At 40.5% G+C, this 133,524-nt stretch overlaps 21 protein-coding genes, 3 long non-coding RNA genes, 2 other non-coding genes and 2 pseudogenes across 39 annotated transcripts in view; 15 read left to right on the top strand and 13 right to left on the bottom strand.

The window, feature by feature from the left end:
• LOC116193467 overlaps positions 1-2,969 on the bottom strand; it is a 7,767-nt gene extending 4,798 nt beyond the window's left edge. For 2 of the 4 annotated variants that reach the window (XR_004154314.1, XR_004154317.1), the window contains exons 1-3: positions 2,775-2,969; positions 2,090-2,169; positions 152-256 (exon numbers count right to left, since the gene is read on the bottom strand). This is a non-coding gene — a long non-coding RNA (uncharacterized LOC116193467). The remainder of the gene's footprint in view (positions 1-151; positions 257-2,089; positions 2,170-2,774) is intronic. The other 2 variants (XR_004154316.1, XR_004154315.1) reach the window with 1 other exon arrangement.
• On the top strand, positions 154-225 carry TRNAP-UGG. The gene has a single exon. It is a non-coding gene; the product is annotated as a tRNA-Pro (tRNA).
• TRNAP-UGG lies at positions 1,236-1,307 on the top strand. The gene has a single exon. It is a non-coding gene; the product is annotated as a tRNA-Pro (tRNA).
• Positions 2,970-4,146: 1,177 nt separating the features above from the next.
• LOC116194863 lies at positions 4,147-5,039 on the top strand. Its single transcript, XR_004154542.1, has 2 exons — positions 4,147-4,406; positions 4,498-5,039. It is a non-coding gene; the product is annotated as an uncharacterized LOC116194863 (long non-coding RNA).
• A 49-nt stretch (positions 5,040-5,088) lies between these two features.
• Positions 5,089-8,283, bottom strand: LOC116193967 (endo-1,4-beta-xylanase 5-like). Its single transcript, XM_031522705.1, has 7 exons — positions 8,214-8,283; positions 7,524-7,570; positions 7,216-7,435; positions 6,732-6,895; positions 6,497-6,595; positions 5,557-6,342; positions 5,089-5,442 (listed from the first exon to the last, which is right to left on the bottom strand). Exons 1-7 carry the CDS (start codon positions 8,281-8,283, stop codon positions 5,089-5,091), a joined length of 1,740 nt encoding a protein of 579 aa, XP_031378565.1.
• A 2,956-nt stretch (positions 8,284-11,239) lies between these two features.
• Positions 11,240-12,639, top strand: LOC116194462. The gene is made up of 2 exons (XM_031523272.1): positions 11,240-11,765; positions 12,143-12,639. The coding sequence occupies exons 1-2, from the start codon at positions 11,301-11,303 to the stop codon at positions 12,311-12,313; spliced, it is 636 nt and encodes a 211-aa protein (XP_031379132.1). The 5' UTR covers positions 11,240-11,300; the 3' UTR covers positions 12,314-12,639.
• A 747-nt stretch (positions 12,640-13,386) lies between these two features.
• Positions 13,387-17,682, top strand: LOC116194466 (interferon-related developmental regulator 1-like). The gene is made up of 14 exons (XM_031523279.1): positions 13,387-13,608; positions 13,793-13,883; positions 13,995-14,075; positions 14,832-14,914; positions 15,003-15,109; positions 15,189-15,299; positions 15,556-15,656; positions 15,788-16,046; positions 16,127-16,189; positions 16,292-16,345; positions 16,428-16,517; positions 16,625-16,738; positions 16,933-17,010; positions 17,396-17,682. The coding sequence occupies exons 1-14, from the start codon at positions 13,590-13,592 to the stop codon at positions 17,438-17,440; spliced, it is 1,296 nt and encodes a 431-aa protein (XP_031379139.1). The 5' UTR covers positions 13,387-13,589; the 3' UTR covers positions 17,441-17,682.
• A 681-nt stretch (positions 17,683-18,363) lies between these two features.
• LOC116194852 (5-oxoprolinase-like) lies at positions 18,364-23,088 on the top strand. 4 transcript variants are annotated; one of them, XM_031523755.1, is made up of 3 exons: positions 18,402-18,517; positions 18,604-18,692; positions 19,136-23,088. In XM_031523755.1, exon 3 carries the CDS (start codon positions 19,152-19,154, stop codon positions 22,959-22,961), a length of 3,810 nt encoding a protein of 1,269 aa, XP_031379615.1. In that variant the 5' UTR covers positions 18,402-18,517; positions 18,604-18,692; positions 19,136-19,151; the 3' UTR covers positions 22,962-23,088. The 4 variants fall into 4 exon arrangements, with proteins under 4 accessions (XP_031379612.1, XP_031379615.1, XP_031379614.1 ...); XM_031523754.1 differs by having other exon boundaries at positions 18,416-18,517; positions 18,599-18,692; XM_031523752.1 differs by lacking the exon at positions 18,604-18,692 and having other exon boundaries at positions 18,364-18,517.
• Positions 23,089-23,205: 117 nt separating this feature from the next.
• Positions 23,206-26,426, bottom strand: LOC116194853 (probable beta-D-xylosidase 5). Its single transcript, XM_031523757.1, has 5 exons — positions 25,703-26,426; positions 25,445-25,614; positions 25,262-25,359; positions 24,268-25,032; positions 23,206-24,053 (listed from the first exon to the last, which is right to left on the bottom strand). Exons 1-5 carry the CDS (start codon positions 26,378-26,380, stop codon positions 23,371-23,373), a joined length of 2,394 nt encoding a protein of 797 aa, XP_031379617.1. The 5' UTR covers positions 26,381-26,426; the 3' UTR covers positions 23,206-23,370.
• Positions 26,427-27,618: 1,192 nt separating this feature from the next.
• Positions 27,619-30,495, top strand: LOC116197270. Its single transcript, XM_031527360.1, has 4 exons — positions 27,619-28,529; positions 28,617-28,874; positions 29,003-29,094; positions 29,492-30,495. Exons 1-4 carry the CDS (start codon positions 27,798-27,800, stop codon positions 30,216-30,218), a joined length of 1,809 nt encoding a protein of 602 aa, XP_031383220.1. The 5' UTR covers positions 27,619-27,797; the 3' UTR covers positions 30,219-30,495.
• A 10,953-nt stretch (positions 30,496-41,448) lies between these two features.
• On the top strand, positions 41,449-43,295 carry LOC116195227 (vesicle transport v-SNARE 13-like). The gene is made up of 6 exons (XM_031524229.1): positions 41,449-41,606; positions 41,726-41,819; positions 42,024-42,082; positions 42,167-42,355; positions 42,562-42,732; positions 42,922-43,295. The coding sequence occupies exons 2-6, from the start codon at positions 41,726-41,728 to the stop codon at positions 43,069-43,071; spliced, it is 663 nt and encodes a 220-aa protein (XP_031380089.1). The 5' UTR covers positions 41,449-41,606; the 3' UTR covers positions 43,072-43,295.
• A 303-nt stretch (positions 43,296-43,598) lies between these two features.
• On the bottom strand, positions 43,599-47,544 carry LOC116195226 (zinc finger protein-like 1 homolog). Of its 3 annotated transcripts, none has more exons than XM_031524226.1 (9): positions 47,267-47,544; positions 46,932-47,119; positions 46,758-46,838; positions 46,180-46,300; positions 45,307-45,378; positions 44,814-45,038; positions 44,563-44,671; positions 44,289-44,472; positions 43,599-43,947 (listed from the first exon to the last, which is right to left on the bottom strand). In XM_031524226.1, the coding sequence occupies exons 2-9, from the start codon at positions 46,943-46,945 to the stop codon at positions 43,860-43,862; spliced, it is 894 nt and encodes a 297-aa protein (XP_031380086.1). In that variant the 5' UTR covers positions 46,946-47,119; positions 47,267-47,544; the 3' UTR covers positions 43,599-43,859. The 3 variants fall into 3 exon arrangements, with proteins under 3 accessions (XP_031380086.1, XP_031380085.1, XP_031380087.1); XM_031524225.1 differs by lacking the exon at positions 46,932-47,119 and adding an exon at positions 45,944-46,038 and having other exon boundaries at positions 47,267-47,542; XM_031524227.1 differs by lacking the exon at positions 46,932-47,119 and having other exon boundaries at positions 47,267-47,543.
• A 547-nt stretch (positions 47,545-48,091) lies between these two features.
• Positions 48,092-50,881, top strand: LOC116195225 (mitotic checkpoint protein BUB3.2). Its single transcript, XM_031524224.1, has 9 exons — positions 48,092-48,353; positions 48,528-48,658; positions 48,850-48,932; positions 49,232-49,498; positions 49,750-49,825; positions 49,908-49,988; positions 50,078-50,156; positions 50,237-50,337; positions 50,585-50,881. Exons 1-9 carry the CDS (start codon positions 48,234-48,236, stop codon positions 50,670-50,672), a joined length of 1,026 nt encoding a protein of 341 aa, XP_031380084.1. The 5' UTR covers positions 48,092-48,233; the 3' UTR covers positions 50,673-50,881.
• Positions 50,882-51,229: 348 nt separating this feature from the next.
• On the bottom strand, positions 51,230-54,638 carry LOC116195224 (ATP-dependent Clp protease proteolytic subunit-related protein 1, chloroplastic). The gene is made up of 9 exons (XM_031524223.1): positions 54,290-54,638; positions 53,734-53,849; positions 53,204-53,407; positions 53,024-53,128; positions 52,785-52,847; positions 52,386-52,497; positions 51,968-52,029; positions 51,708-51,890; positions 51,230-51,586 (listed from the first exon to the last, which is right to left on the bottom strand). Exons 1-9 carry the CDS (start codon positions 54,540-54,542, stop codon positions 51,500-51,502), a joined length of 1,185 nt encoding a protein of 394 aa, XP_031380083.1. The 5' UTR covers positions 54,543-54,638; the 3' UTR covers positions 51,230-51,499.
• A 783-nt stretch (positions 54,639-55,421) lies between these two features.
• Positions 55,422-57,095, bottom strand: LOC116194528 (40S ribosomal protein S29-like). Its single transcript, XM_031523346.1, has 3 exons — positions 56,938-57,095; positions 55,851-55,950; positions 55,422-55,613 (listed from the first exon to the last, which is right to left on the bottom strand). The coding sequence occupies exons 1-3, from the start codon at positions 56,997-56,999 to the stop codon at positions 55,605-55,607; spliced, it is 171 nt and encodes a 56-aa protein (XP_031379206.1). The 5' UTR covers positions 57,000-57,095; the 3' UTR covers positions 55,422-55,604.
• A 419-nt stretch (positions 57,096-57,514) lies between these two features.
• LOC116193496 (PXMP2/4 family protein 4-like) lies at positions 57,515-60,355 on the bottom strand. Its single transcript, XM_031522218.1, has 4 exons — positions 59,800-60,355; positions 58,752-58,980; positions 58,329-58,453; positions 57,515-57,885 (listed from the first exon to the last, which is right to left on the bottom strand). The coding sequence occupies exons 1-4, from the start codon at positions 60,139-60,141 to the stop codon at positions 57,796-57,798; spliced, it is 786 nt and encodes a 261-aa protein (XP_031378078.1). The 5' UTR covers positions 60,142-60,355; the 3' UTR covers positions 57,515-57,795.
• Positions 60,356-63,754: 3,399 nt separating this feature from the next.
• LOC116193590 lies at positions 63,755-68,031 on the bottom strand. The gene is given in 6 exon segments (XM_031522330.1): positions 63,755-64,188; positions 64,306-65,157; positions 65,159-66,623; positions 66,782-66,954; positions 67,048-67,203; positions 67,728-68,031. Coding segments are annotated over 6 exon segments (2,847 nt in total). The 5' UTR covers positions 67,872-68,031; the 3' UTR covers positions 63,755-64,131.
• Positions 68,032-70,516: 2,485 nt separating this feature from the next.
• Positions 70,517-74,171, bottom strand: LOC116194100 (probable prolyl 4-hydroxylase 9). Its single transcript, XM_031522820.1, has 8 exons — positions 73,761-74,171; positions 73,321-73,440; positions 72,805-72,962; positions 72,428-72,530; positions 71,732-71,827; positions 71,174-71,239; positions 70,968-71,087; positions 70,517-70,799 (listed from the first exon to the last, which is right to left on the bottom strand). The coding sequence occupies exons 1-8, from the start codon at positions 73,869-73,871 to the stop codon at positions 70,710-70,712; spliced, it is 864 nt and encodes a 287-aa protein (XP_031378680.1). The 5' UTR covers positions 73,872-74,171; the 3' UTR covers positions 70,517-70,709.
• A 4,518-nt stretch (positions 74,172-78,689) lies between these two features.
• On the top strand, positions 78,690-81,999 carry LOC116197299 (probable E3 ubiquitin-protein ligase RHY1A). 2 transcript variants are annotated; one of them, XM_031527395.1, is made up of 3 exons: positions 78,690-79,178; positions 80,427-80,614; positions 81,251-81,999. In XM_031527395.1, the coding sequence occupies exons 1-3, from the start codon at positions 78,918-78,920 to the stop codon at positions 81,693-81,695; spliced, it is 894 nt and encodes a 297-aa protein (XP_031383255.1). In that variant the 5' UTR covers positions 78,690-78,917; the 3' UTR covers positions 81,696-81,999. The 2 variants fall into 2 exon arrangements, with proteins under 2 accessions (XP_031383255.1, XP_031383256.1); XM_031527396.1 differs by having other exon boundaries at positions 78,694-79,163.
• Positions 82,000-82,900: 901 nt separating this feature from the next.
• Positions 82,901-86,203, top strand: LOC116196997 (probable protein phosphatase 2C 63). Of its 2 annotated transcripts, none has more exons than XM_031526977.1 (5): positions 82,901-83,382; positions 83,890-84,263; positions 84,974-85,210; positions 85,410-85,668; positions 85,944-86,203. In XM_031526977.1, exons 1-5 carry the CDS (start codon positions 83,115-83,117, stop codon positions 85,967-85,969), a joined length of 1,164 nt encoding a protein of 387 aa, XP_031382837.1. In that variant the 5' UTR covers positions 82,901-83,114; the 3' UTR covers positions 85,970-86,203. The 2 variants fall into 2 exon arrangements, with proteins under 2 accessions (XP_031382837.1, XP_031382838.1); XM_031526978.1 differs by having other exon boundaries at positions 85,940-86,203.
• Positions 86,204-91,994: 5,791 nt separating this feature from the next.
• LOC116195048 (UPF0481 protein At3g47200-like) lies at positions 91,995-94,209 on the top strand. Its single transcript, XM_031524016.1, has 2 exons — positions 91,995-92,159; positions 92,387-94,209. The coding sequence occupies exons 1-2, from the start codon at positions 92,040-92,042 to the stop codon at positions 93,959-93,961; spliced, it is 1,695 nt and encodes a 564-aa protein (XP_031379876.1). The 5' UTR covers positions 91,995-92,039; the 3' UTR covers positions 93,962-94,209.
• A 1,102-nt stretch (positions 94,210-95,311) lies between these two features.
• On the bottom strand, positions 95,312-96,839 carry LOC116195049. Its single transcript, XR_004154567.1, has 3 exons — positions 96,699-96,839; positions 96,296-96,390; positions 95,312-95,981 (listed from the first exon to the last, which is right to left on the bottom strand). It is a non-coding gene; the product is annotated as an uncharacterized LOC116195049 (long non-coding RNA).
• Positions 96,840-99,784: 2,945 nt separating this feature from the next.
• LOC116197921 lies at positions 99,785-100,955 on the bottom strand. The gene is made up of 2 exons (XM_031528196.1): positions 100,654-100,955; positions 99,785-100,560 (listed from the first exon to the last, which is right to left on the bottom strand). Exons 1-2 carry the CDS (start codon positions 100,924-100,926, stop codon positions 99,973-99,975), a joined length of 861 nt encoding a protein of 286 aa, XP_031384056.1. The 5' UTR covers positions 100,927-100,955; the 3' UTR covers positions 99,785-99,972.
• A 1,524-nt stretch (positions 100,956-102,479) lies between these two features.
• Positions 102,480-103,690, top strand: LOC116197847 (annotated as a pseudogene).
• Positions 103,691-107,019: 3,329 nt separating this feature from the next.
• Positions 107,020-113,341, top strand: LOC116197640 (annotated as a pseudogene).
• Positions 113,342-116,592: 3,251 nt separating this feature from the next.
• LOC116194220 (zinc finger SWIM domain-containing protein 7-like) lies at positions 116,593-117,933 on the top strand. Of its 3 annotated transcripts, none has more exons than XM_031522978.1 (5): positions 116,593-116,876; positions 117,018-117,025; positions 117,174-117,367; positions 117,451-117,558; positions 117,664-117,933. In XM_031522978.1, the coding sequence occupies exons 1-4, from the start codon at positions 116,816-116,818 to the stop codon at positions 117,536-117,538; spliced, it is 351 nt and encodes a 116-aa protein (XP_031378838.1). In that variant the 5' UTR covers positions 116,593-116,815; the 3' UTR covers positions 117,539-117,558; positions 117,664-117,933. The 3 variants fall into 3 exon arrangements, with proteins under 3 accessions (XP_031378838.1, XP_031378837.1, XP_031378836.1); XM_031522977.1 differs by having other exon boundaries at positions 116,610-116,876; positions 117,284-117,367; XM_031522976.1 differs by having other exon boundaries at positions 116,622-116,876; positions 117,004-117,025; positions 117,262-117,367.
• A 5,447-nt stretch (positions 117,934-123,380) lies between these two features.
• LOC116196101 (pentatricopeptide repeat-containing protein At5g02860) lies at positions 123,381-126,787 on the bottom strand. The gene has a single exon (XM_031525649.1). The coding sequence runs from the start codon at positions 126,525-126,527 to the stop codon at positions 124,035-124,037; it is 2,493 nt and encodes an 830-aa protein (XP_031381509.1). The 5' UTR covers positions 126,528-126,787; the 3' UTR covers positions 123,381-124,034.
• Positions 126,788-127,070: 283 nt separating this feature from the next.
• LOC116196102 (2-methoxy-6-polyprenyl-1,4-benzoquinol methylase, mitochondrial) lies at positions 127,071-130,087 on the bottom strand. 2 transcript variants are annotated; one of them, XM_031525652.1, is made up of 9 exons: positions 129,931-130,076; positions 129,768-129,853; positions 129,064-129,190; positions 128,912-128,973; positions 128,528-128,686; positions 128,266-128,410; positions 127,950-128,021; positions 127,683-127,791; positions 127,071-127,408 (listed from the first exon to the last, which is right to left on the bottom strand). In XM_031525652.1, exons 3-9 carry the CDS (start codon positions 129,153-129,155, stop codon positions 127,307-127,309), a joined length of 741 nt encoding a protein of 246 aa, XP_031381512.1. In that variant the 5' UTR covers positions 129,156-129,190; positions 129,768-129,853; positions 129,931-130,076; the 3' UTR covers positions 127,071-127,306. The 2 variants fall into 2 exon arrangements, with proteins under 2 accessions (XP_031381512.1, XP_031381511.1); XM_031525651.1 differs by lacking the exon at positions 129,768-129,853 and having other exon boundaries at positions 129,931-130,087.
• Between the last annotated feature and the right edge of the window lie 3,437 nt (positions 130,088-133,524).

The following is a 133,524-nucleotide window of genomic DNA, read 5'->3' as shown; positions in this document are numbered from 1 at the left end:
GCCTCGCCTGATGTGCCTAAGCGCCGAGGCAAGCACTTTTAATAACGCTGAAACTGAATAAATGTATGGTCAGAGAAAATAATGGAGATCAAAATGAGGTCATCACCTAGGCATTTGCTCAAAATGATGGAGATCAAGATGAGACCATCACCTGGGCATTTGGTCTAGTGGTATGATTCTCGCTTTGGGTGCGAGAGGTCCCGAGTTCGATTCTCGGAATGCCCCCAACCTTTCTTCGTTGTTTTCTTTTTTCCACCTGAGCAGTAATGCGACATGGATTTCAATTGTCAGTCAAGTTAGCAGCTGTGCTATTTGTTTTTGGATATATATGATTCTTCATATTAATGTAAAAACCTATATTTATCTATGGCTGAATGATTGTGATCTTGAAGAGAAGGTAGAAAGCCATGCAAGGAAACAAGCACAAACTGATGACAAATAACTTTGCAGAGCAAAATCAACACTAAAACATTGATATGGGATTTGATCTCCTTCATACGATCACCATATTTCAACCTAAGAAAAACAGAATAAAGGCGTGTTCAGGGTTGCTAGAGTTTCAGGAAGTGGCCTTTTAGGAGCCACGAAGATGGTCCCTTCAGCTTTTTGTCTTCCATATTGAAAAGGATATTTTTTAAAGTGCTGAGCAGCTCTAACCCATCCAATAGGCATGAAAATCTCTGTGTGAGAAATTTCACATGTTACCAAATTAAGTAGAAGTCATTTGTCAATCTGAATATATATGTTGCATTTTTTCCCAAAAATTCAACGAATTAATTGATAAGACTGAGATGAATTTGAAATTGCTGAAGATATGAAATCAGTAACACACTTGCACAGCTTAATGCATAACTCTCAATTAGCAAAGCACGTTGCATTTTATAGTTTTCTGGGTATATCTGAAAAGCTTGGTCTGAGATGACTCTCCACTGCAAACTTTCCAATTGATTATCCATTTATGCTCTGAAAGTGAACTGGAAACATATTTGCTTTTGCCAACAACACAACCTGTTAAACCTCATTTTCCATTAGACAGGAGAGTTGAAAACAAATGTAGATGTTCACCGTAAGCAAACATACCCTAAGCTTTTCTTGAATACCTCAAATAGCAATAAGCACTTAACAGTTTCCCTCGAGCATTCCATAAATCCATGATTTTCAGTGCCAAACTACATGAGTCCTACTCATACATGGACAAGTATACTTTATGTACATCCTGATGAGTTTCAGCGCATGGGCATTTGGTCTAGTGGTATGATTCTCGCTTTGGGTGCGAGAGGTCCCGAGTTCGATTCTCGGAATGCCCCGTGTGACTGTCTTGTTTTGTTTCTTTTCCCCAATTGAATATTATGTAAAAATGTAAGTCCTTTTGTGTTTTTTTTTGGCTGAAATAAGCAAGTCCAATCAGCCATGATAAAAAAAAATTTCTCAATATAATTTGTAGCTTGAAGAAGCGTTTTACTGAGAGAAATGTAAATGACGCTGAGGACTGATAAAAGAGCTACATTGATTTTGCCTTCCCAAAACTCAATTGCAAACAACAGGAAAAAGCTCAACTGTCACAACTTATTACTTGTCCATGTTTTCATATCAGTTCCATATCATAACATATCCCAACCCAAACAAGAACTGATACAGACAAGAAAGCCATCTAGTAGGAATTACCATCGGAAACAAGAGGCAAGTATATTACAGTAGAGAGAGAGAGAGAGAGAGAGAGAGAGAGAGAGGATAAAATAAATGCTCTTTATTCAGATACTTGTTCAGGTGGTTTTAAACTAGGCCCAAAAATTCCCAAGTTCCAGACTCAGGGCGCCCAAATCTTTGTTTTTTATTACTGACCTATTTATCTTCTTCTTCTTCTTCTTCTTCTTCTTTCCCCTTTCCTTTTTCTTTCTTTTTTTTTTTTTTTTGTTGGTGGTGGGGGGTTGGGGGTGGGGGGTGCGCTCCGGGTTGTAGGTCAGGGTTGATGTGTTCTTTAACACATTCGCTAGTAAATTGATCAACTAAAACAAGTGAAATGAAAGAAAGCACAACAATCATTTCATGCAGATGACAGCAAGTATGTTTTATCTAGAGAAAGTCTTACCATAACATAGAGCAGTAATCATTGCCTTGAACTCAGCTGATCCATGTTTTCAACATGATTTTTCACCGACATTTAAACGCCTAGTAAAGAAAGAATGGTATAACAGGTTAGTTGAAATATACATGAAAATGGCAATGATCCAACATATCATCAGACAAGGATTTAGGGTTTCCACATTATGTCAGAAGGCTTTCTCTATTGATTCTGAACAGTCATCCTCCCAATGAGCCAGCTTTTATCCCACCAAAGACAAATTTAACTACACAAGCACCTCTAAGCACAAAAAAGAACACTTCCACGTCATTTATCATACCCAGGCAGCACTCAAGCGAGATCGGGACTGACGACTAGAAACAATTCCCAGCAGACAGTATGAGACCACAAATTTCACCCAACACAACTGATGAAAGGACGAACCTTCAAGCAGAACCTAGCATATTCAGAAGCTCTTTACTAAAGGGTAACCAAAAATATTCCCCAACAAGAAAAATATTTTTTTTTTCCCCAAAACTTCAGATGAACGGAAAAATAGCAAACTTCTGAAAACCTCTCATCTCGGCAGACAGGAAAGAATCGCGACAGCGAAGGGATTTCCCAAAAAAATCACCGCAAGAAAGCTCATGCCAAATAAGAAACCACCCAGAAAAGTAGAGCTCACGGCAAGGGCTGCATATCTCTTTCTTACCTCGTCGTTACACCATGGATGCTCGTGTTTGAGTTACTCTCCGGCCCAGATGCTTTGTTCTGGGTGTTCACGGTAATCGCCGACCAAAAAAGAGTGCCTTTTACGGGAGAAACCTCGTTTCCCACTTCCCTGCCAAGCGAAAAAGAGAGTGCTCCTGCGAGACTCTTGTCGGTTTGTCGCTTTGTTACTGATTGACATTCTTCCTCAGGCCTTTTGTCTCCGAGTGGTCAAAGTGAAAATAGTCAAATTGAGGTCTCCGAGGAATTTTATTAATCATTTATCTTTTGGCCTCTGGTCAATTAGCAAAATGGGGCCTCAGCTTTTAGATTTCTTACTTAGCTCCCCATTCTTTAATTACATCGAAACAAAAAAAGTGTTTCAACGGAAATGTGGACCTAATATAATAAAATACAAATTCTAATAACTAATAAAGGGACATGGCTAATTAATTATGATGGTGTTTGATAAATTAGTTATTTAAAAATTAAATACTTAAGTCAAAATCTTTTACTTATTTTATGAAATAGTTTTTTTATTAATGGTTAAATAATTTTCCTTACCTTTCATTTTTCTCTCTTTATTATATTCATTTTCTCTTATAATCAACTTGTAACTAACTCTTAAACATTTATTTAATTACGTTAAAATAAACACACCCTAATATCAAACCTGAAACCTTGTGTGTACCACTGCGATACACCATCTTTTAATTAAAAAGGAAAAGTTATTTAATTTGACATGTTCTTAATTGATTGGTTGATCATCTATTACCCTCGGATCAACATTGGACATGCAGCCGTCAAGTAGCTACGACGGCCTCTATTAAGCCCAAGTCGATATTCGTGGAGGTAGAACCCAGTGTATCTTTATCGGGATTTCTCATTAGATCCTACTGCATGAGTCTCCCTCTCGTCCCCTTTTCCTTCTTCTCTGAGGTCCGGTTATAAGACATTTGTCAGGACTCCTCGAGGATGACCAAACTCGGTATCCTCTTTCAGTGAGTGCCGTTGGGCATGTGCGATGAGGGCAATGAGTGATCTGGTTGGACAATATTGCCAAACTAGAAGATATATGCAAGCATTTCACGTTATCAGTATTTGAATATTTATGTTACGAAATCAATAACCAGTTTATTAATTACATCCTCCTCTATGCGTATATCTTTCCATCAGCTGGTTGAGTAATTGACAAAAGCTCGAGGAGTGACATTGGACTATTCATGGTACCCAGCCTGAGGAGATGGGAGCCATGACAAAATTTGCAGAAGGTAGGTGGGGGGGCCCACAGAAGATCACCTATTGTATTGACAAGAGGAGGAAGCATCGTGGAAGCCTACTTCACTTTCATCTCTTTACACTTAACTGCACCGCACATATACTCATCCTCCATGAACACGCCAACCCCTCCTCCAACCTCTTGCTCCTTAATTCAGCTGCCAGCTCTGTTTCCTTCTTCTTCATCACTTGATCAGCATTCCATCACTCTCTCATCCCAACTCTCCCATATTTACACCTTACCTTCACAGCCATCCCATTTCTCTCTTCTAATATAAGCACTAGTCGCATTGCTCTCTCCCGCGATGCTGCACCGTTCACGTTGAACAAACCCGAGTTAGGACCCTCTACTGCTAAGGTTCTTGGCAGCTGCCCTTTCTCCGCCTTGTTTAACTAGTTGTACCTGTATTAATCCCAGCGAAACGTGTTCTTCTCTCTTGTGCCGGCAGACATAGTTTATACAAATTACAGGCACATACAACTATATGGCCATTTTGCCGGGAATTTTCAATGGGCTACGACTATTCATCACGACACTGTGGGACTTGCAGGAGCTGAGGTTTTCGAACATCTTCGACGACGTGAGCTCTGTCGTCGTCACCATCATTGTGGCCGCCGTGTCATGCTTCTTAGCAGCTCGGGGACTCTGATAGCAGATGTTCGGGATACGGTTTCATTTTTTTCCGGTGTCCGTCTGCTAATAATCATTATTGTCTCTCTGTTGCCTGTTGATGGCCCATGGAAAAACGTGATTATTGAAGGTGCAGGTGTCAGCAGAGTTGGAGTTAGGTACATTAAAAATTAGAGCGTATCATTCGGATTGTTTTCATTTAAATAATCTCAAACGTGTTTCATGTTACTTATAATTATTTTCTGTACCAACGGACAAATTGGCATGGTATAGGTTTCTGCCATATCGACCATGTAGCAATTCGAATGAACCAGGAAGTAACGAATGAAGGTATCCAATTGGATTGAATTATTTCTCTAACTTAGAGCAGTATCAACAGTGACTTGATCGGAACTAAAACTTGAACAACTCAGACCAAAATGCTCAGAACCAATCTCTCTCGAGACTCCTCAACTGGAGCAACCTCAAAGCTTTCGGTACGAGACAGATTTTCTATTCCAGGATGATTGATTTTCACCTGGTACTTTCCACGAAAGAGGGAGGCCTCGACGAAGCCTTCCGAGTCAGTCGTGCCTGACAACGGTGCTGCACCCCATTCCTTCAGCAGTTTGTCCACGACGTTCCCCGTGGGCAAGTTTTTGAAGTTGTTATCAGTCAGGCACATCCTGTAACATCCCTGAGGCTTCCACGCCGACCATATCACGATCCCATTGACCTTGGGATGAGAATGCGCCTCCCTCAGTAATTGCTCCAACATATCTGCCTGCTTGCAAAACAATCCATCCACAATCCTGTTCAGCATATAACAGTAACGGGGCCAGTCTTTTTAAATTTAATTTTCTTTTCGTGTGTGGGTTGATCGGTAGGTTGTAATTACCTGGGCTGGTGAGCTGCCCCCGACGTCCACTTCCGTGAGCCAAATGGGCAGTCCTAGGGATCCAAGCGTGTCAATGGCTGATCTCATGTAAGCAAGGTCAAGGCTGGTGAAATGGCCCTCGAGCCCGATGGCTAGATTCTTATGGTCTCTGTTGTAGGCTTGAATATCATTAATCTTTTGGATGTACTTAGCAGGGGTAGACGCACTATCCCGGCTGTCTTCAATGGTGTTGTATTCATTCAAGAACAGAGATGTGCTCCCGTCAATAGCCTTAGCAGTCTCATAAACAGCTGCGGAAGCTGTCGGCCCGAGCTTGCTCTCAAATAATGAGAAGTGCAAATTCTCGTTCACAACGTCCCACCCGATAACCCGGCCTTTGTAGCGGCGCATGATAGAGTTAACCCTCCTAGTAACAGCCTGAGAGAGTTGGTCCGCTGGGAGTTTAGGGACCCAACCTGGCTGGTATCTTGGATCGTCCCACAGGACATTGTGTCCCCGGACAGAGATGGAATGCTGTTCGGTGAACTGAAGCATAGCATCTGCGACTGAATAGTTCTCTTTGCCCTGGGTGTACTCGGTGCTGTACCACTTCATCTCATTCTCGAATACCGTGACTCCAAACCTAGACGTGAACCAGTTTTGGTAGGCCGTATTTGTGAGGATGTTCTTGTTGATGGCACAACCGAATGGGAAGCTCCGCTTCTTTTGCTTGATGGTGATATTGGCGTTAGGGATCGGCTTGTTTTGCTTGTCTAGCACGCTGATTCTGACCCTCGTCTTCCTTGTCTGCACAATTCAATGGAGTATGGGAAGTCTACTCAAAATTTACTGGTACATACAACTTATAGAGGCCTAACTTGCAATATTGACAATTCCGTTAGTTTGGGATATTTTTCCGGGTTTTCGATTACCAAACACCCGTGAGAATTGGTTATCATACTTTTTCGATGCTTTGCAGTTGGTGGGACTTCCATTCTTCTTGTGTGAACGGCTGCAGGGAGATGCTATCGACCCAAATCGCAGCAGAAACATTTTCGGCCTGAAAGTTGTCAAGCAACTATTTAGTAATTTAACCAAACAAAGGTGTTAACCCAAAAACAAAATCCAAACGAAGGCTGCGGTAATATCGGCCATATCAAAGTTTCACTGAGAACCAAGCAAGCACAGAGAAGTACCTCGAAGTAAAGCTCCGCGGGGCCCGATTCATCTGCTGTGAGGCCGCCCTTGATCATGGACCAGCACTTTGATTGGGCCATAACGGTACCAGCATGCTTGAAGCCAGTGCTCATCTTGAAAACAGCTCGTACTGGGATCTTTCCCTCACTAACCTGTATCCAAGCTGCAGAGAACCGGGAAAATCTTATCTCGACATTCAAATTTGTTAATAAGGTATCTACAATTCCAAGGACCCTTTGCCAGTATTAGCACCATAGTTATCAAAACAAATTGAATATCCGCGACTCAAGGCATGGGTAACAAGATATCAATAAGTCTAAAACTGTATAATTGGTTCAGCTCTTCGGTGAAACATTTTTGGTTCAATATGGTTTTTGTGGTTTATATCCATATTAGTTGTTCTACAAGAATCGCGTTTGCCATTTGACAAGTTCCTGATATTGTATGTTACCAATAGCAGATTGATGGAAGATGGAACTATACCAGAGAAAGGGTAAAGCTTATCCTTCTGCAGGTAGATCTTCTGTGACACGCTGTCATATGGTTGATTCCTTGTATGTGCTACAATGAACTCATTGCCCTCGATGCGTCTGTGCTCGAGCTTCGGGTTCCCAGACTTGGACCATCCCTTCAGGCCATCGTTGAACTCCGGGTTCTTTATTATTCCTCCATTATACTGAGGCTTGTGTGGGATAGGCAAGCACTGACACATCACATAATTAAATAATCATTTCTTGTCGCCAAAACAATCTATCAATGCTTCTTATCGGTGTTTTTCCAAGCAGACTTACCTCAGTAGTGGCCGTATAATCATAAGACAATGCTTCGGCTCCAAATCCTGCGGAAGAAAAAAAGTCGAGTTACTTTTGCCTTTCCATTACTTTAGTATCTTATTTTCGCATGCATAGCTTCGTATTTCTAGCACGAAGTATGGAATAATGTATTTTCCTATTGGCAGAGGAATTGCAGAGCCCCTGCTTGTAATCCGTCTTTCTTGGTTCGTTTGCTTAATAATAGGGAAATTCTAATATGACTATGTGTCATCGGGATACGCTTAGTACTTTAGTTCAAATATTTAGCATTTTAGTTAAAGTGTTTAGTACTTTTGCTATTTGTAATGGATTATACTAAATAGTAAATACTTCAATCGTAATACTAAACACGTAAATTGAAAATAGAAGTAAGAAATACTTGTACTAATCACGATTATTAAAAATACTAAATATTGGAAGTGAAGTACTAAACGTGTCACAGAATCATGTCAGCAAAACTCTAATTGCGTGACATGTCAATGATAATCTTCATCATTAGCAATTAATCACACACTCATACGAGTTGTATCTGCTGAAGCGACTTCATATCTCGGTTTATACAGAAGAAGAAGAAGAAGAAGAAGAAGAAGAAGAAGAAGAAAACCCATAATTCGAAACATCTTTTTTGTCTTTTTTTGTTCCGGATGCAATCCAGAGGACAAAGCAAACCTGTGAGGAAGGCTGCAAAGACAAGCAGCACCACTGCATATGCAACCAAGTTTCTCTCTGCAAACCTCATCACGCAGAATCTCAATAAGAGGAAGGGGATGAAGAAGAAGGATGACCACTGAAAATTTGTGTGGGGTATATATATGAAGAAGAGATTTAAATCATGGCGTGGATTTATCAGACAGTCCATTTGAGGATCTTCACTTAGAATGGGATACATATATATATGGTCATGTTGTTATTAGTCCAGCTTTTTACGAATTAGAAGTTACCAAAAACTATTTTGAGAGCGATGCACATTATCATGTCTGCTAATAGTTACAGTAATATTCCATTGTCATGTCAGCAAGGAAAGAAAAAAAAAATACATTGCAGCAATCTTTCATGGTGCAACGTGGACAGGGTATCCCACTTCTGCTATATTTGATGTGCAGATACAACTCATTACTATCTTCTTAATCTCGTACGAAATTTTTCTGGATATTTTAACCGCCTTTTCTAATGATCAGAAGATATTTGATTGACATTTCTTTTTAAGAAATAATTTGGAACAGAGCTAATACCAAAAGAATAAAAAAATAAAAGAAGAAGAAGAAGAACTAAGACTCTCCAGAAACAGCTATGGTAAATTAATTTATTGACTATGTTCCCTTTTAAAAATTTGGTAATTTTGCCACAGAGATGACCCTCAAAATGGGAAATTTGTCCCAATAAATTACAAAAGGGTTTTTCTTTCTTTTTTTAAAAAAAATTGGTGGAAGATAGTAATTATTGGAGAGAATTAAGGATAGGGATTGACATGATCTAGGGGATTATGGGGAATCTTTTATATTTATGGGATGTTAATTATAATGTAATATTATGTTTTAATATTGGTTGTAATCATGATCTATAAATAAGAATAATCTCCGCACAATTATGTGAGTGAGTTTTATATCAATTCTCTATATTCTTTAGTAATTACCTTCCTGTTCTTTTTTTTTTTTGGACTCAGCAGAGGTGGTAATTACTTGTTTTTTGTATTTGCAATATTATGTTCTGCAAAAAGGGATAACGAAACAAATAATAATTGCTTCTTCCTTATAAGGAAGAATATTATCTTCTGTTTTTGAGAAGTCAATATAAGATGCTTTAGGCTCAAGAAAATCTTTGTAAGTTTCAGCATCTAAAGTCCATGTCTAACTCTCTCTCTCTTCTTCTTCTTTTTTTCCCTCTCGTGGGATCTGAGATCCTTAGTACCTGCCCTCGTGCGCATGGATGCGAATGGTACGAGAACATCAAGATGCAAAGCCATAACGCGAAGCAAGGCACGTAGAATGTCGCATCGTGTGAGCAAGGAACAAACGGAATGCATAAACAGCACAGTGAACTAGACATATGTGAAAGCGAAGCCGGCCTAGACTGATCCTGGAAATCCAAGCGCAAGAGGGATAATTAAAAACTTAATCCTTGCACTGACCCTTCTTATCTTCATTTGCTCATGTGAAACTCCAAACGGTTACCCTTTTCTTCCTTTCATTCATCATCATCCCACAAGTGGTTTTGGACCTGATGACCAATTTGGTGAACCTGCAGATGTCTCCAATTACTCATTGATAATATATAGTGTCTGTCATAGACTCGATCATGGGCCGAGGGTCAATACAAGTTTTTGGATTAGAATCTAGGGGGCATTTGGATTCAGAGTTAAAGTAACTTTGATTTTGATTATGAAAAAGGACAAATGAGATGTGATTATAAATTTGATTTTGGAAACGTGTGTTTTTATTATGTAGTGTGTTGAGTTAAAGTTAAAGTTAAAATTTTTGACTTGGAAAATGTGTGTTTTTGTTTTATAGTGTGTTGAGTTAAAGTTAAAGTTAAATTAAAATTAAGTGTTTGAGAATCCAAACAGGACTTAGGATTGCCCATGTCTCGATAAAGACGTCTAAGCCGTTACAGGGTGCTCAGATCTGACTCATCTGAAATGCTAAGTGATTGGATTTAGCACGGATATGATCACAACATGCCCAGCCATCCATAATTCCTCCTAGAAAATAAGTTATGGGCGACTCTTAGGCCCCGTTTGATTTGGAAATTTGATTTTACAATCATAATTTTGATTTTAACTCAATACACTATATAACAAAAAATACACGTTTCCCAAGTCAAATTTATAATCTCATCTCATTTGTCATTTTCCACAATCAAAATCAAAATCAAAATCAAACTTACTTTAACTCTAAAATCAAACGCACCATTAACATTTCATAGTCCGTTTTTCACAACTTAAAGTCATATTTAAAAAATTTTTGATTTCGATAAATCAGATTCTGTAATATTACATATGGATTGAGAAACGCGCGTAGCCCTGCACCGTACCAACTCCAATGAAATTATGCGCTACCAAGAATGGGGCAACTAAAGAGTATATAGAGAATGAATTCTCTTTTCTTGAAGCTTTTTTTCTTTCCAAGCACAATAAGTTTTTATTTGGGACATTTTAATTTAATAATCTCGCTCGAAACTGGAAGACAACTGATATGGACTGGCTCTAAAGACATTAACAAGGTCTAGAAAGTCAGCCCAACCGGCCGGCCCATGAGAAATCGGTGGCCGCCACCCCTCGGTCCCTCTCCGCCTATCGCTGCGTATCTCCACTGCCAGGCCACCACAAACCGCCACACCCACGGGCTCAGCTCTCACCAAAACTGAATTTGCGTTGGTCTAGATGGGACAAATTAAAAACTTATTAATCTCTTCTTTGTTTTTGAACTCTTGGGGCCTCAAAGGGTTGATCATTTTGGAGGGTTTAGGCTTAACCTTCTTGAAATTAATTTGCGATTTAATACGAGAATTCGAATATTACGTAACAAAAGGCGGCAAGGTTGCCGCTTAGGCTGCTCAACTTTTCTATCCGGCAAATTGTTAGGCTTTCGGGCTTTTCTATGGATGGGCCTGAATAATTCGGTATTATTGCAACTTACGCCCTGAATTTTACTCGCCATCTCCTTATTCCCCCGATGTTTTCATATATTTGAAATTTGTCCACTTCCTGGCTCCCCTGCCACAAGCTTGAGATGAGAGGCTGAGGTGCTCCGGGCAGCCATGAGAGTGAGGTGCGAGACAGGTGAGAAGGCGTCAATGGCGGCCTCGACAATCATATCAATGTCCCCGAATCCTCCTTTTCTGAACCAGAAACTGACGAGCAAGCTCGAGAGTAATGGCGGTTCCATCTCAGTACCAACCATGGACGACATCCTCGCCGCCTCGCGAGCTCAGAAACTCGACCTCCAGCTTAGTAAACTGGGACCCTTCTTCAGGATCACTGCTAGAGGCTCCGAGACCGGAAGGGAGCTAGGGAGGTTTGAGGGTATGATTAGGGTCTGGGCCGGAGGGAGGATCCTCCACTTGGACTCAATCAGGCTGAGGAGGGAGACGCTGGGGATGGAGAAGTCAATATTCGGGATTGGAGTGTTCATCGGAGCTGTCGCGATACGGTATGGGTTCGATTGTGGGTGCAGGAAGGCCGAGCTGCTCGCGATCAACGACTCGGATCTCTACCACTCCAAGGTAGCCCCTTTTTGAATCCGAGAACGGTGATTCCGGTTTTCAGTTGTTAATTGCTGCGAAATGTCGAAACTTGAACGTCTAAGAAACTGTTAAACAGTCGATATATGTTAGTTTGCGAGTAGTCTTATGAAATTTAGCACGGTTAATTAGTTGGCAATACGGTATCAGAGCGGAAGTTCGATCCTTTCCGGTTTACAGACATCGTCTACGTTGTTCTGTTCTCCATCGAAACATATAAAGCGTTTCCTTATAATAATCCGCCAGGAGATTTCATGGTAGAGTTCTCTTTTTCTTATGATGCTTTTAACTTACTCCCCAATTTACAAGGGGTCGAGTTTAAATTGTTAGTGACATCCGCGCGTATTTGTCTTTCCCAGCTGGTGAGGTTCTACACGAGACTCGGGTTCAAAGCCGTGCATGAGGTAACGGGTTCTACAATGGGAGACCTAGCCCACATGCTAGTCTGGGGAGGAGTTGGGACCCGAATGGATGCTGATATAGACGAGCTTCTGGTGAAATGGTGCTCCCGGTTCAAGTGCCGAGAATAATCCCGACTGTGGAGCAGCCTAGAGTGGCTCCTGAGAGTTCTTTTGTTAATGATAGCTGGAGAAGATGCTTAGGGAGAAACTCAAAATACATCCATCGAGTCGGGGCAAAATGTGCTTCCCTAGTTGTTCTGATTCGAGTCAAGATCTATCTTTGCTCCACTGATCAGATCATTGGGTCGTACAAAATTTCCCGAAGGAAGCATAGTATATTCTTTCTGCATATTACTTCTGCTGTGATCATCCGTTTCTTTGGGCTACTGTAATGAACATGTTCTTGATCCAATTCGATCATCGGCGTAGAGGATTTAGATCCTTACTTCTCCTTCCATGTACTTGCTTAGTATGGTTATTTTCCCTCTTTTCCAGCATAGGGCAAATTGCACGAGCATTGTTCTTCGAGCGGGCAGGGAAGATGCGGAGGCTATGTCTCGAATTCAAGAGAGCTTCTGCTTGTGCCGATGAAAATCAAAGGAAGTGGGTAGGGATCAATTGTTTGACGAGCTCTAGGAAAATAAACACACATTTTTGAAAAGACCAAAAATCGAGAAAATAATAAGGATCCCTATATTGGTATGTTTTAAAAAAATTAAAAATTCACTTTCGTAAAAAAATGAAAAATCAAGAAAACATCGGTTGATAATATGTTTTAAAAAATTTAAAAATTTATTTTCTAAAGAAAAGCTCTAACATCCAAGAAAAATAACGATCGGTCTGCAGATCTATATATAATGTTTTTAAAAATTTTAAAACATAAAGATTGATATTCTATTTCAAGAAAGCTAAACAATCCAGTGTAAATTACGTTGGACGTTCAGAAAAATGTTACTGTTAATAAAAAAACAATCCATAAAATAATGAACAACCCTAAGATCTATATCTATATATTTAAAAAATTATTAAAATATTTGTTGCTTGAAAAACTACTAAAAAAATCGAGAAAATTTGATTGAGCAATCCTGAGACTTATTACAGCTCCACTTAATTAAAGATGCATATAGATAGATATAGATGTATAGATACAGATATGGATATGGACATTTATATAAGATTTTGCGGGGTTTATTATTAACTTGGAGTAAAGATTCTGTTTAGCTGTTACTCCCACAAAAGCCTATATAAGGCATGAAGTTCTTTCCTCTCCCTCTCCCTCTCCCTCTCCCTCCAAGGAATCTCCGAAGACTTACCGATCAACTCCTCACCAAAAGCCACTGTCCCTGCTGTGAACGGATTTCGCGACCTCTGAATCCGTTGTGAAGTGCTTGGATAGATCGCAAGCATGACTGCTGGGAAGATGCGTAAGTGACGGATTCCTCTGGGATTGATTGTCTTTGTGGGTTGGCTTTAGCTTGCGCTTTCTGACCTGCCTTTCATGTGTTCGAGAGAATTCACCATTGGGGCCTCCCGGGATTTGTCAGTTTGCTTCTTTGTGGCGGAAATGAATTTCCTTTACGGCTGATTCCGTGGATGTCTTTGTTGCAGGTGGAGAGGCTGATGATGGGGATAGTGCTGCGGCATTGCCGAGCATATCAATGCGAATAGATCACTATCTGGATGAGCTGTTAAAGAAAAAGTACTATCTTCCCCCCCTCCTCTAGGACTCTCAACTCTCAAGCATAAAATTTGAGCATTGGGAATGTCTGTGTCGTGTTTGATTAATCCTTGTTTGTGGGGGCGAGTGCAGGGTTTCGAAGAGAGTGGATGCTCTGACATCTATTATTCGGATCTTGTCCAGCAGGATGCAGACTGAGTTCGTAGAGAAAAAGTGAGTTGTCTTCTCCGTTTGGCTTAATTCTTCTATCACATCAGTCGAAGGCGATATCGTACTTGCTGTATTCGAGCGCTGGGAATTTTAAGAGCTTCTCATTCGTTTGTTGATGTTCATAACAATGAACCTATGATACTAGACGTATGTCCGTGCTACTCGCGGGCTTGATTAAACCTTAATTATTGAATAACAAATTACAATAATATAAAATAAATTAGTTTCTTGTTAAATTCTAAAATCGACTTACCAAGGTCAGCAAATTGTTGCATGATACGGATATTTTAATTAAGTTAATTTGAAATATAACTCAAAAGGAATAGCTAAAAAGAAAATTTACAGAAGTAATTAGGTAAAACTAGAGGGGAGAGGTCGAGAGGGGAGAGAGTGGGGAGTGGATGAGTGAAAATATGTTGAAGGGGGTAGTCATTTTAGTAAAATTATTATTATAGCCTAAATCTAATGGTCGCTCTTAATTACATTTATTTTACTGAGGATATTTTTGGGAAGTGGAATTGAGACGGAAAGGCTTCTTCAGCCTTTACAGCGGTACAGATAATGTAGACAGTAGTATCTTGTCAGACAAGATATTGGTAAGATTAGGTTACACAGTTTTCTTCTTGCTATGAGTTTCTGAAGTGAATAACTTCTGTGTTCCTTCTTTTCTTGGTTTGAGCGGTTTGTTAGTGACTACAGTTTATTCACATTCCTGCTGTACTCAACTTGGTGACGTTAGGCAATTTTGTTCCCTCGTAGTTTTGCAACCTTATTGTATCGGTTCCTAATTTCGCTGAAGAAGGGCCCTGCCAGAGAGAGAGATCTCGCCTCTAATGCACTTGGTAAGTTTTCGATTTTTTTCTAGTCTCATACCCCACTGGAACTCATCTATTGTCCGAATCTAAAATTGCTCCTCTGTATATTTTGTAGGACTGCTGGCAATGACCATCCATTGCAGGGATAAGGCACATGAGCTCTACAATGAGTCAACACCCTTACTGTCCAAGGCTCTAAATTCCAATTCTAATACTTCAAAGGTATTTAAAACTTGTGCAATTAACTTCATATCATTATTTGATGTGGAATATTTTTAGTGATATGGAAAACTTTCTCCAGGAATTAGATGGTTTGGCCATCATCACATTTTTCTGTAATGAGAATTCAATGGAGGTGGAGAATATGATGCAGATAATATGGGACAACATCCATCAAGGCAGTGACTCAACTGTATGTATTTCTACTGCCATGACATGGACTGTTCTGTTTATTGAATTCAGTTGGCATCTTTTACAGTCAGTTCCAGTCAAAGTTATAGTGTATGACATATCTGGGTTCTTATAATGGTGTTGTAAGTGCATAATCTGTCTCCTCTGATCAAGTTTTGAAACTTTAACATTGTTTGATGTGGGAAAATAAGGAACTATCATTGAAATATTAAACAATTTCATTGACTTGTAAATATTTTATGGCTTCTTCCTCTCAGGCAACAGGAAATACTGACAGGAAGATGTGTCTGATATCTGCGTGGTCTTTTCTCCTGTCAACTCTTGATGGATGGAGACTCAGTTGCAGATGTTGGAAAGGGTGAGCGTGCATCCTTTCTCAACACACTAGTTGGGCTAAGATACCCTTTCCATATCACCAAGATCTTCAACTCTGCTTATAAGAAATATGATTGCGATGTGATATTAACAATGCAGTGCTAATTAATGCAGGGCGATTTCTTACTTCTCCAGATTGTTGGAGGATGAAGTGCTTCATGGTGTGGCTTTGGAGGCACTTTTTTTGATATATGAAAATGGGTCTCTACATAAATTTTCTGGGGACCTTGTTAGATCCAAAGATGAAGCAGTTCAATATACAAACATTGCTGCCGAAAATAATTCATCAACGATGGAATTAAAGGAAGAGATAGACAAGCTGCTTAAAAACAACATCTCAGACTCGAAATCTGATGTTTCAAAATACTTTCAGGTAGCAGTTTCATTTCAAATGATAGTGCACTTAGTGGATTCTCAACAGACATTGAATCCTTTATTTCTTCGGATATCCAGGAAAAAAGTCAGAAGATTGGTAAACAGGAAGTAGTCCTGTCTACATATGCTCAAAGGGTGCAGGTATTTTAATCATGTCCTCTCAGCGTTTCCTTTTTCCCCCCCTGGCATTCAACTTTTCTATCGAGTTTGAAACTTGACTTGCTTCCTCTTGTATACCAACAGCTGAAATTCTTTAAGAAGTTTTTAGGAAGCGAAGGATTTGACTTGCACATGCGGGTTAGTTCTTTTATTTTTGGTGACATTTCCACTATTACTGCTCCAAGATTTCTTCTTTGCTGACTCGTCTGGGTTCGATTAGGAAAATGAGCTCGTCCGAGATGTATTTGAGTTTAGAATGAAAGTGGAGAGTGCTCCAAGATGTGAACTCTACGAAGCAGAAGAAGAAAAGGTAATTCTATATCTAACATTCAGCTTCACAACTATCGCAGATGCTTACGAATTACTCATTCCCTTCCCATGGGTCTAAGTATACCTGGTAATTTCATGATTTAACAGATCGCTAAACGTTATATTCCGCCTGCTGGATCCATAGCCTCGATCCCTGGAGTAGACTATGAAGATGATGGCATGCTAGTATATATCAGCCGTAGGGACAGAGGAATTCGTCAGGTACTAAAATTTTCAGTTCGACTAGATCTATGGTGTAATGAACACTTATTATATATAATAACTCTGTAGAGTATGGATCCTCGGATTGCATCATCCTTGCACCATTAGATCCAACACTACGAGAAGGTCATCGGAAATTTTCCTCTACTATGCTATATCTCATTAACCGTATCCGGTTTTCTTTTCGGTTGCAGAGGATCTACAAGTCCAAAAACGCACCTATAAGCAAAGCACGAACCCAACTGCGGAACAAAAAACGCACGCAGGCACAGGTAAGCCTATATAATACAGCTGAAAAACCTATGGAGGGAGAGAAACTACTTGAAAGAAAAAGAAAACAGAAGTTGATACGAGAGGAAAGTTGATAGGAGATGAAAGATCTTCTCAGATGACATCGATTTGCATCAGTCAGTAATGAAAACTAGCCTTGCTGGTGCAAAGCGGTTTTTGGTTCTCATGTTCGAATTTATGGAGAAACTCTCCACCGTTGCATTCTGTATTGTGCCTCGCCAAGAAAATTGATGAAATGATAACTTCCTTCTCACTGTGGAAGTTTTAATATATGACAATTTTTTAAAAAAAAAAAACACGTTGGAAGTTTCAATATATGATATATATTTTTTGGTCTTTATCTGTTTTCGTTTTAAAATTTTGCAGGAAAGACATCTTGGGTACTTTATTTCCGAAGAGGAAGAATTCTGATATCCGGAAGACAACACCACCTAAGGACTCATTATTTTCTGTACTATTAGTTTTTGCACTAGAAAACAATTAATTTTTCCTGATTTATTCGTTTATTTATTAGGTAGAATACCGTAGAAATCCCGAAAAAATTGTAATCTTAGTTTTTTTTTTTTTGGTTATGGTATTTAAATTATTTACTCACTGTATTCTACGATTTGCCAACAAAAGGAAAAGGAATATGACATTTAGTTGCAATACTATACTCGTCATATTACAGAAAATAATTACTCTCCAACAAGGTATTGGCAATATAGATTCACCCTATCGGGTCAGCTTCGAGCTGACTCAAGAATATCAGGCCACTGGATTCCTACGCTGGCTCGGAAAGTGCCACATCTGGCCCCATTTATTGACTGTTAGACATTACCTACCGAGTGGAAATTCTATAGATTTCGTGACTGATTTTAATTTCAACCATTTGTGTGTTATCCTCTTGTATAAAACTGTTAAATTAAAGTGCGAAAACTTTTTGCTCTCTTTTTTTGGTAAATAAGACAGAGCCTAGGCTAGAAAGGGAAAAGGCTGACAAATAGAAAAAGAAAAATAGAAAAAAGAATGGAGAAGATCATGCATTCGGCTACCTGACGCTAGAGCCAGGTCACATCGGATCATTTCCTTTTGGATTTTTATCCTTTTTATTATATCAGTAAAATTTCTTCCGAAAAATATTTTAAAGAATATTCAACGTTTATCACAATGAATATTAGCAAATGGAAAAAATAAATCCATGCAGGGAAGGTTTAGGTCTTGTTCATCTTGAGTTTTGACGTGGAGTCGTGAACGGAGAAAATTCACGAAAACATTTTACCCGGTCGATCTGATTTGGACCTAAATTAAGCTGTGATTCGTGGGCTTCCGAATATAAATGATGAAATAAAAAATAAAAAAAATAAAAAATCAGTTGAAGGGAAGGAGAGAGGCAACTCTATATCATTAGATCATCATAACATCAGTGCTGCAGTGCAGTGCTATCACCGCTGACGCTGAGAGCTTCCAGCTTCTTCTTCTCCTTCGTCTTCTTCCCGGTCTCAAGTCGTAAGCTTTATACTGATTTCTTGTTCCTCATCAATCACAACTCCTTCCCATTTCTGATTTAAGATGTTGAATGCTTCGTAGAACAGCTGACGGCATCTGATCCTGTCGATTGTATTCTGCTGCGCTATCAAGCTTTACAATTGTTTCATGGGACTTTTTCCGATTAATTTCATCGGTACCCGCTGACCCTGTTTGTCAATAATCCTTGTGTTGCTGCATTCGCTCTAGTTGATTGGAAGAGTTGTCGAAAGATTTGATTGACGACGTAAAGCTTTGAACTTTTTATTTTACTGAGTCATTTTTCACAATTAATCCATTTTTTTTTATCTGGGTTTTGTGTGGTTGAAGCGAGATATCCTTTCCTTTCATCCTCATTTCCCCCAGTTGATGAAAGGAGCTCAATTGCTGTGATTACTATGTCTGATGGAAAGGTTGTATCGGTTGAGTCTTTCGATTGTTACTGCTTTGAGGAGCTCAAAATTCCAGTTTTTTAGATAGAATCTCGAAATCGAGTTCATTACATAAAGTTGGAGCTGCTAGATTGAATTTTCGAGAGACTTTGTTATACTTCCGATGCTGTTAATATTGATTTGTCTTCTCGCTTGGTTCGAATTTCAGGCCTTTTGATCTTGGTATGGGGAGTGCTAATGTTGAAAAGCTCAGATTTTGCATTGACAGAGGTGGGACTTTCACTGACGTCTATGCAGAAATCCCTGGACACCGTGACGGACAAGTTCTGAAGCTCTTATCCGTAGACCCTGCCAACTATGAAGACGCCCCTGTGGAGGGGATCAGGAGGATCCTTGAGGAATATACCGGGGAGAAGATCCCACGAACCTCAAAGATTCCAACCGACAAGATTGAATGGATAAGGATGGGCACAACTGTGGCCACGAATGCTCTTCTTGAGAGAAAGGGTGAGAGGATTGCTTTGTGTGTGACCCAAGGCTTTAAGGATCTGCTGCAGATAGGCAATCAGGCCCGGCCTAACATATTCGACCTCACAGTGACAAAGCCTTCAAACTTGTATGAGGAGGTTATTGAAGTTGATGAGAGGGTCGAGCTCGTTTCACCTAATGAAGCTGATGATAAGCGAAGCTCCTCTTCCACAGGGCCCATTAGTGGGGTTTCTGGGGAGCTTGTCAGAGTTATAAAGCCAATTGATGAAGAATCCCTGACCCAGTCGCTGAAGGGTTTGCTCGAGAAAGGGATAAGCTGTTTGGCTGTAGTTTTGATGCATTCCTACACTTATCAGGAGCATGAGATCGCAGTGGAGAGATTGGCTCGAAGAATGGGATTCCGCCATGTGTCCCTGTCCTCAGCCCTAACCCCGATGGTTCGGGCTGTTCCTCGGGGTTTAACCGCCACAGTGGATGCGTATTTAACACCAGTCATCAAAGAGTACCTTTCTGGATTTATATCTCGATTTGATGAAGGAGTGGAGAAAGTGAATGTTCTGTTCATGCAGTCGGATGGTGGGCTTGCCCCAGAGAGCCGTTTCTCAGGTCACAAGGCCATATTATCCGGCCCGGCAGGAGGTGTGGTGGGTTACACTCAAACCCTTTTTAGGCTCGAGACTGAGAAGCCACTCATTGGGTTCGACATGGGGGGCACGTCTACAGACGTGAGCCGTTATGACGGGACCTACGAGCAGGTCCTAGAGACCCAAATTGCTGGAGCAATAATTCAAGCCCCTCAGTTGGACATTAACACTGTGGCTGCTGGTGGTGGGTCAAAGCTGAAGTTCCAGTTCGGGGCGTTCCGCGTGGGGCCCGAGTCGGTCGGTGCCCATCCTGGGCCTGTGTGCTATCGCAAGGGTGGGGAATTGGCAGTTACTGATGCAAACTTGATCCTAGGCTATGTCATTCCCGACTATTTTCCGTCCATCTTCGGCCCGAAAGAGGACCAGCCATTAGATGTTGAGGCCACAAGGAGAGCATTTGAGAAGCTCTCCGAGGAAATTAATTCTTATCGAAAGAGCCAGGACCCTCACACAAAAGACATGTCTGTGGAGGAGATTGCTCTCGGCTTTGTGAATGTGGCCAATGAAACAATGTGCCGCCCTATAAGGCAGCTGACAGAAATGAAGGGCCACGAGACAGGCAATCACGCACTAGCTTGTTTTGGAGGTGCAGGTCCACAGCATTCCTGTGCTATTGCTCGGTTGTTGGGAATGAGGGAAGTACTAATTCACCGATTTTGTGGCATTTTAAGTGCATATGGAATGGGATTAGCAGATGTTATTGAAGAGGCCCAAGAGCCCTATTCGTCTATTTACAGCAATGAATCAATCCTTGAATCCTCTCGTAGAGAAGCTATGTTATCCGAGCAGGTGAAGAAAAAGTTACTCAAGCAAGGGTTCAAAGAAGAAAATATAACAACAGAGACATACTTGAATCTGAGGTATGAAGGCACAGATACTGCAATCATGGTAAAGCGACAAGAATGTTCAGGGTTTGACTATGCTGTGGAGTTTGTGAAGCTCTTTCAGCGAGAGTATGGCTTTAAACTGCAGAACAGGAACGTGTTAATATGTGATGTCAGAGTTCGTGGGATAGGAGTTACAAACATACTGAAGCCGCAAGTCCAGCACCCTGCTTTGACTACAACCCCTAAAGCCGAAGGCTGTTATAAGATATACTTCGGGAATGGATGGCATGAGGCACCTCTGTACAAACTCGAGAACATGGGTCCTGGGCATGCTGTGCTAGGTCCTGTTATCATCATGAACGGGAACAGCACTGTGATTGTGGAGCCCATGTGTAGAGCAGTTATAACGAACTACGGGAACTTAAAGATTGAGATTGAGCCTGATGCTACTAGTAGCACTTCCAATGTGGCAGATAATAGCAAAGTCGCCGATGTGGTGCAGTTGTCGATCTTCAATCACCGTTTTATGGGGATTGCCGAGCAAATGGGGCGGACCCTACAGAGAACTTCAATATCAACTAATATAAAAGAGCGGTTAGACTTCTCGTGTGCGCTTTTTGATCCTGAGGGTGGGCTCGTGGCAAATGCCCCGCATGTCCCTGTCCACCTTGGCGCCATGTCGAGCACTGTGAAGTGGCAACTCAAGTACTGGGTAGAAAATCTGATTGAAGGAGATGTTCTGGTGACTAATCATCCCTGTAGTGGTGGGAGCCACCTCCCAGACATCACTGTTATTACTCCTGTTTTTGACAATGGGAAGCTTGTGTTTTTTGTAGCAAGTCGGGGCCACCATGCAGAGATTGGGGGAATTACCCCGGGGAGCATGCCGCCCTTCTCGAAGTTCATATGGGAGGAAGGGGCAGCAATCAAGGCATTCAAACTAGTAGAGAAGGGGGTGTTCCAAGAAGAAGGAATTGTGAAGCTACTTAAATTTCCGTGCCCTGACGAGTCTTCAGGGAATAAGATTCCAGGAACACGAAGATTACAAGATAATTTATCCGATCTTCACGCGCAAGTAGCAGCAAACCAGAGAGGGATCTCATTGATCAAAGAGCTGATTGGGCAGTACGGGTTGGAAACTGTCCAAGCATACATGAAACATGTACAGAGCAACGCAGAACAAGCTGTGAGAGAGATGCTCAAGTCTGTCGCAGGCAAAGTCACGTCAGAGGAAAAGATGGTCACAATTGAGGAAGAGGATTACATGGATGACGGTTCAAGCATAAAATTGACACTCACGATCGATCCTATCAAAGGGGAGGCAGTCTTTGATTTTCATGGGACTAGCCCAGAGGTCTATGGGAACTGGAACGCCCCAGAGGCAGTTACTGCTGCAGCAGTGATATACTGCCTCCGCTGCCTAGTGGACGTCGAGATTCCGCTCAATCAAGGCTGCTTGGCCCCTGTGAGAATTATTATCCCTGAGGGTTCATTCCTCTCACCCAGTGATAAAGCTGCAGTGGTGGGAGGCAATGTGCTGACGTCGCAGCGAGTGACTGATGTTGTCCTCATGGCCTTTCGGGCCTGTGCTTGCTCTCAGGGTTGTATGAATAACTTAACCTTCGGGGATGAAACTTTTGGGTACTACGAAACAATCGGTGGTGGGAGTGGGGCCGGGCCCACCTGGAATGGCACTAGTGGGGTCCAGTGCCACATGACCAACACACGGATGACTGACCCGGAGATCTTCGAGCAGAGGTACCCTGTGCTTCTTCACAGGTTCGGGATCAGGGAGAACAGTGGAGGAGTAGGGATTCACAGTGGAGGAGATGGGTTGGTTCGGGAAATCGAGTTCAAGCGGCCTGTGGTGGTGAGTATCCTTTCAGAGAGGCGAGTGCATGCACCGAGAGGGCTGAATGAAGGGAGTCCCGGTGCCTGTGGAGCGAACTTTCTGATCACAAGGGATGGCCGGGGAGTCTACCTTGGAGGTAAAAACACAGTTAGTGTTCAGCCGGGGGAAATCCTTCAGATCTTGACTCCGGGAGGTGGCGGCTGGGGCTGCCCTCATCCCTAGCTCTGTTCTTGTATGTATTGAACTCCAACGCAGTATATGATCTTCATGTCGAAATTTTCGGACTTCTTGCTCTCAAATTACATTTGTTTGATCGAATAAAATCTTAAGTCATTTTTTAGTATTCTAATCTCGGAGGATTCTCACTCCTTACATACTCCTACGTTCCTAAGAATCATATAATTCTCTGTTTCACCTACATCAACTCATTTCATCGTCATTGGTATCTTCATCCCAAGAAAGAAGGTCAAGAATGTGTCACGACACTTATTTCTTATTGATATGATAATTGCTATTGCAGTTCCATCATATATAGGCAACTCGGAATTAACAAGGGATAGAATGAAAATGTTTAGTTACATAAGTTGGGTCCGCTTTACTATCTGTCCACTATAACTGCTTTCTGCTGCTATTACATCGATCCGGTGTATTCCAATTCGGCATCGTTCTCACCTCCATTACTCAGCCTGAAGTTGACCTGGTGGCTCACTTGGCTTTCACCCGGAGCTCCAACCACAAAATCATACTGTCCTAGGACGAGAACCCGTGTCCCCTCCTTGTCTGCCATGCTTAGGTCCTTACACACATCCATTCTCACCATAACGGTCACCGTCTTCCCTGCATCAACATGCACCCTCTCAAACCCCACCAGCTGCAGATTCGGTGCACCTACCGGAGCCCGTGATCTTGAGGGTTTCCAGAACACCAAAACCACATGATCTCCTGCCCGCTTCCCGTTATTCTTCACCCCCACCAAGAAACTGACTACCAGTCCGGTGCAGTTGACTGCCGAAACATTCACAGTCTGGGCATTGGAGTAAGGACTATGTAGGATGGCTTGGCTGGAAAGATGATCCTCGTTCATGGTCTGAGAGGATTTCGGTCGGACAGTTATTGTAGTAGGGGCAGATACCATGGTCTTGGTGTACCTGGAGTAGCTGAGCCCATGGCCAAATGGGTAGACAGGCTGTCCTGTGTAGAAACGGTAGGTTCTTCCGGGGAAGTTCGTGGAGGTGTTAGCTCTCATGTTCATGTCTGTCATTGGCAGTAGATCAACATACTCCTGGGAATACCATGTGAAAGGGGACCTCCCGCCTGCAAAAATAACCATCGGCCATAATTTGTGTCGAAGAAGCGGTGAACCTGTAAAATTGCTAATTTTATCTTTGAAGCATGACAAATTGTCTTTTTTCGAGTTAAAGCTTATGTTGGTCAAGTGAGTTTCATGTTGTCTCCGTGCCAGGTCGGGCCGTCTTGCCATGTTGGCTAGAAATGGAACGAGAGGAGGAAGGGGGAGAGAGATACATACTTGGGTTGTAATCTCCAAAGATGACCTGAGCTATGGCCTCTCCTCCATCCTGACCAGGGTATCCTACCCACAACATTCCCCCGATCTTATTGATATTCTTTGCAAACGAAACATCAATGGGGCCTGCTGACATAACAACAAGAATGACAGACCCTTTTGTCGCATTAGTCACTTGCATAACAAGCTTCTCCTGGAATCCAGGTAGCATCAAGTTCTCCCGATCCAACCCTTCCGCTTCAATCGACTGGTCAAGACCCACAACCAGCACTACCACATCGGCCTCTCCTGCAGCCTCCACCGCAGCTGGTACCAGAGAGTCATCAGCACACTTCACGTCAGCACATCCCACTTCGTACGTCACAGTCGCCAAATACTTTTGCAGCCCCTTCAACGGGCTAGTGTAGCGGCAAGGTACTCCTGCATAGTTGCTTATCATAGTGGAAGTTGCATTGCCGTTTTGTCCAATAACTGCTAACCTCTTGGTCGTGTTTTTGGAAAGAGGAAGGGCTCCATTGTTCTTCAGCAATACTATTCCTTGCTTTGCTGCTTCAATTGCCAGTAGCTGGTTCTCTTCGGTGCATACATCTTCTGGGCCCAAATCTCCAAACTCGAGGTATTGCGGGTCCCCGTCAAAGAAGCCTAGCCTCATCAGGACGACATAGTTGTATATCAAGGACTCATCTACGACCGACTCATCCACCTTCTTCAAGTTAACAGCATTTTCGGTGTACTTGCCAAGGAAATCTCCACAGTTCATGTTCAGACCTGTCATACATAATTTCTGGAAATGATGAGAAAACTCGGAAGAATTTATCAGTTTAAGTTTTCTACACTGAAGTACAAGAAAATTCATGGGGTTTTACTTTGATGACAATTAGGGTCATAGCATAAAAACGTTGGATGATATATGATCAGATGCATTTCTCTACGAAAAACGGGAAATTTCTTCTCAACTCTCCTAAAACAGAAGTGGAAGGCTTGTGATCGAATATACCTGCTTTCAGGGCAAGGGCTACAGCGTCTTCAGGCGTGTTGGTGTAGTGGAGTTGATCATAATAAACCTCAACGGAGTCACAGTCGGAAACGACATATCTGCCCAAGACACAGGATATACATTAGATGTGCATCACAGGAAAAGCATAAAAGCAGTAGATCACAATATTTGAACAGAACGGACCCATTCAATCCCCACTGGCCTCTGACAATTCCCTTCAGCAGATCAGGATCGGCACAAGTTGGGATGCCGTTCACTCGGTTGTATGAACACATGACACTACTTACATGTCCATCCTGAACGCAGCTCTTAAACGGGGGCTGAAAAGTGTCCTCCATGTCTTGTTTTGTCACCTGCAGCGTCACAGCAAGTCTTATGTTGTAACCATTTGCTGTTTTAGAATAACTATCTCCTTTGTTTCAATAACTTCCTCACTGTTACCTTCGCATCAAAGTGAAACCGATCAATATCTTTCCATTTGTCCAGATCGTATGCGGTGTAATGCTTGCAGCAGCTAGAGACCTTCAGCCTCTCGCTCGTAGGGCTCACTTCCTGAAGACCCCGAATATAGTTAACTGCATACCTTGACACAACTAGTGGGTCCTCCCCGGGTGTCTCCTGCCCCCGGCCCCACCTTGGGTCACGGAACACATTCACATTCGGGCTCCAGTACGTGAGTCCAGCGAGGCCCACGTTGTGCATTGCCCGGGCCTCGTTGGACACGACCTGGCCCATCCTGTACCACAGTGAGGCATTGAAGCTCGCAGCGGATAGTATAACTGCAGGGAAGCTCGTGGCCCCGGGCACGGTTTCGTTGAAGTGCACTCCCCTTCCTACTGACGAGACACCATGGAGGGCTTCTGACCACCAGTTGTAGGGCGGCACTCCAAGCCTAGGAATGCCTGTGGCTCGGTCTACTAACTGCTGCACCTTTTCTTGGAGAGTCAGCCTCGAGACCAGGTCCATGGCCCTGTCTTGGTAAGGCAATGAAGTGTTGCAAAAGGGGAATCCGCTCGTTTTTGGGTCATTGATATCACAAGCATACTGTTGAAAAGCAACCGGAAACTGGATTATGAGCACAATCGATAGGCAAACCAGGAAGAGAAGTTTGTCTTTCATGGTTTCCCGTACTCAATGCTTCTCGTTGTAGTCATGAACACTAACAGCACTAATACTTAAATAGTGCTCTGATCAATTAAGGTTGCCCAAATGCCCATCTTGGGTTTTTCTTTTTCACACTGGAAAGGGAAGGTTGCTTGTGGACTGAGATATAGGCAGGCCATTGCAAATTTGGGACAAATGATGCTTCGGAGAGTCAAAAGCCTCTCTACCTCTCTTTAAGCTACGATACTGATTTATATTGGTCTGCAGAAGTGATTCATGGTCCAGCACGAGTCGGGACCGGCGCATTTAGCTAACCAGTAGCAGACACATCGAGCTCAATTGTGTCTAGGAATAGGTGTGCTGTCTCATCGATTGTCCTGCCTTTTGCTTTTAACGGAAGAAAAGTGACTTTTCTTCCTTTTGCAGCAGCAGATTAGTATAATGGAGAATCATTTGAAGTAAGCATAATTAATATCTTCTTTGCAGTCAGATCTAGTCTCCACTTCATGATTCAGTAAGTCGATATTTTACTAAAACGGGAAGTGATTAGCCACGCACTTGCCTTTGAAGGGAATTCGTAGATACCGGCACATTTCATGAATGCGCATTCACAAGCTTCCAATTTATTAACCTTAAGATCAATGAGGCCGCATTAAGTACGAGAAAGTGAAACAGGAAGCAAATAAAATCACCACGTAACATATCCCTATGTGATGTTATTACCGGTTCATTCTGTTTCACCATTATTGTTCGATACCGCTGAAGGCATGGCATCCGACAGCCTGTGCCAGTCGGCCTGCCTGTTTTGAAAAACTAGCAGAAGGTCTTTCAAACGCTTCTCGACACGAGGGAAGTTGCACAAATCCCGGCACATCCCTGATTTCACTGGTCTGGGACTACAGAAATATCGGCCAATCTATCCGTACATTGATGTGGAACTCGGGCCATCACATTGACAGTGCAAATTAATTCTGAGCAATACTTCATGTCTAAGCAAAACCCAGCCCAATTGAATTCTATGCATAATATAAGCAGAAGATTTGGACATCTGGCAGCGGTTTTAACCCCCTTTTTTTTTTTTGTTGAAGCCAACGGTTTTAACTACCATTTCCTTTTGTTCATCCCTCCATTTTTTAAAAATTATTGAATTATAAGAAAAATAGACAAAAAAAAATTACCACCAAAATACTTATCTTTATCATCTTTCCCTTGCTATTCACAGGGTGATAACAGCTCGACTTTGGAATATTTTCTGACCAAAAAAATCCATTTTCCGATGACCTTTTTGTTCTTTCAACCCTTCAATCCCATAGAGAGAGAGAGAGAGAGAGAGGGAGAAGAAGAAGATTATGTTTCTTTAGTTTTAATATCGAAATTAGCCGAAATTCTGCAAGTACTTGGAGGGTTGTTGATTTGATATTTCAATAACAGCATGGCTTCTTTGAATTCCGGGGTCCTTGTGAAGCTCCTCGAGGACATGAATGCGGAGGAGGCCGCTTTGGATGACCGGAAGCCTGCCCTCTTACAGATCCGAAGCATTATCCCCGTCCTGGCAGAAGGCGATCTCTGGCCTAACCAGGGGTTCTACCTCAAGGTCTCCGACGCCTCGCACGCAATGTATGTTTCCCTTCCGCACGATCAGGATGAGTTCGTTCTTTGCAACAAATTGCATCTCGGGCAATTCATATATGCTGATAGATTGGAAACCTCATACCCTGTACCATTGCTCGTTGGTGTCAGGCCCTATCTGGGCCGGAACTCGTGCACCGGGGCCCGGAAGGGCCTCATCTCGATCGACAACCTGGTAGAGATTGGTGATGCATCCAACCAGGAACTGGTGAAGGAAGTAATTAAAGATGCAGAAGAAAAACCGAGGATGAAGGTCCGGTCCACGAGCACTTCCGGGGCAGTCCCTGGCATCAGGACTGTTAGGAATATGGCCCAGAAGTCTTCTAGAGAGAGGGATCTGTCTGATTCTGATTGCTCAAGGAAGGTCGATAGGGACAGCGATACGGAGAGCACCATATCCACGTGTTCTTCTGTTTCTCGGATCTCAAAGAGAAGAAGCTGGAATGATGCAGATAATTCTAGACTAGATGAGATTCTGGAAATCCCGAGTATCAGGCGCAGACTGAAGCCCATTCGTCATAGCCCCAGCTCTAGTGTAAGTCCAATCTGCCCAGAACAACATATCAATAAAGGGCTTTTTGATGTGTTGTTCGTCTAATTGTTTATTTACTCATCTCGGCAGAGTTCCGTGGTGCATCTGAGGCATGACAGCACGGTTGAATTACCGATTTCCAAGGCATTGAGAAAGAGTAAGAGTGTGCTATCACCAAAGGCGTCAAGGAATTTGAAGAGCAATAAGGTCTCCGCGACCTCGAAAAAGACTACTAGTGAGGTTTCCTTGGATCAAACTGCTATTTTCAGTTCCTTAAATAACAGGACCAGGACAGAAGACACAATCGTGTGGGCTTCGCTACCGTCGAGTTTACTCATGCTCGGCAAGGTACTTCAAATACATACAAACCAGAATGTTGGAACACTATTGTCTTAATCACGTTCGAAACTGTAGCAACATTGATCCAAAATGCAGAGGTCTTTTACATGTGGAAAGTGCATTTATTTTATCTGCAGGAAGTCCTGAAGCGGAGAGATGCAGCATTGCTTGCTTCCATGGAGGCTCTGCAGGAGGCTGCAGCTGCCGAGAGATTGCTCAAATGCCTAAGGTCAGTAAACTCGATTCAACTTCGAGGAATAGTATGGAATACAGACGAACGGAACAGTGCTGAATGGCAAAACAGAACCATACTATGCAGCCATCCTGTTTTCTCTCTATATCTCCATTCCTAAGTACTAAAGACGGTCTGGCAGGACATGATTATTTAGATTAGTTGGGACATCAGAAAACAACTTCCTTACGGAAAATATTACGGAAAAAGTAACTGTCTGAAGCTATTTTCGGTGGAGACCTCAACGATTTACTAAACATAATAACCACTATTATCTTACTAAACTCAGAAATAATCTAGGCTTCGTTTGGTCTCAGAGTAGAATTGAAATTCTACTCCATTCCATCTCTGCTTACTATTTTATTAATTCTTCCCCCCTCAACCGGTTTTTCAGTGCATACTCGGAGCTTCAAGCGGCAAATTCAGAGGATCGTGAAACCGAGGCATTAGTCGATCAATTCTTCAACCTCCAGGATGACTTATCCCGGAGTCGACTGATCGTTGAGTCCCTCAATATCAGAACCAGATCGAAATCCTCTGAACCTGAAGAGGAATCAAACAAAGATGTACTGAGAGTAGCATCTGAGAGGACGAAAAATGCACAATCCTGGATAAAAGCTGCTCTGGCATCCGATCTCACCACGCCAACCTCCACTGAGAAGGCAAGCGATTATGACAATAGCCTGAAGGGCACATGCACTTCTCGAAAGCTGAGCAGTTATGAGCCAAAGGTTAAATTGGGAAGCTCAGATCGTAAGCTTGAGTGGTCGAGAGGAAGTTCACTGTGTGCGACAGGTGATTTGGCAAGTTCTCTGCAGAACGAGAGCAGGGCATTGTTTCTAGTCTTCGTGGAGCAATACTTGGATGGCCTTCGACACAGATTTTCTCAGGAATCAAGCAACGCGATGGTGGGAACGATGCTTCAAATCAAGAAGGTTAGCGATTGGATTGATTTGATGGCCAAAAAGGAAGCAAACTGCTTAAAGAGCGGTTCTAAATCTGATGATTCTGAGTTCGACATCTATGGAAGGGTAAAAAATAAGATATATAGAATTCTTCTCATGCACATTGAGAAAACTGCCATGGTGTGGGAAGATATGAGCGAGGCTTCTGTGGATTAAAAAGTTTGTTGGAAAATTTCCACTAGCGGACACGGGAAAATGTTCGTGTTCGGGTCCTAGCTATGTAACATTTATTGTACAAACATATACAGGAGTACTGTCAGATACAAAAAGGAGGAAAACAATTAATTACGATTTTCTTCCGGCAAGTTCAAACCATGCAGCAGTCGGTAGTAGTATAGTAGCCTCCAAAAATGAACCAACTAACGATGGTTGGAGCAGTAAATTCTCAGACTAACACCAGCTACGTAAGCCTTCCTAGAATATGCTGTCACGGAAGTGTCTCGATTCTTGAACCTGTCACTTGATACCCAAGCAGCAGCTTCATCTTTTTGCAACCTATATAATTGGTTCCATGTTCTGATACTGTTGGGCTTCCCTCCAATTTGGAGGAAGTTGGGCTCAAATTGTATTGGGCTTTTATCGGGCTTTAATAGGCCCAAGAACCCAGTTTTGTTAGGGTTTATATTTCAGCATATATATATATATATGGCAGCAGAGAACAGTTGAACAACAGAGCTGCAGATTTGAAGAAGCGGCAGAACAGCAGCAGCAAAGGGGCAGCAGAACAGCACAGCAGAACAGAGGCAGCGCGCAGCTGGAGATCAAACCTCGATCGGGACGTCAAACGAACTCCGATTGAGACGAAATTTTGACAGCAGCTTCACAACACGTGGGGCTAACTTCTGAACGGTCAGAATTTCTATTCGAGCTCTGTAGGTGCTGTTTCAGCTGATTTTGTGAACCACCCGGTGTGGGTGACGAATTTAGTATTTGGGTGATCCAAGAGAGTGTTTCTCTTGAGTTTGGTGATCCAAGGGTTTACCCTTGATGAAAGACATTGTATAACCTTCATAGTGGATCGTTGATTCGGAGTTGGTCCCGTGGTTTTTCCCCACATTGGGGTTTTCCACGTAAAATTCTTGGTGTTGTTTTACTTTACTGCTTGTTGGTTGATTTGATTAGTTCCTATCTCGATTACACCAGTAGGGGAGGAAGATTAATCGCTGCGTTATTGTTTGGTTGAGTACATCCCTAACCCCAACAAGTGGTATCAGAGCTTCGGGTTAGAGAAGTTTGAGTTTTTTCGGTGTTTTCGAGATGGAGGAATCTACAGGATCTATGTTCAAGTTGAATGCAACCAACTACTCTATATGGAAGTCTCGGATGGAGGATCTTCTATTTTGCAGGGATTTGTACGATCCTATTGAAGGGGATTCCGCGAAACCCAAAGATAAGGATGACAAGGCTTGGGAACGCACAAATCGGAAGACTATTGGTTTGATTCGGCAGTGGATAGACAATAGTATTTATCATCATGTTGCTCAGGAGACAAATGCAAAAGCTTTGTGGGATAAATTGACAAATCTCTATGCGAGGAAGACACCGCAAAATAAAGCATTCCTCGTGAAGAAGCTGGTTCATCTTCGCTTTCAGGATGGAGGTGATATGGCTGCGCACATGAGTAATTTCCAGGATATTATTAACCAGTTGATGAACCTGGAGATAATATTACCCGATGAGTTGCAGGCTTGTCTACTTTTAGGGACTCTACCGGATAATTGGGACACACTTGTGGTTGCATTAAGCAATTCTGCGCCAAACGGGAAGCTATCGTTGGCTACGGTGACAGACAGTTTATTTAATGAGGAGACCAGAAGGAAAGGCTCGGGGATTTCCATTCAGTCTGAAGCTTTGGTTACTGAACAACGGGGGAGAAGTCAAAGCAGAAATTTCTCTTCCAAGCATAGTAACTCACGTGGCAAATCGAGGGGCAGATCAAAGTCGAAGACGAGGAAAGTGGTCACTTGCTATCACTGTGGAAAGGAGGGACACTACAAAAGGGAGTGTAGAGCTCTGAAGAAAAATCAGAATGGCAACGGTGAGAGCAAGAAGGAAGAAGGTACTACAGCAGTGGCATCTGATGGAGAGACCTACATCATTTGTGATGAAGCCTATGTGAATTTCACATGTCAGGACTCTACCTGGGTTGCAGATACAGGTGCCTCGTTTCATGTCACTCCTCATCGGGATTTCTTCTCATCTTACACTACCGGGGACTATGGTTATGTGAGAATGGGGAATGGACAATCATGCAAGATTGTCGGTATTGGTGATGTCTGTCTAGAGACCGAGCTTGGCTGCAAGTTGTTTCTGAAGAAGGTGAGGCATGTTCCAGAAATTCGCCTTAACCTAATCTCGACGGGTCAGCTTGATGATGAAGGCTACAGTAATGAATTCAGCAATGGGAGATGGAAGCTCTCCAAGGGTTCGTTGATTGTGGCACGGGGTCAGAAGACCGACACTCTCTACAGGCTGCGTGCCAAACACAATTCCGGTCAGGTTAATGTTGCTGAGGATTATCCTATCGAGCTATGGCATAGGAGACTTGGGCATATCAGCGAGAAAGGTATTCAAATTCTTGCTAGAAAGCAGTCTTTGCCCATTAAAGGTATGCACTTGAGCACCTGTGATCACTGTTTAGCTGGTAAGCAGAGGAGAGTTTCTTTTGTTAGAAGTCGTCCCTCTAGATGCCATCATATACTTGATCTTGTGCATACAGATGTTTGTTTTATGTCGGATAGATCTCTTGGTGGTGCTCTCTATTTTGTGACATTTATAGATGATCACACCAGGAAAGTTTGGGCTTACCCTATGAGAACTAAAGATCAGGTGACTGAGATTTTCAAGAACTTCCATGTAGCAGTGGAAAGAGAAACAGGCATGAAACTGAAATGTGTCAGAGCTGATAATGGTGGTGAGTATAGGGGTCCTTTCGAGAACTATTGCAGGACTCACGGTATCAAACTTGAGAAGACGGTACCGAAGACACCACAGCAGAACGGGCTTGCAGAGAGAATGAACCGCACAATTGTTGAGAGAGTTCGTTGTATGCTTTCTCAAGCGAAACTGTCTAAGCCTTTCTGGGGCGAGGCAATGAGGTCAACGGTTGATCTTATTAATCTTACACCGTCAGTTGCACTTGATGGAGATGTACCCCAGCAGGTGTGGACCGGCAAGAAAGTATCATACAAGCATCTCAGAGTATTCGGGTGCAGGGCATCTGTTCACATTCCTCGAGATGAAAGATCAAAACTTGATGCCAAGGCAAAACAGTGCATCTTCTTGGGTTATGCACATGAAGAGTTCGGGTACAGGCTTTGGGACCCTGATAGCAAGAAGATCATCAGGAGCAGGGATGTTGTCTTCTTTGAGGACCAGACAATCGAGGATTTGCAAAAGTTAGAGAAGGCCAAAGTAGGCAATCCTCACGAGATCTCTATTCCTGTACCGGTTGATGTAGAGCATCCAATGGAAGAAGTACCTGGTGAGTATGAAGAAACCACGACTGGGGGTGAGATTCCTCAGGTAGATGATGATGTGACTACGGATGATACAGGCTCGCGGTTACAGTTAGAGCCTGCAGATCTACCTAGACAATCTGATAGAATAAGACGATCATCTACAAGATATCCGCCTCATGAATATGTGCTACTGACTGACGGGGGAGAACCTGAGTGCTATGATGAAGCTGTGGCACATGAGTACAAGGAGCACTGGTTGAAGGCGATGAATGAGGAGATGAACTCCTTGTCTGAAAATCACACGTATGACCTAGTGAAGCTACCGCAAGGTAAGAGAGCATTGAAGAACAAATGGGTCTACAGGTTGAAGACAGAGAACTCGCGACCTCGATACAAAGCTCGACTGGTAGTGAAAGGTTTCAACCAGAAGAAAGGAGTTGACTTCGAGGAGATCTTCTCGCCTGTTGTCAAGATGTCATCGATCCGAGTTGTTCTCGCACTGGCAGCTAGTCTAAATTTGGAGATCGAGCAGCTCGATGTAAAAACAGCTTTCCTGCATGGTGACTTGGAGGAAGAAATATATATGGAGCAGCCTGAAGGATTCCGAGTTAAAGGTAAGGAGCATTTGGTGTGCAGGCTGAGAAAGAGCTTGTATGGGCTTAAGCAAGCACCTCGGCAGTGGTACAAAAAGTTTGACTCTTTCATGTTGAGCTATGGCTACACACGGACAACTTCAGATCATTGTGTGTTCGTGAAACAATTCTCGGATGGTGATTTTATCATTTTACTGTTATATGTGGATGATATGTTGCTTGTCGGTCATGATATGAGCAAGATTGCAGAGTTGAAGAAAGAGCTCAGCAAGTCCTTTGCCATGAAGGATTTGGGACCGGCAAAGCAGATCCTTGGGATGCATATTTCTCGTGACAGATCAAGTGGAAAACTTTGGCTTTCTCAAGAGAAGTACATCGAGAAGATTTTGGATCGGTTCAACATGGGTAATGCTAAACCAGTTTCATCACCACTTGCTTCTCATTTCAAACTTAGCTCGAAGCAATGTCCTACAAGTGAGAAGGAGAAAGAAGAGATGAAGAAAGTTCCTTACTCATCAGCTGTAGGAAGTTTAATGTATGCCATGGTCTGTACAAGGCCAGATATTGCTCATTCTGTTGGTGTGGTAAGTCGTTTTCTCTCCAATCCGGGGAAAGAGCATTGGAATGCGGTTAAATGGATCCTGAGGTATCTCAGAGGAACATCCAAGGTGTGTTTACACTTTGGCACTGGTAAGCCGGAGTTAGTGGGCTACACGGATGCAGATATGGCAGGAGATATTGATTCCCGGAAATCCACTTCGGGATACTTGATGACTTTTGCAGGGGGAGCTATCTCATGGCAGTCAAGGCTTCAAAAGTGCATCGCTTTGTCTACAACGGAAGCCGAATACATTGCGGTGACCGAAGGTTGCAAGGAGATGTTGTGGTTGCAAAAGTTTTTGCAGGAGTTGAGCTTGAAGCAAGAAAGGTATGTTCTACACTGTGATAGTCAAAGCGCCATTCATCTTTGCAAGAATCCCACTTTCCATTCGAGGTCGAAGCATATCGATATCAAGTTTCATTGGATTAGAGATGTGTTGGAGTCCAAGCTGGTGAAGCTAGACAAAGTGCACACCGATGAGAATGGAGCTGATATGATGACAAAACCTCTCGCTAGGGAGAAACTTCATGTTTGCCGAAGTATAGCCGGTATGCTTGAAGCCTCCAAATAGTCGGGAGGGGGAGTTTGTTGGGCTTCCCTCCAATTTGGAGGAAGTTGGGCTCAAATTGTATTGGGCTTTTATCGGGCTTTAATAGGCCCAAGAACCCAGTTTTGTTAGGGTTTATATTTCAGCATATATATATATATGGCAGCAGAGAACAGTTGAACAACAGAGCTGCAGATTTGAAGAAGCGGCAGAACAGCAGCAGCAAAGGGGCAGCAGAACAGCACAGCAGAACAGAGGCAGCGCGCAGCTGGAGATCAAACCTCGATCGGGACGTCAAACGAACTCCGATTGAGACGAAATTTTGACAGCAGCTTCACAACACGTGGGGCTAACTTCTGAACGGTCAGAATTTCTATTCGAGCTCTGTAGGTGCTGTTTCAGCTGATTTTGTGAACCACCCGGTGTGGGTGACGAATTTAGTATTTGGGTGATCCAAGAGAGTGTTTCTCTTGAGTTTGGTGATCCAAGGGTTTACCCTTGATGAAAGACATTGTATAACCTTCATAGTGGATCGTTGATTCGGAGTTGGTCCCGTGGTTTTTCCCCACATTGGGGTTTTCCACGTAAAATTCTTGGTGTTGTTTTACTTTACTGCTTGTTGGTTGATTTGATTAGTTCCTATCTCGATTACACCAGTAGGGGAGGAAGATTAATCGCTGCGTTATTGTTTGGTTGAGTACATCCCTAACCCCAACAGATACTTGGTCGGGAAAAATGGCAGTCTAAATAGTGAATTTACTGAGCTCTTCTTTTGGCGTCCTCAATATGGAACATGAGCTGCAAAATGTTGGAGGAGATTCGAGTGGCAGGCAAGTAATCTTAAATTCTCTGGTGACTTTTTCCTTGGAAGAACTGAAGGTCAGTTGTTTTAACTTTGTCCCAACATAAAACTTCACAAGCAAGCCATGAAGGATAGGGAGTCCTGCAAGATTAAAATATCCTTAGGAATTCGCACTAGTTCTGAATCTGATCCAAGCATTCAGCTGAATAAATGGACCTAAGTTTAGAAAGTGACAAGATTTAGGGCTTAGTAAGTTGCTAAAGACGCGGGACGGGACTTCAACACATGCCCTATGTCTTGTCTAGGAGCCCTACAAACATCCATCATATGATAGCGAAGCAAATACTTAGATTAAACCATGATCTGAGCTACTCAGATTCAACTTGCTGACACTCAAATTCGACTAATTTTTTTAGCTCCCTAGAAGACTGAGCTGAGCTCAAGCACATGAGTTGAGCTGCAGCTTGAAAAATAATACTCGATTTTTCTCAGCTCCCGTTTTGCGAGTCAAGTTAAGCAAGACCTAATGAAGTCTGGAAAATCATCAGAAGAAAAATACATCCACCAAATTTCTAACAATACAAAGAAGAGGAGAGGAAAAGAAAAAAAGGTCACTAATATTTTCTACGAGCTGTTGTGTGAAAGGATGGGCATTAAGAAGGAGAAAAAAGAAAAAAGGCTGCATCACTTCTAGGCCTACCTTCTCTGCCGAGGAATCAAGAAATCGACCAATTGCTGCCAGATGGTCCAACAACAAAGCCGACAAGATTTGCGACCCGAACGGTATTGATCGACGAAATATTAAACAATATAAAGAACTCACTCTGAACGTACAAGAAGTAGGAAGAAAACGTGCTCAATACATGAGAGAAGCAAATAGACAGACCGTGAGACGAGTGATTGTGAATTTGTGACTGAACCGGCAAGGGCACTGACTTCACAGAAAAATAACTCCCCAAGAGCACTTTCGTCCTAGAAAAAGATAAGAAGAGAATATAGCCCACGGAAATTTCTTCATCGAGCATCAGAGACATCACGCATAAAGGTATTTAAAGTAGGAAAAGTACATTCGAGGTAACAAACATTGTATTACAATTCAAAGCTATGATGCTTCACTAATACTTAACTAACTGAACTTAGATTCAAATTAATGAATTCAGCTGGTATAACTGAACTGATGTCCTTATAACATTAACTTTGAGTCTTTTTTCCTCTAATACCGACCAAGTGAAGCAGGCTATGAATCTGATGAGGAGTCGTCCAAGAAGAAACTAAGCTCAAGGAAACCCACCTCAAAGACTTCTATATTGTCCCTAACTTATGTTATCATGCTCAAAATTTATTTATGACTATAAACTTTGTCAGAGGAGAAGCTTACCCTGAATCGAACGGCAAGCCAACCTGGTCACAATCCATAAAGTTTGGAGTAATGATCTGTTACAAACAAACAAACCCAATGCAGGAAAAGTTTGGGAGTCAAAGACGAAAGGTTATACAAAAATTCATCAATAGCAAGTGACTGAAGATATTGTTGTACGTTATTACCATGAGAGAGCTGAAGAGATGTGCGAATGATGATCGCGTAATATGCAATCACATAGAGAACCAAGAATGGAAGTTCTGTCCTCTTCCATGACACAACATTCTTGTTATTATTCTTAATAGCCGTTTTTCTTTTTGCAGCTATTCTCGCATCGCATGAGCATTGACACTTCCTGCCCCTGCAGATGATCCATTGCCCAGAAAGCCATAACCATGTTATCAAATGCATTAACCTTTACAAACACGAAATCACATGAATGAGATGGGAATACGCTCCATTTCAAATGCAAAAGCTGGAAATTGGATCTGTTGAGCTCATAAAAAAAAAAAACAGAGACTAAAATTCCAAACTTTATCACGACGATGGCTCCATCTGTTCATTAAGTTCAGTCTGAATTAATTTTGATCACGGAGAAACAGAATCCAGCGACTGCCCAAATGGAAGGCCGAAAAGCCACTTCCAAGCTCTTACTTGGGCAGGTGAAAGAAGGAGTGGAACTTCGAAAGTATATCGAAGTTGCATTCATGTTAACCAATCGAGAAAGAGATTCACAATAACCTGCAGAAGTAGGGGAAGCCATAGCCAACATGGGCAGAGCAGAGTCGGAGAGGAAGAGGCCTCTGGGCCCGTTTTGAAGGAGAAGGAGACCCAAGACGCACAACTTCAGTGAGACTTAGGCCCACGGGTAACGTGGTTCCTATTATTTGAGTCCGTCTTCGTCGATTTTTTGAATAATTCATATCAGGTCTTTTTCCCGGATGGTCACTTGTACCTTCACAACGGTCGCATTTGCAATGAACTGTGGGGCGGGAGTGCGATTTGATGGCTTAGAGGTTATACAATGGGCCGTTTGTGGGCCAAAACATAAAAATTCTCTCTCTTTTTTTCGATGTGAACTATAATATTCGAAAACTCAATTGGACCATAACTAATCCAGTTGAGCCACACTGGCCCACTAAGGGGTAAAGCTCTCCCAGCGTGAAGCGAAACAAGCGTCAATCCATTTGAGCCAACATACTTGGTTGAATCTCTCAGTTTTTCTCCACAAATGATCATGATTGCTTTCGTGGTTATTTACTCTAATCGAGCCTCATTTTTGCAGATCCAATGAATTTAACATTAGAACGAATGTTATAAAATATCATTTCAAAATGATATCCATTGAAACTTTGCAGATTGTCGAATGAAACATGGTGAGATGTACATGATATATATATATATATATATATATATACACATGTAAGGTGATGCTACAATTGAGAGACTTGATCGGTAATTTAACTAGACGACGCTTGCTCGGTATGGCCCTCAATTTTCTCAATTTCCAAAATCCAGCCATATATTCTAGACAGATACAGCAGAAGACAGAGAAAATCATTGTGGTCTTAAAAGATAATTCTTTGAACAATTACCATTTTTTATTGCAGAAGAATGGTTTATTGCAGAAGAATAGTCTTTAATTCCATTGTCAGTTCAAGCTGGACGAATCGAAACCAGAGAAGGTTATCGATCAATCGGTACGTCCATCATCACTTTACGACTGTCTCCATCATATTATCTTATTGATCTGTCCAATGTCCATTCCGTCGTAAGCTACGGGAGCGTACATCTACCGTTCACCTGAGCTCAAAAGCTGCACAAATTCGTCACCAAAATTATATATCACTGCATAGATCTAACTAGATATTAAATACGTATGTAAATTACAAGGAACTCCTTTCCATATGCGAATTCATAAGGGCTTCTTTGCTCTATTTACCTCAATTGGCAATTGCAAGAACTTCACATAGTGGACGGGTTCTTCGAGCATCGTGCTTATATCAACCTGTTGAAGCACAAAACCTAACGTCGATCAAGTCTCAAACCCTAAGATGACGTAAATCGGAGTACCCGAGCCTCTTCACTAAAATACAACGATTTATTGATGTTGTTTGCTGCCATAAACCACATCGACGATCCCCAAAGTGAGGCATTTGATCAATTGAAAACTTCTTCATTAATTAGGTTTATATCCGATCACATTGAATCTCTCCAATCAATCATAAATGTGTCTATCCTCAGCTCCTCTAGGTTTACAAGGCCAAGTTCCACTAATCTAGCTCCCCATAATAATTTCATCGATTGATTATTTTGCTTGACTAATATTTTATGCTCCATTGCACGACACACACGTCGAGTCCATATAATATAAAGATACTTTGATCAAATCGAGTTCCAATTTTTTTTCAGTGGCCGAAATGTTTTTTTTTTTTAAGAATAACTTTTATGGAAACAATGAGGTGTCTATTTGGTCAGACGCAGTATAAATTAGAACTTCAATTTCATGGTTTTTCTAATTTTTAAGTTATTTTTAATTGCTAGATAATTAATCAGCTATTAATTGCTCCCATTAGTTCTTCCTGATGGAGCTGTTAAATGCCAGTAATCAACTAAAAATTTGCAGGATTTCAAGCTCTCTTTTTTTTTTTTTGGGTGAAATCAGGTTTTTTCTTGGCTGAATGATGAAAGTAGAATTTCGAGTTTGAGTAGAAGGTATTATCCACCTTTCAATATGGAAGCTTCTATATAGAGAAATGTCCATATCCATTCAACAAAAAGGAAAATCTTCGGTTGCCCTAAAAATTAACAAAAACTAGTCTTTCGTTCTTTCTCTCTCCGTCTTTTATTCTTTCTTTTTCCCTGTATGTATAATTACATATATTTTGGGAAAATAAAGAATTACGGGACACCATTTTCAAGCTCACTGATGACTGACCTAACATTAATTGCTCTTTTTCTTGAAATTTTATTTATCTTTATTTTATGCTGTTAAAGTTATTGAAATGATCGCTTACGGGGTTCCATCTTTCTTGCTAGGAAATAGAGACAATCAGGCAACATGATAATCATATTCAGAGTTTAAGTTTATACCAATCCATATAATATATATTACTTAATTAAATATTGCTAATTATGCTTACAATTATACTTTCCTATATATTTAATTTGTTTATTCCTTCTCAGGGTAGGAAAAAAATAATCAATAGCATAGTACACGTCTCCATGTCTAATATAAGATCAAGTAGTATACATATATACATACATATTACTGTGTACGCTCAGAATGTCGAATCATGCGGCTTATAGAGCTAATAACAGTTATATATCAATTTCATTACAGATTACAAATTTCTCATTCGACGTGCAAGCTTCTTACGACCCCGGGCTTGCCATCATGGCATTATCTATGGAATATGAGTGATTGAGTGCATTGGTTTAAAATTAAGGTAAATTGCACTATTGGGTCAAAAAGTTTTACAAATGTTTCAATATGGTATAATTTTTTTTTTTGCTACTTGATGGTACAAAATGTTTCAAAGTTGTTTCAATATAGTACAAACCGTCATCTCGCTATTGACGCTGTCAAGCCGACGTTGATGGTGCAAAATCGATTTTTGTGGGACGTTACATGATGGTACAAAATATTTTGAAGTTGTAACTTAATAGTACAAAATATTTTACATAAGTTACATGATGGTGCAATATTTACAGTCTTGTAAAGGACGGTTTGACGGCGTTAATAGCGAAATGACGGTTTGTACTATACTGAAACAATATTGAAATATTTTGTACCATCAAGTAACCAAAAATCTTTTTGTACTATATTAAAATATTTATAAAATCTTTTAGACTACCAGTGCAATTTACGTTTTATGCAATAATTTCGGCCACAAAAGTTTCGAATGAGGATGGCCAGCTCAACTTATACATACCAACAAAAAAGAGGAACTCTATCTTGGTTTGCGGACCTGAAATGATATGGGCCTGGCCCAATTATTTTTCATCATTTTCAAGGCCCGGCCCCTTTCGCTCTCCCCGTTTCCTCCATTGGTTTCTTCATCCTCTCTCTCTGTGTCGCTGTCGCTTTCGCTTTCTCTCTGTCCGATCTGCAGGGGCGTTCTTCCGCCCCTGAAGCCGCCTTGCCGTTGTCCACAGCCCGCAGAAGATATTGAAGAAGGTGACAAGTTTTGGAATTGTAGATTTCTGGCTTAATTGGATTGATTTACCTGATTTACAGATGTTCATTTGATGAGTTGAAATTGGCTTTTTGTGGATTGTCGCCTGCGGGGAGGGAAGATGAGTGAGGTGTTTGAGAGATACGAACGACAGTACTGCGAGCTGTCGGCGAACCTTTCGAGGAAGTGCTACGCAGCTGCCGCTCTTGATGGAGGTGATTTTGGAACTTCCACATGCCTTTTTGTCGAATTTTTGTTCATATCTCTCCATCTACACCTTCACGGTCGGTTATTCATGGTGATCCAGCAGTATAGATGAGCAAATGCATGCCTTTCGGCAATTCTTCGCCAATTTCAGTGTTGAATTGAATAGCATATGCATTGCTGGTATAGGGCTGACTCGATTATCTGATCTGCAGAGCAAAAGAAGCAAAAGATTTCGGATGTGAAAGCTGGAATTGATGAAGCGGAATCATTGGTAATTGGGTTGTAAAACCGATCATGTAAAGAGAATCTGCCTCTTTCTATTCATGGAATGTGACCCCCTGCATTTCTTGGTTAGATTCGGAAAATGGACCTCGAGGCAAGAAGCTTGCAGCCGAACGTGAAGGCAGTGCTGCTTGCTAAGCTCAGGGAGTACAAATCGGACCTTAACAATGTCAAAACCGAAGTTAAAAGACTGACTTCTGGTGGCAACAATTTGTCTGCCCGAGATGATTTATTAGAATCAGGAATGGCTGATGCTCTTACGGTATGTCTGAATCTCCACAGCTACCTCAATGATTGAACAGATGTTGCTGTTCTTTAGTCCATTGTTTAGATTTTGTGACAGTAGAATGTCATATGGTAAATGTTTCTTCCCCCTCTCTGCTGTGTGATGATTCCTTGTCGTTACTGTCCTTTCGATGTTTTGTGCATTCTCCTATTGACTCTGAGTTTCTAATATGGTTGATACAGGCATCAGCTGATCAAAAAGGGAGGCTGATGATGTCAACAGAAAGATTAAATCACTCTGGTTATCGGATCAAGGAGAGCAGGAGGACAATGCTGGAAACAGAAGAGCTTGGTGTGTCAATTCTTCAAGATTTGCATCAGCAGAGACAGTCTCTACTTCACGCTAATAACACTGTTAGTGAAACTTGCACTTTCTTTTCGAGTACTGATGGGATGTTCTGATAAAATCGTGTGTTTTATTCCCTGAGCTCATCCTAACTTTCGCGTACAACATCCTGAGACTTGTGTGGCTATTATGGGTAGATAGAAATGTCGTATTACTTGCCAGAATATGTTTCCTATAGCGATTCATTTTTCTCACAGCTTCACGGCGTAGATGACAACATCGGGAGGAGCAAGAGAATCTTGACTTCCATTTCCAGGAGAATGGACCGGAACAAATGGATCATTGGCTCTATAATTGCTGTCCTTGTTGTTGCCATCATATTGATACTGTACTTCAAGCTCAAGTAGTGGATCTGCCGGTTCTTTCTTCCCTTTTTGGTTTCCAAGATTCTACCAGAGATGAGTCAGGCCTGCCTCTTGATTTTTCTGGCTCGAGTGTCTTATTCATTCAGTTTGTATTTGTGTTTTTGAGTGTGAGTGATGATATGTGAAACAGTTAACTGAATTTGAAGTGTGGTGAACAAAAATTACGCAATGCAAAGCATGAGCAAGTAATGGTGTAATTTCTTGTAGGGGTGAGTGTTTTGTTTTTTGATTTGGCTTCATCGATCATCAGGCTAATGTTCACTGGAATTTTGATTCGTAATCCACCCACTGGTGGAGCTTGGCAATTTTGCGCGCTACTTATTAGTGGATCACAGCGACTTTCCAATGCCGTTGAACTACAGGAGAGATGGAATGAGGATCCCCACCAAGCTGGAGCATGCATATTCTGAATCAGTGGTCTCGTGATTGGGATCTGAAGGCAATGCCCATTCTGCCGACACTCCCAAACACGACAGTTCACGCAATATGACCCGCAACTGCAAGCAGTATGTCGAAATGAAACTGATTGAAATGCATTGATTTCAGCTTCTAACGTTTTTATTCTCAGGAAGCAATAACTACACAATAATACATCTTGAGGACGTATTTTTTCCTTCGACCCAATTCTCAACTTAGCACAACAAAAGGGCATGCCATGAAAAGGTGAAGAAACAGAAACTCTCATCTTTCACAAGATCAATATCACCCCATCAAGGGTCAGGCAAGTATGAGAACGCATATATATGGACGAGATTTCACCGATGAACAAACTATTGCTGGTCCTCATCAATCGGATCATCTCCAAAACCCCCTTGCGCGATTCTGTAGTAGAGGATGCCCATAGTCGCTAAGCATGCTCTGCACAAATTTCCAAAGGTTGAATTAACAGATGCGAGGGCTACTGTTTCTGACATACAGCAACATTAACAGTGCGTTTGGATAGGAGAGAAATGGAGGGAAAGGAAAGGCATACAACTTTCCCTCCCATCCCCTCCCCTCCTCTCCCCTCCCTTTCCTTTTCCCTCCATCCAAACGGAGGACAAAGTTACTGTTTCCGAAAATCGAGTAGCACCAATGAAAAAGAATGCAAAACAAGGTTTTGGAAAAAGAAAAAAGAAAGTCCATCTTCCCTCCCCTTTTTAAGCATAGTTTTCACCAATTACTTGATGAGCAGGTAAAATCTGAGGTGAAGTAGTTACATGATTGCGATGAATAGAAGTATCTTCTGTGGGTCCGTCCTTGATTTTTTATGGCGCAGACGGCCCTCTGAAGCATCATCTGTATTTAATGCATCTTTACGTGGTGGCGCAGTGACTGGCAGAGTAGGTAATGAACTGGACCAGAAAGGAAGCAATGCTCTGAGGAACTTACGGCGAAATGAACCTGAAAAGAAACAGCCCATTGAATCTATACTGAACTATGACAGGCATATGTGAGTTTATGGATTCAAATGATTCCAAAAGTACAACTCACCTCTTCGACTGTATTTTTTTCGATTGCCATCTTCATCATCGGAGTAATGTGGGACATCAGAACTTTGCTGATCAACAGGAAAGGCACCCTTCCGTGTTGTTGCACCGGCCTGAATCACAGCTCCATCAAGATGCCACAAACATCAATGTCAACGATCGCACTGATTTACTCATTCATTTTATAATGGACCAAGAATAGATCATGTGTCATTAGAACATAAGATGCATAACTTTATCAATTGAATCACTTACACCAACAGGACTAGTACTTTTCATGAGGTTCCCAGCAGAGCTAGGAACATCTACCTCCACGATGTCTGACACAGATAATTTAGATCCTGTACCATTTGTAGGTATATATCCATCATTTACAATTTTTCCATTGTTTAGCGATGAAGCTGACGTGGACAGCAGAGGTGGATCCGAGGAAGTTTTTACTACTGGATGGTTTCCAAACAAGTTCTTCTCTATGCCAGACTGCAAAGATTAAGATAAAATGATGTAAATATTGATTTTTAAGAACTGGATCTGATTTTGAAAATCCTGATCTTGATGATCAGCATGTAGAATAACATATCGTGGATATTATCTCATGCAGTAGATGCCAGAGATATTTGTTACGAGGTTGCATCAATATCTACACCAATGCTAGTGAGCTATACACACGAATACAGACTTGAAAATGAAACTTTGTTATCTAGCTTCCTGTATATTAACCTTACGGAGAATTCGACTAAAAGCACACCTGCAAAATAGCTTCCCTCAGTAGTGAATGAAAGCGCGATCCCGAATCCTTGAAATTCTTAGGAGGCCATAACTACAGCAGCAAAGCGCATAAAAATGGTCCATATCAGGCAAGAAGAAATTGTTAGATGACAAGGATATATGAGAAAAAAACAGTGTGCCATCCATAGCGATAAAATCAGTAAGTATAAGCAACGGAAGAATGGAATAAAAATAATTGAAGAGGTTATTGTCAGAACTAAGGACAAGCAGATGGCTGCGTATACAGGTTACCATAAATAAACTAATCCTAACAAGGAAGGACAAGCGTGCATGGTTGCTCCAATTTCTTGATAGTAGAGATATATATAGCTACAACCAGAATATTCAATCTCCAAAATATATAAAAAAGAATGTGCCATCAGAATAAGATCATGGATTCCGCAGAATACCACAAATCAAAACGTTCCTAATTAACTCTTCATCTTGGCTTCAGTTTTCTTGCTAAACAATGAGAACCGGAATGCAGTGTCATTAGTCTTTCAGAACCAGAAGTACAATTGTTAACATGTACATGCAGAAAAAGAAGTGGCCGTGGTAAATTGTTAAGTTATTGAGTTCATGCAATAAATAACTCGCTGAGTGAAGCCTGAACTTACTGATGTGGAACATGCAGGGCATACATAACCAGCTGGTGCAGTATGCGGAGGAAAGCTTTTAATGTGCGATACCAAGCAATTTGTATGTACGACATCTAAAATAAGCACAGAGGGAAGGCCCATCACATAATTGATAGCTAAAAATCCATAGTTTTTTTTTTTTGAAAGAAATTGACTTTTGGTAAGGCTCATGAATAGCAACAAGAGAAAAGGTCAAAAGGAAAACAGCAACATACGCAGGCAACCCAGCCGAGTGGTCTCAGAAGCATTCCCCTCTTCAAGAACAGATTGACACTTGCAGCAATTAGGAGGCCAGTCATACTCTCCATCAATAACCCATTCCGAGTAAGTACGAACCTACAAGCTCACAATTGATGCCAATATTTATAAATCTAAGCTCAAGATCAACAGAGAATGCACAATAAAGAAGGATATAATTAGGACAAGCATCCAGTACAGACAGATATCATCCCAACATCAAGGAAAAATATAGAAATTCTGCACAAAAAACAAAAATGAACCAGAAGAAAATGTTAACAGAAGAGTGGTTACAAAAACATATGCATTTAAAAATGACATCACTGACTACATTTTGTTGACAACAACCTCATTCCACAGAAAAAACAACTTACTTTGCTGGAGCAACCAAAGCATATAAATGGAGGAAGGATTATACCAGAGTTCAACGTCAAGGTTATCAATAACCAGTACTTCATTAATTACAAATTTATGAAATTTCAAAAGTTTACAATCTAACATTCTTTAAGAACTTATTTGCCAACCAAGATTAAAACACGCATACCACATGACTTACCACACATATCCGATGCTCCGCAAAGCAGATGCATTCACCACAAACTGGTACATTGTGCACGAAACAGTACAATTTAGTAGCCTGCAAAATTGAAGACATGCATATTTAAGGTTACATATTATTATACATGATATAGCTAAAACATGCTGCCGCTTTATTCGGGACAATTGTTACCTCTGAAGAAGCATAATGGAAGCTAAATAACCATAACTAAATTGAAACCAACTTCATTCAGCTGTCACATAAAGGCGTATCTTTGACTCATACAGCTATCGAGTGCGGAAACGCCGAAGTCTCAGTTTTTCCTCCTAAATTCTCGAGCTCTGATTACTGCCACGCCAATTTGATTTGCCCCAATTAACCTAAAGACATCAAAATCAAACCAGAAACCTAAAAGAGCGCCAGTAAACCTCGATCAGATCTAAACCTCCAGCTCCAAACACTCCATCACCAACGCCCCCGTCACTAATTGAACATCCCAATGCCTAACGCGGCCAACCGATTATTACCTTGCGGCATTTGCAGACCACCATTGCAGTGAGCAGCTAGCCAAGTTGAAGACACGACCGGGTCAGCAATCACTGTCAGTGCACACTATACCAGCTGAGCATGAGATTGCTCTGCCTGGAAAACCGGAGATTCGAGCTGAATTGGGAGAAATCTCGTCAGGGCGCAAACTCGAATCAGCAATTGGCAGCTCAGAGATGGATCTGAAGCAGAGACAGAAGATGCCTTCCTGCCGATCTCTCGCAGAAGAGGGAAGGCCAACAGAACCCGATTGGTCGAATTTACAATTACTGCCATGTCGGAGATGTATGTTTCTGTTCTAAGTTCTAATCCATTGTCTTTAGTTAATTTCATTTTACTCCTAAATGTTTTATCCTCCTCTCACTTCACCCCAGTGGCTTCGATTGTCCCGATGACTGCGGGTTCGAAATCTCTCTCCGAGATCACACAACATAGTTGAGGTGTGTCAACTGCAGACCAAAACTTATTAAATAACAACAATGAGTATTTTAAACTAATTGCAGCATAAACTTATAAATATAATTTGTTGCTCGGAGAAAGGGCAGACTTCGAGGGTGTTTCTTGTCACTTCCTTAGCACGCTGCCGAGAAGGTAAGGTGTAGAATCAGCATAAAATCCGAGTAAAGGACCAATCTGGGCATGATAGTTGTACAAGCACTGGTTCAGAAGATCCAAAATCAACTCAAACAATAAGGGTGTATTTTAAATTTTAATGAATACTGGGCAAACTGAGTAATTTATTTATGCCCCTTAAAAAATCGAGGAAGTCGCATAAAGGCCCCTCCCCTTCGTCTCCCCTTCTTTCAAATTCAAAAGCCGAATTGGCTTTCAAATCAAATTTCCCCATTTTCAAAATCGAATCCATTTCCCTCTCCTTCTCCATCTTTCTCGGCGACCCTAAAACCCTACCTCCCTGAATCGCCTCCGCCCGCCGCCAGGTCCTGCCAAATGGCCTCCGTCCAGCCGCCGGCGGCCTCCCGGGAGCTCTCCAACCCGCCCTCCGACGGCGTATCCAACCTCCGGTTCTCCAACCACAGCGACCACCTCCTCGTTTCCTCCTGGGACAAGGTACGCGGCCGCTCCGTCTCTCATTTCTCCTTCATCCTCAAAACCCTAGCTCACTTCCTGAGCTATGTAGTGCTAGGATGCCATTCCCATGTCACTTTGATTCTTACTAAAATGGGGTGTTGTGTCCATCTCTGCTGAATTGAGCTTAAAAAATCTTCTTTCTGAGTGCAACAGACGGTGAGATTGTACGATGCAAGTGCTAACGTCCTCCGAGGCGAGTTCATGCACGGTGGTGCAGTGCTCGACTGCTGCTTCCACGATGACTCCTCTGGTTTCAGTGCCAGTGCTGATAATACTGTCCGCCGGTTTGTGCTCGTACTTCTCTATGTTCTTCTTTGTCTTGATTTTTTTCTTCTTTTTAAGTAACTTTCAACTAATTGTACTGTTACCTGATATTGCTTGCTTGCTGTTTACTTTTGGTACTCATGGTTAGTGGCTAAGCAGTTGAAAATTAGAAATTTTCCTCATTAGGGGTTTTTGAAACGTGATGGTTCAGGCTTGTGTTCAACCATGGCAAAGAGGATATTTTGGGAAAGCATGAAGCTCCCGTTCGATGTGTTGAGTACTCTTATTCTGCAGGTGGGTTTTGCTTTCCAACAAGGTGTTACCTTTTGGTCTGAGAGATGTTGGCTGACTTTTGATGAAATAATTGGATTGACTTTTTCCAATAATTCATGTATTGTGTCGTCCCTTGAAGCGTAAGCAGTAATCTTTTCTCTTTTCGCAAATTAGCTCATACTGTTTCTTGTACTTGAATTTGTTGTTATAAGGCCATGGCTTTTCTTTCTAGACGGACACAGAGTACCAAACTTGTTTGTTTATGTTATCATGCACTAACCTGACACACTCGATAATGTTTTCATCCATCTTTGATACAGGGCAAGTTATCACTGGCAGCTGGGATAAAAAATTAAAATGTTGGGATCCTAGAGGTGCTAGTGGGCAGGAGCGGACTCTTGTTGGGACATACCCACAACCTGAACGTATCTACTCGCTGTCTCTTGTTGGAAATCGTCTGGTGGTGGCAACTGCAGGAAGACATGTAAATATCTATGATCTTCGAAATATGTCTCAACCAGAGCAGCGTAGGGAATCTTCTCTGAAATATCAAACCAGATGCGTCCGTTGTTATCCAAATGGGACAGGTATGCCTCCATCATATACTTGAGTTTCATTAACTGCCAATGAATGATCATCTTGCATGAAATTCTTCTTGGGTTGCTTCCAACTGGCCCAGGACCTTTGAACTTGGATTTCTAGGTTTTAGTTGTAGGGGGAACTCTTGGTCACCCAAGAATAGGATCAGTCCTCCTGCCAGTCTAATTAAATTCTCTTACTTGGGTGCACTATGTTATATTGATCCATTAGTCTTTCAAACTGCCTATTATCTTTGCAGGATATGCCCTTAGCTCTGTTGAAGGAAGGGTTGCCATGGAGTTCTTTGATCTCTCTGAAGCTAGTCAAGCTAAAAAGTAAGCACAGCAGGTTTTGAGGTCGGATGCTACTTTCCAATCTTCATTGTTTTGATCATTAATCATTTCAAGTTTCTTGCAGATATGCATTCAAGTGTCATCGAAAATCAGAGGCAGGAAGGGACATCGTGTACCCAGTTAATGCCATTGCTTTCCACCCAATGTAAGTGCCTCTATGGACTAGAGGATCATAGCCTGAGTGCATATCCTACCTCTCTTTTGGGATATTAACTCATTAATGCAAACCTGCAGCTATGGCACGTTTGCTACTGGTGGTTGCGACGGTTTTGTCAATGTCTGGGATGGGAACAACAAGAAGCGGCTCTACCAGGTAAGATTTCGTCCAGGAAGAGTCAATAATATGACTATATTTCATCTATGTGGTTCTCACTAATTGTTGGAACTGTCCAGTACTCTAAATACCCAACAAGCATAGCCGCCCTCTCTTTCAGCAGAGATGGCCGCCTTTTAGCTGTGGCCTCAAGTTACACATACGAGGAAGGAGATAAACCGTAATCCTCTCTCTCTTACACAACATTTACCATTTCTTTTCTGTTAATAATTCAGGCCAGCTTCATTTCATGTTGACTTGTTTCTGTCTTCAGAAAGTTTAATCCATTCAAAGCACATGGAATAATCATATCAAATTTCTGTTCATATCCACTTCGGATGTTTTCCCAGTAACATTTGAAACTTGTTATATAGAGATCAAACGCCTTTAGCATACCTTGTTTTCTGAGTTATCTGTTCATTTTGCAGGCATGAACCTGATGCAATATTCGTTCGAAGCATAAACGAAATAGAAGTCAAGCCAAAGCCAAAAGTTTATCCTAATCCCCCAGCATAGATTTGAATGATATATGAGGTTTCCTACTGTGTCATTCTGGTGTGGAGATGTATTACCGTATAAGACCCTTCTAGAGGCTTCATCTTCCCAATGTAGCGTGATACACTTGATTCAAGTTTTATTCGTATAGTAGTGTGATTCTGCTCTCACTTCCCCTGTTTCCTTTCTTGAGATCAATGGAAATAGCGAGGACTAGTCTCAATTACTTCTTTTTTTTTGCTAATCCGGAGTGTCTAGGCTTTCGCTCGACTAATCTCTAGGGCTCTGTAAACCTCCGACGACGCACGGAGCAAATAATCACGTCAGAAGCGCTCCGATAACTCCAAGGGATCTTGAACTTGAGATTGGGTTGATACTAGAGCTCCTCTTTAATCATTATGTCAAACTCCTTGGAATTTAGTCTCAATTACATTACTTGAACGAGATGATTGTGCAAAATGAATAGGGGAATTAGTATCTGCAAATTATAGGACCTGATTATGGATGCCAAGACATGCTTGCTTTTCCATGTTTCAGCTATCCAGCTATTAAGCGGAAACAGCAGTGAGAACCTGTACTGGCGATAATTAAAGCTTTCCTTTTTAACTTTATACGGCTTGTAAAAACGTATTTCGAAAATCCTATGAGTACACAATTCTAGGCAAAGCTGAGTAGTATTCTACTCTATCAACCACATGCGAACCCACTTCCAGTATGGTGAATATCAAGAGCCAATATGCCCACAGAAGAGCATGTTCGAGGCTTATCGTACACATAGGGGGGAAGAAAAGGGAAAGCTCTCCAACTTCTGTCCTTTATACATAGATGAAAAGAAGTGGCTTTTGCAATCACCTAAACCCAGATGGAGCAGCTTGTGGACCGATTCCAGCCCCTCTTCGCATTGCTTTTGATTGAGCGAGCATCTCATCGTAGTTCTGCTCAGAGAAGTAAATGTTAGCATTTATATGACAAAACCAGAAAGAGGTCAGGAAAAATACAAATTCCAGACTGCTTCTTATGGGGTGAGTACAAGATGTCGGCAAATGGTAACAGTACCCTTTTCTCGAAAGCAGCATCCCTCGAGTCGATAATCTTGTCAGCGATCCCATAATCAATGGCTTCTTGTGCTCTAAAGTACTTGGGCCGCTGAATGTCCTTAGAAATTTCTTCTTTGGGCTTCCCTATGCCCTTTGCTAGTAGTTCGATGTAATACTCAGTGTTGGCATCAAGCTCTTTCGCCTGAGAAAGTTTTGAGTCATGATATCATCGAGGGGGGGAGAGAGAGAGAGAGAGAGAGATGGACAGAGAAATGGTACCTTAATCCACATGTCTATGACAGCTCCACTTGATCTATTGACCTTAGGCAAGTACAATTTCGCTGCATTTCAAAGCTAAATAAGTGAATACATAAACATAGCTATAACTATCTATAAAAACGAGCATGGAAGAAATTTATACCAATCAATTGCAGTAGCGAATTACAACAGAAACAAAATTCTGACAGCGGACTTTGATTTCTAGATGCTTTAATTTACCTTTGAAAGTATAATACCTGTCCAACTTCCGAATATACTTAGGAAGTAACAGCACAACGATGAATTCTTCTATTTGATTCCATAATTTCTCACAAGCAACCGTGAAAAACTTAATCCAGACACGATAAAAGAGCATCCAAACAATATTATCATTTGAAATCAGGGAAAAAGAGCTATGTTTAGAAAGAATAGAACATACTGGAAGAGTTTGGCTGGAGAGCACGGAAACCCTTAGTTCCAAGAGACAGTAGCATTGCTGCTTGACCGTACGCCATCCCGCAGTTCACAGTGTAAACATCAGATTTGCAGTACTTTCAACAAGGGAAAGCAGAACCACTCAAATGTTAGAATCAAGTAGGGTAAGTCACAGGAAATTCACTAATGGATCTTAATTTTTTTCTTCCCAGTTTCAAATCCAACAGATTTTGACACACTCCTGAATCTGAATTATCAATATATGTGTGAGCAGCAGAATGTCAAGCTTCGTCTTATCATAAAAAATAATCCCAGAAGTCCTATGACCTCTTGAGCATTTCATTGTGTTGATTATGTAATAACTATCGCTCTAGATGCCAACTCAGGGTGAAATGATACTCACAGCCATTGTGTCAGCGATGGCATATGCCTCTGTTTCAGATCCCACAGTCTCCATCTTCTCATTCTGCAATACGTATCACTATAAGAATCAAGTAATTATATATGTATAAAGAACTTCAAATTGATGGCCACGAAAAAAGAACTATAAATGCAAATATCCTTCACGCAGTACCAAAACACTATGAATACACCATATTGACTCGTAAATTAGAATCACAAACAAAAGTATTTTCATTTTACCTGGGTCCCAGGTGAATTGATGTATAAATATATAGGCTTTGAAGGGTTATCATAATCCAACCACATGAACTGAGCAACTAGAAGCTCAGTCACTGCTGGCACAATCTGCAGCAGGCGCAAAGACAATGTGTCAGTAACATATCAAAGCAACAAGGTATCTCAAGATGTATAGTGGCTTACGGGCATGCCAAGGTAGCATATTCGAGCATCTAAGAGCAGTGAAGGCAAATCCGGCGGAGCAGTTCTCGGCCTTCCATATCCTCTGGCACCTCCTCGATACATGCTCACACTCATACTATATTTGGAAGGACTCTTGTAGTCCGTTCCTGATAAACTCCACATGCCTCCATTATCCAAATAGTTTCGTGCTGATGAGATACTTTCCTGTCAGGAGTCCCACAGTTATTCAGTATTTTGTCTCTCGCAATAGACATACTTCTATTTGGTGATAGAGAATTCCCACTTCATGTGGTTAAACAAGCTCATGTTTCTCTTTCCATTATCACGAGTAAAAGAGTAGTTCCATAGTTCCATATTAAGAACAACCTTTTAAACAATAACAGAATGCATTATCTACTTGGATCTCACTTTTTGAAGAAGAATTACAATTTTTCAAGATTTTTCTCCAGCCAACATGCAACTAGACCACTGTATCAATGATAGTCCCACAAGACAACCACTGTGGATAAGAAGGGCAAGTAAGATATGACCTCAGTGACTTTCTGTGACTGCCTGCGAACAGGATTATCTTCTGTCATGAACATATCCATTTGCGAAGGTGACAGGCCATAAAGATACTGGGGAACATTCTTAAAATTTTCAGCCACTGCAAATGGAAGAAAAGAATATTAGACAACCCTAAAGACTATACGGCGATGAGGCGAAGAGAGACTTCAACGCTCTTGATTTCCAATAGCTTAACACCCTACAAATTTGAGCTATGAGTAAATACTCTTAAGCTCTACAGAAAATAACGAAACTTGAGCTTAGCTCATCAATAAGACGAGTACTTTGACCTCAAACAAAAGTTTCAGGCACTCAGGAACGGATAAGACGATTTCCAAACATGCTTACACAACAAAAGTGATTTCCTAATCCCTGAACACACAATCCTACATGGTAATTGCTGTTCAAATTGCATCAATTTCTGCAATCAACCACAACTTGAATACTATCCAATCGGAAAACTCAGAACATGACCTCCCCGGGGCAGACTTAGCTCGACAACCACAGCAACCGAAAAGAGTTCAGATTTTCAACACTCACATCCTTCCTTCAGATTCTCTTGCCTGAACTGCTTCGGTATGTGGTCGAGCGAAGCCCTGACGACCGGGCCCCGTTCCCTTCTCCTGCTCCTTCCAACTCCCACGCTTGCTTTGAGCTGAGAAAGTGAAGAACGGCTCGCCAAAAGCTTGATGGAGCTCAGAAATGGCGACTTCGGGACCCCAGTAGAGGGACCCACTTCCGGGGTCGGAGAAGCAGCTGGGATTGTGGACGAGAGCATCACAGAGGTCGCCATGGAAGAGTTTTTTCGAGGAGAATGAGAGGAGAGAGGGGGAGTGTAGGAAGAAAGCTCGGATTTTTTATGATGGAGACTTCCGGGGCTACCGGTGGGTTGCTCGATGCTTCCCTCTCGGTCTCATGCATCGTAATTTGGACTGTCCGGCCCGTCATGATCGGGCTGAGAATGGGCGGGCCTCGTCCAGACCTGTGCCCTTGGAATCGGGCCGGTCCAGGTAGCAAAGTTCAGGCCCGGATAGGCCTGTCAGTTTTTCACAAAACGTTCACCGAGTCTCCAAAGCTAAACTCGAAAGGTTCGATTTCATCCTATTAAGTAAAAACTTTGCACTCTTTCTCACAATGACATGGTGTGGACTCGGGATAGGGAAATCGCGATCAGAATAGCGGACCCAAGGCTATGGAACTTGGGTGTGGATCTTTTGTCAAAATAAAATGGCCTCGAATTTCGATCAACCATTAATTCTCCTGCCCACCAGACCCAGAATTCCCCGATCATCGTCAGAGAGCAGTTTGAGTATGCAGTTTTATTGTTCGAAGCAGTAGTAGACTATTGATAACTCTTAACTCAGAGGAACAATAAAGTAGACTATAGGAAGACCATATCAAGCTAACAAGATGAATGCGCAGTTTACTATCTACTAGGCATGGTGCCAAAAGAGTGACCATAACTCAGAATTAATTGTCGGAACAGATGAGCAAACAAATACCTAACTCTTAATACTATGTCGAAACTTTCCGACCACAACTCAAAACGTCAGGTAACTTGAAAATAGCTATCCGTTCCATTAAGATCCTGTCTGATGATGCGAGTGACCATCAGGGACGCCGCGATTGACTTTTCATGCAAACATTCAGGGCCATTAGAGAGAAAATGGACTGGAGTTCAGGAATTAGATATATTCAAATCCATAATAATAATAATGCCAAAATGTATGAAGATAGGCGATCTGGTTCAATGTCAAATACAAGTAAAGGAAAAGAAATACATTAGCAAGTTCCTGGAAGACTATCTCAGTTCTCAGATGCTTAGGCGCAGCAGCCCGGGAAAGTGCAAGGCTCTTCAGCGGTACTGCAAATCAATGAGAAAACATAAGAACAAGCGACCAGCACCGTGATTCAACATCATAAGATTGAGAAGAAAAATGTACTGGTGATCTTAGAACCACTAACCTATACTTAAACCGAAGAATAAATCATAACTTCTAGTCACATTTTTAATGCCCAAGAGATGGAAAGTATGAAAATAGATCTACCAATCACTATCCCCTTAATAAGATGATGGAGCTGAAAACTCAAGAGAGTATACCTTAATGAAGCCAATCTCCTTGGCGTTGCTGCGGAAACACTGTCTGCAGCACATGAGTCCATACTTCCTGATCAACCCGTGGGGGTTCCCACACACACGGCTGTAATAGGTGACAGAAATGTCATCAATCTTTAACCAAGGTATTGCAAAATATGCACAAAATTAGTTCAGGTAGTAAACTGCACGGAAATGGCAATTATCTAATGCAAACACCAGAAGCTAGTAGAAAATAAGTTTCAATGGAAGCATCGCCATGATGGAGTCCTAGACGATAACTGCAGCCAAAGGCTCCACACAAAGTATCAATACATCCCATGGTTATTTTAGGAGAAATACAACATCAGGGCTTCAAAGTACAGAAGCTAAGCTATAAGGAACCCCATCCTCTAGGGAATTTTCCAGTTTAGATGACGAAAATTCAGATTCACCAGTGTATGATCAGGTCTCAATAACATAGGCTTTGCTTTCACGAACCCTACCTTAAGATATTCAGGCAATTTGATGTCGATTCAGTATTATCATGTTCTCTCTCGATTATAAGTAATTCAAATATATAACTGCTATAGTGCATAATTGATTACTGCTCAATTGGGTTCAACATCATACTCATCTCCTTATTGGATGATGCATCCGATTTCCTGCGCAGCCTTTTTTTTTTTTCCCTCTTTCTCATCATTGTTTTGCCAAATAAACCGAACCGAAAACCTTAAACACGCGCGAGACATGCACACAATTACTTGTAATCCTGAACTCGACAGACTGCAGAAGACTGAACATGATTCTGCCGTCACTAATTGAACTGGAGAGCAATTACAGTCCAAAAAACTCCAATATCAAACTTCCAAATAATTACTCAGCAAATCCCGGACAAGAAAAAGGGAAAGAAACATAGCGAACGAGTTGAGAAGCTCAGCCGCCATTAACCGAGCTCTCACAATCAAAAGTAAGACTACAAGATGCAACCTTTAGCATACTATTCTACGATCTCTAAAGTAACACGATCAGAGGACAACCAAACGAGGAACTTCAGCTCATTTACTGAGCGACTTCCGGGAGAATGATGAGAGAGAGAGAGAGCGAGGGGTACCATGCGCGGGAACCGGGGCCATAGTTCTTGGGATGGGAGTTCCAGATGTTGGAGTGGCCCATTGCTTTCAGCTCGATGCAGAGAACGCAGACTGCTACGGGAAAATTGCGCGGGGCCGCTGCAGAAGATGGAGGAGGAGAACTCCGCAATTTTGGTGTTTATATATGGACGGACACCTCGGGGAACCCTAATTTCCCAGCTGGACAAAAGTACGTAATTACTTTTTAGCCACCCAACTTTTCGTGACATGCTTTTTAAGCCCTTCCACTGGCGATCAGTTCTGGAAATGGTCTTAGTCTTTAACTCTTATTAACTTCGCAAAGGAGGCTATTAAAAGCTTTTTGAGAAGACCAAGTAATATAATACGTGATGCAACGAGTCGGACCGGGCCTCTGTTGATATATTGCACGTTGATACTAGTGTCGTGTTCAAAATAAATGCCAATAAGTTCCTCATCGTTTTTGAATTTTAGCAGCCTCCTTTCGGGACTTTAGAATAAGAATACACTCTGCTTTTCGATCGATAGACTCCGAGGATACGAAGTAAACATCGGGGAAGGAGTATTCGGCGACAAGAATTACGAGAAAGGGTACTTCTTTTGCCACATTGACATCCAAAGATGCACTGTTCTTACACTTTGTAAATTACACCTACTACTGTAAGCAAAATTAATTCAAACAATTGCAGTAAAATAATTTGCAGCCAGGGAGTTGATCGCTGCCCCAAAACTATGAGCCGACTATGGGATCAGAGACTCCGCCAGTACCGAATTTCGGGGACGATTTCTCGTGCCTGAAGTCCGAAATATCCGCTGTGAAATTATTTGCCGAGGGCGGAGTAGTTGACTAACGCTGGTGTTCAACAAGAAGAAGTCTCCACTTTCTCTAAGCTTGCCATGTAAGTGAGGTAAATAGTCCACAGGTACGAGAACGAGTTGCTCATCAGTGGCTGCAAAATCCAAAACCACGAAACATGGATTTATAAAACACTAAACTAAAGAGGAGAAAACACTAAAGAGGCCATTCTAGCTTAATCTAGTGCAATTATGGAGCCACTTGAGAGTAGCCGTGAAGGAAATTCGGAACATATAGTGTCAAAAACTATCCCTTGAAGCAAACAAAGGTTGCTGAAAACTGTTGCAGCTGACGGTTTTTATAAAAGGTTGCAACTCACAAAAGCCTATTTGCAATAATTAGGAAAAGCTCGCAATACACCCGAGCTCAAAAACATTCTCCCATAAAAGAGTCTCCTTGATAGCATCTTGAACATGATTTGACATATTATCCACCATACACAGAGTGAATGCAGAATTAGCAAGCACATAAGGCTAAAAGGAGGCGAAGAAAAAGAAAACGAGTCATAAAAGCGAAGAAATGGGAAAACTCTTATACCTGTAGATGGACAGGGATGAATTTGAAGGTGATGAAATCGCAAGCGGGCCAGTACATAACACCACTAATCAATGTAGGGACCAAGTCTCGTTTCAATCGTGCAACGATCTCTGCCCCATTTTCACCTGAATATGGGAATGATACGAAATGCCTTAGAGGTGTCGTTGGCACAAGTTTAGCAATTGGCATTAAGCTTTTGAAACTACCTCCAACTGCAATGTCTCAAGTAATCAACGTAATATAAGCAGAAACATCCTTTCTTCCGATTATCTTGAAGAGTAGGTTAGATAACCAGATGCTATGTTAACTTAACAACACATCAGTCACTTCTAATGATTTTTCTACATATCAGTTGGGAGACAATCTTGGGTCTAGTATGCATTGACAGATTAGAAGATTAAACACATTCAGATGTCTAAATACCTTGTAGATGTGCATTTACACAGAAGAACACAACAGTCATGATGGGTCCATAGATGGCCTGGCCCATGACCATCTTCTTCAGAGTGGAGATGAGATCTCGTTTTGGGAAGAGCTGCGACACTAGATTGAACCAGAAGTGAAGGGAAGGTCCTAATATAACCATCCCATATCCAGCCATTCTTAGTGTCCTCTGAAGATCATATGAATCTGATTGTGCTCTTGCAATTGTCTGCAAAAAAACACAATTGTGAGTGGAAAGTCATCGATGATATGGGTGAAAGAAGCACAACTACATGATCACTCATTCAGTAATACAAGTGAAGAGTTGATACGATACCTAACTTTAAGCACAAAATGGATGATACAAATATGGACTTCACGGGTATTAATGAACAATACTTAAAATATCAACAAGGCTTGATATTGTCAAAACAATTTGGTTCACACTAATGCCAATTAGTACCAACGAAACCTTTGTTAAAGTGCAACTAGATAATGAGGATTTTACTTCAAATCAGCAAGACACTCTTAGGCATTCGAATGCAAAAACACTTAATACTTCAGCAGTACTGTATATCCTCGACGCACTTCAACACGGAGAATTCGACTGATAGATAAAGGGTCATATGCTATATATTACAGAGAATATCGGTGAGCAACCAAAGCCAGGAATTCAGCAAGGCCATATTATCCACTCAAAGAATCAGAACATTAAACATACGCCCAAATGTTTATCCCACAACATGTTCTGAAAGGACAAGAAAAGAACAGATTCAGGGCACATGTGGTGCCAGAAAACTCTTCCATTTTCTACTTAAACACGGCCATTCCCAATAATTAACATAATCCCGACATGTTTTTATCACATTCTCCATATTCCAGCAAAAGTAGAAACTAAAACAGAACAACCTTTTCCAAACGAGTCCTCACATTTCCGTACCACAAAGCGATGCAATGATGACAAACCAAAAACGTACCAAATCAAATTCAATCCATCCAAGGAACATAGAGAACACCCAAACATCCAAGAACTCATTTTTTTCTTCACCTGAGACGACAAATCAGCAGCCGTGTAAATAAGCGCGCAGGTGACGCTCTTCGTGATGATAGGCCTAGACTTGACCATCCCCAAATACCACCCGACAAGGCCGACCTTGGACGAAGCCGCCCCAGCCGACGAGGAGGAGGAGAACATCGCGGTCGTGGGGGTAAGATCATTGCACTCCCTGATTCTCCTGGGAAAGTTGGGTAATTTACCGAAGTAGGGCCTGCTCTGCGCTTGGCTCCCGGGAAAATGGTGGGAATGGGAAACCTGGTGGTTGCTGAAACTGGGTCCCTGCTTCTGCAGCGTGCGGAGCAGGGTAGAGCTTCTCCGCAGCACACCACTCATCTTCGCCTCCTAGCTCCGGTCTCTTCAGCAGAATAACGAGACCGAGCACAGGCTTGCTGGGCGGCTATGGAGGACTATGGATCGAGGTTTTGCAGCAAGGAGGAGGAAGAAGGGTTTTGGGGAGAGAGAGAGAGAGAGATTGCCAAATATATGGGAGCAGAGGGAGGGAGGGAGGAAATGACAAACAATGGCGCTATGGAGCATGTCGTCTCTACCCTGTCCTCCGAATTGTCCCGGCGAGTATGAAATTTCTGTACTCGCGAGAAGGTTGAAGAAGAAATCTCTCTTTTGTCGTAAGCAAGAAATTAAGCTCGTTGATGGCTGAAGGCGAGCCACCGTTCTCGTGACACGTGTCAACCCAGCCATCCCGTGATGCCACGTGTCCAAACGACCAAACGCGTTTCATTCATGCTCCTGACTGGCAGCTTCTTCACAGAAATGTCCCCGGAAATCTCGCTTATCTGACTGACCACCCCGCATTCTGGATTATTGTTTCAAGTGAACCCCTGCTGGCTGCAGTCCTGTTTAGTTTTTACTAAATTTCTGGCTTGTTGTAGGGTGCTTCGATATCAAAAATTTCGAAAGGAGGACTGCTGGAAATGGCAAATTCGACAAACATTAGTCTAAGCGTCTCAGTTTTCTCAAGATCTTTGTTATTAAAGTACTTGAAGGTGGTTTTCGTATCTCCAGTCACTATTTTGCTCTTACATCGACTTTCAGTTTATGTTCAGATATGCAAACCTGCTGCGTTCTACAAGGCACGGATAGGTATCTTAAATTACTCATTGTTATCGTTGGGGATAAAGTCCTGTTAGCTTGTTATCGTTGAGACGACTGGAAGATCAAGTTAACAATGAGAAAAGAATACCAGTTTCTCCTTTGAAAGCGCAATGAACCTCACGCATTTCCTGATTTTCTCCTCTCTTGAGAAGAAAAGAATCGAAGCTGCAAAGACTTCCTCTATTTTCCAAGAAGCCAAAGGAAGTAATGCTTACAGACATCTGAGTGACTTCGACTAGGAGAAAGATTTCGGTATGTGTCCCTCTGGTTTGTTGCTAAACAAATCCATGATGCTGACAAGATTCGTTAGATTTCCCAGCTCCTTTGGTATGTTTCTTTCAATATCATTCCTGTATAGCTCCCTGCATAAATTACCGAATCAATATTTGTTAAAGATAGGCACTTTTGAAAGTGTAGAACTTTCGAGTGATTCAGCAAGCAGAGAAAAAGCAAAAGAATTTGATCAGTTTTACAAAATAAAAAAAAATAAAAGGATATTCTCAAATTGATGTTATGAGCAGATTTATCAAATCCAGAAGCGAGAGAAATCAAATAGACATTTAGGCATAGCTGCAAAATAGGGCAATTTTTCATTGCTGGTTCCCCGGTCCAACTAAAAACAGCCTAAGGAACAATTTCCGTTACCCAATATATTTCAATATATTAAAATTTGAATAAACTCAAGACATGTCAGGGGTATTTGGTTGATTTTTACATTTTCAAACGGGTAAATAACAACGCGTATCAAAGAGGGTGTAATCAGTAGCATGGCGTATATCCTCACATGTTGATCAAAAGATTCTAGATTTGATACTCGTTGTGATACTATTGCTTTCCTTTTATTAGTTGTTAGAGTTTCAATTTTATTGTATTAAACCTTGAAGTGCCCTCCCACGTAAACGAGAAAAAAATTAATGTGACTAACTCTACAGCCAAATTGGGTACAAAAATCCTTTTCACCGGAAAAAAAAATAGGGTATAAAAATCCGAATATTCGGAAACAGCTCAGCTGGGATTTTCGGCCCTACAAATGGGGCAGCCAATCTCACGCATTGGACGTGAACCGGTAGTCCGTCTCAACTACAGAACAGACGCGCCAGGCAATGTTTTAGATAATCTCCTAATTTTACCCCAGAAGTTTTTTATCATCGAAATTTCCCCCCGATACTTTTTTAGTTTTTCCAATTTTTGCTTATTTTACTGACTTATTATGTGATATGTCTCCATCTTACCTTACGGATATGTGGCGAAGTAAAACGAATGAAATTCCTACAATAAAAGTAAAAATTACGACATCATTTGCTTGCATTTGCTGAAATTGTAGTTGGGTGTTATCAAATCGTGTGTCAAGTTAAGATTACTCACACGTCCTGTCAGTAAACTGAGACGCTGAAAACAGGATGATGAATTGAAGCGAGCAGATCAACTCATTCACCAGAGCAAGAGAAGAGTGAATTTAGGCTAAAGTCGAACAGATCTAACCAATGGCGTAGGAAAGAATTATGAACCGTCTCACTTAGAATAAAAAACCTAATTTCATCGATTCAATATTTGCAAACTTCCCATATGGGTTTCAAAACACTAATGAAACTGGGGTGATGGCCGTGTTACGCATGGTCATTAATGATGTTATTACGAAAATATTTTATTGTGGCATTTAAACTAATATAGGATAGTTAATGGAAAGAAATTATGTGAGATTGATCAATTTAAAATTAATAGGATAATCAATGTTACATAGTCGGTGAAAATTAAATTGAAGCAATTAATGAACCTAGGAATCATTCTCCTTGGATAATGTCAAAATTAACATGTGCTAGTTAAGCGGCAAAAAACAACACATTTTGTAATTTGTGAAAAATGATTTGAAAGCTACACATTAATTAACTTTCAACAAGTAAATGTGACAAAATCAATTAAAGTTTATTATTTTTTCAATAAAATATATATATAAAAAATGAAAGTATGGATAGTATAGAATCTGCATAGTACACATACTACCTTAAATCCTAAAAGACTATGTCATAATAGATCTGAACATTTGCATCGGAATGGTAGATTGGGGTATGTTGTATGTGAGAAAATCATCTGTTTGATCTAAAATATATTATATATATAATGAATTTATTAAAAATATAATAAAAATAAACAAAAATGAATTACAATCGCGAGAATACGAAATTCGAATCATATTCTCTCTTATGTCGCACTAAATAGCACACCATTCATATAGATATAAAGATAGAGAGAGATAAATAGATTCTTGAAAATTAATTTGTTGTAAAATTTATAGAAAAATAAATATGCATATTAATATTATTTACCTTATAATTGAGTAAACGTATATAGTAATATATTATTTTATAATATTATTATTTACTTTATCGTTAAACAACGTATTTATTATTGTATTACTTTATAATTTTATTATTTGTTTCATCCTTAAAAATTTATTTGCCTAATAAGACGAAATAGTAATATGAACACACTTATTACTTTCGTTAGTTTATTCATCGAAAGTCGAATAGAATATGTTACAAGTAAAATAATTTTTTTAAAATATAACAAAAATAAACGAAAACGAATCACTGTTTGGAGAATACAGAATTCTAAACAACGTAACATTTATATAGATATATGTATATATATAGATATATAATATATAGATAGCCCGACCGAACCCAACCAAACCGGTTGATGCTGAACCATTTATAAACCTTTGTTCATCAGATCAACTTGTGGAATGCAATTTTGACCCTTGCAGACTAAAATCACAGAAAGCAGCTGCCCACTTTTTTCATCATTTGATAAAAAAGGGAACAACTCTTTGTAATGTTTACTCGAAGGAAATCTCTGATTCAACATGATTATCTGCGTCTCCCTCGTGTGCTATATATATAGTGCATGTCCATATCAAACTCTCCGATAAACGGTTCCTCTGAGAGGACCCCAGCTTAAAAACAACCGGTAATTGGGAGCAACGAATAATACGGGACACGAGAAATAGTCAACATTCTATTGAACAGCTTGAAGAAAACAAAAATGACGAGTCGGGTATTTGTCGTAGAATTGACGTAAGAGTTTGTGAGTAATTCACCGAGCTTTTGATGTAATTCACAGGGTTGACACAAGTGTTTGTGAGCAATTCACAGAGCTTTTTGATGTAATTCACAGGGTTGACACGAGAGTTTGTGAGTAACAGCACAGCATTTACATCCCCTTGAGAGCTTTTCTCCTTTCCTCCTCTTCAGCTTTGATCCAGGCAGCCTTGATCACAAACATCAGTCACAACAGAAAGCTTTTAAATCAGTTATCCCTCGTACATGGATATTGGTAGTAAAGTAAAAAAAAAATCCGAATCCGAAACTGAGAAAGAGAACTTACTTTATCTAGTTCGAGTTTCGAGAGGTGCGGCCTCATGGCATTCCCCAAGCTCGTACCACCCCAAGCTTCCTGCAACTCCTTTTCCCGTGCTGCTTTACGTGAAATCGAGAGCTTGGTCTCCTCTCGTGGCTCCGGATGAGACGCTGCCTTTTCCCTCTCGAGCCTCAACTTGTGCCTCAACAAAATATGGTCGAGGCCGTCTTTTTCTTCTTCCTGTGAGTGCATATTTGAATCACTCCTCATGACATTCCCCAAGCTCATACCTCCCCAAGCTTCCTGCAACTCCTTTTCCCGTGCTGCTTTACGTGAAATCGAGAGCTTGGTCTCCTCTCGTGGCTCCGGATGAGATGCTGCCTTTTCCCTCTCGAGCCTCGACTTGTGCCTCAACAAAATATGGCCGAGGCCGTCTTTTTCTTCTTCCTGCGAGTGCATATTTGAATCGCTCCTCATGACATTCCCCAGGCTCATACCTCCCCAAGCTTCCTGCAACTCATTTTCCCGTGCTGCTTTACGCGAAATCGAGAGCTTGGTGTCCTCTCGTGGCTCTAGATGAGATGCTGCCTTTTCCCTTTCGAGCCTCGACTTGTGCCTCAACAAAATATGGCCGAGGCCGTCTTTTTCTTCTTCCTGCGAGTGCATATTTGAATCGCTCCTCATGACATTCCCCAGGCTCATACCTCCCCAAGCTTCCTGCAACTCATTTTCCCGTGCTGCTTTACGCGAAATCGAGAGCTTGGTGTCCTCTCGTGGCTCTAGATGAGATGCTGCCTTTTCCCTCTCGAGCCTCGACTTGTGTCTCACGAAAATATGGTCGAGGCCGTCTTTTTCTTCTTCCCATGAGTGCTTATTTGAATCATTCCTTTTGGCTTTTGGCAAAAAGTCCTCTGGTTTGATCTTCATTCTCTCTTTCCAGTCGAGACACATGCCTCACCAAAACTTTGTCCAAACTCTCACAGTCGGTGGCACAATTTCCATCTCTTCCTTGCTTCTTTTGGTGCTTCTGATATTCATAATTGGTTCCAGAAGAAAGAGCTTGCTGTTTGTCCTTCTCTAGACGGTGCACGGGCTTGACTAAGATCTTATCAACGCTACCTTCCCTCACTTCCCCGTCAGCCAGATTCGACTTCATATTTTCTTTCCCGACAAGTTCAGTCCTCCTGTTCCTTGCTTCTAAGACTTCTCTTTCAAGCCTTGAGACATGTTTCAGAAGAACCTTGTCTAGGCTGGGAACCTCGGGGACACCTTTCTCTGAATTCCGACGTCTCATATCAGAGCCATTATCTAAAACTTCCCCTACCTCTTGTTCTACGACTTTCCTAACATCCGTAGAAGTCTTACTAGCCTTGGCTTCTAGCACCTCTCTCTCGAGTTTTGACGTATGCTTTACTAAGAACTTCTCTAGATCAGGAAGTTCTGAGTGCACGCTTATGTCACTACTGTTACTAGCCACTGTTGCTTCATCCCTAGCCTGGTTACTCTTATGATCCCTGGCTTCTCGGACTTCTTTTTCAAGCTTTGTCTCGTGCTTGACCAAAAACTTGTCCAGGCTCGGGAGTTCAGACTCTGTTTGACTTCTCTTTGTGAACCTTTTGAGATAATAATTTCTACCACTTCCCACTCCACATGATGACATTCTGCGGGAATTATTGGTATGCTCACAAGAAGCCCCAGGCTCATGAGACTTCTTGCTCTCTACTTCAGCAAGGGCAGCATTTAAACCACATGTTGCAACTATTGTAGCCAGTGAAGAAATGTCATTTTCCTGCAAACCTTTGAGCCTCTCAAACATCATATTAACAATCTTTTCCGTGTTCAGCTTCTCAAAAGACTGCCTTCTCTTAGATTTCCTCTGTTTCGTCCCTTCAACTGGTTTCTCAGTAATCAAGTTAAGATCAGTAGGATCATAACTGCTTAGAGAAGCTCTTTCAAAATCTGACCCTGACTCCGATTCACATTCTGAAGACGCCTCCAACTGTTCCTTATGACAATCATCTTCGTCTGGGTTTTGCCTGATTTTATGCAGCAACTCTTTAAATTCAACTTTACTGCTGAAGAAAGGGCAATTGGCAAGCCTAACCAAAGCAGCTTTGACTGCAGCTGCTACTTCTCTGTCCACCTCAAATGCTGTTTCAAAAGATGCTGTCACAGTGTGGGTAGTAAATCCTCCTTCTACTGAAGACAATTCAACCTTAGAAGGCTTCTGGGGGCAGTTTGGCTTATCATACATGATCACTCCCACTGCTGTTGCTGCTTCAAAAGCTTCAATTGCTGTCTTCTCTGCCTTTTCCAACAGTGCTTCTGCTTCCTTTGTTTGTATCCTAAAGGAAGAATGAAGAAAGCAGGGGCCAATCAGAGCGACTTAGACACTGTAGCATGAAAGTTTCATGGAGCTACACATTAAAAACTTAAGCTTGAGATCCAATAATATACAGTTGATGTCACGAGTTAAAATGGTACTGATCATTCAAAAGTTCACCTGGCTGCTCGGAGTATTCGACACCAAGATGCTTCCACCAAAGCAGCTTTCCGGGCCTCCATTGCCTTATGTGCTGCCTCTCTTACTGCAATCTTTTCTCTCAAAACTCTGCAGTAATGAGGATTTGCATCTCCTAGAGTTTCATCGAGAGTTAAATTCACACCGTCCATTTCCTAATATTAAAGATACAAAGAAGAGAGAACCTCCGATTAGCATACCAGTGGAAATTTCAAAATGGATCAAGGGAAGATAGAAATGATGCCAACCTGCAGCATCTTTATTTTCCTCTCTAAGTAGGAGTCCACCTTCTTCCGTGGAAACCAATTAACTGGAGAAGTTTTACGACGAGGGGGCTTCCTGATTTGCGATGAGACTTTGCTAAGGCAGTTTGTTGATTGGCCTGTCTCCTTCATCATCTTACTCTGCACCATTTTGGGGGGAAAGAAAGTAAATTTCTGAACAAGGATGCATTCAGAATGATCACGTCATCCTACGGATAAACAGCTATCGAAAATTGAAGCGATATGACCCAAAAATGCAGCTTCGGACAAGAATTTCTGTTCAAATTCAGCAGAGCAACATAAGAAGACTGTCGGTTTGCCCACCTAATTAATTAAATTAACCACACCTTCAGTCTCTTCTCATACAATACGGGACATGATGATATCACAGTATGCACGGGCTTGGCACAATAAGTGACTACGAAAAAATTGATGGAGCCATAACGAAAGAAAAGATCAATCTTGACTGTCATCCTCCTCAGATGAATATCGAGGCTTTTGACGCCCGAAATCTGCCGAATTGGCAGCTCCAACTCTGAGCAAGTTAGGTTTCGCGAAATCAAAGTTAAACTACGAGGCAAGCGGGATCAAACCAATTCGTCCTTAATTTCAAGAAAGCATTCTCCTGCCCTAATTTCAGAATCGGAGAGTGAAGGTTGACTTACCTTTCCGGCCTTGGAGGACGCACTCATAGTGATAACAGCAGTCGGCGAAGGGACGGGGCTTCCTCTTCCCTCGTCGGGGGCAAGATCGGGACTTGGCTTATCCGAGAGTGGGATGCAGCCGAGGTCCAAGCAGCCCAAATCCATGGCCGAAATCATCAGAGAGTCGGAAATCGAGAACGGAAGTAGAATTTCAGAGAAAGGGTTGAACAAGGAATCGTTTACTCCCAGAAATGGCCGAGAGAGGTATCAGTCGGAAGAAATTTCGAAGAGAGAAATGGAAGTAGCCGTTACGACTTACGAGAGCAGTGTATGTATGCATCGGGCACAACGGTCATTTTATTTTAGACTAGTGGGCGACACTTCCATACTTCGCAGCCCATGGTAGTAGCTCTCTGTCGCCCTCCGAGATTGACACGTGGATTAAGATGTTTGCCAGGTGGCCGGTAATTAGACAAAACACACATATTGGTCCCTGAAAGATGCAAATTTTGAAAAAATCATCCCTAAAAGATTTTGGTTGTACAAATTGGTATCGCCGTTTGAAACATTTCGACAGATTAGTCCCTTCATGTATTTTCCATCTCATCCTAATAGAAAACGCTGATGTGGCGATGAGTTGGCTCGTTAAATGCTATGTCAACCACGAAGAAACCTCAAAACAACATCGTTAGTTTCAAATTTTAAAAAAAGAATCTTTTATGTCACCGAAACTGGAGGTGGGCCCCGATCTACCACTCCATGTCTCTCTCTTTTCTAAAGAATCCTTTGGCGACCTCACCTAAGAGGGAGAGGCAAGGGAGGTCGCTTACTCCCCTCCCTATCTCTCTCTCTTCTCGAACCAAAAGAGACTTCGACTACCTTACTCGAGGGGAAGGTTGCTGGGAGAGGGCCCTAATTTGCCCCCCTCCATCTCCCTCTCTCTCTCTCTCTCTCTCATCTCGAACCAGAAGAGAGAGAGAGGGAGGGGGCATGCACTTTTGATTCGAGAAAGAGAGAGAGAGAGAGAGAGAGAGAGAGAAGGAAGGGGAAGATCGGTGGCCCACCTCCCGTTCCGGCCACAGTCACCATAATGGGAGATGGGCCACCAATTTGCCTCTCTATTATAAAAAGATATTTTTTTTATTAAATTTGAACAAAAACAACATCGTTTTGGGACTTTTCGTGGCTAACATGGCATTGGGTCAACTCATCACTTAACCGGCCACATCAATGTTTTCTGTAAAGGACGAGATAGAAAGATACAAGGAGGGACTAATTTATCAAAATGTTTCAAATGGCAATACCAATTTGTATAATCAAAATCTTTCAAGGATTAATTTGCACAGCGAGGTACTTTTTAGGGACCAAATTGTGTGTTTTGTCCTAGTAATTAGGTGTGAATTGGTCCGGGTACCCCGTAACTTTATTATAAGATTCGGATTCTATCTTGTATAAAACCAATTCTTAATTTTAAATCCGGACCCTACTATGTTATATAGTAAAACCGACACATATTTTCGGGTACTTGTTTAAAACCTATTCTCTTTTCTCTTAACAAAAAAACGAAATTTAGACACGCAATGATTTCGAGGAATAAAAGAAAAATAAGAAGAAGAAGAAGAAGCCCAGATGCGCAAGCAACCCTTGACATGAATACATTAATCAATTAGAAGTAGTTGATGACTTTATTAGAATAGAGTGGATCATAAAAGAATAGAGGGGTGATAGAAGCTTTTTGTTTATCAATGAACATTCATTGATTATGGAAAAAATGGGCTATAGAAGCAATGGTGCCAGTAAAATTAGTTTAGCTTTATTTAAAACTATTTTTTTGAATAAATTATCTAAAAAGATTTACAAAAGTCAAGCTATAAGCATAGATTGGATGTCACATAATATTATTATTTATATCGATTCTAGTTTTTGATGTGGATATTTGTTGATTGGAACGTGAATTGAAACATATTTTTTTCCCCAAATCATGTTATATAGCAAAACTGACACACGTTTCGGATACTTGTTTAAAAACCTATTATCTTTTCTCTTAACAAAAATATGAAATTTAGACATCACAATGATTTAGAGGAATAAAAGAAAAAAGAAGAAGAAGTCCAAATGCGCAAGCAACCTTTAACATTAATCCATTAATCAATTAGATGTAGTTGATGAATTTATTAGAATAGAGTGGATCACAAAAGAATAGAGGGGTGATAAAAGCTTTTTGTGTATCAATGAACATTTTGATTAAATAAAAAAAAAATTGGGCTACAAAAGCAATGGTGTCAATAAAATTAGTTTAGCTTTATTTAAAAATATTTTTTTGGATAAATTATCTAAAAAGATTTAATACTTAAAGAAATCTCATTATGGTAGATTCAAATCAATTTCAATTCGATCCTATACCCGTGTACATCCCTACTGGGAACAATATCATACACAGCCGCGCACCTCGTGGTGCTTCTACACATCTCTTCGATCAGCTCAAGTGATTGTGGTTTGCCACTGCCATCAAGGCTCCTGGGAGCCTTACCACGGCCAAATCCAGCCCCATCACAATCGGAAAGTAAGACCAACATTACCATCGTATTTGACAATGGATCATATCTTATACCATCTCAATATCATGAAAAAGAACCAATAATCATGATTTTGAAGATAGACAGCACCAAAAGAATGCTTTCGAACTATATCCGACAAACCTGAACAATCTTAGATGATGCCGCGAGGATTATGCCAACCAGCAAACAGAAATTTATCGAATGCATCAAAACTTTTAGTAGTGCCATTGCGACACCTCCTAATAGGATGACTTGATAATAAATATGGCAATTCGAGAAATTGTTGGCATAAATATTTTCATTAGTTTCGGTATACACAGTAATGTATGATCCGGTAGGTCAAGAGCACCTAATTTCTGCCTTTGGTGAAAAGGATTCGAAACGACATACATTCCATCAGTATGGAAAAAAGAAGAATTAAGAGATGATTTAGGCAACTGGCGGCTCATTCATCCGCTTCTTCCTGATCATTAAGCCACTTAGTTGCCACCCATTTCTCTCCTTTAATCACTGGACAGCTTCCGTGAAGAGATGACTGAGGAAAAGATCAAACAGATTCAGGAATTTGAAGTCGAGCTGAAAATAGATGAGATTCCAAAATTTGAAGCAACATAAAGTTCGAAACATCAGAACGTAAATCAAACTGGGTAGGCCAACTTGGGCACTTGAGTCTTGGTGCCAGTAATATGACTGAAACAATTACCTGATCAATCGTGCCATTGGGGAATACAGAATAAAACAGAAGTCCATCTCCTCGCCTCGGTTTCACTTTTAATCCAGTGCACTTCTTGTAACTAAAGCCGGGATTTATCTTTAAGCCATTCTGTGGAGTAAGGACATCAAAATCGCCACCTCGGTTCAGACTGTCAAGACAGCAAAAGGAGAAAAATAAAAGAGGGATTGTCGAACCTCGAGCGGAAACACAGTTTCTCCGCCTTTTTCTACGTCAGATAGATATAGCAAAAACGAAGCAATCTGGGAAAACAAGCATCAGAATAAAGATCACAACATGCAAGAAAAATGACAGACTAAAAGGGCAGAAATCTACAGCTTCTGAGCATGAAGACGAGCATTTCTCTCAATTGAATATAAAATGGTAAAAACCTTGCAGTATATATTGCATTGGAAACTATACAATCTTTTATGCATGAAAAGATTTCCTGAGCAAAAAATGGGTAAAACTAGCCACTAAAGTAGAAGGGAGTTGTGGTCCTATTTCATGAAGCATATAAGAATTGCTCCCCATCATAAAGTACCATTAGAGCAAGAAACACTTTTGAACAAGAAGATCGGCCTATGAATAAAAGTTTAAATCTTCACTTATCCATAAAAAAAAGAAAAAAAAAAGTTTAAATCTTCTAAAACAGTGAATTCTCCAGCAGTTACAACTCTATTGGGTTTACATTCTACATTCAAAACATGTGTAAATAAGATATTTTATGATAAGGATGCTAGTTAAAAGAGTACCCTTTGGCTACTTTGAGGACCGTATTCGGCAGGATTGAAAGCATCATAATGGGAATCATACTTCTGCCCCACCTTGTACCGAAGAATGTTGAATGCCTGCAATATGGCGACATCATTCCATAACTCAGACTTAACTCAGATGACCTGTAATGAAAGATCAACTATTTCAAATTTCAAACAAAAGATTCTCAGACACCCTAAAAGCAGAAATGAAACAATAATAAGTGTTAAAATATAATTGATTTGATTAAAGACAAAATATGAATGAAGAAAGACATGCCTATACCAGAACTAACTAGAATGAAGTTATTAATGGAGAAAATACCATCAACTTTATTCTGCATCCCATGCTTGTCAAAATAGACTGAAATTTGTTATTAATCATGTTCGTCTTTGTCATCATTTTAGCCGAGTACATTGGTGCAATTCTCTGTTCTTTGCCCACTTGTTTATGGGCTATTTTAGGTTTTTGCTCTTGGGTGAGTGCTAAGCTTGGCCAAACTGTGGGGTTATTTTGCCCAACTTAAAGGAAATCACCACTTATATCTGAGAAAAAAGAGGGAAAACGAAAACCATGTTGATCATTGGACACATGCCATGCAGGACAAATCAATTCTCCATAGAAGAATATGCAAGTCTAAAACTATTTCATCCCACTAGTGAAACTTGCAACACAAGAAATGAGATCATGCTTACCTCTCCATGTGTCCTTGGAATCATTGTAACCCTAGCAATTTTTCGCTCTATATAATCCAAAGTTCCAGTCTGATCCTCTGATGCACTAATAAATGTCCCCGAACTGCTAAAGAATAAAAAGAAAAGAAAAAAAATCAATCATATAACTGTTACATGTCTATGCCTCACCAGAAGGGGAAAAGGCCCAACTCTATGTTGAAAAGAAGTAGAGCAGCAAAAGATTGTCTCATCTGATACAATTCATCATTTTACGGGCAATTACATTGGCATAACAGGTTGAAGGGTCATTGAATAATGTAAAGTGAAAAGCATCTCATCAAAATTTCTGAGATCACAATAGACCAATCCTCAAGGAAAAACATGAGTAACAGGCATGCCTTGTCCTAATCCCTTCAGTGTTCTCTGTTGTTTCTCCCTCCCGCAAAGCCAGAAGTGATGGTTTCAGGTGTGCCTTTGCCATTTTCACAATAGCTTGGCATTGTTCTGCAGTCGCAAAGTTCGGAAAATAAAGAGCCCTGGGTTTCCAACTCAAAACCTGTTTCAAGTAACAAGACAGCATGATATAGTATTGGCTGTTGGTTTACTTAAACATGTAACATGCAAGTTCAAGCGCTCCAAAATCTCGAGTAGTGTTAAATTGGATGAACTAATGCCATATTCTAATCTTTCTCCACTTCTAGCACGAGTCTAATATCGATTACGATAGTTCAAAAAGTGACACTTGGACACTACTGATTCCTGGTTACCAAATTCTCCACAAGCACCTAGCGAAGTTTGATCAACTTCATAACCAATCAATATTGCCTATTAATAAAACCAGCCTCTAAAAATATCACCCAACTCTTCCATAGCAAACGAAACAGAACCTCGATAAACAGAATAAAAAAAAAGACCTGAAAAGGGATCGATCCGACAGAAGGTTCACCAGTTTCACCATGCTGCATCGGTTCGTGAACACCGTCTTCAGTCACTACTTCAAGCATTCTCAGCCTCGAGTTTATAGCGGGCGCATCCTGCAAATGCCATCAGCAACAGACGGGTCAACTCAATCAAGCTGATAAATTTCAACATCTGCATTTCATTTCGCTGAAACCCCTGCAAGATGATAGTAAAGGCAATAGTAGCACGACCGTCACTTCGAGCATCTCTCTCCCACTAATCGGGCAATAAACAAATCAAAATATGGGCTGAAAATTCGAATGGCCACAAACAAATGCCGCCATCAAATTCAAAACCCACTTTTAAAAATTTCCCTGCCCTAAATTGTCTTGGTTAAGAAGAAGCGTATATCCGTCAAACACTTTCAATCAACGCAAGCAGGGGGGAAAGGAACCTGAGAAAAGATAATGGAAGCGAAGAAGCCGGCGATGAAGAAGCAGAGGCACGAGAAGACGAGGAGTGGGAGCCCTAGCTTGGGTATGGAGCTCTTCGCCTTGCTTCTCATCTGTAAGGGTACAGCCGGTCCCTCCCTGCGTAAGATTTTGAATTGATGGAATCTGCAGGTTGAAGATCAATGCTTTGATTTCGTTGTCGAGGAGTTTCACGTGTCGTGTTGGCAAATTCTCAATAGTTTATATCTGGCATTCGATGGAGGCGGATGGAAGAGGTGAGTTGCAGCGCAGAAGAGAAGAGGAGAGAGCGCGTTAATGGCGGGAGGGGGTTTTCTGTACTACTGAACCTGTCCGTCTGCCCTTTGCTTTGCGCAGTCGTAAAGAGATAGGGAGAGCTTTCCCCGTCGGGCTTTTCATGTCATTTTATATTCTGGGGGCTAATAAGCTTGCATTTCGTTTTCGAGTTGGATAATTATCCAACCAAACTTGATTTTGTATAATAATTATAAATATTATAAATATATTAATTTTAAAAATATATATATGTATGTATATATAGATGTAAAAATATATGGATAATTTATTAGTAAAAATTAATTTTAAAAATGATTAGAAAAAAGGACAAATGAGAAAATATCATTAAATGAAAATTAAAAAATGATTAGAAAAAAGTATGAGTAAAAATGTATTATTTATTAAATAAAAAAAATAAAATAAAAATTATTATATTGTTAAATTTGGAGAAGAATAGAGTTGAGTAGAGTAAAGTTTGATTATTATTCATAAACCAAACAAAGCCTAATTAATTTCCTTTTCATTTTCTTATTGATTCACTAACTTTTTTACCCGTATGATGGACGGTTATTATTTAGAATGATTATTTTTAGATGAATTTTTAAAATTTTGACATCACAATTGAATTTAACATATTTATTGCATATAATAGATATTTATTTTAAGAAATTGTATTTTTATAAATAAATTTTAAGATTATATATTTTAAATCAAGAAAGTGCTTGTATAATAAAATTATTAATTATTTAATGATTTATATGCATTTACTAATTTAGTCTTAATTGTATATACATTTATAATTATTTATTTATTTAGATATTTACTTATATGACCTTATATCATATATAAAATTACTTTAACCCCTATTTATTATGGAGGATACAATTATATATATATATATATGCGTTTTTTTTTTACTAGAGATTTTATTGGGGACCAAGGGCTGAATGGGTGGTTTGATTGGTCAGGCTGGGTGGTCAGATCAAGACCGTGACTCAAACCTGGCAACAATGACCAAGTCGAGAAGATCACCTCAAGTTACCAAAAGATAGTTCACTTTCTTTTGTCGACGTGCATCATCTGATACCAAGAAGTTCAAATGACTCTAATTAATCCAGATTTGAGTAGAGTCAGTCTATTAATGGATAAAATTATTTCAATCGTGGATTTTTGCTATTCAAATTGAACTCAATAGACTATTTTTGCTATTGAATTTATCAGATGATCGGTCCATTCACGTGGAGTTGAGTGTAATTTAGTTGGAGTGAAGTACTATTTAATGCCATGTCAGTGCGCTCCCCAGTATATTATCTTGGTTTTTGCTTATATTGGATTCCAATTAAGTAATGGAACTTCATCATTCCACCTAGGGATGGATTAAGGGGTTGGAGGTGGCAGACACCTCACTAAAATTTTAACGTTATATGAAAAATTATAGATTCCTTTATCATTTTTTCTGAAATTATTTATGTTCGCTCCCTAAGGACTCTCCTCCTCGACCAAAATTCTGATTCTACGTGTTCATAGATAAAATTAAAGACAACATAGCTATATGAAAATGATAGTTAATGAATGAAAATCATCAAAAAGTATCCAACCTAACCCATATCTATATATAACTAAAATTTATTTGGGTGTATAATAAATGAGATTGGGTACATAATAAATACTTAAAAGAAAATTTTAAAAATATGAAAAAAGATAATTTAAAATAAAGATAATAATTTAAAAAATTAATAAATGCACTTAATGTATCTAAATCTCCTACTCACCATGTTATATTAATAGAAAATTTTAAAATGAAAAAAAACTAAAAACAAAGAATAATAATTAAAAATATTTAATAAATGCATTTAAATGTACCTAAATCTCTACTAAATACAATTAAATGAAAATTTTTGTTGGAATTTCTCAATTATATATAAGTGATAAATATATATAAATAATTAATTTAATGTGACATTATAAAAATTGAGTGTAACTTAAAAAAATTAATTATGATTAGTATAAAATATAAATATATAAACACAAATCAGTGCAACATAGGGGGTTTAACACTAGCTTATATTCATATTTATATTATCCAACTAACTCATATCTCTTAAATCACATCGTGGACCTTTAAGTTGGCTGAACGTACACCTGTTCGATAAAAATTGGGTCAAATCACTGGTAGCAGTTAGATTGAAAAAGATATATGTACATATCGTTGCTCCATCACCGACCATTTATTTTATTCTTTAATTAATGATCTAGTGTTATTACAATTCCTCGATCTGAAATTCTGAGCTTGATTATTATGAACGACAACAAGTCCATTAGTTTTTTTTTTTTTTGGTTCCCCCATCCACTCAATGCTCATGGCCAACTCAATGAATTCATGGACATCCACTCCCGCGGTTTTATCAACTTGCACATTTATCTTGCCTTATCTCGCTTCCATCCCTCTACCCTGTTCTACAACGACGCATGAGCTCATGGTCGATAAGCCGTTTATGTCAAGTGAGTGATTACCATTTGCTCATCGGATCACCGATCCATGACGGCTGCTAGTGAGTAACGAGTTATTATATGTACTTCCCTTCCTTGCCGTCTTTGTTGGTGCTAACTCACCGATCTATCCATTGATAGACTCTGTTTGCCGCTCCCCTACCTTTCGCTACTCGATTAAGTCCTTAATTTAATGCGACGAAGAAAATAGCAGCAACAACATTTTATAGCCTTTTTTTTTTGCTGAGTATTATAGCCATTTTCTTGAAAGGGCCTTTTATATACCAAATCAATAAATTAATTATAATAATATATGTAAAAGAAAATCTTTAACTTCACAATGAGTGCCCTTACAATTTTATTAAATGCAATTCGTTGCATTTTTTTTATAATAATCCAATTTTATTCAATTTAATTATATTCTTTTTCAAATTTAACAATATAATAATTACTATTTTATCTTTTTCTTCTATTTAATAATACTTTCTCATTCATACTTTTTTTAATCATTTTTAAACTTACATTTAATAATACTTTCTCACATATATTTTTTCATAATTATTTTTAAAATCAATTTTTTAATAATAAATTTTTATATGATTTCACATTTATATATACATACATACATATATATATATATATTCATACATCAATATATTTATCAACACTTACAAGAGCACAAATTAATTCAGTTCGATTTGCCAACCTATTAAGAGGTAAAAGCCTCATAACGTAGATTTTTTTTCCGTTAATAAGACTCGAATCCAAGACTTTATTTGAGAAACACAAAATTTTTTAAATTAGTCCACATTATTAATTATTAATACATTTATACATATATATAATATATATTAGGGTTAATGATCCAAAAAATATGAACTTTGGCCCATTTTGTCACTTTTGGCACGAATTTTACTTTTTTACCCAAAAAAAACAAGAATTCTGATTTTCTTATCATATTAGGCATTCATATCATTTTTCATCCATTTTGCTAACATGACAGCAAGTGATGCATATATATGGTCAACGTTATCACACCACGTCAGCAAAAATAATATATATATATTTTTTTAAAAAGAGAGAGAAAAGCTTTGATGGGAGAAAAGGTGGGGCCCCCCGACTGGCCACCCCTCTCCCGCGAGGAGGTCGGCTGGGTTCTCCCAAATTCGAGGAGTAGGGGCCTTCAATTCGAGGGAAGGTCGGGGGCCTCGCACTCTCTCAAGTCAATTTTTTTTATAGCTTTCTTTATTATTTTTGCTGAATTGGCGTGATAATGTTTACCATCACGCCATCAAATTGATGGAAAATGACACATATATTTAACGTGACAAGAAAATCAAAATTCATGCATTTTTTTTTATAAAAAATAAAATTCATGTCAAAAGTTAAAAAAAAGGCAAAGTTGATGACTTTTAGGTAATTAATCCTGATATATAATATATATTTTGGGTTGCTATTGGTACATGTAATTTACTTATTAAGATTGTTTCTTACAAATACCTCAAGATACATATGAATTTTGTATATATATAAAACATTTTTTTCTACGCACTAAAATATTTTAAATATGGTTATCGCTAACAAGTATTATAAAAATTAAATTCGTCGACCACATTTTTCTATATAAAAAAAATATTTATCTTCCCGACCCCAAGTCAACATACTCTTTTCACATGAATATATATATATATATATATATATACACACACACGAATGCTATTCTCTTTCATATTTTCTATAGGAATGAGATCTATGGTCTTGAAGTTAATTTATATATTTAATTAAGTAGATTATATTTTAATTTATACATGTCAAATGCAATCATATTTTATTATCGATGCATCCATAATATTAATCCAAGCACTATATATATATATTTAATACGTATTTTCTCTTTAATGTTAAATTTGTCAATTCTAATTCTATATGGTAAAACAATATATATAATTTTTAAGGGCTAAAAAATCACATTTGATCTAATCCTTACTGCCCAAAAATATTTCTGTGAAATACTCGTTGCCTTTTAATCTTATTAATCTTCATATATAATTTTTTAAAAAAATAATTATCACCTAATTTTAGAGGGGGGGAAAACGAATTTCTCGGGGTCCTATTCCAATCTCTCAATCCTGAAAAAAAAAAAAAAACGCCCTTTTCCGAAATGCTTCGTCCTTTCTTCTCTCTCTTTCCTCAGTGTAATCTCCTCTCCAGTTTCTTCTTCTTCTTCTTCTTCTTCTTCCTGCCGTGGAGTCTCCCTCCCATTCTCAGCTCAACAGCCCAATCGAAACCCATCAATTTCCCGCTATTACTTTCCCGTCAGTTCGAACAAGGTACGATTTTGGATCGTTTCTGTATTCAATACGGGCTTGACTTGCATGACGAGCGCTTCTGAGCTGTTCTACAACCGGAGGTCCCGTCTCAGTCGAACGGCAGCTTCTGCTTCGTCGATAGGCGATCCGGAGTTAGGGTTCGAGTATTCGTCCGATCGGAGCCTCCGATTCTCGCACCAAAATCGCCGTCAAAGCCTGAGCCACGGCCACCACAGTCACAGTCATGATTTGGACGGCTGCGATCCCCTTCGTAGGTCCCCGCTTCCCCGCCACCACCGTTTCTCACACTCCGTAAGCCTAACGATTGTACGCTTTCTTATTTATTTTTTGGCGTTTTGCTTTATCTCAGGTTGAGATGGGGGTGAAATGAAAAACATCTCTCGTGGATATTGATATCATTGTGTGTCGAACGTTATGTTCAGTAACTTTTCTGCATTGGTAAGCTCAGAAAATTGAGGAGAAGTTCTAAAGTTCGATTTTTTAGTCGGTTTTGCGGTGATTATCATGTGCTCCTGTGAATATGCTAATGGGGTTTTCCATAATTTTTGCTCCTAGGGATTATAGGATGGGTATGGAAAATATACTGAATGTTCATATCTCTCTCTCTCTCTCTATATATATATATATATATAATGTTGTCTCCAAATGGCTGGCCTGTTTCCCTTTGCAACTACTTGATTTGAAAAGGTTCAGAAGACCCAAATTGATGTGAAATATTGTTAAGTTAGTGACTATCATCAACTACTGTACTTTCAGTTGGTATGCTTTGTGTGAAGTGTGCTGTGTTCAGTACATGTGACAGCTCTCGCTGAGATCTGCTCAATATATGAGAGTGGTTCACATTAGATTTTGCAAGAACCATGTTGTTTGCTTTGACTCAGAAAGTCTCTGGATATTTCTCTTTTTTATGGTATATATGCCTTAGGTATCTACCTGGATCTGCGAAACACGTCCTCAGGAACCCATGAACTACCCCCAGGCAGTTGCCTGGGCATAGTGCAGTTGCGTATTAAATTCTACTTTCTGCAATGAAAGTTGATTTCTTTGCTGAAATATACTGTCCTGCAATTTGACTTGAGATATTTCAACTTTTGTGTATAGCATACTCTTAAAATATATTTGCGTTCATTGGTGCTCTTCTTATTCTCCTCCTTTTCTCTCGTCACACTTGGCTAAAACATTTTTCAGTTATATGCTTTTCTTCTGGTTTTTATGCTTCTCTGAGTTGGAGGAAAGTACTTGCTTACAGGGTGACTTTCATCCGGCGGGGTAAAAATATAACTTAACATGGATAGTACATAAATATTTTTTTCAGCTGGGGCAAAATACTAATTTTGCATGGGAAAAGTCGTAAATAACTATATTTTTTGGGGCAAAAAAAAAGAAAAAATCTAATTTCCGCCCACCGGGGGAGTGCCCCCACTAGAGCCCATGTGGCTCCGCCCCTGCTTGCTTACTAAAAGATTTACAACGAGTACTGCAATTTTGCTGCTTACGTAGCTAGCCTTGTTTTAGTTTTTAATTTCACATTTCGCATTCTCTTTAAAATCTTAGGAGCGCCCATCACTGGTGCTTGATCAAACCAATCAGCAGTCTGGTACAAACAATAGCAGAAATGCAGAATCTCAAAGAAATGTAAGGAGACCTGGAATTTCAACAAGTGACAGGCTTCCTGGATCGGTGCTCCTTGCGAGGGAAAGGCTTCTTGAAAGGCTTAGAGGTGTATCTCTTTCTGGATCGAGGTATCTTTCCTGCTCTATGCATGTCTAAATGCTTTGAAACTTTAAATCTTTTAGAATGAGGCTTATGAGTTATGATTATAGGAATCATTTTGAGTGAGGCATATAGTTTAGATATTACCTTCATTAGACAAATATTAATTGGGAAAATGCAGCAGTGCTATCTATGTTTTCATAAATCCAGTTGGCATAATTCAAAAGAAAGAATTCTTGATTTTTCTCTATTAGTTTGCAACTCATACGTTGTTTGAATGAGGGGACTTTTGCGTCATCGATTTAGGAAACTCTGAATGATTTTTTCTAGGGGAATAGATCTGCACAAATGGTCTGCACCTACTTGGTATCAGAACCTTCTTCATGGTAGATTTGTTGGTATATCTAAGATACCCTTAGAAATTAGTTTTGCTGCAACAATGAAAATTGGCACAGTTACAATAGTCCCGCATGTCCTGCTAGATCTGCCTAATGCATGCTCCTACTCGTTGTATAATGCAGAATCCATATGCCACATCCTTCGCCCACTGTTATTTTGATTCGTTAATCACTCCCTTGATATCTTCCAAGTACTGTGTGTAGCCAAATCATGTTGAAAAAGAGAGCTAAATACAAGTTATAACAAATATCATTTTCTGGATATAGGCGAAGCAGTAGAGACCCATCAAGCACAAATCGAATTGAGCATGCATACGCTGAGCATTGGAGGCTAGCAGATGCATTTGACTGGGGAGCTGAGGCGTCAATTCAATTTCCTTCTGGTGGCTCTGACTTAAACGACTCAACCTTATTGTCCGAGAGAACAATTTCAACAAGCACAGAGAAGCCACCGGGTCTGTCTCAGGAGGCATTGGACCAATTGCATGTGGAAATCTTCAGCTACTACATGAAGGAAAAGGAAGGCATGATGGAGAGAAAATCACAGGACTGCAGTATTTGTCTCGAGAATTTCATGGAAGGAGATAAGCTCATCTGCTTGCCGTGCGAGCATTGGTTTCACTCAACCTGCTTGGATCCATGGGTTCGAACCTGTGGAGACTGCCCATATTGTCGTAAAGGTATTATTGCAGTTCCTACCGAGAGAAACTAGATGACTTAATTCTGACTGCCTTTCCCATCTGAACTCGTACGGCTCGTGCCCGCTTGGTTTGTCCCCTGATCAGCGCAAAGAGTTTAGGTTTTGTCCTTCCCTTTTTCCGGGGGATTACGTGTTTCTTCCCTTTCCTTTATTGTACATTTCGGAAGTGGGATTCAGTTTGGAATTGACAGATAGGTATAGACAGATCCTTTCACAATGTTGTAAGGAAGTCCTGATGTATTGTCACGCGTCAAATTGTAGAATGATCGATGAACTTATGAAACTTCTCTTGAGTTTGTGGCATTTGTGGCCTTAATGATTTTTTCTGCTATAATGCTATTCTGATATCATTTGTCCGTAAATGAAAAATAAATAAATAAACAAAAGGGATCAAAAAGTCAAGAGTTAAAACATTTGGGTCTTCAATAATTAACCCATTTTGCATGTCCAGAATCTGCCAAACACGGTTGACTCTCAAATGACTGACTGGCAATAAACCATGTCCAGTGACTGGGACTCTGCATTTCCAATAATCCAAGAAATGGCCCCCTTACTTATTCCCTGTGGCAGTCACGTCCAAGATTCTTACTATTGTCAATTTGTCATTGGAACACGACAGAGAGGGGGGCTGACTGACAATAGGAATTAAACTTTATGGGTCAACTTGAAATTTACAATCACAGTGTGATGAGAAGAAGATATTTTCTAGTCCACCAAATGCTCTCTCGTCTTATTAGAACTTGCGGGAGGACTGGGTCAAGTCAAGCGTCAAAACCCACGCCCCAGTGTGAAAATGATCAGCAGCACGGTTCATGTAATTTGACCGACCGCCGTCGCTCACCTTTACCATATAATGGAAATGAAGGAAGAAACCCAACCGATCATTTTTCATTTTAGTCATTCATACCTTAAGCCGGTCGATATATTTGCACGTATACAATGTGATTCGTAGACATGTTCCGCGCGTATCTTCGGATTAACACGTTTTACCAACAACTGGGAGTATCTTATTACTAAGAAGAGCGAAAGGAAACTAAAGGATGGCTCAATCGCCTTTAATAGGATTTGCCGCAATGACGCGACTTTCTCTGTGAAAATCAAAGACGCGTATTTCGGACACACTCACACTGTATCCATTTACTCCCCACCAAAAAAAAAAAAAAAAAAGAGAGAAATAGTGAAATTCCACCAGTTTCCCTTCTTCTTCTTCTTCTTCTTTTTCGTCTTGTACTTCACGACGCGTCTCTTCCGAGCCACGCCTTCCCTCTTTCGCCTTTTGATCCTTCTCTCTGCCGTCTCCCCACGGCGAAAGAATCTCATAAATTCCCACATACCCAACAGACCCATCAATCTGCCGCGGCCGTTTCATTTATCAAGATCGTTTCTTTCAGCGGTGGGGTTTGAGTGTTTCTGCTGATCGGTGAGCGAACGATGATGGCGCTGAGGTCATGTTACAGGCCGCTGGAGAGGTGCTTGGGGAGGTTTAATGGAGGCGGAGATGGGCTGCTCTGGCACATGGAATTGAAGCCTCATGCCCACGGGGACTACTCCATAGCCGTGGTTCAGGCTAACTCGAGCCTTGAGGATCAGGGCCAGGTCTTCACCTCTCCTTCTGCTACCTTTGTCGGGGTGTATGATGGTCATGGTGGACCTGAAGCTTCAAGATTCGTCAACAAGAACCTTTTCCCTTACATCAACAGTAAGCAAAATTCCCCCTTTGGATCCTATGATCGCCTCCCCTGTATCATCAAAGTCCTTTTATAAATTTTCTGTTCTGTTCGGTTTGAATTTAGAATTGTCGGGCTCGTGGATATTAAATGATTTTTCGAGTACTTAACAGATAATTTTGGAGCCATCTGGTCTACATGAGCCAGGATTTCACTCAACTTGCCTTTTGATAATGTGTTGGGATTGGAATTGGAATTGGAATTGGAATTCACTCAATCACAGTTCAAAGAGGTTGCCAATATGGGTCCAACCTTCCATTTGTTTTGTGACTGCCATGGACTGCTCAGTGGTAATCTCACTGGGTGGCCGTGATTGCCATTTTAGAATTGTAACTGCCATTTTGAGCTGTTGCATTTTAGATTTTAGTACGAGCATTTGTGTAAATGTGGGAAATGATGGAAGAGTTGTAATATGTCAAATTGCATATGTGATGCTTTATGTTCTGGAACTGAGCTGTTTCTCGGGATTTCCTTGGCAGAATTTGCGAGAGAGCAGGGTGGATTATCCAAGGATGTGTTAAAGAAAGCCTTTGATGCGACAGAGGAAGACTTCTTGCATCTCGTGCGCAGATCATTTCCTGCAAGGCCTCAGATTGCTTCGGTGGGTTCTTGCTGTTTGGTTGGTGCAATCACAAATGATGTTCTGTACGTGGCTAATCTCGGGGATTCAAGAGCAGTTCTTGGTCGAAGAGTTTCGGAGGGAAGGAATGGTCCTGTGGCTGCAGAGAGATTGTCGACTGATCACAATGTCTGCGTTGAGGAGGTTAGGAAGGAGGTCGAGGCTCTTCACCCTGATGATTCTCATATCGTGATGTATTGTCATGGAGTTTGGAGAATTAAGGGCATAATACAGGTACAATTTGCGTTCTCGTCTTGTTCCTTTTCTGATCGCCTTAGAAGATAAGGGATCCTTTTGTTTTGAGGGAAGTTGTTCTCGGTTTGGGAAATGTTGTCATTGAAAGAATCAGATGTGAGAATAGTTCTTTTATGATCATTATTTTACTTCAAATCGGAAAATGAGAGTGATACTTCTCATGAATTATTCTGTCTGGAAGGATGATATTGATCACTTGGATTGTTTTCTTGAAGTAATTTTGAAATTTTAATAAAGCACTATTCCTTCGATAGAGGTTCAATGACTTTCAGTTTCTCAGAACACAGTCACGTGTTGATGCATTTGGGAAATGATACTATTTCAGGAACATCTAGTTTACAAATATACAACGGTATCATGTTCATGCATTCAATTCCAAGGTGTTCTAAGAGGGGACTGTATCTTCTTCACTATTCCAGGAATCACATGCTGTGCCTCTTGCTGACCGGCTTATAAGTATATAGAAATAGTAAGAGGTCCTCAAAGCATGATATGTCCGTGAAGAAGAGTTCCTGGATCCCCATGGAGATTAGATCGGTATTTTTGGAAGTTGTGATCTCATTTGTTTTCCGTTTTTCCTAGAAATTTTCTTCTTATGGCTTACTCCGCAACCTGTTACATCCAGTAAAGTTTAAAGAGTATTGCTTGAGACAACTTTGTGCTGAAGGCCGTGTTCTTATTATGGTCAGGTATCAAGATCTATTGGCGATGTCTATCTGAAGAAACCCGAGATCAACAGAGACCCAATGTTTCAACAGTTTGCCAGTCCAATCCCGTTGAAGAGGCCGGTGATGACAGCAGAACCATCCATTATCAAGAGGAAACTCAAGGAGGAAGACATGTTTCTTATATTTGCATCCGATGGCCTCTGGGAACAGTTGAGTGATGAAGCCGCTGTAGAGATCGTTTTCAAAAGCCCGAGAGCTGTAAGTTTTCTGCCCGAAATAATTTTGAATCATGTGATTATTTGTGTTGGAAAATATGAAAGCACAATAAGTTAATGACATCTCATCTTCAACAATGAAGTGCGGAAAGCTCGATTATTATTATTATTATTATCATTTTTTGGATAAGTTCTGAAAGCACGAAAATTTTGTATATTCATTCTCTTAAAATATCTTTCAGGGCATAGCGAAGAGGCTGGTGAGAGCAGCACTTCAGGAAGCGGCTAAGAAAAGGGAAATGCGGTACAACGACATAACTAAGATCGAGAAAGGGATAAGGCGCCACTTTCACGATGACATTACCGTGATTGTAGTCTACCTCGACCACCACCATTTCTCTTCAGGCAATCGACTGAAGCCCTCCAAAGTCGGGTGCATCAATGCACCCTCGGACATCTTCTCACTGAAAGCAAACGACTCGGGAGGGAACCTGCTTCACGGTAATGGCTGAACATATATAGGTGTCCCAAACTTACTTGATAGACTGACTCCAATTTGTTTCTTTTTCCAGTTTTCATTAATTGAAAGATATAGAGAGGAACAAAGCGATGATAAAAATCACAGACAGGAGTGGTGTAAATGTCTTTTTTTTTTTTTTTTGGGTTTTACTGATGGGATTATTTTAAAATATTTTCTGAGAATGAATGATCACCTCCTGTTGATTTTTTGAGCAGCTTCCCATTAATGTACTCTTTCCCCCTCCCTTGATAGATAGCCGGTTCTCTGGATAATGGAAGATAATCAAGGTCCAAGGAAGCCTATCAATGTCCGAAGAAGAATTATCGTATACACGAATTTATTACGACAAAGTATGCACATGATTGTGCTTCCGATATGCTCTGATCGGAAGTACTGGAACAAAAATTTGCCCCCATTAAAGGGTAAGATTGATGATATCTGATTGAGCAGAACGTGAATATGTTTCCTTTACGCTCATGATATAGATAATGAAGTTTTCACCGAATCAATTACAAATTAAATGGTTTATATTGTACACCATTTATGATAATAGTAATAACTCATCCTTTAACTCATGATAGCATTTTAAAACGACAAACTGTAATTAATCTCTTAATTAGAATTAATTTCTCATTAAATCAATTAATTAAATAATTACTCCGGTAGAATTGTACACATATTAAATACTTTGTATTATATAGAATTTAAAATAAGGGTAAATTGTAACGGTGGTCCAAAAAGTTTTACAAATATTTCAATATGGTACAAAAAGTTTTTTTTTGCTACTTGATGATACAAAATGTTTCAAAGTTGTTTTAGTATAGTGCAAACCGTCATCTCGCCATTGACGCCGTCAAACCGTCCTTTACAAGATCTGTAAATTTTGCACCATTATGTAACTTACATAAAACATTTTGTACTATTAAGTTACAACTTCAAAACATTTTGCACCGTCATGTAATGTCCCACGAAAACCGATTTTGCATCATCAGCGTCGGCTTGACGGCGTCAATGGTGAGATGACGGTTTGTACAATACTGAAATAACTTTGAAATATTTTATACCATCAAGTAGTAAAAAAAACTTTTTATACCATATTGAAATATTTGTAAACTTTTTGGACTACCAGTGCAATTTATCATTTAAAATAATAATAACTCACCCATCAATTTTATAAATTTTTATCCCTATGGGTGTGACACTCTTCATATCCACAAATACGCCTCTTAATTTGTAGAACTTACTCCTGGCACCATTTAGGACCTTACTGACCGACTTCGTACTATGGAATTCCATGAACCCGAACCCCTATGATTGGCCCGCCTGACGATCTGAGGGTATAAAGCTGTCAGAGATCATGCCATATCTATCAAAATAAGCACCGAAGGATTCCACGGTAACGCTTGGTGGCAATCCCAGACAAAGATTTTCCTAGAATTGGGCTGAGCCTCAGGCGGGGGAAGCGGCAGTATTGGATCAACGCTTATCATATTCACCCACAAATCGATGAAAAACAAAAATAAGAATAACAAAGATGTTCTCAAGGAAAAAACAAGGCTCACCTTTAATAAATGAGGGAGAATTCTTGAGGAAAAAAAATACATGTATGAATAAATAAAGAAGAATGCTAAAAAAAATAAATACACCTGCACATATAAACGAAGGAGAATTCTTTAAAAAAAATGCCCATGTATAAATTTCACCACAGTATGAATAGATAGAGAACTGTACAAAGATGCAATAAAAAAAGACGTGAAAGAAAAAAAGAAAAGGAAAAACAAGATTTAGCAAATCTAATGAACAACTTCTATGCCGACCCTTTGGCCGAGAATCATGTGTTTTTCTTCTTGTAGGGCTCTCTCGGCTGAGATAGATCATGAAACCGTAGAAACGCATAAGGAAGTTCTGTTTGCTCTTGGTGTTTGATAATGATTGGATTGAATACAGTGCCATGACCGTCGAAGTGCTCTAGGAGGACCTTTTTGTGATCTCCAAATGCAGACCTGTTATGCGTAGTGCAACCTACATGTAAACTCTCAGAATGACCATCTCATAAGAAGTTAGCACACAAAACAGGGAATGAAATTGTTGGACGTGATAAACAAACGCAAAGGCGGGGTTGAGGAAATTTTAGATAAGAGATTAATGCAAGTCCTCAAGTGTATGTATGTATACATACATACATATATATATATATATATTGTTGTAGAAGCGATATTGTAGAAGTCTTCATATTGATATATATTTAGAAGAGTTAGGGATAGATCACTGAGTTAAATCGGATCTTGAACACTATATTTTATTCAATCTACGGGTTGCATTAATTGCCAGCAAAGATTTTTTATTTTCAATTTCCACGATAATAATAAAAAAAGAATGGAAGTAAGAGCTTCTGCATTTCGATGACGAGCTCGAGCACTGCTCTTTGAGAATCGGTGTGAAGGAGCATTGAATTGACCGGGTCAGCTCAATTCAGTTCAGTTTAGTTGCGTCCCTCCAATCAATCAATCCCGTTCGAAATCGAGCCATTCAATTGCCTCTCTAGCAATTACAGTTGATTTTTTTTATACATATACTTCAAATTTCGAAAAGATTATGATCTTAAATCAGATTTGAACTAGATATTAGGACGGGTCAAAACCCCATTTATACGAATCTATAATCATTTTTTTCGGTTACAAGGGAGACCCGTGACCTAATACAATGAAAAATCTACGACCGTTACTATCCTACTTATATATATATATATATATATATATAGATACTTGTAAAACAAGTACGTAAATGAAGATATGACTAGCATTTATTCTTGATATATATTTAAAAAAAGTCAGGGGTAAAACACATTTTTTAAAAATTTCAACTAGATTTTATTCAATACAGGAAGTACCGGAGTTATCTAATTCTCAATTTTCGCGGCGAAATTTACAGAAGTGATACAACTAGAATAGACATATTGGATGCTAGAAAGTATACAGAGGCTTCTTTCATTCTTCTTCTAGTACACGAGCAAATATTTCCACTTACATGCATTTTTATAGGTTGTTACTTATTCCGATATTTTTTTTTTTGATAAATAAGATAGATGTTGTATTAATTCATAAAAGGTACATCAAACTTTGGATAACCCTCAAACATACAAAAGGAAGGAAAATTTGACTTATTGCCAAGCTGACTTAAGTCATGAGCTTGAGAGTTATCCGAGCGTGGAGTCCAAGTACAATTTCAGTCCCAAAAAAGAGCTAATAATCTAACGATGTCGGAGACTAAAGGTTTGATTTCCCAAAGGGAGCGATGCGGAGAGATGATAGCGTCAATTAGCAGCAGGGCATCCGACCTAATCCAGATCTTTTGCCATCCTTGGTCAAGCGCCACGGAGATTGCGAGCAAGACTGCTCGGGCTTCAGCTTGCAGAGGAGAGGCCGTTTCTGCTTTAGAAATCCATGAGTCTGATATGGGCATGTTTGGTTTGCTTCTAGTTCCTGCAAGGGTAGCGTTTTCTGCGGTTCATGCAGTATCAGTGTGTATGAAGTTCCACTCTTCGGAGAGACAGCCCGCTTCCTCTTCTTGCTGGTCTGATCCCGAAATGGGCTCAAAGTGAGGCAGTGGAGACCGACAGGTGCTGTATTCTGTGAAAGCGCGCCTGATGCTGCGAAGGCATTCGGATAAGTCGGCAATGCGTCCTGCAAACAAGACATCATTTCTTAGAGACCAGAGTGATATAAAATGATGGAGCCATAAAGAGAGAAATGTAAGCTGTTAGTCAAATGGCAAGAAATGCAAGCAGGAGGATTCGCAATGAAGTTGACAGTATCAGCAGGCGTTATGCATGGGATTGCTTCAGCGCATATAACCCATGGTGATCCCTCGAAGCAACACGATAAAATATGCATTCTCGGAAGAGATGTGCAAAGTTATCGGAACTGGTACGACAAAGCGGACAAGGAGTATCGCTTTGAGAGAACCAGGGGATGCATTCACTAGCAACTCTCCATAAATGGATTTTCAGGCGGTCATGAATCTTTAAGCTCCAAAGCTTTTTCCAGTTTGTGGTCTGGGAGGTGTTGAATATGTGGTGCTGGTCTAGAAGATAGAAAGATTTGACACTGTGCGATCCTGAAGAGGACGGAGTCCATACAATTGAATCACCATAATCTTCTAGAGGGATATGGATTTTCAAGATATTTCTTACCGTGGCTTGATCGAAGAGATTCAGGAGCAGAGGGGTGTTCCATCTTTTGGGATGGAAGAGCATTAGGATGGATGAATAACACTCATTGAATATTTAGTCCTTAATAGACCCTAAGGCTTGGTATCTTTATTTGCATAAATCTATACCCATGTGAAGTGACGGTGAAATCGGTCTTCGAAAGACAAAAATAAATTAAACAGTAGACACAATAAGAAAAAGGAAAATTGAAATCACTTTGTACATATTTTATATAATAAGAGGCAACGGGTGGGAAAATTTTAATTGAAAAGAAAGAAAGAATGGGGGCAACCGGTAGTTCAAACAGCAGTACGTCGCAAGTTTGAAATGTAGCCTTGCATAAACTGCACTCATGGAGTGGCAATGTTCACTGAGCTCCCACAGGGTAAAAAGCATGCCCGTGCCAAGGATGCTCGATGCTCATCTTCAGCATGTTCGTGTAAGCGGAGGATGGTGAAGATGGTGGATGAGCTCTAGCTAGAACGTACGTAGCACAGTGGATTAAGGCTAAACGGATGTAATAATAATTGCAAAATGGGAAAATATAAGTTACTAATGAGGTGGTAATTGAGCTTGTAAACGTGATGATATTCCAAATTTTAGATCAAGAGTTCAAGTCTCCTTGGAGACCTGGGAGCAAATAAAGGGAAATGTCTACCTCTTTGTGTCGAACGTGCTTTCAGTAGTAATACCATGATTATGGTCTTGCAGCTGGATGGGCTTCCTCTTGAGCCTCATTGGAGAGGGGGGGACGAGTCCAAATCCTTGAAATAGGGTTTGAGTTCATATGATTACGCATTATGGGAGTTATTACGCTGATCCCTCTCCAACCCCTTAATTATGAAAAAGACCAAGTTTCTTGTGGGATGGAATGCAGACTTTTCCAGCTCACCTTATGAAAATAAAAGTAGTAATAATTTATTAAACCAAGTATATTGTGAAAATACGAGGAAAACGTAGAATTAGGCGAGGTTGTTAGCTAGTAAAAGATGTCCTTGGAATGAGGACCAAAGGAAGGATTAAACAATTAAAAAAAGAATCTTTTCTGCCTGCAAAGGACATATGGCCGTAGGGAAAAACAAAGAAATGCACTGAGATCTCAACTTGCAAGTTGGAATTTCATTTCTTGATCCCCCCCAAAAGTAGGATCCCAACATTGACTGCATTGTCCCTCTCAGAATGGTCGAGTGATTCATATAATATAACGAAAACTAATTTTCCTTTTCCTCCAATGAAATGGATTAATTAACATTTTTAGTGCATTAACTATGAGGAGAAAAGACACAAGTCTAGGTTGTTGCCTAAGCAAGGCTGGGAGGGAAAAATAACATATGCAGAAAGTTTGCATTTTACAGAGGATCCTGAAGAAGCTGGTGAGCGCAGCCACTCAGTAGGCTGGAGCATCTCCTCTCTGGTTGCAAGTACAACGGCATCGAAAAAGATCAAGCTAAGGATAAGGCGGCTTTTCCACGACGATAACACAGCAACTGATGCAGAATCTATTTACCTAATTCTTGAGGTTGCACGATGTGGTCTTCAGAGCATTCACTGATTCCCTTAATTTTCTTCAGACATTGTAAATTTTGGGGAAAATATAAATGATATCAATATTAAAATATCCTTTTTGCCCGGAATTTCTTTTTAATTTAATCTTTTTATGTGATTGAGTATGTTCACTGGAATAATTATAAGAAAGAAGAGTATATCTATTGGAGTATCATTTACTAGTCGTATACTGATTTTTATTAATACTTTAAATTCTGAAAATAAACCTAAACTCAAAATTTACTATTATGTTTTAAAGAACATTTAAAATTAATCACGGGCTTCGCGCCTATAATTCATTCATTGTAGTAAGTCCGTAAGTGTAATCGAAAAAAAAAAAACTTCAAGCCAAAGCACATGCCATTACATTAAAAAAGAAAAATTACCTCCACGCGAGGACAAAAGCATCCTAGGTATGAACCTAAAATAATAGAAATTCGAAGACTTCAAAAAGTAAATTCATTCAATGGTCTCTTTATTTTATTGCAACTTGTGCTCTATGTCATGATGGATTCAGCCATTTTCTCTCGATCGGAAGGAAGAGAGGAGAAAGGAGAAAAGTCGAAAGTGCTTCCGTTGTCTGGCTACGAAGAGCTGATGAGGAATGCCCTGAAGAAAGCCATCGGATATATGCACTTTCCCTCTTTCAACCGCAGGTTCAGTTCCGGCCAACATGCTCGAGCAATGCAAGGAACAAGTCACACGAACCACATCCAGGTGAATAAGAGATTTACTGATCAACGTTCTTGTTACATCAAACAGCAAATGAAACTTGAAAAAATAAACTCGAGCTCATGTATATAGTTTTGTCTTTCTTTGCCTCGTAGACATTTCGCGGTCATACTGACGGGCGAATTCCATTTCCACCAAAAATTGCATTTCATCTAATTTGTCATACATCTGCATTCAAGTCAATCATGTCATTTGTCATTCAATTTGTGCAGAATATCAGGAGAGCTGATCGTATATATGAGATTTCAAATATGGTTGCTGAGAATATCAACCGTGTGTCCATATCTCTGCCAAAGAGTCACATATTCAGGGTTCATCATCAACTACGTGTTGTGAATGAGAAGGAGTACGAGCCTGTCTTGGTTTCCATTGGCCCTTACCACCATGGCAAGAGCAATCTCCAACATATGGAGGAACATAAACTGCGGTATCTAAGCCAATTGATCAAACGTAGAGAAAGAAAGGGTATAACTAGGTCGGACCAATTAAACAAGTATCTTACGACTCTCGAAGAATTGGAAGACCAAGCCCGTTGCGGCTATGATGACGCCATCCCCCTCGAGCCAAATAAGTTCCTAGAGATGATGCTGCTCGATGGTTGCTTTATCATCGAGCTGTTCCGTGAGTTCTCAAGAGATGAGAAAGAAAGGGACCCTTTCCTCAAGGCAGACTGGGTACATAATGCTCTCGCACGAGATTTAACCTTGCTTGAAAATCAGCTTCCATTTTCCGTCCTGAAAAGCTTGCACCATGAGATCTCTGACGAGCCCGACCTCTTTCAACTTATTTTCACTGCTTTGGATTATCTTCCCGCGTATTCTAACTTACCTCCACGTCAAAGCCAGAAAGAAAAGAGTATTGCTCGGCAAAGTATTTCCGACCTTGCCAAACAACCAATACTCCCAGCTAAATCTGCTTCCTCCAAAAGGAGACACCTAAATCCGGAAAAGCTTAACGATATCAAGCATCTCCTGGATCTTGTACGGAAGTTTATGCTTGTGGAAGAGACCTTGGAGATGGGAAGTCAGACCCCGCAAGGAGCCCACCAAGTGAAAAGAGCTGTTAGTAGAGATTGCATAAATAAGAGGAGAAAGAAGTTTTCACATTCGGCCATAGAGTTGAGAGAATCAGGGGTCACATTTAGGAGTGTGGAGAAAGGGAAGTTCTACGATATCCGATTTAAAAATGGCATCTTGGAGATTCCTGTCATTCGAATCACAGACAACATGGAGACATTGTTCCGGAATCTGATTGCATACGAGGAGCACGCTCCTGGTAATGCCATTAAGTATATATCCGATTACATGGCTTTTGTGGATGGACTAATCAATTCCCCCAAGGATGTGGAATTACTCCGTCGTAAAGGGATCATTGAGAACTTGATGGGTGATGATGAAGCAGTCTCCACGATGTTCAGTCAGATGAACAAGAACACGGTCGTGACACCAGATTTTTACTATGATGATATTATCAAGGATCTGACATCATATTGCCAGAAGCCCTGGAATACTTCAAAGGCGAAGTTGAAGAGAAATCATTTTGATTGTCCATTGGCAATCATGTCAATTGTTGTAGCCTTTCTATTACTTGCTATGGATGTAACACAAACAGCTTACACAGTTTGGTCATACTATGAGCAGATTAAGCCGCAGGCTGATGAGCAGATTGAGCTGCAGCCGCTGGCTGATGAGCGGATAGAGCCGCGGGCTGATGAGAAGATTGAGCCGCGGGCTAATGAGCACACTGAGCCGCGGGCTGATGAGCAGATTGATCAGAGGGCTGAGTAGATGGAGCAGACATAGGTAGTTGGATGATTTAGTGGAGTTATTGGCCTGATTAGATTCCTCAATAAGTGTCTTTCTTTCTTGGAGCATCTCGTTTTCTTTTTTGTATTTCCATCTGCCATTTGTGTTGTACCTCCTTCGCCTGTCTATCTTACTTTCCAGAATGAGCAAAAAGATATTTGATGCAGCCAAAATCTTCATTGAATGTACTTATTGTCGAGTCTGCATATTACATCGTTTTGTTTGTGAAATCTGCAGAATCTCTCTATTGTGGAATTTTATTTCCCAAACCAATCCGAACGATGATCTCCATGAGAACCAATTAGATTTCATGCATCACGTACATCTGTCGATAATATTTACTTTTTGTGGGTGTGAAAAGGGTGTTCAATCTCCGGTATTAATCGAGCGTATGCTTCATGGAGCAAGAAAAGGCATGCCCAACACCTGAACACTTGACCAAAAATCCGTTGCTTACGGCATTTTCACTTAACATCGGGAGTTGTCTCCGTGAGGAAGGAGCTCAAGGGATGCTCCTCAAGAGCATAGTGCTGAACAGTATCCTCTTCAGCTCCTTCATGAGGAGGAAGAGTCGCAATTGCAGTCGAGGCATCCGGTTGGTGCTGGGGATGGGAAGGATGCTGCTGGATCCGAGGAGGAAACTCCATCAAGGTACACGCTTCGTGGAGGACGAAATCACAGTCCTTACAGCAATAGATCAAGGTCATACAAGCAGAAACGACACTCGACCTGGCAGTCCTCAGTGAGCTCTCACAGGGTCAAGGCATGCTCGTGGAGGGGATGCTCGAGAGTTCGAGTGCTGGACGAGCTCCGGGTCATATCAGAGGATGATGCCAGTGCCATAGTGAAGGCAGTGACTTTTTTCAGTTACAATTAGCAGCAAAGAGCAAATATGTTCGTCAAACAAAGTATGGGAAAGAAATATATCTGCTTACACAAAATGCTGAAGGACAAAAGGCAGAGTCGAGGTCCTTCGCAAACAACAGTAAACCGCAATGGGGAAGCAGCAGAGGTTTTTCATTCTCATTCTCAACAAGGGATATAACATAAAATGACAGCGTAAGCACTATATTTGCAGAATTGTTGTGGAAGAGCACAAGTTATTTTCCTGAATTCGTTCCTTTTTTGGTGTCTGCAGAGTTGTATTTGTAATGTAGCTCGCGGTCCTCGATGCGGTTGATCCATCAAGATGGAAGCATATCTTAAGCTGTTGTGGGGATTCAGAGATTTTGCTTCTGAAAACTATTTCATATAACTAAAGGGCTTAGTCTATAAACAAGCATTCTCGTGGAATGCTATTGGACTGACATAAAAAGTACGCAGCGAGCTCTGTATTTTCCAGGAAAAGGTTTGTGTTTTTTTTCGACAGAGAAAAGGGGCAGGTTCAATGGGTAATCACTAAACAAAGAAAATACCTAAGAAAAATGTACGAATATCACTTTGCAATATGTGGAAAATCTACTTACTAAATTATGTATAGTATATCTACGTATTAAAGCAAATGCGATGACAATCAAACTGCATTTGTATTTAATTATGGAGTTTTACCGTAACATATGTAGCACAAATAGTATCAATTTTGGACGTTATTCTATTTATGGTTATAATATCCACTCTTGATCAAAAAGGGAAAAAAAATTATAATATCATCTATAAATGAGAGGAATAGTAGCTAGTGCCAATGGTCTGCACCCATAGCTATTGATTTACTTCCTTGCGTATAACAGTCTTCACCTCCACATACCTATCTCCTAATTCGTAAAACCTACTCTGAGCACCGTTCAAGATCTCATTGACTCCCTACTATGGAATTCCACGAACCCAAACCGCCTGGATTGGCCCGTCCGATGATATGAGGGTATAAAGCAGTCAAAGATCTCACCATTCTCAAAGAAAGCCCTGAGGAATTCCACAGTGACGGTTGGTGGCAATCCCCCGACAAAGATTTTCCTCGAATAAGGTTGAGCCTCAGGTATGTTGGATCAACCCTTACCACATTCACCTGCAAGTCAAAGAAAAATAAAAACAAGAAGATACTCTTAGGGGGAAAAAAAACCCATATAATAAATAAAGGAGAACCCTTGAGGAAAAAGAAACCTGCATGAATAAATAAGAAGAATGATTTTAAAAAAATTACACCCATACAAATAAACAAAGGAGAAATCTTAAAAAAAATGCACCCGCATGACCAGTATGAATAAATATAGAACTCTATGTTTAAGATGTGGTGACAAACTTGACAAAAAAAAAAGAGGAAAAGAAAGATAGAACCGGAAAATATATTAATAAAGTATTATGAATAACTTGTATACGAACCTTTTGTCCGAGGAACACTCCTCGTGATTTTCTTCTCGTAGGGCTCTTTCGGGTGGGGAAGGAGGCAGTGTTGGATCAACCCTTACCACATTCCCCTGCAAGTAGGAAAAATAAAAACAAGAAGATACTCTCAGAGGAAAACAAAAACCCATATAATAAATAAAGGAGAACCCTTGAGGAAAAAGAAACCTGTATGAATAAAGAAGAAGAAGGATTTAAAAAAATCACATCCATACAAATAAACAAAGGAGAAATCTTTAAAAATATGAACCCGCATGACCAGTATGAATAAACATATAACTCTTTGTTCAAGATGTCACGAAAAACGTGACAAAAAAATAGGAAAAAAAGATAAAATCAGAAAATATATTAGTAAAGTCTTATGAACAACTTGTATACGAACCCTTTGCCCAAGGATCACGTGATTTTCTTCTCGTAGGGCTCTTTTGGGTGGGGGAGGTGGCAGTGTTGGATCGACCCTTACCACATTCACCTGCAAGTAGGAAAAATAAAAACAAGAAGATACTCTTAGGGAAAAACAAAAACCCATATAATAAATAAAGGCGAACCCTTGAGGAAAAAAAAACCTGTATGAATAAATAAGAAGAAGGATTTTAAAAAATCACACCCATACAAATAAACAAAGGAGAAATCTTTAAAAAAATGCACCCGCGTGACCAGTATGAATAAACATATAACTCTATGTTCAAGACGTGACGAAAAACGTGACAAAAAAAAAGAGAAAAAAAAAGAGGAAAAGAAAGATAGAGTCGGAAAATATATTAGTAAAGTCTTATGAACAACTTGTATACGAACCTTTTGTCCGAGGATCACGTGATTTTCTTCTCGTAGGGCTCTCTTGGCCTGAGATAGATCGTGGAACCATAGAAACGCGTATGGAAGTTCTATTTGCACCGGGTGTTTTATGATGACTGGACTGGATATGGTGCCGTACCCATCAAAGTGCTCTAGTAGGACGTCTTTTGTGATCTCCGGAGGCAGACCTGATATACGCAGTGTTACTGTATAGACGATGTCCATCTCACAGTACAAGGAGGCATGCAAATAGAGAGATTAAATGCTGGACGTAGAGAATGAAGACTTAGACGAGGCTGAGGGAATAGTAAACGGGAAGTTAATGCAAGTCTTCATACACACACATATATATATATATATATTGTAGAAGAGACATGTAATTGATGAAGATAATACTTATAGCTATTCTTGATATCTATCGTAAGAGTTAGGGATAATTCACTGATTTAAATCAAATCTTCAACTAGATTTTTTCAATCTACACGAACTCTGGGGATGTGTTAATTGCCAGCAGATATATTTGTTGTAATCAAATAAATCTATCTTAATATATTTAAATAATTATTATTTTCGTAACGAATAAAATATATTTTTGTTTTAATCAAACCTGCTGTCTGTCATATAATATTACGTACTTTTTGGATGTGTATTACGATATACACACACATATATATAGAGTAAAACTTTGAGCACAAAAGAAGATATTGTTCAATGCGCGGGCTTATCACTCGGATCTATCAAATTGAAGAAGAGATATCATCATCATGTAATTGAAGAAGATCCAAAAAATAAAAAAGTATAGGGTAAATTTCGACGATACCCCTTTTAATTTATTATATAGTCAACCACACCATCTCCTTTCACAAATGTGACACTAAGGGTGCGTTTGGATTTGAAATTATGTTCAACTCAATTCAATTTAATTTATAAAAGGACAAAATATGATTGAAATAAATTAATATAGTGGAACCCATACCCATGACAATTGACTAATAGAATTTTCCCACTTGAACAGTTGTTTTCCACGGCATCCTGATTCCAATTTAAAGTGGCTGCCTTTGAGGCAATTTTGTTTTTGTTTATCTTCCTTTGACTTTTGTTCGGATCAACGTGCCGCAATAATCGGGTAATTGTACACATAAAAAAATACGCATGCCAGCAAAAATCAAACTGCAACAATGATGAATCATAACAATAATTATTACTAATTTCAAATACAAATACCTCAGCGTATATCATCGGCCTCCTCGCTCAGCACGCCATAACCGATTAGCGATACGGTCGCGTACAACATTCATTTCCGTGCTACTCATGTCCACATCAACTCTAGTTCCGTGTTGTTGCGGTGGATTGCGAAATTCATCGTAATCCGCCCACGCATCACCGTACTCCATAAATAATCTGTCATGATAATTATTACGGCGTATGAAATTATGCAAAACAAAACAAGCAAGGACAATTTCTCCTTGAGTATACGGTTTGAAGTTCGTCATGGCAGTCAGTATTGCGAATTTCTTCTTCAAAATACAGAAGCAACGCTCGATAACATTACGCACTGACGCATGGCGATGGTTGAATAGCTCTTTTCTGATGTTGGCGGATAATTATTAGGGAAATCGCTCCGATGATACCGTTCTCCCTTGTATGGAGCCAAATATCCCGGTATATTTGAAAACCCTGCATCAACAACATAATATTGTCCTGCAAAAAAACAAAATGAAATTTAAAGAAAACGAATTTCGGCAAGCAATTTCGTTGAAAATTATAAGAATTAAAAGCAAATACTCACGGCCACGCGGTGCTGGAAAGCGATCAAGTGACGCAGCGTCAGACAATATTCTTGAATCGTGTGCTGAACCCTCCCAGCCGGTCATTACGTATGTGAACATCATGTCGTGTGAACAAGCAGCCAATACATTTTGTGATATATCGGCATTACGATCGCGATAAGGTACTCTGTTCGCATGTGGCATGCATGCATCGACATGAGTTCCATCGATAGCTCCAATACAATGCTGCATGAAAAAAAAAATGCACAATTATATCTATCTCAAATATTAATCCGAATACATGCATGTCTACAATATGAAATTAGTAGATAACATACCCTAAAGAAGCGCCACCTTTCATCATTTTCAATTTCCGGCTGGACAATAACGTTCCGCGATGTTATAAAATGGGCAGATAAATCGTGCATTCCGCGTGCAATTTGTTTGATAATTCGTGAAACCGTTTCCTTCGAATGCTGAAACCTTTCAGCGACCATTGAAAATCGCATACTATGTGAAATAACCAACATGAACATGCCGACTTGCTCTTCAACGGTAATACATTTTCTAGTATCTGTGATGCCACTGCGCAACCGCAACGTGTCGCATAGATTTCTAAACACGTGTGGTTCCATTCTGAAGCTTTCGAAGCACCGGACGTCACTCCTTAATAGTTCAACAATATACTGCCGTCCTTGAAGGGCAGAATTTCTACACGGCAAGTTCTGTGGAACGGGATCTTCCATCTGATAATATTGCATCATCAAGGAGTAGAACATACGTTGCATACGTTCATTGTCGTTCTCTCCGGGATTATTGTCATTGTCTGAAGGCGTCCGATAACGAGACATATTGTTCGCCAAATGATTGCCTTTTACTGTGGAAATGAAATCATGAATGAATCGTTAACAGTGAGACAACTCAATTATAATCATAACACAATAACATTCAACACACACATGAAAAAAAAAACGCATCAGCATTATCAAACACACATAACAAACATCAGCAGTACGAGTTCAGTCAAAGGAATTTTAAAAACGTTGTGTTCGATGCGCGGGAAAAAAAAAGGAAACTCTGATGACCCTTGCTTCAAGGTTGCTCCAGCTGCAATATCCATTCCATTCGTGACTCTTCCTTGAACCACATGAAAAGCCTTCGGGAGGCCGGATCAAGGAGTGCTTTGCCCGCTTTCACAAACAAGGACTGAGGGATTCTCGATTCCAATTTAGCCAACTCATTGAAGGCTTCCTCGATGCTATTCTTCTCAGGTTTTTCGGGGCTCGATACAGACTTGCTTTTCTTTGCTGACTGTGGGGTGTGCTGTTGGTTTTTCGTGAAACTCCCCCTGAATATGTCCATGCACTCCTGCATTTGTGAGCTCTTGCTTTGCGATCTTTTCGGCACTCGACGTCGAGACTCGGTTAAAATGGGATCTGCAACATTGACGGGATCGTCACTCTCGTCGGATCCTTCTTCGAGATCGACATGGTGTTTCTGCTTTCCCTTCCCCCTAGATAAGAATTCCGCATTCAGCTGCCGTTCTTCCTCTAAAGTTGGTGGTGGATCGGTCGAGGATATGCGAAGAACACCGGTGGCCACGGAAGAACTAAACAGTTGCTTCTGCATATCGTAGTGCTTGCATCCCTTACTCCGGAAAGTCTTGTACGCCCTATTCTTCTGTACCAAGAACAACGATATGATCGAAGGAGATCAGTGACATATGCTGGAAACAACAATAGAAGCCGAACAAACAAAGAAACAAGCATGTACCTTTATAATCATATCCCAAAAATCTGAGTCGGCGGTGATGGTGTTTGTGTCAGCATCCCATCCGACGCCTGTATGCTTTAATATTTCAGCAAATCGGGTGAAATTTGTCTTCATTCTTTGATACTTTTCCTTCACCTTCTGCAAGCACAGATGCTTTTCGGGAAAAAGGTTGATCATTTCCTGTGTGATCTCTTTCCAAGTGCTAGTCTTCCATGTTGTAGTGTGTGTTCTTCTCTTCATCTCAAGCAGTACGTTTAGGAAAGCGACATCCATTTCATCACTCCATTCGATGATATTTTCACCTTTTTGAGCCATGCTGCATGCAGTTGCTGTTCCAAGACCTCAACAAATAACATGCAAAACAAATTTGTTTGAGGGGTATCAGTCCAGATACCAACTTCTATGGTGTTTCTCGCAACAAATTAATCAAAAACAGAACACGATTTTAGCTAGTATTATAACCCCATACCGCAGCGCAATCTCAGTCCTCAGACTGAAGCTTGCAAAATGAAATTGCACTGACATGCATATCGTTATCTCAGACGATGCAAAACAGAACTGATGCTTTTCGAAGATGCAACAAGGATGAATCAACATGTGTCACCCTCATATCAACTTAGCAAACGTTTAACAGCATAGTTTGTGAAGATCTAGCAAGTATAATGACATATCTGAAGCTAAGGCAATGATGGAAATTGCATGTAAAAATAGACAATTCCATCAGTACTTCGGCAGACAGAAACCAGTAGCACAGATCGTCTCTCAGCTTTCAAAAATCACACAAACCGACTGGTATAACAAATTCACCAGCAATCAGACATCAGCAACAAAATCATCGCATCGCAACAACACGCCAAAAAAAAAACCATACCACAGCGTATATTTTCAGATTATTTCAGCTCAGCCCACGAATAAGCAGTCAAGGAAGAAGCAGAACTCGTACAAGAACTCAGACACAGATGATAGCGAAATTACCTTAACTGAGGAATGCTTCTGCTATTCTTCTCGCGTCTGCCGCTGCTTATATCGGCAAATTTAGCAGCCAACAGACCACGGCCAGGGGCCCCTACAAGTAAGAAATCACACGCATCAAACAACAGACAACACTGAAACGCGATGGGCCCCTACCAATTTCGGCTTCATACGCGACTTTAGCAGAGAACATAGCTACTCTTCCGGGGGCCCCTACTAATCGGCTGGAAACGCGACAGCTGCAGGGTGAAGCGTGATGATGCACAGAAGAAAATCGAGGAATTGTAGAGAAGATTCGGTATCTCTCACTGTGAAGAATCTCTTCTGCTGGTCACGGACGAACAGCGTTCGACTCTTCGCCGTTGATGGAGTGCAAGTATGAAATCGGTAAAATTGAAGGTATGGAGGTGTATAATCGTTGAAATTGCACGAACCTACTTACCAATCGGCTTCCTCCGCGCTCGATTACAACGATTTCGACGCCAATTTCCCCTGCTCTGCAACCCTAAGGACGATGGGAAGGGTTCGCATGTGTCGGCGATGTTTTGCTGCTTCGGTCCAACGGTAAAAAGCTCAGAGCTGCAAATGCCGAAAAGAGACATTTTCACCTGGTCTTGCATCGACATGGGTCCCACAGCTTTTAACAATTGAAGCCTTTTTGTCCTGTAGCTTCCATGGTGGAGTTGAGTTGGAACTTGACTCCAATCCAAACGGGCTCTAAGAGTGCTTAACCGTCACCACATGGATGCTGTGTCACTATCATACATATTCATATTCTTGAGCTAGTGCTACGTTAATATCCTTTAATTTTCAACTTCTGCGGCAAAATTTGCAGAAGGGATAACATTGCAACGATGAGCGCGAGCAGTAAGGTTGCGGAATCAATGTGGAGGAGCATTGAATCAACCGGGTCAGGTCAGGTCAGGTCAGTTCAGTTACTTCTCTTGCTCCCGATTGAAATTGAGTCTTGATCGATTCCATCTCAGGTGATTACTGTTCTTGATTTTTGCATGGTGGGTCGCTGATCGTGCGATTGCTCGATCCGAGTTGGAGCAGTGACTGATGAGCAACTGTCGATGCATGTTAAATCTCCATATCTCTGTCTCTGTCTCTGTTCATTTTGTCTGATGAATTCATCGTAACGACTAACGAGTTTCAAGTTCTGCATGAGAAGACGCTAATGATTTCTCCATGAACTTCTCTCTAATTTGACAAAGCTTCTCGCGGATCATGGACTGACTCTGCAATTGAAGCTTGACTTTGCTACTTCTCTAATTATCTAACTTTCATGTTTATTGCGGGTGGGGTGAAGCTTGAATTTCTTGTTTGGCAAGAACTTAGAGAGGGCCACCAGGATCGTGGACCAATGCGGGGTCAAGAAGATCTCCGGTGAGCCCAGTGGCCGGTCCATATTTTAGGTCCGTCCTTTATGCTAGTTCTTGATTTGCATTCATTCGCGAGTTAGCTGCCTGAGCTGGGAACATCGTCTGTTGAAGATAAGAGATGATTAAAAGGGAAGGCCTGTAACTTTTCATCTCTATTCCATCAGGTTGTAGGAGAATCTCGGAGGAAGGAGGAGTACTTTGTTTCCCGGAGAGCTACCGTGCCTGCTACTAGTTCTTTTACAGTGTCGTGAACAGAAGCGAACACCTTTGGGTACGATCCATTTCTTAGTTATCCATCCTATTGCCAGTACTTCATTCCTCCATTCACAAAGTTGATTCGGGCTCATGTTTTGCGTTCTCCATTTCTCCAGTGCAAACATCAATTAGCTGCTAGACTTGCTGCATCTTTGGGATCCTGCAGAGAAGTCAATATCTCCGATGAGCAGCTCGCCGTCTTGCTTTCAGAACTCCAGCAGGTAGAGATTTCTGAATCATTGAGGTTTTGTATCGTCACTCCAGTGTTGGGAAGTTAATTTCTCGATCGAGTAACTGCCTGAAATGCTAAAATTGCCATGTTATTGGACTGGCTTTGTCATCATTTCCTCACAATCGTTACTATATGTCGCAGCATTGCATTGTTTCTTCATTTAAAATGCCATTGGACCGACATTGGAAGTACATGGCTAGCTCTATATTTTCAGGAAAAGTTTTCAATGCATTCTTGAATGAAATTCAATTCTCATTCATAAAAAAAAAAAAACAAAAAAGGAATCATCAAGAAAGAAACGGTTAGTTAGGTTTCGGATATGGAATTTTACTCCACTCCATTCCAGCCTAATAGGGACAAAAATATTACTCTATTTATATAATATATGATAAATTTATTATTAAAAAATTGATTGTAATAATGTTAGGAAAAAAAAGTATGTGTGAGAAATTATTATTAAATGGGAGAAAAGATAAAAAAAATTATATAAATTAGAAAATTGTTCTTTTTCTTTTTCTTTTGAAGATAATAATTCTATGAACCTTTTGAATGATCAAAGCAGTCGCAGTCCCCTGATGATCTGATGAGAGGTGGAGTTTATTATTATAGTCGTAACCTTTTATGAGTTCACATGTAAATTTTCAAAGGAAATATGATTTTCTTTTTTTTTTAACTTTTTTCCTTTTTGCTTTTTACTCTTAAAAAAATGGCATGTCTTTTAGACAGCTCCAGTGTAAGCCAAAAAGCCATATGCATTGAGCTTTCCCATGGATAAGTAACTCCATAACACCACCAACCAACAGTCAATAGGGCTAGCCAGCCAGCCAGCCAGCCAGCAACCACATCCGTTAACTATCATATCATCAGCTCTTTGCTTGCTCCGATATAACCTGAATAATTCTAAATCATAAGAAACAAACCGAATCATTCGGACCAGTCCATCTGCGAATATCAGAGCATAATATGTAACACCAATGAAAAACACAGCTTCGGATGGGGAAGATCTAAGTATTTGCTGATGCAAAACCAAGCAAACCATAAAGTCGGAATGAAAATACAATAAGAATGCTGGAAATGATGGATAAACATATATTATGGATAAACCAATAAGAACGGGGCCCCAAGACAAACGCGCAACACAACAAAGAGGTGCATAAATTCAGCTGAACTCCATCACAAGGATGATCAGCAAGGAAAACCAAACTCAGAAACTTTTAATTTCACAAACTCAAATAGATTTTTTCGAGTGCATATGCACTCGACTCAGGTCATTTTGAGTTTAGCTCCCTCTCTCCATAATACCTTCGTCCTAGATTTGTACCATTTCGAGTTTACCCACTGGAATTTCCCACCATCATAGATACACACAGAGATCCTTCGCAAACAACAGTACACCGCAATGGGAAAGCAGCAGCGGTTTCTCGTTCTCAATTTCTGCTGCAAAATTTACGAGGGATATAACATAAATGGCAAGCACTATCGTTGTAGAATCGATGTGGAGGAGCATTGGGTCTTTTCCTAAATACGGTCCTTTACGGTGTCTGCATAGTTGTATAAGTAATGTAGCTCTACCATCGGGGTGCTTAATATGATTGCATCGATCAAGAAGGAAGCTTATCTTAAGCTGTTGTGGGGATTCAGGAATTTTTTGATTCCTATATAGATAGATTTTATCTGCATAGTAGTGACGCATTTAGAAATCGAATCTAATGGCCCCTTTAACTCATTGGTAGAGTAATGCCATGGTAAGGCGTAAGTCATTGGTTCAAATCCAATAAAGTTTTGTTCATATACTTCACTTCATCGGTATTATTCATATTTGGACGGGAAAAAAAATAGTGATACTATTGATATTTGTCAAAAACTATTTCATTCAACTAAAAGGCTTAGTCTATATAAACAAGCATTCTAGTGTAATGCCATTGGACTGACATAAAAAATGTGTAGCAAACTCTGTATTATACAGAGAAAAGGTTCAATGGTTTTTTTTTTTTTTGCCCCTTTTCAGTAAAGAAACGAGGCGAGTTCACTGAGTAATTACTGTACAAAGAGAATGCCTAAGGAAAAAGTACGAATATCACTTTGTAATATGTAGAAAATCTGCTTACCAAATTACGCATAGTATATCTGCGTACTAAAACAAATGCCATAACAATCAAATTGCATTTATATAAAATAACTGATAACATATTTAACACAAATAGTATAAACTTTGGACATTATTCTATATATAATTATAATGTCCTATTGTTCAAAAAGGAAAAAAATTAATAATGTCCTCTATAAATGACAGGAATAGTAGCCAGAGCCAATGGTCTGCACCCATAGCTATTGATGACTTCCTTGGGTATGGCACTCTTCACCTCCACATATCCGCCTCCTAATTCGTACAACCTACTCTGAGTACCGTTCAAGATCTCATTGATCGACTCCGCACTATGGAATTCCACGAACCCAAATCGCTTGGATCGGCCCGTCTGATGATCTAAAGGTATAAAGCAGTCTAAGATCTCGCCATATCTCTCAAAGTAAGCCCTGAGGAATTCCACAGTGATAGTTGGTGGCAATCCCCCAATGAAGATTTTCCTCGAATTAGGTTGAGCCTCGGGCGGGGGAGGCGGCAATGTTGGATCAACCCTTACCAGATTCACCTACAATCGAAGAAAAAAAAAAGACATTCTAAAAAAGAACACAATAAATAAGGGAGAACTTTTGAGGGAAAAAAAACCTGTATGAATAAATAAGAAGAATGATTGAAAAATAAATAAACCCATACATATATGCCAAAGAGAAAGAAATATTTTTTTTAAAAAAAAATGCATCCGCATAGTTTTCACTAGTATAAATTAACGAAGAACTCTATGGTATAAGATGTGACTAAAAAAAAAAAGACGTGACAAAAGAAAAAGAAAAAAAGATCCGAAAAATATATTAGCGAGTCATATGAACAACTTGTATGCTAACCCTTTGTCCGAGGATCACGTGGTTTTCTTCTTGTAGGGCTCTCTCGGCTTGAGATGGATCATGGAACCGTAGAAACGCATAAGGAAATTCTGTTTGCTCGGGGTGTCTGATGATGACGGGATTGGATACAGAGTACCCGTCAAAGTGCTCCACGAGGACATCTTTCGTGATCTCCAGAGGCAGACTTGATATGCGTAGTGTTACCGTGTTGACGACGCTCGGGATGTCCATTTCACAAGGAGGCGTGCAAATAGAGAGATTAGCTGAGGCGGGGCTGAGGAAATTGTAAACTGGAGAGGTTAATTAATGCAAGTCCTCGCAGATATATATTTTGTACAAGAGATATGTAATTGTTGAAGAGATATATTTTGATATCCGTTGTAATAGCTATGGATAATTCTCGGATTTAGATCAGATCTCGAAAAATTTGGAATTATAAAGAAGACATTCATATTCTTGAGCATAGTGCTACCGTTAATCGTGGCAAATCTTATTGCCAGCGGGGAGTTTTGGTTTTGAATTTCGGCGGCAAAATTTGGAATGGATAACATCACGACGATGTGGACGAGCATAGAATCAATTGGGTCAGGTCCGTTCAGTTCAATTGGTTCTCTCTTCTCCCGGTTGAAATTGAGTCTTGATCGATTCCATATCTGGTGATTACCGTTCTTGATTTTATTCACATGTTGGATCGCTGATCGCGCAATAGCTCGAACCGAATGGGAGCAGCGACTGATGATCAGCTCTGAATGTATGTTAATCTCCATCTCTCTCTATGTCTCTGTGCATTTTTGTCTGATGAATTCATTGTAACGAGTTTCAAGTTCTGCATGAATTGCGAGTCTAGAAGATGCTAATGATTTCTCCATGAACTTCGCCGTAATTTCACAAAGCTTTTCGTGGGTCTTAGAATGACTCTGCAACTGAAGCTTCTAAGCTTGACTGCTACTGCTCTATATCTAACTTTTGTACTTAGGGCAGCTCCGTTTAAGTTTGCATTTCTTGTTTGGCAAGAACTTCGAGAGGGCCACCAGGATCGTGGGCCAGCGTGGGGTCAAGAAGATCTCCGGGGAGCCCAGCGGCCGGTCCATATTTCAGGTCCATCCTTCATGCTTGTTCTTGTTGAAGATAAGAGATAATCAAAAGGGATTGCCTGTAACTTGTTGGGGATAGGGATGTACTCAACCAAACAATAACGCAGCGATTAATCTTCCTCCCCTTCTAGTGTAATCGAGATAGGAACTAATCAAATCAACCAACAAGCAGTAAAGTAAAACAACACCAAGAATTTTACGTGGAAAACCCCAATGTGGGGAAAAACCACGGGACCAACTCCGAATCAACGATCCACTATGAAGGTTATACAATGTCTTTCATCAAGGGTAAACCCTTGGATCACCAAACTCAAGAGAAACACTCTCTTGGATCACCCAAATACTAAATTCGTCACCCACACCGGGTGGTTCACAAAATCAGCTGAAACAGCACCTACAGAGCTCGAATAGAAATTCTGACAGTTCAGAAGTTAGCCCCACGTGTTGTGAAGCTGCTGTCAAAATTTCGTCCCAATCGGAGTTCGTTTGATATACCGATCGAGGTTTGATCTCCAGCTGCGCGCTGCCCCTTTGCTGCTGCTGTGCTGCCGCCTTTGCTGCTGCTGTTCTGCCGCCTCTTCAAATCTGCAGCTCCGTTCTTCTGCTGTTCTCTGCTGCCATATATATATATATATGCTAAAATATAAACCCTAACAAAACTGGGTTCTTGGGCCTATTAAAGCCCGATAAAAGCCCAATACAATTTGAGCCCAACTTTCTCCAAATTGGAGGGATAGCCCAACAAACTCCCCCTCCCGACTATTTGGAGGCTTCAAGCATACCGGCTATACTTCGGCAAACATGAAGTTTCTCCCTAGCGAGAGGTTTTGTCATCATATCAGCTCCATTCTCATCAGTGTGCACTTTGTCTAGCTTCACCAGCTTGGACTCCAACACATCTCTAATCCAATGAAACTTGATATCGATATGCTTCGACCTCGAATGGAAAGTGGGATTCTTGCAAAGATGAATGGCGCTTTGACTATCACAGTGTAGAACATACCTTTCTTGCTTCAAGCTCAACTCCTGCAAAAACTTTTGCAACCACAACATCTCCTTGCAACCTTCGGTCACCGCAATGTATTCGGCTTCCGTTGTAGACAAAGCGATGCACTTTTGAAGCCTTGACTGCCATGAGATAGCTCCCCCTGCAAAAGTCATCAAGTATCCCGAAGTGGATTTCCGGGAATCAATATCTCCTGCCATATCCGCATCCGTATAGCCCACTAACTCCGGCTTACCAGTGCCAAAGTGTAAACACACCTTGGATGTTCCTCTGAGATACCTCAGAATCCACTTAACTGCATTCCAATGCTCTTTCCCCGGATTGGAGAGAAAACGACTAACCACACCAACAGAATGAGCGATATCTGGTCTTGTACAGACCATGGCATACATCAAACTTCCTACAGCTGATGAGTAAGGAACTTTCTTCATCTCTTCTTTCTCCTTCTCACTTGTAGGACATTGCTTCGAGCTAAGTTTGAAATGAGAAGCAAGTGGTGATGAAACTGGTTTAGCATTACCCATGTTGAACCGATCCAAAATCTTCTCGATGTACTTCTCTTGAGAAAGCCAAAGTTTTCCACTTGATCTGTCACGAGAAATATGCATCCCAAGGATCTGCTTTGCCGGTCCCAAATCCTTCATGGCAAAGGACTTGTTGAGCTCCTTCTTCAACTCTGTAATCTTGCTCATATCATGACCAACAAGTAGCATATCATCCACATATAACAGTAAAATGATAAAGTCACCATTCGAGAATTGTTTCACGAACACACAATGATCTGAAGTTGTCCGTGTGTAGCCATGGCTCAACATGAAAGAGTCAAACTTTTTATACCACTGCCGAGGTGCTTGCTTAAGCCCATACAAGCTCTTCCTCAGCCTGCACACCAAATGCTCCTTACCTTTAACTCGGAATCCTTCAGGCTGCTCCATATATATTTCTTCCTCCAAGTCACCATGTAGGAAAGCTGTTTTTACATCGAGCTGCTCGATCTCCAAATTTAGATTAGCTGCCAGTGCGAGAACAACTCGGATCGATGACATCTTGACAACAGGCGAGAAGATCTCCTCGAAGTCAACTCCTTTCTTCTGGTTGAAACCTTTCACTACCAGTCGAGCTTTGTATCGAGGTCGTGAGTTCTCTGTCTTCAACCTGTAGACCCATTTGTTCTTCAATGCTCTCTTACCTTGCGGTAGCTTCACTAGGTCATACGTGTGATTTTCAGACAAGGAGTTCATTTCCTCATTCATCGCCTTCAACCAGTGCTCCTTGTACTCATGTGCCACAGCTTCATCATAGCACTCAGGTTCTCCCCCGTCAGTCAGTAGCACATATTCATGAGGCGGATATCTTGTAGATGATCGTCTTATTCTATCAGATTGTCTAGGTAGATCTGCAGGCTCTAACTGTAACTGCGAGCCTGTATCATCTGTAGTCACATCATCATCTACCTGAGGAATCTCACCCCAGTCGTGGTTTCTTCATATTCACCAGGTACCTCTTCCATTGGATGCTCTACATCAACCGGTACAGGAATAGAGATCTCGTGAGGATTGCCTACACTGGCCTTCTCTAACTTTTGCAAATCCTCGATTGTCTGGTCCTCAAAGAAGACAACATCCCTGCTCCTGATGATCTTCTTGCTATCAGGGTCCCAAAGCCTGTACCCGAACTCTTCATGTGCATAACCCAAGAAGATGCACTGTTTTGCCTTGGCATCAAGTTTTGATCTTTCATCTCGAGGAATGTGAACAGATGCCCTGCACCCGAATACTCTGAGATGCTTGTATGATACTTTCTTGCCGGTCCACACCTGCTGGGGTACATCTCCATCAAGTGCAACTGACGGTGTAAGATTAATAAGATCAACCGCTGACCTCATTGCCTCGCCCCAGAAAGGCTTAGACAGTTTCGCTTGAGAAAGCATACAACGAACTCTCTCAACAATTGTGCGGTTCATCCTCTCTGCAAGCCCGTTCTGTTGTGGTGTCTTCGGTACCGTCTTCTCAAGTTTGATACCGTGAGTCCTGCAATAGTTCTCGAAAGGACCTCTATACTCACCACCATTATCAGCTCTGACACATTTCAGCTTCATGCCTGTTTCTCTTTCCACTGCTACATGGAAGTTCTTGAAAATCTCAGTCACCTGATCTTTAGTTCTCATAGGGTAAGCCCAAACTTTCCTGGTGTGATCATCTATAAATGTCACAAAATAGAGAGCACCACCAAGAGATCTATCCGACATAAAGCAAACATCTGTATGCACAAGATCAAGTATATGATGGCATCTAGAGGGACGACTTCTAACAAAAGAAACTCTCCTCTGCTTACCAGCTAAACAGTGATCACAAGTGCTCAAGTGCATACCTTTAACGGGCAAAGACTGCTTTCTAGCAAGAATTTGAATACCTTTCTCGCTGATATGTCCGAGTCTCCTGTGCCATAGCTCGATAGGATAATCCTCAGCAACATTAACCTGACCGGAATTGTGTTTGGCACGCAGCCTGTAGAGAGTGTCGGTCTTCTGACCCCGTGCCACAATCAACGAACCCTTGGAGAGCTTCCATCTCCCATTGCTGAATTCATTACTGTAGCCTTCATCATCAAGTTGACCCGTCGAGATTAGGTTAAGGCGAATTTCTGGAACATGCCTCACCTTCTTCAAAAACAACTTGCAGCCAAGCTCGGTCTCTAGACAGACATCACCAATACCGACAATCTTGCATGATTGTCCATTCCCCATTCTCACATAACCATAGTCCCCGGTAGTGTAAGATGAAAAGAAATCCCGATGAGGAGTGACATGAAACGAGGCACCTGTATCTGCAACCCAGGTAGAGTCCTGACATGTGAAATTCACATAAGCTTCATCACAAATGATGTAGGTCTCTCCATCACATGCCACTGCTGTAGTGCCTTCTTCCTTCTTGCTCTCACCGTTGCCATTCTGATTTTTCTTCAGAGCTCTACACTCCCTTTTGTAGTGTCCCTCTTTTCCACAGTGATAGCAAGTGACCACTTTCCTCGTCTTCGACTTTGATCTGCCCCTCGATTTGCCACGTGAGTTACTATGCTTGGAAGAGAAATTTCTGCTTTGACTTCTCCCCCGTTGTTCAGTAACCAAAGCTTCAGACTGAATGGAAATTCCCGTGCCTTTCCTTCTAGTCTCCTCATTAAATAAACTGTCTGTCACCGTAGCCAACGATAGCTTCCCGTTTGGCGCAGAATTGCTTAATGCAACCACAAGTGTGTCCCAATTATCCGGTAGAGTCCCTAAAAGTAGACAGGCCTGCAACTCATCGGGTAATATTATCTCCAGGTTCGTCAACTGGTTAATAATATCCTGGAAATTACTCATGTGCGCAGCCATATCACCTCCATCCTGGAAACGAAGATGAACCAGCTTCTTCACGAGGAATGCCTTATTTTGTGGTGTCTTCCTCGCATAGAGATTTGTCAATTTATCCCACAAATCTTTCGCATTTGTCTCCTGAGCAACATGATGATAAATACTATTGTCTATCCACTGCCGAATCAAACCAATAGTCTTCCGATTTGTGCGTTCCCAAGCCTTGTCATCCTTATCTTTGGGTTTCGCGGAATCCCCTTCAATAGGATCGTACAAATCCCTGCAAAATAGAAGATCCTCCATCCGAGACTTCCATATGGAGTAGTTGGTTGCATTCAACTTGAACATAGATCCTGTAGACTCCTCCATCTCGAAAACACCGAAAAAAACTCAAACTTCTCTAACCCGAAGCTCTGATACCACTTGTTGGGGATAGGGATGTACTCAACCAAACAATAACGCAGCGATTAATCTTCCTCCCCTTCTAGTGTAATCGAGATAGGAACTAATCAAATCAACCAACAAGCAGTAAAGTAAAACAACACCAAGAATTTTACGTGGAAAACCCCAATGTGGGGAAAAACCACGGGACCAACTCCGAATCAACGATCCACTATGAAGGTTATACAATGTCTTTCATCAAGGGTAAACCCTTGGATCACCAAACTCAAGAGAAACACTCTCTTGGATCACCCAAATACTAAATTCGTCACCCACACCGGGTGGTTCACAAAATCAGCTGAAACAGCACCTACAGAGCTCGAATAGAAATTCTGACCGTTCAGAAGTTAGCCCCACGTGTTGTGAAGCTGCTGTCAAAATTTCGTCCCAATCGGAGTTCGTTTGATATACCGATCGAGGTTTGATCTCCAGCTGCGCGCTGCCCCTTTGCTGCTGCTGTGCTGCCGCCTTTGCTGCTGCTGTTCTGCCGCCTCTTCAAATCTGCAGCTCCGTTCTTCTGCTGTTCTCTGCTGCCATATATATATATATATGCTGAAATATAAACCCTAACAAAACTGGGTTCTTGGGCCTATTAAAGCCCGATAAAAGCCCAATACAATTTGAGCCCAACTTTTTCCAAATTGGAGGGATAGCCCAACATAACTTTTCATAGTTGTCCCATCAGGTTGTAGGAGAATCTAGGAGGAAGGAGCACTTCTGTTTTCCGCGCCTGTTGCTCGTTCTTTTGCGATGTCATGAACAGGGGAGAACAGCTTTGTGTACAATCCAGCTCTTAGTTATCCATCCTATCGCCAGTACTCCGTTCCTCCATTCACAAAGTTCCAGTCGAGTTGGACTCACGTTTTGCATTCTCCACTTTTCCAGTGCAAACATCAATTAGCTGCTAGACTTGCTGCATCCCTGGGATCCTGCAGAGAAGTCAAGATCTCCGATACGCAGCTCGCCTTCTTGCTTTCAGAACTATAGCAGGAAGAGCATTCTTAATTACTGAGGTTTCGTATTATCACTCCAGTTTTGGGATGTTAATTTCTTCATCGAGAAACTGCCTGAAATGCTAAAAATGCCATGTTATTGAACTGGCTTTGCCATCATTTCTTCACGATCTGTTACAATATATCGGATAATTGCATTGTATCTTTCATTTCATATGCCATTGGACCAGCATAAGAAGTACATAGCAAGCTCTATATTTCTAGGAAAAGTTTTAAATGAGTAAAATTACTGAGAAGGAGAATATCACTTTGAAAGCATGAAAAATCGGCTTTTAGCATTCACTCGGACTTCCAGACTTCCCTCACATCCATTGCTTTCACTAATGCTGCTAGTATCGAAACATCATCAGTTTTGCGCGAACTGTACTTGCAAATATACAACATTCTCAGATTTCCCGATCCATGTATACATTAAATTGAACGGTGTATTTGAGTCCGTATCCCATGGCTACCCATTTTTCCTCCTAGTATCTTACTTTTGTGGCCTCTCCGTCCTGCCATATCACAAAACTGAACATGTAAATGAACTGGTACAAAAATAAGGACAAGATTCTACTCCCGGCATTGTCATGGATATGTTGTGTGTACCTGTAAACATTTCCACAGGCACTTCCCATACTTCTTTGCATAATGGCCTTTCGCATCCTCAACATCGCAAAAGATGTTAACACCCGAATCACCATACCAGAAGCTTGTGTTCCAGTAACGGGGTGGTATGACGTGTTCGGGTGATATACCACACTTCTACCCCACCAAAAAATATCTTAGTCTTCCTTGAGTCGAACCATATGCATATCTATTTAACTCAATTATCCAACAAAGTGTATCAAGTATCTAGCTTCGACGCTCGTTTCTTCTTTTCATCGTCAGGTGATGAGTTCAATTGCAGATGTCTATCTTAAGAACCGGGATGAATCCCATCCCCATTAGAAGGCTCATGACAGCAAAATCAAATTAATGTTGGAAAACAGAGGAGGATTCTGTGGCATAAGATATGGCAAAAGGACCGATTAAATGACATATATTGCCAAAAAAAAACAGAGAGATTCAAAAAATTTTGTTAACTTATCGACTTTCGACCACAGGTTTTTGTCTTCCTTGGGGAAAATTGTATATCATGGAGTACGAAGAAGCAACCAACCATTGCTCGTTCTACCGCCGAAGTGGAATATCGTGCTCTTGCCTCGGCTGCTGCGAAACTTACGTGGGTTTCCTACGTTCTTCGGGAAATCGGTGTTTATCAACCGCGGCCTTCATCGCTTTTCTCGGATAGTATTTCAGCACTTCACTTAACGTCAAATCCCGTGTTTCATGCCCATACAGAACACGTGGACATCGACTATCATTTCGTTCGAGAAAAGGTTGCTCTTGGTTCTATTGTTGCACTTTTCGTTCCAACGGCCCTTCAAGTTGCTGACATCTTTACAATTGCCATTTCTTACTTTCATAGTCGTTGCTACTTGCTATAGAAGGGGGAGAGAGGCTTGGGGTGTTGGTAGTGTGTCAGTGAACAAAGAAATTGGGTACAAAGGACAAAGTCTTGGTTGTTAATGGCATATTATATATTTTGCGGGTCAACCATTATATAAACTAGATGCACGGACTCGCGCATAAATTGATGCAATACAAATTATTATTATTATTATAAGTTTTTTCATTATGACCTCTAAAAAAATGGTTTGTATCTTGATTATTAGTGTCCATATTAAACATTTTGATTCACTAATATTATATATTTTTGTAAAAGTTTAATATTTTCATGTAAGTACCTCAACCAAAATGTAAATTACCTAGCAAAATATGAACATTTTAATAAATTCATTATATTAATCTTTTTGTCTTCTATAATTATAAATAATTTAATTTTCACAAAGCGACGTAGCAATATAATATTGCGCCACTTGTGATATGGCTGCTGGCAATTAGATGAAGTGATGAACAGTCATGCGAGGAGAAGCCTTATCATCATATGTGGCGCTTTTGGATGCATTGATTTAGCTTATATTTATATAGATATAGATATAGATATAGATGTAGATGTAATGTGGATCCCGCATAATGCAGGAGCTGCAACTGATCATAGATATCCAAAAACTTAAGCAACTTATAATTGGTCAATTTTCTAAAAAACAAACAAAATTTGTCATGTCAATGCAAGTACACCTTTTGGCATGAAACCTTACGAAAACTATGTTTCAGAACTTGTATGATTATGAGACACCGCACTACTTTGATGCTAGTCTTATCAGAGTGGATCTGGGGCGATGAATCATCACGTAACTCATTAAACTACCAATTGAATATTGCAAGGTGCTTCGTCTGGTGGTCAAGAAGTTTCAGATTCGAGATCTAATGAGATTATTCATGTCCATTTATTAGATATTTAAGATTTTTATTTAAATGTATTAGGTCCATGAACCTTTCTTGTAGGGACTATATAACATATTCGAAGTAATCGAGCGCAACCACATGTATCGGGAATAACCCAACTCTTGCGCGGATTTTTTGACCAAGCACGGAGGTAACCAGTTGGAGCCTAGAGGTGGCAATTCGTATCGTGTCGTGTCTAAATGAATTCGTGTCATCGAAGTCAGTACCCGTACACGACACGATTATTAAACAGGTCAGATTTCACATACACGAACACATCACGTTTAAATATGTTTATCGAAACATGTCATAATAGGTACACGTATCCATACACGACACGATTATACCCGGTTACCCGGACAAGTTAACACGACCTGTTTATACATGACCTGTTTATCCAACTTGATTAACCATTCAAAATTAGGATTAGTGGAAAGGTATTTTGGTAAATTCAATTAGATAAATGGGTTAACAGGTTACACAATTAAATAACACGATTAAACACGTCTAAATAAACAGGTTTAATCGTGTATAATCGGGTTATACAGATTCAACCCAGTAAGACATGCTTATTAATCGTGTCTAAACGGATTGAGTCCATTTAGACCGAATACCAAAAATGACCAATCTGAACTCATTTAACTCCGTGTCGTGTCAAATATTGTCGGCCCTATTGGAGCCAGTGATATTTCATCATGTTGCTCCGTATCTTATAGACATATGTCGTTGTTGAACAGATATACGTATATTGATATCTATCATAATACTTAGGATAATTCTCGGATTTAAAATAAAATCTCGAAAATCTTGAATTGTAAAAAAAGATTATATTGCTCGAAGCGCTCATCACTGGGATAAATTATTATATCAAAATTCAAATTGCAGAAGAGACTTCATCATGTAATTGAAGAAGAAGATCCAACAAAAAAAATTATTAAAAAAAATTAAATAAAGAAGATATTCATAATAATCTTGAGCTAGCGCTTAACGTTAATTGTGGCAAAGCTTATTACCGGCGAACAGTTTTGATTTTCAACTTCTGCGGCAAAAATCTGGATGATGGGATAACCTCGCGACGATGAGCGTGAGCAGTAGGGTTGCGGAATCGGTGTGGGGGAGCATTGAATCAACTGGGTCAGGTCAGTTCAGTTCAATTGCTTCTCTCTCCTCCCGGCTGAAATTGAGTCTTGATCGATTCCATCTCTGGTCTTGATTTTCGCATGTTGGGTCGCTGATCGTGCGATTGCTCGATCCTAATGGGAGCAGTGACTGATGAGCAGCTGTCAATGTAAGTTAATCTCCATCACTCTCAGTGCATTTTGTCTGATGAATTTCAGTGTGAGTTTCAAGTTCTGCATGAATTGCGAATCGAGAAGATGCTAATGGTTTCTCCATGAACTTTGCCCTAATTTCACCAAGCTTTTCGTGGGTCTCAGAATGACTCTGCAATTGAAGCTTCCAAGCTTGACTTTGCTACTTCTCTCAAATATCTTACTTTCATGTTTATGGCGGGGTCGGATGAAGCTTGCATTTCTTGTTTGGCAAGAACTTCGAGAGGGCCACCAGGATCGTGGACCAACGCGGGGTCAAGAAGATCTCCGGTGAGCCCAGCGGCCGGTCCATATTTCAGGTCCGTCCTTTATGCTAGTTGCTGTTGAAGATAAGAGATGATCAAAAGGGACTGCCTGTGACTTTTCATCGTTATTCCATCAGGTTGTGGGAGAATCTCGGAGGAAGGAGGAGTACTTCTGTTTTCCCGAGAGCTACTGTGCCTGTTACTCATTCTTTTACGATGTCGTGAACAGAGCAGAACAGCTTTGTGTACGATCCATCTTAGTTATCCATCCCTTTGCCAGTACTTAGTTCCTCCATTCTCTTAAGTTTCAGTCGACCCGGACTCATGGTTTGCGTGCTCCACTTTTCCAGTGCAAACATCAGTTAGCTGCTAGACTTGCTGCATCCCTCAGATCGTGCAGAGAAGTCAAGATCTCCGATGAGCAGCTCGCCTTCTTGCTTTCAGAACTCTAGCAGGTAGAGCTTACTGAACCACCAAGGTTTTGTATTATCACTCCAGAATTGAGATGTTAATTTCTTGATCGAGGAACTGCCTGAAATGCGATAACTGCCATGTTATTGAACTGACTTGGTCATGATTTCCTTGCGATGTTTTACTATAGATCACAGAATTTCATTGTATCTTCATTTAAAATGCCATTGGACCGACATAGGAAGTCCATGGCAAGCTCTATATTTCCAGGAAAAGTTTTCAATGAGTAAAATCTAATAATATCTCTCTATAATATGGAGATCAATTTGGGAATGTCTATCTACAAACCGGACGACCTGTTCCTTATATTGGGATCCCAAGGCCTATGTGATGGTTAATGTTAGAAAACATGGAAGCATTGCGAGTTCATCAAAAGCTCATTTCTTCTCAAAAGAGAAATGGAAAAACAGAAAGTTTCTTAGAACCAAGTATTCTATGAATATCGGCATCTTCTTCAACCCGATTAAGTTGTTTGCGGGAAATAATCAATGAGAGGCTGGTGAGAGCAGCCCTTCAGGAGGCAGATAATAAGAAGAGCAAGGAGGAGATGCAGCACCGCAATATAACTAAAGATGGAGAGAGCGATAACAGGCCGTGTTTACTACGATAATATCAGCTGACAGTGATCACCAAATTAACAGTTCAATTATCTCACGAACAAGTACATTAAATCATTCCTAATAACTGATCCTTGACTTTAAAAGGCGGCTTCCATTAATGTTCGATGATAGGCTGTGGTGTGGCCATTAATTAAGCTCATTAATATGGTTGCATTGATCAAGAAGGAAGCTTATCTCTTAAGCTGTTGTGGGAATTCAGAGATGTTTGGCTTCCGAAAACTAATGCATTCAACTAAAAGGCTTTGTCTAATGTATAAGCAAGCATTCTCGTGTAATGCCGTTCGACTTACATAAAAAGTACATAGCAAACTCTGTATTTTACAGGAAAAGGTTCCATTTCTTCTCTTTTTTTTTCCCTTTTCATTAGAGAGACGGGTCAGGTTCAATGAGTAATTACTGAACAAACAGAATGCCTAATAAAATATACAGATATCACTTTGTAATATGTGAAAAATCTGCTTACAAAATTACGTAAAGTATGTCTGCGTATTAAAGCAAATGCGATAACAATGCATTTGTATAAAACAATGGAGTTTTTTTCCAATAACATACATAACACAAATAGTTTTTTTTCCCTTAAAATATAGTATCGACTTTGGACATTATTCTATATATAATTATAATGTCATCTGTTGATCAAAAAGGGAAACATTATAATGTCTGTCATCTATAGATGGCAGGAATAGTAGCTAATGCCAATGGTCTGCACCCATAACTATTGATGACTCCCTTGGGTATGGCACTCTTCACCTCCACATATCCGCCTACTAATTCGTAAAACCTACTCGGAGCACCGTTCAAGATCTCATTGACCGACTCCGTACTCTGGAATTCCACGAACCCAAACCGCTTGGATTGGCCTGTCTGACGATCTAAGGGTATGAAGCAGTCCAAGATCTCGCCATCTCTCTCAAAATAAGTCCTAAGGAATTCCACAGTGACAGTTGGTGGCAATCCCCCAATGAAGATTTTTTTCGAATTAGGTTGAGCCTCGGTGGAGGAGGCGGCAGTGTTGGATCAACCCTTACCAGATTCACCTACAAGTTGATGAAAATAAAAAATAAAATAAAAAAACATTCTTAAAAAAAATATATAATAAACAAGGGAGAACACTTGAGAAAAAAAATATGTAGAAATTGTTAAATTTCCATTGGGTTTATACGGGCTCGGGCCCATATCCACTTAAAAGCTCAAACTGATAAGTGGTGGTACCCAAACCATATATTAACCCATGGATTTTCCTTTTCTTTTCCGATGTGGGATTTATCCCATTTAATACATGAGGGCGGGTGTTGAGGAGTAAAAATGGGATAAATCCCACATCGGAAAAGAAAAAGAATATCCATGGGTTTATATGAGACTTGAGTACCACCACTTATCAGCTTGAGCTTTTAAGTGAATATGGGCTCAGGTCCGTATAAACCCAATGAAAATTTAATATGGTATCAGAGCCCAGGTTACGCGTAGCGCGCTCACGCGCGTGTGTGCACCCACACCGCGTCAGGCCCAACATGTCCGAGTGCAGCCAAAGTGTGCGCCTCGTGTTAGTCCCCCCTTGCTCGAGCACGGAAGAAGAGCCCGGCTCGAGGTCAATTGTTGAGGGCGGGTGTTTAAGGGCACGTGACAACGTGTAGGCAGATATAGACCACACGTTGCACGTGAGGGCGGGTGTTGAGGAGTAAACCACTACTTATCAGCTTGAGCTTTTAAGTGGATATGGGTCCAAGCCCGTATAAGTCCAATGGAAATTTAATTGAAAAAAAATCAATTAAATGCATACAAATCAACCAAAGAGAAAATGGGTCCAAGCCCGTATAAGTCCAATGGAAATTTAATTGAAAAAAAAATCAATTAAATGCATACAAATCAACCAAAGAGAAAGGAATATTTTATTTGTAGTAAGTTTATTTTCAATCATTTTTTATGGCTATATAAAATGAAAAAATTTCAGTCGGAGAAATTAACAACCAATACTTATCAAAAAAAAAAGAGAGAGGAAGAAGATTAACGATCTTTAATTTTGTGAAAATCTAATTTAATCACCTGAATTTTGTCATAATTGACCCGAACTTTTGCTTTTATATAATTTGTGTTTCACGTGTGATTAGGTGAGATTTGGAATTAGTCCTAAACTCATAGCAGAAATTACACTCGATGAAGTGTCATTCCCTAATCCATGCGATCTTTCACGGCTAACTCAACTTCATTCTCTAACTTAATCACAAAAAGATGAGAATCTTTGTCGAAAGTAGAAAGAACATAAGGAGAAATTGTTCTCTCAAGAACCATTTGATTATAAGAATGAGAGGGCAGACCCTTATATATAGTTTGCAAGGCCACATCAACCCGACTAACCGAATCGCTTCCTCTTCCAGCACTTGGTTACAACTAGAATGGACTAGAAGAATGTGCGAGACGCCGCAACCTTCTAGAAGGCTCTTCCATGTTCTTGAAGACTTCCAAGATCGAAACCGTCCACACGGAAAGAAAGTGTCACGGGATCTAGATGGATGCGTGGTGTAACCGATTAATACATATCGTGTTTTCCTGGTTAAAATTTGGATGACTATCACTTTCCCTGTAATTACCTTTCTTTTGGCCAACCTGTAATTACCTTTGCCCAAGCGATTCATATTCATATTTCATACCTGTATAATGTCAGTATTTTTGTAATTCTGAAATTTTATATAACATTAATTATCAAAGAGAAATTTATATCACATTAATTTATATTTCTAACTTGAACCGATAAAGAAATTATAAAGACAATCACGAGCTCGATGAAATTAAGTGGTGGTCTATCATGGCCATGTGGATATATTTCCCAAATCTAACTGATGCTATGCACAAGAAAACTTCATGTAACCTATCTACTCAGTCGAACATCCGCCTTTACGGGGACATTTCTTTTGATCATTCTCGAGTTTTTCCACCTATAAGGTTTGCTCGTCCGTAGACCCAAAGAGTACGTTTGGATTTTGAGTTGAGTTGAGTTGAGTTGAGTTTTAGTTTTAATTGGTTTGTAATGATTGTATTGTTGAATTATGAGAAAAAGTGTGAAAAAGTAATGAATAGTTGAGAGAATTTAATATTAAAAATTAAATTGAATGATTAAAAAAATTAAAAATTAAAATAAGTCATGATTATGTTGTTGAATTGAAGATAAGTGGAGTTTAGTTAAGTTGAAAATTTTTTTAAAAACAAACACATGGGAAATTTCTAAGCCAACAATCCCGGCTTTGCTGGACTAGATACACAAATTTCACTCGATTCAGATCAGAAATTGGAGACATGAGAGAGTGAAAGTCTGGTCATCTAACGGCTTCAGGGGCAGAGTTGCAGTATGGCGCGTGCAAGCAGACCAACTTCGTGCACGTCAAACAGATAGTCGCAAACCCAACACCGAGCATCAACCCGAAAGACCCGGAATAGGAATTTAAATATCGGGACAGATCCAAAATTCACAGGGCAGTACAAGAAATAATACTGACCTGAAACAGAAATTTAGACATCGGAATAGACCCAGAATGAGAATTTAAACATCGGGACAGACCCAGAATGCTCAGGGCGCGACAGGAAATAATCATCGGGGCAGACTCGGAATGCGTAGGGTGCGACATGAAATAATCATCGGGGCAGACCTGGAATGCTTAGGGCAACAGGAAACAATCGTGGGGATAGACCCAGAACAGGAACTTACACATCGGGATAGACCCGAAATGGGAATTTAGACATTGGGACAGTTCCGGAATGCGCGGGGCGCTACAGGAAATAATCATCAGGATAGATCCAAAATAGGAACTTAAACATCGGGACATATCCGGAATGCGCACGGCGTGACAAGAAATAATCATCGGGACATACTCAGAACGAATTTAAATACCAGGACAGAACCGAAATGCACAGGGCGCGACAAGAAATAATCATTGGGATAGACTCGGAACGGGAATTTAAACATCGGGACAGACTCATAACGCGTAGGGCGCGACATGAAATAATCATTGGGACGGACCTGAAATAAGAACTTAAACATCGGGACAAACCCTGAATAGGAATTTAAACAACGAGATAGACCCGGAATGATCAGGGCACGACAAGAAATAATCGTTGAGATAGACCCGAAATGGGAACTTACACATCGAGATAGGCCCGGAATGGAATTTAGACATCGGGACGGTCCCGGAATGCGCAGGGCACGACAGGAAATAATCATCCGGATAAACTCGGAACAGGAACTTAAACATCGAAACAAAACCGGAAAAGATTTCTTTTATTTTCAGAATCTGCGGCAAAAAATTTGAAGAACCTTCAGATTGCATTGCAATGATGAGTATGAGCGCTGAGGTTGCTGAATCGGTGTGGAGGTGCATTGAATCAACTGGGTCAGGTCAGTTGGATCAGGTCAGTTCTGCTCAGTTCAGTTGCTTCCCTCCAATCAACTAGTCAATCCCCATCGAGATCGAGTCATTCAATTGCCTCTCTAGTGAGGGTCAGTTCTTGATTTTTTGCATACCGAGGGTCACTTGATCAGCAATTTCTCGATTTGAATGGGGGCAGTGACTGATGAGCAGCTCTCAATGTACGCTAATCTCCGTCTCTGTTGCGCTCTCCCTCTCGGCTTTTTGTTTGACGAAGATGATGTTAATGAGTTCCCCATGAGCTTAAACCCTAATCTTCATTCTTCACATGCTTTCTTTCATCGGTTTTGAAACTTTTCGATTAGAAGAATGGCAGTGCGATTGAAGCTTCCTAAACTTTATATATGAAAGTTTGCTGCTTCTCTCTGAATATCTACTTCTTGTTTATGGCGGGTCGAGTGAAGCTTGCATTTCTTGTACGGCAAGCAACTTTTGAGAGGGCCACCAGGATGAGGACAACGCGGTGTCAAGAAGATCTCCGGCGAGCCCAGTGGTCGGTCCATATTTCAGGTCCTTCCTTTACGGGGAAAAGGTTCAATGAGTAGTTACCGTACAAGATAATGCTTAAGGGGGATCTCTATATGAAATATCATTTATGCAATATACAAGATAACTGCTCTTTGCATTCTATCGGACTTCTGGTCTACATCAATCTTTTTCACTGATGCTGCTAGTGATGGAACATCTTCAGTTTTGAGCGATTTTTCTTGCAAATTCACAACAAACGTTTTGTGATGAAATGTTCATGGATCTCCTATACATCAATACATTGAACTGAACAGTGCATTTGGCTCAGGTATCCCATGTCCAGCCTTTTTTACGACTAGTTTTGAACTTCCACGGCCCCTTAAGCCTCCGGGGAATCACAAATTGAATGCGTAAATGAACCAATTCAAAAATAAGGACTGATTTCTAGGCCGACATCGTCATGGGTAGATAGTCTGTACATGCAAACATTACCACAGGCACTTCCCATACTTCTTCACACATCGGCCTTTCGCATCCTCAACGTCTCAAAAGATGGTAACACCCGAGTCATGAGAATACCTGAAATTCGTTTTCTAGTAATGCGCTGGCGCGACATGTCCGGGTTATATTCAGCAGTTCTACATTGCCTGCATCTTGCTTCCTGAAAATGGTGAAGCATCCAATCGAATCTGCATGCAGAGGATTCTCGAAATAGACACGAAGCCCTAAAAGTAAAGCTCTTCACTATGTCCATTTCTTCCTTATTCTCTCTGACAACCTGCGTTCTTCATCTTTACTTACATGAGGATCAAGCTCGCTAAGATTTGCAATGAATGTCCCAGCCTCGTCAACGCAATTAAGCTTGCAGTAACAGTCAACAATAGAATTATATGTGTTTTGATTCGGTCTGCAGTTGTTCCTTATCATGTACCGGAGAACACCGATAGCCTCAGCAAACATTGAGTCAGCAGCATAACTTGCGATGAAGGTATTGTAAGTGATAACATCTGGGTCGAGCCCGACTTCTTTCATCTCCGAGAAAACCCGCGAGGCTTCCTTCATTCGACTGTTTCTACAGTAAGCAAAAATGACGGTATTGTATGATATAATATCAGGTTTCATGCCTTTGACAAGAGCCTCTCTTAGGACTTCCTCTGCCTTCTCGAAGCTTCCCGATCGGCTGTACATGTACATCAGGCTATTGTAGGTAGCCAAGGTGGGTGTGAAACCACTCTCCTTCATGAAGTTGAGTATCTCGTTAGTTCTCCCCATCATCTGTCTCCGCCCGTAAATTGAGATCATAGCATTCAGAGTCGAGATGTCCGTAGAGAAACCCCTCCGCTCTAGCTCTGAGAATGCTCTCTCAGTCTCGATCAATAGATCACACTTACTGTTAACCAGAACAAGGGTCTTTAAAAGAACTGCGTGTGGTTCAATCATACCAGAGTAAACCTCCTCCGCAAGAATAGACATTCTCTCAATTTGCTTCCCATTAGCATAAGCGTGAAGTAGAGAACAGTAAGATAGCTCATTGGGCTTGCAGCGGACATTCTTCATCTCTTCTAACACTTTCTCTGATTGCTCCCACAGCCCTCTTCGGGCTAATGCTGCCAGCATCGCATTATAGGTGGATAGGTCCGGACTAACACCTGCCTCGAGCATTTTCTTGTATATGGCCATTGACTGATCAAAGTTTCCACATCGACTATATGCACTAATCAACGTGTTAAAGGTGTCCCTCTCGGGAATGAAGCCCGCCCTCTTCATCTCCCTAAAAACTGCAGAAACCTCCGAGTCCATCCCGTTTTGACCGAAAACCGCAAGAAGAGTATTCCAAGTGACGATATCAGGCTTGCAGTGGCATTTCTTAATCTCCTCAGACACCTTCATCATGTCCTCAAACTTCCCCCGATTCCCGTGCATCTTAATAAGCGCATTGAAGGTGCAAATGTTCGGTTTGCATCCCGAGCTTCTCATCTCATTAAAGATCCTCTCAGCAAACTCGTCCTTCCCAGCTTTCTCATAGCCCGATAGCAGGGTAGTGTATGTAAACACATCAGGCTTCATTCCTTTCTCGACCATTTGGTTCTTAATCTCCATAGCTTCATCCAATAGGCCGTCCCTAGCATAAGCAGAAATCAAGGAGTTGTAAGTCACATTGGTCGGTGAGAACCCACTGATCTCCATCTCCTTGAGGACCTCCATGGCCTCTCTGGGCCGCCGAGACTTCCCATAAACATCCAATAAAGAATTATACGTGACCTTATCGGGGCTAAACCCAAGCGCTTTCATCTCTCTAAAGAATTCAGCAGCCTCCTCATACAAGGACCCGCGACGGCAACAGCTTATAATGGTATTATAAGTATACAAATCGGGCGCAACTCCAGAACTTTTCATTCCATCTACTATCCCTACAATCTTATTCCAAGGCATACCCATTTTCCCATACACGTTTAAGATCACATTGTAAGTGATTAGCGTTGGTCTACAACCCTCCTCCTCCATTTTCTTGAACACCATCACCGCATCGTGATACCTCCCGTTGCTAGCAAATGCAGTTATCAACGAAGTATATGCATACACATCGATATCGAGTCCGTCCTTCTGAAAGCTATGCAGCAGAGCAGCTGCATCCGAAACTTTACCCTCCTTGCCAAGGATATTAATAATCACAGCAAGAACAGAGCTGTTGATGGCCATGGAAAAGTCTCTATGATTCCTAACCCAATCGATCACGCCCATTGCCAAGTCACACTTTTTATAGTACCCCAAACCTTTCACAATGCCGAGGACTTCCACGCCCAAGAACTCCACACTAAAACTCCCGTCCTCGTCGTATGATTCGATCAACCCGAGCATGGCCTTGCCAACTCCAGCGGCATCGAATGACGGGTCGATTAGGAGTTGGACGAAGTCCTGACCTTGAGGGGAGAGGCGGTGGTGGGCCCAGGGCTTCCCGCGGTTCGAGTCGCGGGACTTCCCGATGCGGGTGCGGATGCGGGTTCTGGGAACCCAAGCAATATCCGGTGGTCGGAAATGGGACTGATGATGGGGGTGGGGGTCTGGAGGGTTAAGGGAGCTGATGGGGTCTGGTTCTTGAAGGAGGTTGTGGAGAATGGGGGGCACGGAAGGCGTCAGGGTCTGAGACGAGGGATAGAGCTTGAAGTGGTGAGTGGAGATGGGCTTCGGTGATGGAGGGCTCGGAAGGATGAGAGGCAGAGCTAGCTTCTCCGCCATTACAGAGAGTCAGAGAGAGTTGAAACCTGGAATAACTTACACGTATAGGGAAGAATCGACAGAACAGAGAATTTTCGAAGGGTTTAAGGAATGGAAGAGGAAGGAGGGAGGCGTTGAGAAGATAGAAGAGAGACGAAGAAGTGTTGATGATATCCAGCGGGAGAGGGAGGAGAGGGAGTTGGCTCGTGTGGGATGAGGAGCAGGCTGTTCGGGTGGTCCGCCTCATCAAATCCTGCCTTGTTAATGGCAGCCTAATAATGCCTTCATTGAATCTGAAGGCGAGGCTGCCGAGCCACCTCTCCTTGATTTTTCGGTTGGGCCGGCGCAGATCGATCCGCCGAGCAAAGACTGATCACAGCCCGACTAAATCCGGAACGATGCAAAAGAAGTTGTGGCCACATTAGGTATGACTTCTCTTACCTTCAACTGATCATGTTTGCCTTCTGAGACATTTGTATTTTCAACGTAGCCTCAATCAGATATTCGTCATGTGAGTAAGATCGAAGTCTAGATATCGACTTTTCTAATAGAAAAGATACCATCTATGCAAATTTGCAGCGGGCCTTTCATTAGTTATTCGAAATAAACAACATCAACTGTATACAAGTTATGCTCTAGACATAGAATTGAACTTTTAACTTACCCCGAGTGTTAACCTATGAAAGAGAAACTATAATACAAATTTTTCGTCCCAGCAGATTATTTCGACGGGGCAGTTACAAGATACCCCAAAAACAATTGACCCAAAATCTTCCGGGGAAGAGAATCCATGTGTACTTTCAAAATTTTAACCCCGAGTGGATGGCGACTACTCCCCCTACAAGATTCTCGTATTCGACCTTCTGAAATCCCGCATCAGCAATCATGGATGCGAACTTCTCCTGCATCAACCAACATAGATATTAGTATAAGCATGGTTAGCACGAGACATCTAATAAAACTGAGAACACCGCAAATAGTTGATATTTTGTGGTTGGCTCACTCATGGCAAGAGCATGCCACCCACCACATAGGTGGTCTAATGTAATGTACGAGCGAAGAATAAGTCATTGGTTTCGATATTGTCGTCGCATGATCTGCAGCTTGGGTGATTATCTGGGTTTTATAACCACTGCATAGTAAACCCTGAAAGTAATGTTTACATAGGATATAAACCTGTGGGGGGAAGCGGCGTATACTCTCAACTAAATACTGGTACGACTGACGATCACCTGCGACCAGTTCACCCATGGCCGGAATAACAGAGAACGAGTAATAATCATACCTGCATATAACAATTGTTCACCTTTAGATTCAGGGTCAATTAACTCAACAAATGACAAGGATCGAAGGATGAGACTCAGTGTTTTCTTGAGTTCCAAACTGGACAAGCATTTTGGACTGATAAATAAGTGTGCTGGTAAATTGTATCTACAAACTCACAGTTCCTTAAATCCGGGAATATCAACATGGCTCAGTTCGAGGCAAAGGAATCTGCCCCCTCTTCGCAGAACCCTGATGAATAAAATCAAAGAAGTTAGATAGGAGAAACTATTTTATCATGTCAACGCATATAATAAGTTTAAGCACAGCCAGTAGGACGTATCAGTGATATTTCCAACTAATAATATTCTCCAGAGTTGTGAAGGACCATTTTAGGACTCAGACAGTATTCAAAATTTTAACCCGTCATTTCTTCAAATCATATTGACCACAAGTGATGATGTATGACAAGCGAGCCAAGAAGTTTTGAACGTACCTGTAAGCTTCAGCAAGAACTTTCTCTACGTGTGTCACGTTTCTTATCCCAAATGCAATCGTGTAACCATCCATTGAGTTGTCATCAAAGTTCAATGCTTCTGCATCTCCCTCCACCCACACAAGGGACTTACTTTCTCTGAGACCTAGTACAGTCAAAAGCAGCTTCCGTTTCTAAGAAATGAATTTTTGGCCTCACAAAACTGCACTGCCAATGAGAGAACACAAATTACAGAAGTGGGATGGTTGGTATCTCCTTTTACCTCTTCCAATGGCTCGCTTTTTACCAACATTCAACATGTTTGGATTGATGTCACATACATATATCTGTGTTTCTTCATGTAAATCATCATCCTGAGCATCTTCCAGGACTCTACGCTTCGTGCTATTTATACTGTCTAAAATCCTGAAAGCAACATCCCCTGTTCAACAAGGCCATCACATAATCCACTCAGCATCACGTATTTCATTATGTTTCTTGGGAAAAAGAGAAAATAATAATGGCAAGGACCAGAATATCGTTCAGCCAGCTATAAGGAATAACCAAGTTCAACTAAACCACATAGAAAGAGAAACCCAAAGAAAATTCAAAGCAACAGCTTGTTTTCAACCCGTGTTATAACTAAATCATCATGTGTATAACTAACCTGTTCCCCCTGCCACATCAAGATGCTTCATTCCAGGAAAAGGATTTAGCTTAGAAACCAGTCTGAAAGTTGGCAGAGGAGAAGCAACATTATTAAGGCACAAACATCATCCATCCAGAATGGCTGTAAAAAATAATTTCCCAATGCCAGACCTATCTTTCCATAACCTATGCAGCCCACCACTCATCAGATCATTCATGAGATCATAATTTGAAGCAACACTGCTGAATACGTCGCTAACCATCTGACTCTTTTCTTCCTCCCGAACTTCTTTAAATCCTGAAAAAAAAATAATAATAATAATAACACAATTTACTATACAGTACTTATAAAACCACAAAGACCAGAGAAAGCATCTAAGCACTTCCATCATTCGAGTCAGCTCCTCCACCAGTAACACCAATCCTCCCTATGAATTTTCACAAGCAAATTGTACAAGGCATAGGAGGATCGAGAAGATGCCGAGAAGATGCCAAAAAAGCACTATTAGGATACAGCATTCTTAGTCCTCACTAGCGAATATATGGCCGAGAGAGCATATTCTCGATATCACGAACATATTAATGGGCTTTTTTTTCCCCCCCTTACATTGAGATATATGAATTTCATCTTATCTTTGCTATATTAAAACCGGAGAGTCCTTGTGTTAGCTCACAAAATTCGATTAAAGTTTGAAGCGGTAAATTTATATAATATCAACCTCCATGGAGTTATAATCAACTCCTGGCATATGAAATGCATATAGATCAACCCAAATCGCTATATTCTACATGATAGCTCCTCAAAAACCTATAATTTATGATCCAACATGCATCCAAAGCCTCTAGGAACACAAACTTTCAGGTTAGATAGCTACCGGTTGTTATTAACTTTATATGAATTGAGAAACCCTAAGTGTGCATTCCGCTGATCAACACCGACCTCACAGCTCGAACCTATCGCCTGCAGAAGAAACCTAAAAAGTTCTCATGAACACATTCAGAGAGAGAGAGAGAGAGAGAGGGGAAGTGAAGGCACACCGAAGCTCGTCGCATGGGAATGAAGGAGGGATGAACAAGAAGAAGGAGATGTACGGAGCTTCGAAAGCTGCTGGCGCTCCAACCTCCGAGTGGCAGTCCTCAACGCCATAATCGTTGCCAGAGCGCGTGTTCTGTCGATCTGCAGCCGAGAAACGAAATGGAGGAAGAATGAGGAGCGGTTCGGATCGCCTTTGCCCGAACCACAATTGAACCGGAAAACCCGTTTCCGCGCCACAAGCCCAATTCTTAGACGAAATGGATCCGTTTAATTCAACCCAGACGAGGCCCACGAGCCCAATAAGGCAGGCCCAGTAAATCTTTCTAGCATCCAGGCCCAATATAAAGATCCAAAATTTGGAATTATCGTGTCCTTTATTTCCCCTTCTTTTGTGTATCCTCTTTCGAATTTCACGTATTGAGCACATACATATCAGAGTTAATTTAAATGATTCGGCACTTATTTCTCTAATTAGATTTTCGGATACCATGATGCACGTTGAGAAAAATACATATACGACGGTGCCTTCACGGCACTGGTTGCTCGGGATGTGAAGTGACTCCTTCTAGAAGTTAGTACACATCTTCCGCTGGTCGAATCCGACAATACTTTGAATGCAATAAGTGCATTCGGACCTCAATTGTCCAATCACTTTTCCATGTCTTGCAGCTCGAGTCTACATCCCATCTACCTCAGCTCAATAGATCGAGCTTACGAGCTTGAGACGAGTAACCACATATGAATACCACTTGGCCCTGATAAGCTCGTCGAGACTCGACCTAGACTGCGATGCTTGACCTTAACACTGTAGTTTGGCCATCTAGACCTTTGGTTATACCAGCCAGCCCATCGCAATCTACCTTCAACATAACCCATCTATTCGTTTGGCCATTCGGCGAGGACGGAAAAGCTCATATACAATAATGCAGTCGAGAAGGAATTTTCATCCTTCCGGGGGATATATCGTTTTACCGCGAGCGCGTATACGGATACTTCTATCATAAATTAGTGAATTCGAGTTGATATCGAGGAATGGCACTGCAGCTTTCCATTCTGAATAAATAATTCACGGAGTAATAATTCTCACCAAGAAAAGGGCTCATAAATGAATCGATGAATGCGACCTTAACATTCATTTCATGGGAAAGAAAAGGAATCGCGGGTAACTTCCTCCGCCGACAGTCTTGTTGTACGTGTGCCCAATATTAAGTGAGACGAGGTTCTTTCGGAAAATTTGCAAAAAAAATGGAAGCCCTCGCATTTAATTCGGTTTTTTCTTTTTCTTCGATTCTAAATGAGACCCAGAGTCCAGAAGGAGATAAACAAGAGTAGGAAAATATAAGAATAAAAAAAAATATCATTGATGAGAATTGAATCAAGAATCTTGATATTTCAAATCAGGAATGATGCGATGTACTAAATTTCCTCATTCGATATCTTTAATCTCATAATTTATTGGGTTGTTGCCGAAAATGCCCCGTGAAATTAAAGAAACATTTTCCCTGCATCTTTGCTGGATGAAAAGTGATCGAGTATTTTTGACAACTGGGTCCTGTGGAACCTTAAAGTCAATGCATGCAAATGCAATTGCCAACCCCAGTGAGAATTTATTAAAAGGTGGCCTGTTGGCTCTTTTTTTTTTTTCCTCAGGCAAGTCAAGTGAAAACCTTTAGCTTAGTTGTTAATCAATAGATTACTATTATAGAATCGAACGGATGGTAATCGAGTTTACTTTTAGCTTAGTTGTTAATCAATAGATTACTTTTATAGAATCGTACGGATGGGTAATGGAGTTTGCTCTTAGGTAATGTTGAGTACATGACAATTTATGTGAATTTCCAGAAAAGTTAATCTAAATTCCGTGGACTGACAGTCATTTTCATGTTTGGTTTGGACATGTCAATTCACATTCTCACTCTCTCATTCCCACTTGAATGGTAATGTAGATTACCATATTGGTGGAAATGTAAATTCCTAGTAATTTATCAGGAATCCACCAACACCTCTTATGTTTCACTAACGTCTAAAATTTGAATACTTTTTGGTGGGCATTATCCGGTCAAGGTGCTTGGACAACACTCTTCACGTTGAGCAGTTTAGTAATCGAATCGTAAATTTTCCATTATCGAAAGGACATGGGAGACAGTCGGTATGAATTTAAGAGCAAGTACAGATATCCTCTTTGGACCATTGCATGGTTCATTCGAAACTACAATTAATCGATTCGATAACTCACAAAACATGGTTCTCCCAAATCTGTTGATTAATTAATAACACGGTTTTGTTAAATTCTTCTTATAATCCTCCTACCAACTTGTGATTAATCTCATCGATCATTTCTATTTTCATTTACCTGTGCAACATTCGCAACGAAGAGACCAACTAGTGAGAGTCATGGCCATTAATTAGTGACTCGTGCTAATATAAGAATAGAAAAAGGCAACATTGGCTTCATTAACGGCCGATATTACGTTTTCTACTCTAACTGTACTATACTAGAACTTAAAGGTGATATTACTGCTAACAGGGTTAGTGCGTACGTTGATTATTCAGTTCATCTGATATGTTCATTGTTGAACATGAGAGTCCAAATATTGTGCAGCGGGGACGGCAATGTTGCCATCACTGTTGCCACAATTTTACTCAGCAAAAAAAAAATACTAATCATGAATACTAAATACTAAATACTTTTCACCAAAAAAATACTAAATACTTGAACTAAAAGTACTCGCGTGATTCAGTGGCAGGCATGTTACACGGACCCTCACATTTGATTACAAATTAGTTCATCTCATGTTTTTTAGAGGTAAAATAGTTCATCTCATTGTACAAACTGTTGACTTCCTAAGTCCAATCACAGTTAATTGCCAACGCTGAGAGATGAATTTATTCCATCGTCGACTTTAATATTCCAGTCCTAATAACGTGTTTGGTGTAAATAAATAATTATCTTTTAATAATTAATTAGATGGAGAGGAAAGCAAATCACAGGTATAAGTCAACTTCAGAATCTACACACTGTCATCCCCCAAGGAAAGAGGAAGGAAATGAGGATTTGAATATAATAATTTCAGCACCAATTTTCTTATTTAACAGGAAATATGATTATTTTTCGTATTTTTCTTATCCCGTCGTAATATATCTCTTACCATGCCATATGTTGATCGAAATAAATCGGCCTGTTTTATGAAATTCTCGAGAGTACATTTTTCGGCAAGTGATCACGATAGTTCAATCGTTATATTATGGTCTGTAAAATACTTTTGTAGAGGGACCTGATTGCGAAAATCAGTAAAGTATGGGACCCTCATCTGAGAGATCCATTAAATACAAATGGAACCCCACATCGGAGACAGTTAACACCAAACTTCAACTCAATTTCTGCTAAGGATCTTTGACTCTTAGCTGCTAATTTAGGCCAACACCCAACTTTTGGCTTTTAATATGACGGCTCTGTTATTAAAGCATAAGCTAACAAATTACGTACATGGTCCTGCACATCTTTTTTTTTTTCCTTTTCCTTTTTTTTGTGTGTAAGTTTTGTCAAAATTGTATAAGGTGTATTTGGTATGCCCGAGACTAACTTTTACTCCAGC

This window comes from Punica granatum, chromosome 2, assembly GCF_007655135.1.
Source record: "Punica granatum isolate Tunisia-2019 chromosome 2, ASM765513v2, whole genome shotgun sequence".
Taxonomy (NCBI): Eukaryota; Viridiplantae; Streptophyta; class Magnoliopsida; order Myrtales; family Lythraceae; genus Punica; species Punica granatum.
This window is presented reverse-complemented; position numbering and strand designations above follow the sequence as displayed.

Bases quoted from the DNA above. Each gene is read 5' to 3' on its own strand.
- LOC116193967 (XM_031522705.1), bottom strand. From the start codon at position 8,283: ATGAGGTTTGCAGAGAGAAACTTGGTTGCATATGCAGTGGTGCTGCTT. The intron at 7,571-8,213 runs GTTTGCTTTGTC...TTTCTTCCGCAG, and splicing joins CTTTGCAGCCTTCCTCACAG to GATTTGGAGCCGAAGCATTG. The intron at 6,896-7,215 runs GTATAGTTCCAT...GGTTCTCTGCAG, and splicing joins TAAGCTTTACCCTTTCTCTG to CTTGGATACAGGTTAGTGAG.
- LOC116194462 (XM_031523272.1), top strand. From the start codon at position 11,301: ATGAGAGTGAGGTGCGAGACAGGTGAGAAGGCGTCAATGGCGGCCTCG. The intron at 11,766-12,142 runs GTAGCCCCTTTT...TGTCTTTCCCAG, and splicing joins CGGATCTCTACCACTCCAAG to CTGGTGAGGTTCTACACGAG.
- LOC116194466 (XM_031523279.1), top strand. The intron at 14,076-14,831 runs GTGAGTTGTCTT...GTTCCCTCGTAG, and splicing joins ACTGAGTTCGTAGAGAAAAA to TTTTGCAACCTTATTGTATC. The intron at 17,011-17,395 runs GTAAGCCTATAT...AAAATTTTGCAG, and splicing joins AAAAACGCACGCAGGCACAG to GAAAGACATCTTGGGTACTT.
- LOC116194852 (XM_031523752.1), top strand. From the start codon at position 19,152: ATGGGGAGTGCTAATGTTGAAAAGCTCAGATTTTGCATTGACAGAGGT.
- LOC116194853 (XM_031523757.1), bottom strand. From the start codon at position 26,380: ATGAAAGACAAACTTCTCTTCCTGGTTTGCCTATCGATTGTGCTCATA. The intron at 25,615-25,702 runs GTAACAGTGAGG...GTGACGCTGCAG, and splicing joins GGTTTCACTTTGATGCGAAG to GTGACAAAACAAGACATGGA. The intron at 25,360-25,444 runs GTCCGTTCTGTT...TGTCTTGGGCAG, and splicing joins GGCCAGTGGGGATTGAATGG to ATATGTCGTTTCCGACTGTG.
- LOC116197270 (XM_031527360.1), top strand. From the start codon at position 27,798: ATGGCTTCTTTGAATTCCGGGGTCCTTGTGAAGCTCCTCGAGGACATG. The intron at 28,530-28,616 runs GTAAGTCCAATC...TCATCTCGGCAG, and splicing joins GTCATAGCCCCAGCTCTAGT to AGTTCCGTGGTGCATCTGAG. The intron at 29,095-29,491 runs GTCAGTAAACTC...CCGGTTTTTCAG, and splicing joins AGATTGCTCAAATGCCTAAG to TGCATACTCGGAGCTTCAAG.
- LOC116195227 (XM_031524229.1), top strand. From the start codon at position 41,726: ATGAGTGAGGTGTTTGAGAGATACGAACGACAGTACTGCGAGCTGTCG. The intron at 42,083-42,166 runs GTAATTGGGTTG...TTTCTTGGTTAG, and splicing joins TTGATGAAGCGGAATCATTG to ATTCGGAAAATGGACCTCGA. The intron at 42,356-42,561 runs GTATGTCTGAAT...TGGTTGATACAG, and splicing joins GAATGGCTGATGCTCTTACG to GCATCAGCTGATCAAAAAGG.
- LOC116195226 (XM_031524225.1), bottom strand. From the start codon at position 47,290: ATGGTGGTCTGCAAATGCCGCAAG. The intron at 46,301-46,757 runs GTAAGTCATGTG...GTGAGCTTGTAG, and splicing joins CGGAGCATCGGATATGTGTG to GTTCGTACTTACTCGGAATG. The intron at 44,672-44,813 runs GTAAGTGATTCA...GCTGTGATTCAG, and splicing joins AAAGTACTAGTCCTGTTGGT to GCCGGTGCAACAACACGGAA.
- LOC116195225 (XM_031524224.1), top strand. From the start codon at position 48,234: ATGGCCTCCGTCCAGCCGCCGGCGGCCTCCCGGGAGCTCTCCAACCCG. The intron at 48,354-48,527 runs GTACGCGGCCGC...TGAGTGCAACAG, and splicing joins TCGTTTCCTCCTGGGACAAG to ACGGTGAGATTGTACGATGC. The intron at 50,157-50,236 runs GTAAGATTTCGT...GGAACTGTCCAG, and splicing joins ACAAGAAGCGGCTCTACCAG to TACTCTAAATACCCAACAAG.
- LOC116195224 (XM_031524223.1), bottom strand. From the start codon at position 54,542: ATGGCGACCTCTGTGATGCTCTCGTCCACAATCCCAGCTGCTTCTCCG. The intron at 53,129-53,203 runs GTAAGCCACTAT...CGCCTGCTGCAG, and splicing joins TATGCTACCTTGGCATGCCC to ATTGTGCCAGCAGTGACTGA. The intron at 52,498-52,784 runs GTGAGTATCATT...CCTTGTTGAAAG, and splicing joins CCATCGCTGACACAATGGCT to TACTGCAAATCTGATGTTTA.
- LOC116194528 (XM_031523346.1), bottom strand. From the start codon at position 56,999: ATGGGCCACTCCAACATCTGGAACTCCCATCCCAAGAACTATGGCCCC. The intron at 55,951-56,937 runs GTACCCCTCGCT...CACCTATTACAG, and splicing joins GGCCCCGGTTCCCGCGCATG to CCGTGTGTGTGGGAACCCCC.
- LOC116193496 (XM_031522218.1), bottom strand. From the start codon at position 60,141: ATGAGTGGTGTGCTGCGGAGAAGCTCTACCCTGCTCCGCACGCTGCAG. The intron at 58,981-59,799 runs GTGAAGAAAAAA...GTTTTTTTGCAG, and splicing joins CTGCTGATTTGTCGTCTCAG to ACAATTGCAAGAGCACAATC. The intron at 58,454-58,751 runs GTATTTAGACAT...TCCCATATTCAG, and splicing joins TGTAAATGCACATCTACAAG to GTGAAAATGGGGCAGAGATC.
- LOC116194100 (XM_031522820.1), bottom strand. From the start codon at position 73,871: ATGAGAAGCAAGGCGAAGAGCTCCATACCCAAGCTAGGGCTCCCACTC. The intron at 72,963-73,320 runs GTCTTTTTTTTT...TACTTGAAACAG, and splicing joins TCGGATCGATCCCTTTTCAG to GTTTTGAGTTGGAAACCCAG. The intron at 70,800-70,967 runs GTAATTGTTTCA...TCTTTTCCTCAG, and splicing joins CCAATGGCACGATTGATCAG to TCATCTCTTCACGGAAGCTG.
- LOC116197299 (XM_031527395.1), top strand. From the start codon at position 78,918: ATGACGAGCGCTTCTGAGCTGTTCTACAACCGGAGGTCCCGTCTCAGT. The intron at 79,179-80,426 runs GTACGCTTTCTT...TTAAAATCTTAG, and splicing joins ACTCCGTAAGCCTAACGATT to GAGCGCCCATCACTGGTGCT. The intron at 80,615-81,250 runs GTATCTTTCCTG...TTCTGGATATAG, and splicing joins GTATCTCTTTCTGGATCGAG to GCGAAGCAGTAGAGACCCAT.
- LOC116196997 (XM_031526977.1), top strand. From the start codon at position 83,115: ATGATGGCGCTGAGGTCATGTTACAGGCCGCTGGAGAGGTGCTTGGGG. The intron at 84,264-84,973 runs GTACAATTTGCG...TATTATGGTCAG, and splicing joins GAATTAAGGGCATAATACAG to GTATCAAGATCTATTGGCGA. The intron at 85,211-85,409 runs GTAAGTTTTCTG...AATATCTTTCAG, and splicing joins TTTTCAAAAGCCCGAGAGCT to GGCATAGCGAAGAGGCTGGT.
- LOC116195048 (XM_031524016.1), top strand. From the start codon at position 92,040: ATGAGGAATGCCCTGAAGAAAGCCATCGGATATATGCACTTTCCCTCT. The intron at 92,160-92,386 runs GTGAATAAGAGA...CAATTTGTGCAG, and splicing joins GTCACACGAACCACATCCAG to AATATCAGGAGAGCTGATCG.
- LOC116197921 (XM_031528196.1), bottom strand. From the start codon at position 100,926: ATGGATGTCGCTTTCCTAAACGTACTGCTTGAGATGAAGAGAAGAACA. The intron at 100,561-100,653 runs GTACATGCTTGT...TTCTTGGTACAG, and splicing joins TTTGGGATATGATTATAAAG to AAGAATAGGGCGTACAAGAC.
- LOC116194220 (XM_031522976.1), top strand. From the start codon at position 116,816: ATGAGCGTGAGCAGTAGGGTTGCGGAATCGGTGTGGGGGAGCATTGAA. The intron at 116,877-117,003 runs GTCAGTTCAGTT...TAATGGGAGCAG, and splicing joins CATTGAATCAACTGGGTCAG to TGACTGATGAGCAGCTGTCA. The intron at 117,559-117,663 runs GTACGATCCATC...CCACTTTTCCAG, and splicing joins ACAGAGCAGAACAGCTTTGT to TGCAAACATCAGTTAGCTGC.
- LOC116196101 (XM_031525649.1), bottom strand. From the start codon at position 126,527: ATGGCGGAGAAGCTAGCTCTGCCTCTCATCCTTCCGAGCCCTCCATCA.
- LOC116196102 (XM_031525651.1), bottom strand. From the start codon at position 130,039: ATGGCGTTGAGGACTGCCACTCGGAGGTTGGAGCGCCAGCAGCTTTCG. The intron at 128,022-128,265 runs GTACGTTCAAAA...TTTATTCATCAG, and splicing joins GTTCTTGCTGAAGCTTACAG to GGTTCTGCGAAGAGGGGGCA. The intron at 127,409-127,682 runs GTTTATATCCTA...TGGTTGATGCAG, and splicing joins TACGCCGCTTCCCCCCACAG to GAGAAGTTCGCATCCATGAT.